Source organism: Labrus mixtus, chromosome 21 (genome assembly GCF_963584025.1).
Source record: "Labrus mixtus chromosome 21, fLabMix1.1, whole genome shotgun sequence".
Classification (NCBI taxonomy): Eukaryota; Metazoa; Chordata; class Actinopteri; order Labriformes; family Labridae; genus Labrus; species Labrus mixtus.
The window spans coordinates 16,468,836-16,613,014 of NC_083632.1; the positions used below are offsets into that span (position 1 = coordinate 16,468,836).

General features: G+C 40.4%; 1 protein-coding gene across 1 annotated transcript; it reads left to right on the top strand.

Annotated features, from left to right (window-relative positions):
- The first annotated feature begins 4,762 nt into the window (after window positions 1–4,762).
- LOC132955770 (urotensin-2 receptor) lies at window positions 4,763–53,306 on the top strand. The gene is made up of 4 exons (XM_061028781.1): window positions 4,763–5,290; window positions 7,090–7,805; window positions 10,080–10,458; window positions 51,511–53,306. The coding sequence occupies exons 2-3, from the start codon at window positions 7,092–7,094 to the stop codon at window positions 10,455–10,457; spliced, it is 1,092 nt and encodes a 363-aa protein (XP_060884764.1). The 5' UTR covers window positions 4,763–5,290; window positions 7,090–7,091; the 3' UTR covers window position 10,458; window positions 51,511–53,306.
- Window positions 53,307–144,179: the final 90,873 nt, after the last annotated feature.

Consider the following 144,179-nt stretch of genomic DNA (forward strand, 5'->3'; position numbering starts at 1 on the left):
GAAATGTGACTTGACAGAAATACTTTGGCGCTTGGACTCTATGGGGTGGGTGATGTGCTTGGAGAAGGACAACTCTGAGCGTCGAAAGAATAAAAATGACAGCAGAAACACGAGTGAGCGTGCAAAAAGGGATGAATGAGAGTTAGACCTGATTGTGAAGGCAATATAGTTTTCCTGACTGAACTTATGCTTGAGCTTCATTGGTGCTGCTGTAAAGGGAGCATGAATACATCACAGATCACTTTGTCTGTAATGATTGTGAGTTTATATGTTAAAAATTGCAGATAACACCTGTATCTACTGAACCATATATAAAACATAACTATATATATAAACATGAGTGAAGCACAATTTTGAATGTCGGGTCTTTTTGTGATGTTTCTCCTTTTTCTTAACTCATTGATCTGAACCCTCTGGCCCAGACAGGGAACAGGAAACATCAAATATTTATTGGCACTCTCAATGTTCGGGGTGTCCTCAGAATTGTGTGCCGCCGTCCCTTTGTTTTAAAGTTTCTTTGTAGTTAATTGATTTAGACCCTGCCGTAATTTAATTCTGCCATTATTAAATCATGTATTTCGTTCTCATTTGTGTCTCCTGCATTGACAAACTTCTTCCTTTCATCCACAGAACAAACGACGAGCAGTCAGCAGCGACCACAGCACCGGTGCAAGATGCTTCGGAATGAGGATGCATTATGCATGTTGTTTGCTCGTTCAACGCAGCACACAGAGCAACGCGCGGGAAACACACACACAAGCGCACACGCACACAAACTTGAACATTAGTGAGTGTACTTTAAAGATGCGTTCAGTCAGTGTGTATTTATTCCCAGCTTTAGGCTATTATAATGAAGTGTGTGATTTTCAGAGCAGCTTGACTGATGCAGCTGCCCCCCAACTCGCCTGACATTTGGTATGCTAAACAAGGATAAACACGTTAACACATCCAGACATACGCACATATGAACAACATATTAGCTGTCAGTTTGGTACAGGTGATTATCTGCATGTGTGATTTTTTTTGTCTTCCTTCTGTTTCATTTTTTCATGTCACAATGTCGCTGCATGTGTTTTTGTTGTGTGTTTATGTATATGTGTGTGTGTGTGTGTGTGTGTGTGTGAGTATGAGTTGGCTGATGAGGTGGAGGTAGATGTCATCCTGTCGAGTCTCTTGTGATTGCACAAATCTGTGACAGGTGTTTGCTTTGCATCATTTAATGTGCAAGCAGCCGATTTCCTTCCCCTGATGTAGCCTTAGGAGCAGCTCTTCAGCGCCTCTTTAATCCCTTTACAGACAGGCTCTAATTTTATGACGATGACCTTCAAACACACTCACACACATGCATTTCATGCTGAGTCAACGTGACCGCTGCTGTGATAAGATCCAACCAACAACCCTTTTAAAGTCCAGCTTCAGTCAACGTTAACCCTCAGACATGCAAACACCCTCATCACCCCAAACAGAGTGTTCAATAACAGCGGCTTATTTATTTTCATTGGTTTATAAAGAATGTAGCTCAGAAGTCCGCTTGCTTGTCCAATGACATATTTACATGCAGACACACCTGCTCAACTCTGATAGGAAAATTGTTGACATTTATTACGGCCATAAAAGTGAATGCCTGTTGTCAGAAAGATTTATATCTCTCTTGCGTCTGGGACCATTCATCATTTCAATGCTGCAACCAACAGACACATACCTTTTGGTTTACTGAATACAATATATGTTCTGCTCTCCATGTGGTTGAAAACGGTATCTGTTTATTGGCTGGTGGAGTCGCAAAATGTATTGACTTGCAACAAATAAAGGTTTCTATTGGAACTCTGACCCGTGAGGTTCAAAGGTTATAGCAGTAAATATAGCAGCATTAAAAGGCCCTTCTGAGTGTCTGTAGAAAAGCACTCTACCTGAAGGCCAGCACACAGTAAATAAGTGGCAAATGGAAAACAGAACAGGGGAGAGAGCTGCTGTCACATCAGGCTGAATGGACTATAACTGCAAGCTACTGTTCATGATGCTCTCCTACAGGTAATTATTAACTAGGGCATGCATGGATTGGATATCTCCCCCATCTAGGAACTGCTTTTGTGTTGTTTTCTTATTCAAACCATCAAGGTAGTGGTCATTAACAAAAAAAACATGTGTAAGGCTTAGTTCATGTGTATTCCCAGGATTCATTTGAAAAGGTTGCTTTTTCTATATGTCCGTAAGTTTCCAAAAGCCATTTTTCATATTTCATTTCAAATTTGACCGACTAAGGGTTTGTTTAACTTTCTAAGCATTGCATTCATCGTTGTCAAATAACTTAATAAATGAATAATAATAAATAAATATCTTATAAGCATCCTTTGTTTGTTTTTTTTTTAAGTTCTAAAAAAAGTTAAAGTTAAAAAAAGGTCCTGTTGCTCTGAATTCTGGGCCGGCATGTTTGTTTGAGACTTTGGAATCATTCTCCTGGGGACGACGATATTTAGCCAAATAAAGATCATGTGAACAGACCATTTTTTGACAGAGTTTTAAATATCTATTATAATTAATATCCATGTAAAGTTGGCCGAGGCTTTGGCATTAAGCCCCACAAGCTTATTTTAAAAAAATGGAAATGTCAACAAGCCAAAAGAAGCAAGATTAAAATGACTTGTCTCCCAAAACAGCTGAGGTCAGATTGGACAGGTGTTTTCTTTTGCTACAACAACCAATGGACATCATGTTCCTCACATTCACACCGCCTTGGACCGTACCCATTAATGTGTTACATGTCTATGTGCTATGAGTAGTCTTAAAGATCCCGTATTAACCTCATTTTCACCTTTCATGTTGTCAGTCTGTGAAACCTGTACAGTATAGCTTTACATGAAAAAAACTCCTACTGGTGTCCGTAAAAAACCCTCATTTCAGCCTTGGCAGAAAACGGTTCATTTCAGCTGCTGTCTCTTTAAATCCCTTAAATCAATCCTTTGAAACAGCAAATGGTAACAGCCAATGAATGGGCTGAATGGGCTTAAAGCACTGAATCAACTGTACATTGCAGGACCAGAAATTGATGATTCTACACATAATCATGTAAAATATTTGCACACAAAAAAAAAATCACTTTTGCTCATTTGTTTTCTACATTTAATCTTGAATGATCATGTTTGAATGATCATTGATCTTTACATCTGTTGTGCATGTGCAACATGGATTTATAAAGGATAAATGAAAACTGTTGTTCACAGATTTTGCACAATTCCTTCCTATGACACATCATCATTTGGGGTAAAAAGGCCTTTACAAGCTTCCTAAAACTGTTGTTTTGGGCATATAGATCTTGCACAGCTGCACTTGAGTGTCTGCTGGCTGAGAAGCTGACTTCCTGTTAGATCCAAGCACATATTAATGGTGCAAATCATTTTCAAATTCCAAATATGATTTAATCCATTGGATAAGATGATTGAATTCATTTTTGTATTACAAAGAATTGATTCAAAGTTTCACAGCATCCCCTTTTCTAGTTTAAATAAATAAATACTTATTTGGCTGATGAACTCTGATGCTGCAGAATCCCGACAAGCCCCCATGTCAAACTCGCTGAACAGCCCAGTTATATTCCATGGGACTTTTGAAACCATTGAACGTGTGCATACTTCTTCAGTGACAATGCTACTTATGTCGAAGACTTGTTAGTGTGAATAAACTAAACAGCTTGAGGGATTAAATGCCATAGTCAATGAATAGTTAGACTTATTGATGCAAAATGTTAAATGGGACATATTATGAAAAGTCCACTTCTACAGTGTTTTTGAACATATATTTGGGTAACCTGAGTCTCTACTGACCCACAACATGTGAAATAAATCCATCCAGTCCTTTGTTTGTGGTCTGCAATAAGTCTAACAACACAGAGAAAATGCTCCATTTCAAATTTGCTCTCCTTGTGACGTCACAGTGGGATTCTTGTAAAAATAAAAAACCTGCTCTCCCCTGTTATCTCCACCCATGGATTTCACCTCCAACCTATAGCAAAACTTTTGCACAGGTTGGCCATTTTTATTCTCACAACAGAGGAATAGACGAATGTCTACCGGAAAAAACTCAGGGGGGGCTCATTGCATTTAAAGAGACACACACACCGAAACGGAGCGTTCTGAGAGAGCTGGTTTATACAGGGTCACAAACCTCCTCTGGTGCTTGATCCATCTTTTCATTCATTTTCAGAAAGCTCCGATTCAGCATGCAACTTTAAAGTTATAGCCAAAAACATTGTTAACCTCCCCCCCTTGCAGTAGATGATGTTTGATGACTGTGCTAAGGTGAGATGCCTCAGATGTAACTGACACAGACCCTGACACTATCCACTTAAAATTAATAGTGTTCACTGGATATTCAACACCAGAACAAGTGGGCAGTGTTGGCTGCCTTTTTTGATATTGATTTATACTTCATGTGTGTCTGAGTCAGCCATCGTTCTCCCAGCGTGTAACGTGTCTCAAGTCAGTTTGTGGCACACACCCAGTTACATGGAAATAGATGGCACAGAGGTTAGAGAGAGAGAGAGAGAGAGAGAGAGAGAGAGAGAGAGAGCGGCAACACACATTTCCTGCATACCTCTCTTGCCTGGTCCCCCCCCCCCCCCCCCCCCCCCCCCCCACTTAAGGCTTCTAAACGAGAGTGCCTCACTAGCAGCGTGCTCCTGTCTAACCCTCTCTCTCTCTCCCTCCCTCTCTCTCTCTCTCTCTCTCTCTCTCCCCTCTCTTGCCTCTCTCTATACACCGGCTCGCTCTCTCAGTCGGGGAGAGAGGATTCTCGGTAACAAGCTGTAGCTTAATGTGGCCGTCATTTTTCATCATCACTTCAGTGACGTTCTCTTCCTTTTTTTTCTTTGTTTTCCTGCTGAATTAAACATCTCTGCCATCCGTGTCCGAGCTGACATCTACTATATAGAAGCTATTGAGGTGTAAAGGTAATGGAAAATAACTTTTAAGGCTGCTATCAGGGCACCTTTCTCTTTTCCAATCACTTTGGATTGGATTGCTTGTTCAAAGAGTGCTCTACAATGGACAGATTTTTGTTGTAGTGGATGACTCATTTTGGTTATTTCCCCCTTGAGATTGCTGGATATAGATTTTTTTTTCTTTTGTTCCACCTGCGTGCTTCACCTCTCGATACACTGTAAGACTGTTGGGACTTTTATGGAGTGTGAAATTTTTGCAGCAAGTGTGAAGTTTGGGGGAGCAAAGTGAAACAAAGCATGGTTGATGGAACATCAGCTGAGTGTTGAACCATTCTGTCCTGGGAGGCAGTACAGGTAAGACTCGTATATTGTGATGCATTTGTAATTGTCTGAGGGTTGTGGTGCCTCACAGGGCGCATATAACAGGTCTATTATGATCCTAAGTGTTATATTAATCCATCTTTTAGGGAAAACATAGCAGCATATGTGTAGTGTGATTCCTTTCTCAATGAATCTCTGATCTCAAACGCTTGGTTAATTGACTGTACAGGTGAATTCAAAGTTTTCTGTGTTCCTCCAATAGCTACGTCATCTCTGACACATTGGAATCTATTTGTACAGACGATAGGAAAAGCTTGCCTCATTTTGTCTGTACACTCAAAGAGAGTGAGGAGACATTTCATCATCAGCACTCTGACATTCTGTTGACGTACATTAAAACTCAGAGAGAACATCAACAAATGACCAAAACTCCTATTCCTGTCAGAAATGTTTAACTGTAAAAATGTTACATTAGAATAAATGGAATTGTGGCTTCATGATATCATGCTGTCATTTGGTTTCTTTGGTGCTTCACTTATGTTACAACTCAGATTGTGATCTGTTCAAAGTCATTCATTCATTCAAGACACCTTCAGTGATGATGATGATGATGATGAAGTTTATTTCCCCAAGAACTGTGCTGAAAAAACTGGATATTCTCCTTTTAATTTATAAATTAAAAATATGAATGAACTTGTACTTTTTATGACTGAGGTTAGATTAATTATGCATGATAGTGTGTTAGAGTCTGAATGTTCTCTTTGCATATTCATCATGTGTGTAACCTTAAATATATTTTGATGATATTTTCGGTATTTTGGCTTAAATTAGATTTTGAATGCAGGACTTTTTCTCATATATTTATTTTAATGGAGCATTGCTTCTTTTACTATAAAGTACGAAAACAGCCGTTGTGTTTTCCATGACCTCTGAGGACACTTCATGTCAATAAAGTTAGGGCAGACATTTTGGTTTTTACATTTCTTGTTCTTTGTTGATCTTTTCTTACCAACAATCAATAAAACAAATGCTCTGGTACAGTTTTCAATCCTTAGTAGGTCCACCCAAACATTTCATTTAAAGCAATTGAATGATTTGATGGCTTATACAGTATCTCCATCTGCCAAAGCATGTACCTGTTGTGTAGTCAACCCCTGGACAGGACTCCTTGTAAATCAGAAGACTTTCCCATAACCTACTAATATTCAGGACCCAGAGCATTGGGTAGCAATGCTATTAATGCACAGCACAACTGTCCCAAATGCTCTTTTGTTTACTTGTCCTTCATCATTGGCAGTGCATGTCAATGTGTTTTCAGAGGGTGGCAGTTTTTACATTATTTGCATGAAAACTTTCAAAACCTAACTTCGTCTCGCTGTTTTTTTTTAATTGGCGACCCAATTTAAAAAAAGGAATGAATTTAATTGACTTGAGTTCACAGATTCATCTCAGAGCATCTTTCCAAGCCACGAGTGATCAGGGATTTCATTTCCTGTTGAGAAACGTGCTCACGTGAAAGTAGTCACAGCCATTTCAAATGAAAGATGCAGATTCAGCTAAACTTGAAACGACGCCTGAAAAGAAGCTTTGCATTGAAAGCGAGCTAATTAAATCCCTCCTTTGTGACTTCATTCACGACAATGAAGATTATGGCTGAAATGAAACAGGCCACTGTAGTTCCTCTTACTTTCAGAGTCCACATTTCAGAAAGATCCCCTATAGTTTTATGACAGTGTAAGGACCAATCCAATCTAAAAGGCAAAGGATGATTGCCTAATGCCCTTTTTTCTAAATCCCAACCCTAACTCTTATTTCTATTCCCATGCATCCAGATATGACCACAGTGTCCATGGAACCTGTAGGAGTCCTCGTGGAAAGGGGCGCCAATGCCACTGACCCACCTCTGAACACGCATGAGGACTCAGCTGCCACCTTTACCATTGGAACTATCCTCTCCATCATGTGTTTCGTTGGAGTCTCAGGAAACATCTATACCTTGGTGGTCATGTGCCATTCCATGAGGACTGCTGCCTCTATGTACATCTACATCATAAACTTAGCTTTGGCAGATCTGCTCTATCTTCTCACCATACCCTTTGTAGTCTGCACTCACTTTCTTCAGGGATGGTACTTTGGAGATGCAGGGTGTCGGATTCTCATCAGCATGGACTTCCTGACCATGCATGCTAGTATCTTCACGCTAACAATCATGAGCACTGAGCGCTACTTTGCTGTGCTCAAGCCACTGGACACAGTCAAGCGGTCGAAAAGCTACCGGAAGGCCATCGCTCTGCTGGTTTGGGTTGCATCGCTCATCCTCACCCTACCGATGATCGTGAGAATTCAGCTGATGACATTGGGCAACAAGGCCATGTGTCAAACCACCTTGTCACCCCTCTCCTATAAGGTTTACATATCCTTCCTGTTTTGCACTAGCATAGTCGCTCCTGGACTGATTATATGCTATCTCTACATCCAACTTGCGCGCACTTATTGGGTTTCACAGACGGAGACGTTCAAACAGACCAAGAAACTTCCCAATCAAAAGGTCAGTGCATAACAAGGAAGTGTACTTTAAAGTTCCCAATTTGTTATTTTCTTCAGATAAGGGCACTTGTACTATTTTTACTCTACAGTTCATCATAAAAGACACCCTAATATGAAGGCTAACAACATTAACCAGTGCTTTCAATTAGGGATGTGTCCAGAGTTTTTTTTTTTTTACTTGGGCACCAACTTGGCGTGAAGTTTGTGTGCAGATTGAAATCATGCATTTACCCTTCCTATCTCCAGTACTTATAATTGCTTTTACCACTAAGATTAAAGTATCTAAAATATGTTATATTCCTATCTATAATTTCACAAAAAAGTAACACAACAAGGTGCGGTTTTAGCTCAATTGGTAGAGCAGGCGTCCCACAAATAAAGGCTACGGTCCTTGTCACACTGGTCCCAGGTTTGAATCCCGGTCCTGAAGCGGTTTGGTGCATGCCAACCCCCAAGCTCACTCCCAACATTCCCTGTCTATCTTCAGCTGTCCTATCAAATGAAAATGAAAAACCCAGAAAATAAACTTTGAACTAAAAAAAGTAAATTAACAGTGTGGCAGCAAATATATCTTCTTAGCTTGATTCTTTAAGGACTCTAAAGGGAGATGTATGTGAAAAGTCACAGAAAGCTCCTAGCAGCTTGTTGCAACACAAAAGCCAATCAAAGTGTAGGATTGATGGCTGACCAGATCTCAAGAGGGTACATGCCACCCCTGGGCACCCCTCTGGATACACTCCTGCTTCCAAGGACATTACAAATTTCTATGGACAAATCACACCACTTAATGATCTTGGATTTCTATAGTAAAGGTTAACAAATTGGAAACACTTGGTTAGGGTGAGGATGATGTTTGAGCGAAAACCTTCCTCCTCCTCCATCCTACCTCTGTGGGACTTTTGAAAGGGTATAAGTCATTAAAACAAATCTGAGACCCAGTTCTTATTTCTCCTTTTTTGGTGTGAAGATTTAATCTATACTCTGTCTCTCACTTTTTACCACGTCTGCAACTCAGCTGGTGATTGATTCAAACACACCTATCTTGTGGAAGCTATTGAATGGGCAGGGAGTTAGACATTCACATATATTCGACCTCCAAGCTCTTGATTTAGTCACACTCCTCATTGAGAGTGTTCTGAGCCTCGTGGTAAAGGTTTTATCCTGTGACTCACATCAGGCTTGTGACATTCAGTCGCAAAACTCTTGTATGAGTCTTTATTTGAAGGCTTTGCCAACAACACTGTCAAAGTCAAGGTCAAGGTTTCTTTATTCGTCTCCCTAGGGAGAAATTTGTCTAGGATGCTGGGAAATTGCTGCATGGACAATACATCGAAAACAACATAAAAACAGTATTTACAAATGTGTCACAATAAAAGTTGCTCTTTAAGAGTATGCGATGTACTGAACACTCTTGGCTTGAAGCAGCATTACATTATCAACCCATCTCCCTGTTGCTGCAGGTTTGCCTTTATTCCATTCCCCTCTCGCTTCCTGCTTATGCTGAGAAAAATCCTTTTCCAATTTGCTTCGTAGCAGGGACTAAGAGAGCTTCATTTTATTTCTTATCACTGTGATAAACTATGTGACGAATGCTGCCCTTCAATTGCGTTAAAGACTTAAAATAGAATATACATGTACCTAAAAGCATGGGGGAAAATGCAGACCGTCCAACCTTTAGAAGTGTTGGTAATGGAACAGGAATAATTAATAATCTCCTTATGTTATGCGTCGCAGCGGCTCACTTGCTGTGATTAAGCTGGAGGAAAAACGGCAGGGTACACAAAGCTCTCCTTGGCTTTCGTTGAATGGATCACTGGAGTTAAATGATCAGGGCTCAATTTAACTTATTGCACTTAATTGACAAAGCTAGATGTGTATGTCTGAAGAAGATCATCAAACTAATTTATTGTGCGAGACGAGTGCTAAAAACCATTAGTGTGGCACTAAAAGGTCTAACCCATGTTCATAGAACACGGTTTATGACATAAATCATCATTATTGTAGGATTACTTTATGGATATACGAGCAAAGTGTAGCTCTATTTTCTAAAATAGCCTAAATAAATCAAAATCAGATTGATGTTGGCATGGCAAACCCCATTTAGATTGGGTCATGTTAGGTCATGATCAATGATATATGTGTATACAGTCAGTCTGGTCATGTATTCACCCAGATGATAACATTATGGTAGGCAGGGCATTGGACACTATCACACAGTGCTGTTGATCAATGACGCTCATAATGTTTTTTCTCTTTGGCCTCAAACCCCTTCAAGGTGCTGTACCTGATATTCACTATCGTGCTCCTCTTCTGGGCTTGTTTCCTGCCCTTCTGGATCTGGCAGCTGCTGAGCCAGTTCCACCCTTCAATGTCCCTGTCCACCAAAGTCAAACGAAACATCAACTATCTGACCACATGTTTGACGTATTCCAACAGCTGCATCAACCCTTTTCTGTACACACTGCTCACCAAGAACTACAAGGACTACCTGAGGAAGCACAAGCGCTCCTGGACAGCTGGCAGCTACTTCAACAGGAAGAGTCGCTTCCAGCGTTCCCCGCGCAGGTCGCCATCTTCGAGCAGTCAGCAGTGCACTGAGAGCTTTATGCTTACGCACACAGCATCCCTGCGAGCACACAACAGCAGTTTGTAAGGTAGGAGCTGATCTTCTGATCTGATTTGTCATTTTGTCGTTGATGCTGATGAGAAAATCAAAAGATTAAGAATCTCAAAACTGTTTCCTTGTGTTTTCCCAAAACACAGCTTCAAACAGCAGTTTGGTCCAACTTTTGTTTTTCCAGTTTTGTAACAAAGATTGTGCAATAGCAGAATGCCTACATTTGTATTCATTATTTTTTTAAGGAGTGACTTTGTTGGAGTTTAATAAAAGAGCAGAGTCTGATATTAATACGCTGAATGATTGCAGATGGCTTTGATTTCTGGCCCTCTGAAATAATGTGTTTCAAACATTGTGTTATGTGAGGTACTCTCGTCCGTATGGGACGTCTAGTGCCTCTCAGTGTTTATGTATGGAACTGGGTGAGCTGGTTAAAACATGCTCAGCAACAATAAATATTGTATTGCATCTGAAATTCAGAGAGTTTCCTAACAGCAACTTTGATTCCTCTAAGAAAATATTTTCGGTCAACCAGTTTTGGAGTCTTCTTCTTCAAGGAGAATAAACGTATGAATGAATCACACTCATATTTCATGTAAGTTGGGAGAATTGTAAAGTCACATGCTTGGAGAGGAGAAAGTACTCGTCTTGTTGAAGAAAAAAAACACAAATTTTCATCAAAAGTTTTGCTTGATAACAAGTTTTTAAGGCCTTTCAGTGTCATTTGAGGACTAACTGGGAGGACAATTCAAGACTAGGGCGTGAGCACTGAATGTTTTAAAAGCAAAAACATCTAAAATTAGATTTTGTATTGACTTAATGTAGCTTTGATAAGTATAAAAACATGTTACCACTTTAGTGAGGTAGGTGTTGTTAGTCTTGTATGTATCTATGAATAGCCTCCTTTAGGGGAATGCAGCTGGAGAGTTTGACACTTTAAGGCTCTGACCCACACCAAGGAGAACTGTCGGCGGTTGGTGAGCGGAATCTCTCTGATTGGCTGTTCGGAGGTTTCATTTATCTCCAGCTCTCGACACAGGTTCAGGAAAGCCCCTTGAGCATGCAGCAGTAGTATCCATACTTTCACCCATTGGTGCGGTTTCTCCTTATTTGTGGCTTCCGCCTCTTCTTCTGTTTTCCACTAAAAGACCAAGGACTGACAACGCCAGGGCCATTTTCAACTTTTCATCAGACATTATTCTCGATAACTAGGCTACCTGAGAGGTGACCAATAGTCTGAAGATGGTCTTCTTGTATCACAGCAAAGGACTACCGCCACCTGCTGGCATGGAGGGTCATCACTAGTTCTTTGTCGTCTGCTTGGTGTGTCACAGCCTTTACACCAGGGAGGAGATAAGATATTATTTTATTACCCCACCTGCATGTTGAATGCTTTTCTGCACAGTAACATTTTCTGAATAGTTTTACTTTCTAAAGATAACAAAATACATTTGTTATGGTCTAATTCATTTTAAATTGACAGTTATATGCTGATAAGCTTTTACAGCTACGTTACATTCATTTGGAAAACACTTTTACCCTTTTCAAAACTCTAAAACCCATGCTGCAGATTTACAGATTTGCAGCTCCAAAATGAAAGGAACCATAACGGGAACAACCAAAAATACCTGCAGGGACAATGTCAGCCAGGCTTTAGTGACAAAACATTCACACTGTTTTAAAAAGCCATTTCAGTCGCTGCACGGCCTCTTGAACTCAGTAACTGTGCAGCATATTCATTATCTGATAGTGCAGCTTTAGAGTTGCTTTTTCATACTTCCTGAAATATCCTTTTTAAGGTTTCCTGTTCTATATTCAATTTGTACTTGTGTCAGATTCTTTATTATTTCATCGTCTATAAATCCTCTTAGTTGATTCAAGGCAGTTCCTGTTTGGAATCTGTATGAGGTCTGATTATATCTCAGCTTTGCGCAATTGCACAATTGCCAGGTGCCCCACTTCTTTCAGCACATAAATATTTTGTGTGGATTTATGTATGTGTCTGCCAGTCGGCATCAGTCTTTAATACATTAAATGGGTTTTATATGTGGGTCACAAAGGACTCAATCATAGAGCAGCAGAGGGGAACGAAGGTTGGACAGCAGGATGACCGGAGAAGGGGGTCGGGATGCCACTTATAGAGTTTGGCAGCAAATGCCGTGCTGTGAAAAGCCAGCTGGCAAACAACTGAAAGATTTATTTCTTTGTTCTTTTTGCGCATTATGATATCTCTAAAATGAATAAGTAAGGCGGCCAAAGATACTAATTTAATCCAGATTACCACATCAGAATATTTAAGCATTTACCCACTTCTGCAAAAAAAAAATCAATTGGAAATAGACTTTTTAAGTTCAAAGATATATTGCTTTTAATTCCATTTCGTCCCACAATAAAAAAAAAGGAAAATCCAATATTTATAATTCCGTTCATAGCTTTGCACTCAGCTAATATATTGTATATACTAGATTACTTGATGGTGTGTGTCCAAGGCTGCCTGCAGAGAGGGAGTGTAAAACAGTGAGCCATTTATTTCTACTCCCTTCCTTGGAAAACGATGTACTGAGTGACACCTGCAATAATTCACAAGGGCAGAGAATATGATCGCATACTGGCCACATTGAGACGCACACATGCAATGTGTATCTTTAATATACTCGCAAACACCACCAAAAGTTTGTCCTATGGAATATTCACGCTCGCACAAAAGAGTTTTAGGTATGTTTGAATGCAAAAAGAAGAGTTCTTCCTGTTACCTCCCGAGTAAAATATCTACCTGAAGTTGGGGTGCGCCCATGTGCAAATTTAGCAGGAAAATTCCCGACAAGCGAGCAGGCTTGGGTTGTTTACGTGTATATTGGGAGACTGGTGTGAGTTTCTTGCATGCAATTAAGCAGCTTCATACTGATTTTCTGCTTGCAGGTAAATTTGGTGTTTGAGCATTTTTATTATCAATCTTTTCGCCTAAAAAGTTTGATGCATTCTATATACCAGTGTGACCAATTTCCCCAATAATAATAAAATGCTGAGACACGCGCGTTCATGACAGCGAGTTCAGCCGCCATCATCGCCTACAGCACGCTACCTGAAGAAAATTTGTGTATTTCAAGCGGCTGCTTCGCTGTGCAAAACATCTTGGATACCTAGCGACGCTGACCAGGCTGGCGACGTCACTTTTTGGCAGCAATATGTTTTTAATTATATATTTTAATGAACTCGTTATGTACTGCAGATTTTCTAACTCAGTGAATTTAAATGTTAACTACATATGCAACATCACTGTGATGCACATACTGTAGAGGCCCAGTTATGTTTCTCTAACGAGCCACTCTGAAGGTCATTGCTCAACCCATTGTCTCCTCTGGGAAATAACCGTCCAGCCTAATGTGCTTTCATTTAAACCATTAAGGAGGCAATCATCATCAATGTTTGATTTATGTATAGCAATATACTGTACAAGCTTTTTAATTATGATGGCACATAAACAGTTTATATGCCCTGGAGAAACAGACTAATTTTACAGCTATCACATACATGACAACCTGTCGAGGTGGAGAATCCTCTCATTTCCTGTTCACAGAGGAGGACACGAGAGGCCAAACAAGAAAGCCATATCCCCAAATGAGAGTATTGATTGATTTTATATCATACTTTACTGTGAAATTACCTCGGCGGTGCAGCAGGCTTGAATCTCTGAGCATAAAGCTGTAATATTATTTGTTCTTTCTCTGCAAAGAAAAAAATGTTGTATCTCTTCATGACTGATTCATCTTTAGCTGACTTATAAAATGTATGAAGCAAGAAAAGTTCTCATCTTTTTCAACACAAACATTTCATTGATCATTAATTCAATGATTACTGGATGGCAGCAGTCCTCTCCTCCCCTCCTCTAACCCAGAACTTCCACCAGACCCGTGAGCGTGTCAGCTTCGCTCCGGTACGGCGCCGGGCTTCCTCGTCCGTCAACACCCACAGGCTGAGCGCAGCACGGAGCAGCAGGAGGGGACACAAAGGATTTCCTGCAGTGTTACAGATACACTCGCGACAGCATGAGATAATACAATGAATGTGGTATAAAACGATATATAAACTCTTACAAACACATCACACACATAAGGTCGTTATGAAACGTCAAAATTTAGTCTTTTTGTTGTTTTGGTGTCTGACTTCCTGTCCTGCTGAATCTGCTCTGTGGTAAATTGGCTCCTTGGCGCTGGGACTGAGCTGGGACGCAGCGCAGTGGAGCCAGTGGAAGCACACACATTGAATAAAGTGAAAAACAAACAGAAGACACATCTGGTGGAATTTAGCCGTAAAACAACCTAACACTTTGTTCGCTGTTAAAAGGATTTTTTCAAATCTTAACCGATGTTTAAAAAAATCTGAGACACCCGATGCAGGACCGAAAAAAAAAAAGTGAGATGAGAGAGTTTTGATCCAACTGTGTGTGGAGAGAGCAGTGACAGGAATACAACAGACTACTACACAGATTCCATTCAAGACCTTACTTTAATATATTTGTAAAGCGTAAAATTTTATATTTTTAAATTTTTAAAGAGTACTTTGGCCACCACTGATTGCTGGGATGGTAAATGGACTTGTACTTGTATAACACTTGTCTTATCTTCTGACTACTCAAAGCACTTTTACACCACAGGTCACACCCATTCACACACTCACACACCTCTGATGGCAGAGGTTGCTATGTAGTGAGACTATCAGTATTAGCTAATCCCATTCATACTCACTCACACGCTGACAAAGCAGCGTGACCAACTTGGGGTTAAGTTTCTTACACAAGGACACGTTGACGTGGCTGCAGGAACTTGGATCGAACCTATTTGACGACTGACTCACTTGCCCCAAAAAGCAGAACCAAAATCTGCCCAATTATTCTGTCGTGTGTTCACTTTTTTAACCGTGGAAACTTGTGCATGGGTACGCTCAAGGAGGCCAATGTTCTACCACAGCACCTTGTGACCATCAGTTTTTTAATGCCCTAATGGAAAAATGTATTCCTTCTGATTTTTTTTTTTTTCAAATATTTAACTTTCAGTCTTCTCTCTTAACATGATGTAATGCTTAAACCTTGATTTTGTTTTATAGGTTTCCACACACGTCTTCAGTGCCACAGTGAATGATTGGAAACGAGTCCCTTGACAATGCATCAGCGCTGGCTAATAAGATTTTAATGCTGAACTGTAAAGTGACCCATAAATGTTTCCTCAGTAAAAATAAAGGACGACTGCCTGTTAGGCTATGGGAATGTGCCTTAACTCTTCATGTACTTTGACAGCAATAAATGTTTACTGCAACGCAGGAAGCAGCCAGTGGAGACAGGAAATGGTAGGAACCAGGCAGTTTTAGCAGTCATGATGGAAAAACGTACTGTTTAGTGCACTTTGGTAGGACTGTGGTATTAATATTCACCACATCAGCAAGGGCATATGGAACAAGATCAATTATTCCATACATAGAATGGATAAATTATTCCGCTCACACGCAAGTCTGAAATTCCCCCGAAAGAGGTTGTTAGTGTCCCAGGAGAGTAAACGGGATAAGCATCTGTTCACTGGATTAAGAATTGCCTGTTTATGTCCATTATAACTTTGTGCACATTTATCTTTAGTTTTTAGCATCCAAAAAAAAGTCCTGAAGTCTCTAGATTAAAACCAAAACCTTTGCTTTCAAACACATAACACACAGAAAATTGCATTCACATATTCCATGCCTACATGTTCATGAATAACCCCATCCTGCACGAAACATGTTCACAAAATAAAGTCATCTGTCTTACATGTCATTGTTGTAGTGACACGTCTATATGCTTGTCCTTTTCCTCCCAGATAAAGAGAGGAAATTAGTCAGCAGAGGAAGCGTGAAATTAAACGTGAATTTTTTTTTTCTGAATAACACTTCGTTGTGTGCCGTCTGCGCCTAAATGGATACATACGTAATTCATAGAAGAAGCTAAAACAAACTGTTAAGATAACACAAACCCATTGTATTATTCATTCACTTGAAAGTTTGTTTTCAGTGTTCTATAGGGAAAAAAGTTGGATATGCTCCTTTGTTGCTTTGATGAAAGGGAATAAGAAAGAGTCCTGAAAAGAAAAAGGTTGCTATTAAAAGTCACTCTTAAGGATCACAGCTTTAACTCTTGATTTAAAGTGCTTTGCTTTATTTTACAAACATGAATGCCTTCCTGAGGGTTGTTCCAGGGCTGTATTGGGTTTGCTGTCATGGATTCCACGTACCAGTGATGTAAATGATCAATACCCTCAGATATGCAAGTAGTAGTTTGGTACTTTAGCAACTCTAAACTCTAAAAACTTGACCCCCCCCTCCTGCCCATCATAGAAAAAGGGAAACCACCAGCGCTGTTCCCTCACCTGTACTGCAAAAGTTACATTTTAAAAGTCTAGCTCTTAAACAAAAATTGCAGTGCCAAGTCCAGCCTTATTGGTGGATTCAACAGGACCTGTGTCCGAGTGTCTGTGTTTTCAGTGTTCAGTCTCCACGGTGGGTTTTGCTTTGTCCAATACGCCCTACCCCACTGGATCTGTTTCTGAAGCATAAGCGTAACTGAGCGCAGACACGAGCAGCTGGACTCGCAGGTTCACTAGATCACAGGAGAACTACAAAATCACGCTGGAATTAAGAGAACAAAGTGCAAAAAACAGACGACTTTGCCTTTTCGATGGTTGTTTTGCTGTTCGTGAAGTGATGAAATATACGAGCAGAAGTCTGTACATCGGGTTTTACTTTGAAAGTTACTGGATGCTGTATGCATTCCTTTGTCTCACTTCCTGTCTGGGTCGAGCCGCTCCGTTCAGCTTTACGCATACTTGCAAAGGGAATCCTGTGGAATCTTTCACAAGGAAATACAAAACAGAAACCAGTTGATTTCTTAAGCAAAATGAAAATTCCTCCTGACGCATCATCACGTAAACTCTGTGAGCTCTTCATAATGCAGATAATCGGTTGCAAAACACTGAACCCCCTCCCAACCTCCCCCCCATACCTACCCAGGACTAACAACATTTTCTGTCAACCTCCACATCTTAACAGCGCGCACACAGCCAAGTGAGCAACAGACTCTTCAGGACTTTGATCAGAGAACTGAGGTTATGTTATTGTGGAACCCACCAGCACAAATGAGCAATAATGTTCATAAATGATAAATTTAGATTGGCACAGCAGCTTTATTAAATGTTATTGAATTAAAAAAAAGGCCCTTATGCAAGATTGCAGGGCATTATCATCTCTGAATTACTAAATATATTGACTGACAGGCAACTTTACATGTTGACATTTTCCCAAATTAACCTAAACAAAACAGTCAAAGCAGCAGCCAGAATAAATAAGCTGGCATGACGGCCTCATAGAATTTGAATTACTTTGAAGGTTGAACCTGTCATCCAGTTGAAATGCATCTCAAAAGCTTTTGTTTCGTGCACCAAATTTAGCTCAGATGTATTTTTTCCTAAGCCAATGAAAGCTAACTTTTATTTAAAAGTTCAACTGGATAACAGCAGATCATACATTGAATGCTTTGTCCGTTATAATAAGGTTATTTGCAGCCTCCATCGTGGGAAACAGTTAGCTTGCTCTTTTGGTTATCAAACTACTTTTAGGGATGATCTGATTGGTCATTTTACTGACATTTGAAATTATTCGCTCATTTAATTTATTATGTAATTTCATAGCATTAGCATGAACACCAATTAAAGAATTGTGAAACAATTTTCTGCCTAGCAACAGCTGAGATGGAAAATTCTGATTGGGTGACAAATTGGCTCCTTTACATGCATACTTGAACTGAAAAGGCAGATTGTCAGGATTTATTTTCTCAGATACATTTTGTTTATGCTGATTTTTACATTTTGAATTGATTAAATACATTTAGAACTGATGTTTTTTTTGGTTCTGGTGTGATACATTATCATAAACTTTATGACTAAGTGCAAAATACCGGGGATGGCTGATCTTGTTTTTTTGTTTTTTTTTCCAGTCCACATATGATAATTAAGATAATTGCTGCCTGTTTGCCTGATTACATTTTAATGAATAAATAAACACAACTTCCACATTTTAGGTGCGGCTGTGCGTCAGTAGTAGAGTCGGTCGTCTCTCAACCGGAAAGTCAGGGATTTCGACCCCAGCTCCTTTAGTCACATGTCAATGTGTCCCTGGGTGAGACCCTTAACCCCTGATTGCTCCGGCTGCCACAGCAGCAGCATGTGAATGTGTATGAATGGATAAGTTATTACAGAACACTTTGCATAGCAGCCTCTGCCATCAGTGTGTGAATAAGTAGGTTTGACCTGCCGTGTAAGGACGCTTTGAGTAGTCAGAAGACTAGAAAAGCGCTACACAAGCTCAATCGTACCATTTACCATATACATAAATACATAAGGGTAGCTGTGGCTCAGAGGAAGAGAAGGTCATTCTCTAATCAGATCACTGGCAGTTGTACCCTGAGGTCCTGTAGTCTTCATATCAAACGTCCTTGGGCAAGACACTGAACTTCAAATTTCTCCTGAAGGAATTTCCATTGGTCTGTGTGGCCGTGTATTCATTTATCAGAGAGAGAGAGAGAGACAGAGAGCCTTACAGAGCTGATAACATAGTTGTTGACCCTAAATCACAATTTAGTCTGATGTCAAAGTTTAATAAGGATAAGTAGTATGAATGTTTGGTGTTTTGCATGATTCATCAAGGCTATCAGATTCTTGTTTACACGTAGCAATGCACAAATCTCGCCCCATGACCTTCATAAAGATCAAATGAAAAGAAGGTTTTGACCAGCATTAGTGCCAGCATGAAATAATCATCGCCTCTCAGACCAGAAGTGCTCCATCTTTAATTATAATTGCTTTAATTTCACGTCTTGAGCTACACGTGGCAGCCCAACTTTAAAGCCATCCTAATCTGTCACAGGCTGTGTCGGAGCATGTTATAGAAAACACTGACGGAGGACTCATTAACTTGGTAATCATTTTATAGATTTTTTTTTTCTTCCTTTAGATCTTCCATCTCAGCTGCCGAATGAAATAGCACTTGGGTCTGAGCTGAGGGTCTCTTGGAAGAGTGAGACGGAGGTCACATTCAGAAAGGTCATCGGGAGACAAGCACTAAGTCATCCTCTTTCAGTCATGATGGTGAAAGGACTATTGATCTCCCAGCCACAAAACTAAAAGCTGATTACATTGACTTGGCTCATTTTGGGAATTGGAATCTGGAATTGTTGTTCCCCGTTCATCCTCTCTCAGGTGTTAGGAAGCTTTGCCTGTAATAACTACACACTGTATTGTCTAAAAATACATCCAGTGTGATCAATGAGCACCTGCACTCACTCCCTTCTGACGTCCTACAAGATTCTACAGGATTAGGATTGATCGAGTGCCCCCTTACCAGGGTTCATGTTACCTTTCAACCCTCACTTAAAAGGTCTAAAGGGGAACATTTTTTTTAATGATTTGATGCACATAAATGCATTCCATATACTTCTCCCTGCCCTGGGTCACTCTTTTATATCCTCATTGGATTCAAGCACACACATTCAGGACCTGGCCTCTAAGAAGCTCATTCATCAGGCTTTTGTTCTTCCCCCAAATCCATTCTGACAACTCATGTGAATTTGTAATGAATGTTGTGTTTGTGCATTGTTTAGCAAACTATAGGCAGGCAGAAGAGCTGATAATGCACCTGAGGTCGTGACACCGAGTGACAGCTTTTATCTTCAGCTTGCAAACATTTCAGCATTATGAAAAGAGCTACACTTTTCACGTTTAGAAGGATAAGCCAGATGTCAGAGCTTTGGAACTCATGCACAGCAATTTCCTGCATCTCTACACTCGTCATGTTGTTTATGTATCTGGGCTGGTTATGAATTGTATATATTAAGGGTACATTTGCAAACTATAGCCCTGTTCAGACCCAGCAGAGAGACAGTTTTTCATGCAACGTCTCAATATGCTTCTTTTCTTGTTTTAAATTGAAGGTTGGTGCGGAGCAACATTTGGTGATTAAACTCTCACCGCTCTCTTTTTGTGCTTTATGTAAACAATGTCTGTCACATCTGAGTTCTACTCAGTAATACAGTTTTTACAATATTCCAGGGTCTTTATTTATTCACCAAGCCAGAGTAGCATAGATGTGCCTGAATAATACATGACTAAAAGCATTTGCTCCAGGAAGAACTGGGAGAACATTTACTCAAAGTGTATAAGGAACGCTTTAGGAAGATTTGGGGCGCGCCCATTAACACATTGTTTTGCTACAATTGACTAAATTACCACAATGGAGATCATGAATGCTAAATGGGATCCATTTGAAAATATATTTCAAAGATCTTATAGAATTGATCCCTACCCTTTTACGATACATGGTAAATTAAGACTGCATCTCCCTCTATGTCCCTTTCCAAGCCAAGCACAGTTTGGCAGATGGCAGTTCCACATGAGTCTGGTTCTGCTTCAGGTTTCTTCCTGTTAAAAGGCGGTTTATCTCTGTCACTGTAGCTTTGCTGAATGTTGCTTAGAGCTGATGTGCTAATGGTGGATTAATGTTGGGTCTTTGTATATAATACAACGAAGAAAGTGTTTTGTAAAGTTTTTGTAAAGTGTCTTGACATATGGTTGTTATGAAATGGTGCTTTACAAATGAACATGATTGATTGATCGATTGACCCCCACCAGACCCTACCTGACAATCCATGCACAAGGTTAGAAAGAACTGGATAAAAACAGGTACTGACGGACTGAGGAACTGCTCTCATGATAATCTCTCAAAGACAATTCAATAAAAAATACTAAAATATATTAAACATTAGAAGCTAATCCATACAAATCTAATTATATTAAGGTAGATCCCCCCTTCCAACAAAAGTAAGCAAACTCCCAATTTTTGACGTGATTAAACATGTTCGATATATGCTATCTGATATCCTGTTTTGTGGACTGCTGAGCACACACTGTGGATCATCACTTGGAACAAAAGATAGCAAATTGGGAAACAAGCTCGAGCTTCATTTTCAGCCCATGTTTGTGCACTCTCAATGACTTGGCTTTTTTGTTTTTTGTTCCATTACTTTCAGGAAAAGTAGTTCAGAAACTACCATTGCCAATTCTTCCTGTCCCTCGTCGGCCATGTTTGTTTTTTCGCAAACTTGAACTAAATCATGTACAACAAACTGATAAATATACCGAGTTATGTGTTTTGGGATTCCCGGGGGCTGTTGTCCACTTTACCAGCTTGTTCATTCAGAGTTCATATCAATGGCTGCTTATATAAATGCACCTTGCTCCTCAGACCATGTTGAAACTTAATGGAAAAACTTGCTGCAGTGTGACAGTGGGTAAAACATATCAGAACTTTTTTTTTTCATCATAGAAAAGCAAGCTTTGGGACATGGTGGCTAAAGTCATAGCACGTTTTCCCTTCAGCACTTTAAGCCCTGGTTCTACCATTTAAAAAAAAAAGTCTACATACCTGTGAGCACTTGAAGTGGCCGAGAGGCTGCGTCTGCTAGGTTTTGAAGCATCGGGTTTGGATTGAGAGGAAGGACTACAGAGATAGAGAGGGGAAGTTAGAGAGGAAGGTGTGATATATAAAGTTGAGAACAGGCCTGTTTTTTTTTTTTACTGTTGTTGTTTTAAAAGAAACAGATGAGGCAAAAAAAGTGATGGAATTTTCATGACATCCATCCATCCATTATCTTTACTGCTTTAGCCGTTCGGGGTTGCGGGGTGCTGGACTGGTGACTGTTCGCCAGTCAATCACAGGTCAATCGTGACAGTGAAGAGCAAGAACCAAACTAACAGCATGTCCTGTGTCCATGTGACGCGAGCAAGCAGCAGCCACAAAATCAGCCTGATTCTATTGTTTCCTGTTTTTGAGTTTTCTTTACTCACTCAACATTAATGCATTCATTTTATCCACATCTGTGATTGAGTTGTGATTTGAGTCAATAGGTCGTCAATGCAAAGCACCACACTTCAGTTTGTCCACCTTCAATACAAAAGCAATGGATGTCATACTGTTTGCAAGGAAAGACTGAAACACTGGGCAAAGAATTAAACATTTAACGGATGCAGTGTAGACAGCCAGCGCTCTATCATGTGCGATGCGACGCGATATCTAAATGCTCACGTTCTGTTAGGACGCGGTGTAACATGCTATCGATGAGGGAGAGACGTCAGAGTGATATAAGGTTTGTGTTAATTGTTTTATCTTTGTGTGAGTGTGGAGTGATGTGACTGACTCAGGACAGGTGTGGGTGTTTATAGACCACAGGTCCTCGTCTGCACACTTGCTTGTAAATACTCATCATGCTGACCCTGGACTAAAGTGTCTGGCATCTGCAAACAATTTGGAATCCCAATCTGGAAGAGAGGCATTCAAGCACTTACACAAGCAACACAAAGGCTGAGTTCACACTGCAAGCCTTGATGTTCAATTCAGATTTTTCTTCGTTTGGCCGTTCACATTGTTTTATAAAAGTGGCCTGTAACAGACTCCTGTGGGAATCCACACATGAAAGTGTCCCAAATCTGATTTGAAAGGACCAGATTTAATGTGACATTTGTTGTTTACATTGTCATTAAAAATATCAGATCTGAGTCACATGAGATTTCTTGTGTTCGTAAAGAATTTGTGAGTTAAACTGTGGAGGTTTTTGCTGCAGCGATGTCAATCATTCTGAATTATGTTGCGCCTTATAGCAGCAGGAAATGGAAAGTGCAGGGCCATCAGTTTTCATGTTCAGGCTGGCGTCCTCAGATGGATGCTGACCTTGTGAAATGAGCGATATACCTTTTAAAACAACTGAATGTGATGGATTGGGCAGTAGCGCTGTTCCCCGACGGTAAACATTCTCAGCATTCAGTCTCTTCTCTTAACATACTGGCCAGACACAGAACAGGGCGAGTCCACTGAACCCCAGATGATGAAAAGAATATCAATAGTAAAAAAAAAAATGTGCATGTAAAAATGTGTTTTTAAAACGGATTACGCTGTATATATAAACCTGTTTGTTTGACTACTCAATATAATTTTTTTCAACACTTTTAGAAAATGATATATTTTTAAGAACATGAAATCAGGTCATCAGTAAAAATAAACAGACATGAACAAAGCCCTCCTCAAAGCTAACTAAGACCCAAACCCTCAAATCCATCTACAGATAGACACAACTGTGTTGTTCTACCTCATGCCCTGCGGAAGCTGGAGTACGCTACGGTGGCTTACCTTTAAAGATATTTTTTGGGGGCATTTTTGCCTGTAGTAGATAGGACCGCTGAAGAGAGACGGGGAATGGAGAGGGAGGAGAAAGTGGGGGATGACAGAGGACTACAGCCTCCGTACATGGGGCACTTGACATAACCACTCGGCCACTGGCGCCCTGTGGCTTAACCTTCTGAAGTGACAAAACAGCCTTTGATAAATACATGATAAAAGTTCATTTTTTATCTTAATCACATCATGATTATGGGTTAGCACTGACTTCCCGAATCCTTTAATTATTAAAATCTCCAGACAAGCCGGCAGGATTGGACAGGATCTGATGTTAACAATGATCTTATTTTATCTCTGCGACTGGAATCCAGAACTGTGTTGTCTTCAGGTACAACATGGTCACTGGACAGCCTGTATTAATATCTGTGGGTATGACTGATTACTGCACTCAAAGTGAGGATTATAATAAATACAGCTCTTAGTTGAATGAGAGGCTGTAAGTGGCTGAGTGCCTGTGTGTACTAGAGAGAGAGAGTACCCAAATGAGCTTGCTTGATGAAAAGCTTGTTGCTGTTCTCAGGTGTTTTTTTGGCCAGTGCAGATCTCAAGCAGGACACTCCCTGAGGTGAAGATGCTGTGTAGGGGTAACGGTGTGCATTTCCTTTTCTCCTTGCATAAACGGATCAACCTCATCCGAAAGAAAAAATGAGTGATATTTAACAGAGCAGTGACAGCACAGATACACATCGCTGTGTGTTTACAAGCCGAGGGGAACAGCGTTAAGAAGTCGTCCATGTATGGTGGCGCAGTGGTTAGAGCGTGCGCCCCATGTATTGAGGTTGTGGTCCTCTAAGCGGGCGGCCCATGTTCAAATCTGAACTGTGGCTCCTTTCCCACATGTCATACAAGTCGTCCATGTATGAACATTTTAAATAAGTGCCTGTACGTAAGTCCTGTACCACAGACTTCAGACCAGGATTTTGTTGGTCAATGGCATAGTCATTTTTTTTCGGCCTCAAAATATGAACTTCTGATCACATCTCATTTTTAGACCAACACAACCAGCAGTGCCGTCGTAGGTGTCAGTTCATTTGGCATTTTCACAGCGTGGGGCTTGGAAAGAAAAGAAGAACTGCAGCGAGGGAAAATGCTTGTTTACCCTTATGCTGTGGGCCACAACGCTGTGTGTTTGGAGAATAGGGCCCTCAACAACGATCAGTGACATCATGGCCCCAAACTTCACCTCACCATACTTTGACTTTACAAAAGCCTGCTGCTTTTTCCATACTACGTCTTATTAATTCACCTATCTTTTCTAACTTCCTGGTAAATACAAAAAAAAAAAACACTGTATATTACTTTTATGTAAAGGGTCTCCACCAGTGCCTTCCCATTAACTCCCCCAGCTCCCAGTGTTTGCTATAAGGTGAAAGTGTAAAATACTATCTGACATTTTATGGAAGAAGAAAGAAGTTCAGGTTATCTATAAAACAATAACGGCAGCTTCATGGCGTTCGAGTCTTCCATCGGGGGGCCCTTGTAACACCTTCACGTGAAATGTACTCTTAAAACACATCATTTTAATATTCCCTGCTTTGATGCTGAATGGCCAGGGAAACTATGTCCTTGAAAATAAATGGGCCGCAGCATTGTCCAGGGGGAACAATGCCTCAGGAGAGTCTGCAGCTGATCCCTGAGATATCACACAGTTGGCACAGGACTACGATTTTGAAGCTTCACAGAGATCATGTCAAAATGGATGCATTATTTATCATGATAAAGGGATTCTTCTGATTCAAGTGCATTCTGCTGTAATGGCCTCCCCAAGGCCAGGCAGGGTGACTACCTGATACCTTCATCCCTCAGCGCACTTTTCCTGGCTGCAGGAGAATGTTTGATCATGAGCCCAAGGAAATGAGGAGGATGCATTATTTAAAGAGGCCTGAAACAAAGTGCTCCCTGTATCCTTCTTCAGGCTCCAATGAATTCTGTCACCCACTGCGGGGTCTTTTTTTGGATCCCTTCCTTCTGCTTCCTGTCTGTTTTCTATCAGTCTATGTCGCTATCTCTTTCGTGCTCCAGCTGCCCATCTTGTGAGCCTCTATCTTCCTGTCCAAACACAAGAAATCAATCAGGCTCATTGAAGGACGGGTGAACACGGATACCCAGAAGCTTCACTCACATGTATTAGCTCTTGTCCTGATCACTAGTGGTTGGATTGAAATGGTATCCATGGGAACATAGAGGTTTTCCATCACCGTGAACTTGGCTGTATTTGCATTTATATGTGTGTGGCTGTTTGATGGAGGATCCACACTCTGCATGAGCTAATCTGCTGCAATAAATCACAGTCATATAGGAGTCATGTAAGGTTGATACAATCAATAGGATGTCTGGATGTTTGCTCGCAGAACAGCCTGTGAGTGTAAACTAGGTCTACAGCTTGCTCTCAGTTTCAAACTCTTACACTACATGGCCAAAAATGTTGACACCTAATAATATACACTGTAAAAAAAAAAAAAAATGTGATTTTGACAGACAAAACTGATTCTTTCTTCAGGGTTTGAGTTTACAGAAAGTCTTTTTGAGCCTGTTTCATAATAGAAAATGAATGGTAGTTCAGCGCTTTCAGCACTTACCGGCATCAGCTGTTGTTGTTTTTTATCGCTGTGCTCACAGCCATCTTAATTGAAAGAAGTTCAAGTTTGCCAAGCTCGTCAATGTCGCTCCTCCGTCACAGAGACCTATCGAAATCAAAAAGGGGCGGGGCTTCTGATATCAGCTTTGTCAACAACACTGGCGGAGGAGTCAAACTCGTCTTTTTGAGGGTACAATTTCTAGGGATGCTGCTGATGCCAGGACATGACTCCTCTACATCGTTTTCATGTTTCCCTTGAAATAAAGACAGATATATCTAAAACACATGATGAACTTTACAGAGGAAAGCAGAAGTTAACTTTCGTAACATAGCAGCAATTAGCGATGAGAAGCACCCTCAAAAGGAGGTTGTGGGTGCTGCTGGCGCAAAGAGCAGTGGACACAGGCCCTCAAGGTGTTTGCTGGTGAATACAGGTTAACAACCTTTGTCTCTTGATAATGGTCTGACCATGGTCTAATTTGCTATATGGCCCCAGGTGTCAGTCATACGAAAAAGAGAACAACATCAGGCATTTGAGTTTTACAATTATTATTTTTTTTAACTATTGGAATGGTTAAGCAAATTGAACAAACCAATGACATCACAATTGAATGGAAATGAGGTGCCCCACTACAATCACAAACACAGTTTAACCAACATGTAGAAAGGCCTGAAAATGAACAGTTAAGGCTGTCATTATTAACGCATAGACTGGGTCAGAAATGTGTGCATACTTTTTACAGTATTTTACTTTATACAAACAATAAATAAAACCCAGCCAATCTAACGGCAAAATACCGTTAGATTGGGGGGGGGGGGTCATTGCATTTAAAGAGACACACACACCAAAACGGAGCGTTCTGAGAGAGCTGGTTTATACAGGGTCACAAACCTCCTCTGGTGCTTGAGTCATGTTATATTTTGACCAAAGCACAGCACAGATGTTTCATTTAGACCACAGGGGACTGTTTGAAAAGGTGGAAAAGGAGTATAATATGTCCTCTTTAACTCAAATAAACTATTTTCAAACTATACATTCACCTATGCATTGGTGCAGCAGTGGATCAGTGGTAGAGTCAATCGTCTCTCGGCTGTAGGGTCGGGTTTTGGTCCTCAGCTCCTCCAGCCACGAGCCAAGACAGCAACAACAGATTGCACCCGCTGCCACGTCAGCTGTGTTTGAATGTGTGTGAATCCGTTAGGGAAAAAAACTAAAATGACTTGGTTCTCTGTGTGACCTTGCTGGACCGGTCTAGTACTGGAGCTCCGGCTCTCTAAGAGCAATTGAATAAGGGAGCTTGGCTGCACTACCCGGTCTCCATTGCTAATGCTTCTTATTTTTGTCATTGAAATTATTTCATGTTACTATTTTGTTGCTGCTGTTGGTGATGATGATGGTGGCAATGATAGTGACGATCAGGATTATTGTTCATTTAGCTACAACATCAAGTAAGTTTTTATTTGCATTTTCTATTTTTATTTTTTTTCTCACTTACATGCACATGTGCCGTGGGTCCAGAAGCAGACCTTCGATCATGCTTTGAGTGTGGGCCTGTGCATGCAAGGGGTAGAGAACGAGCAGGGAGACAGGGAGGCGTGATTGGTTCATCAGATTGGTACCTCGTGGCAGACATTGGTCGAAGTTTTTACAGGCTTACAACTGCTACAGATGACGGATTTTCTTTGTTCCTTTTTCAGAGCACGAGTTATTAATTCCTATCAGAACCTAAAGACAATTTCAACCAAAATCTTAAAAAAGTGTCTCTGGAGAATATTACTAAACCTTCCTTTAACATGTGAAATGTGAGTCTGGGAAACCTGTAAAACATGCACATCCCATTTTCTTGCCTCTAGTCGTTGTAATCGTCTTTCCTGTGTTGTTTTGTTGGAGTACACAAGATACAATCTGCACTGAGAAATTAATTACTTATTGACATCCTTCACACCATGCTGCTATCTATGACAGTTGACTGTGCTGAAACCCTTTGGTTGTGTGTTTACACCACTAAGACAGAATACAAATATGGCAATGCCCTTGTTGTGTCACCAAAAGTCAACAAATAAACGGATCAAGTGTTCCATTAGCGGCAAACATCCAATATTGTCAGAACCGGGCGTTAAATGGAAGTATTTACATTTCACACTGTTTAATCGAGATTTTAGAAGTGATATTTAAAGCTTCATGAGATTCTGCATTCTTCATGTGAAGCGCCTCGGTCATGTGTGTACACAGTGTGTGTACAGAACTGATGTACTTGGAGAAGTGTTTGGTTGTGAGCCAACAGCCAACAGGATATTCTGAAGGTACCATGTGGGGCATTTTTATGACAACCTGGTCACCTGGAAGCAGACAGGAGCTGGAACGGTAACACAGGGACGTTGGACAATGCTGAGTTAATGAGTCAACAGCATTATGTATTAATGTAAGCTGACAATTGGCAGCATCCTGCTTCCCCACCAGGGACCAGGTTTATGGTGTTGAGAGAAGTTAATCTATGTAATGACGTCCTACTTTATGCTGTGCTAAATTATACTTTATCAATATATATTTACTTAAACAGACAACAAAGGTACACAGAAAGATCCCATTGGAGCTGTGTGGACTGCATTAGTGTGTATTGTTGTTCAAACACTTACAGGTGAACTGAGTTACATGAGAACAGATGAGCAATTGAAGATTTCTTTGATTATGTTGAAAACCTCTCTTAAACAGACAACATATCCATGTACTACATGTATATCCCTAAAAGAGGGTAAATATAAGTTTAAACGTTTCCATAACCTTATGGTTTAACTTGTGCCTTTATTATGGGGGGCACTGTAGCACCCCTACATCCTGTGTCCCTGTCCTCCACATCAATCACCTAACCCATTTTTTTGCCTCAAATCTTGTGATCAAACTTTGAAGCCACCACTAAAGAGGATGTCCTGCCGTGGTTCTCTATTTGAAAACTTTAATATCATTGGCTGTATAGTTAAATGGTCAAAGTCTCAGTGTTGACTCAGTGTTGGTTTTTGGAGTCCATCCAAGGCCTTGCAAAACCTAAGATCGGCTACGCCCTTGATTATGTATCATTTGTATCCAAAAGATCACAAAATAGGTGAAGGAAAATGACTTTAAACTGTTAAATATGAAGAATCACTCTTTGTTCTTTTATTATCATTCCCAATTTTGCAAAAATGTAATAAAAACATTTATTTTTATTTTTTTAAACTTTGTTGGTTAATATACACTAAAGTCCTTTTATTATATCTAGCAATTTGTTACACATTTTCTGTACACAAGTTTTAAGATTTCTCATTTCTCTACAAACATGATTAGAATAAAAGGGACATACAGTATGTCTGAGATTATAGTGCTAAGTAGCTTTCATGACGAAGTGATGTACGATGTTGACAGACAAGTGTGATTATATTAACATGCTGGTGTTAAAACGTCTGACTGCACTTGGAACAAGGCGCTCCTTCTCACCTGCTTGTTGTAGCAGCGTGTTGCTGAAGGAAATTCATAAGACGCCGACATGTAGGAGGTTAGGAGCTGCAGCAAGAGAGTCTTAAAAAAAGGCTGATGTGGCATGATTGCCTCCTATATTTTGTGTTCCTCTGTTCTCCTCCCATCTCCTTGTGAGAAGATTATCAGTTAAGAAAATCAGTAAACTCTGTTCTTGCCAAAACCCGTTCCAATTTGTGAACTCGGCCATTGCCAAAATCAATGGAGTTTTCCAGTCTTGTAGAGTATTCCCACCCTCACTGCTGCTCACCCCGCCTGCATGTCTCATTCTCATGCCTTATTTATGGGTGAGTCACAGTCTGAGCATCCAAGGTTTTAATAAATTAGTATGGATGTCTAATTAGCGAATGCTGAGTGTACTGTACAGCACTATCTGCACTCCTGACCCAATATAACATCGCCCGTGTCACTGAGGTGAAAGCAGGGAAAGTGAGGATATCAGATTCTTTTCCTTCTGTTTTAACTAAAGTCACTTTCCACTAACCCAATATCCATCAGACATTAGCAATACAGTCAGGCTACAATAACCAGACTGAGGTTGTAACAACATGGCTATAGTTAGACTTTACTTTTTTGTGTACTGTAACTGCTAACATGAGAAGGCAGCTTATTTAAAAGTTACCATGTTTTGAGTTTTTTTTTTCTGCATTGGATAACCCTTTTTACATTGCCAGTTTAAGGCGGGATATTTACGCTCCTGTTGTGCCTTGACTGCAATATGTAAGTCACTGAGGCAGAATCCACAAAATGGCAAATCCACATTTGGAGGTAGTATCAGAGGTGTAACAAGAAGTGGCAACTTATGATGTTCACAGAAACACTGTGTGTTTATGTGCATGTCTTTGGTTGTATTTGGAGCTCCTCCTCGTTTGTTTACACCAGGGTTTGCCAACCTTCTTCTGGGAACCCCTGTAATAGTATCTAACAAAAGCTTGGACCCCCAAAGACCCAATCAAACCACAATATGTGGCCAACAGAAATCTTAAAGGTTTCATTGATGAAATCCCAACAGAATGTGTCCACACACACTTCTACCAAAAGATCTTTGTGTGAACTATTCAGTAAGTGTCCTATCATGATTTGAGTATGTGCAAATTGTATTTTGATAACCTCAGAGCAGACAAAGCCACGGACCCCCAATGGAGCTTTTGCGCCGCCCCTGGGGGGTCCAGGACCCCAGGTTGGGAACCAGTGATTTAAACACATGTCTGCATTATGGGGCTTTTGGAGATTTGCAATGTGCAAAGGGCTCTCCACTGTGAGCATCTAGGGAAAAGGCGCCAATAAAATGGCTGGGCAAATGTTTATCTTCTGACATCACTTCCCTGAAGACTACAGCATGTCCGCCAGGCGCTTTCCAACTTTCCCTGTATGCCATTTATCGTAAGCACAATTCACTTAAATACAAATACTAAGATACAATTCCGAGATATTAATTCTATGACGTCCCACGTAATTTTCTTGCCCATATTTAACCAAATTGAATGCAAAAAAGAATAGGTGCAGCTTTAAAGTAAAGATGGCTCTTAATAATCAATCAAAGAATCACCAAATCCAGTAAAGTTTAGTTTTTCTTCTGGGACTATGTGGTAATACATATCCTCTGTGTCCTCATAAAAGTTTTGAAATTTCCCTTTCCTTCACTGACACTGCAATGGCCTCAGCCTTATGTAGCCTAAAAGTTCTAAATAAGTTTACACACTCTTTGAAGGTGAAAGTGAGTCCAACCTGTACCTTTGAAGGGCAAGAACAGTAGGCTCCCATGGGCAGGAAAGTTCAGGGTTTGTTTTAGTGCTTTTAACTGTGGCAATACAGTAGAAGAACCTTCCCTGCTTCTTTTCAAGCTAGAGGGATGGAAAAATGCATGTGAACAAATGCACTCTCAAACAGACACTATTTCTTTCACACACACTCAGGACATCAGGGGCCCAAGAGAGGCAACGATGATTGATGGAGTTTTGGCAAATCGGGGAGAAGACAAACGACGTCTGAGTGGAACACAGCCTCATGTATAGCCCCTTTAACCTCGTTAAAGTCAAAACTATCCGGCAAAGTGGGCGTGAAAGACAGATGGAGGCCATGACAGAGGCAGATGGAGGAGACGTAAAGTAATTGCGACATTTAGAGAGATTAAGGAAAGAAAAAAGGACGTTTGGCAGAAAGCCTTGAACCTGAACCTAGAGAAATACATGTTGCAAAACAAATATTGAAAACCAAGAAGGATTGCTCACAGGGTTATAACTGGATAATTAATAAGGCTGAATATTTTGAGCATCCATTAGAGCATTCGATTAAATGTTTTGTACTGATGGTTCTCACAGAGTAATTGTGCTGTGAGACTTGTTCTGAGAAAACAAGGACTTCAATTAGTACGCCATGACTACAAATGCAAATAGAAGGGTTTCCAGGGACAGGAGTAAATTGCTTATATGGTTACACATGCTTTGTGTCCCACTAGAAAACACATGTACACACACACACACACACACACACACACACACACACACACACACAGACACAAACAAATCAGAAATCCCAAATGCGCTCAGGCTAATCTGAAATCCCATCATTAGACCGTTTGCATGATATCAAGACAAGAAACAACAACATAAACTCATGTCCCCGAGGGCGGTAAACTGTTCCCCTCATTCAGACATTTTTTTCTAATAGTTTATTATTAGAAATAGGAAAAGGTTATTCAATATTTTAATTAGTTACCAGTAAAACAAAAAAAATAAAGGAGGTCACTTTGATACGTCTGTCTTGACGCGACAGAAAGAGTCCACAAAACTGCTCGAAGTTAACATTCACCTTCTTCTTGTAGTTCTCCTGTGATGTGTGTACAGCTGCTCATGGCTGCGCTCTTGTCAAGAAACGGATCCAGTGGGGCAGGGAGCGCCGTCCGACGGAGAAAAACTGTAGCGCTGACTGACCGATTGGGGGTCAGGGTTACACTCAATACATTCAGGCCCAAGCAATAGTCCCAAAAACTATTCTGCCTTTGGTGCCTTTGACTCTAGTGGGCCATGGTTGTAATTAAACTAATCTAAGATTGTCCTTGTGGATTTCCGTGACATCTATCCTTTCTGATTATTTTAATGTGAACTGTAAAGGCTGTATCTTTTAGTCCAAAATCAAGATGTTTTTTTTTTTTACTCCAACATTTTGATGACATCAGCTCTGTAGTTGTGTTTGAGTGAAGGAGCCATCAATCGCTCTCAGCAGCAGCTTATTTCTCTTCTAATAAACTTGATTTAACTGGAGTCACCACATTAAGATGAAAGTCATTTTTTATAGTAAGCCACTGCCAGAAGTCCCATTCATAGCTCTTACTGCGATAAACAATTACAGACAGGCATTGAAGTGCCAAAGACCTAACGGTGGGTGGTTATGAACATGCCCACAAATTAGTATCTCCACAGTCTAAGTTTTTAAATCTGTCACATTTGAGTTGGCAAAATGTAAGACCTTTATCTGTTATTATACTTTGCAGGTTCCCGTTTTCCAGTGCTTTTTTAAACAGCAGTAAGATGCAGGACAGGAGAATGACTTTGAACAGACTTTTAGCCATAAGTGAGAGGGCATTTCATGGAGTACTTCTCCATTCCTTCCCCCTGCTGAGCCAGCAGGACCCTTCAAAGTTCAAGTCCTCTGGAGATTAAAAGTCTTTATGGGGGCCTGATTACAGCAATAACTGCCTGACACTGTGGATTACTCTTTATAGGACTCAGCCCGTCAGCATTAGAATATTTGCATGCAGGTTTTCACTAATCTGTTGATGCACAGCATGCTGCATCTCAATTACAGCCGTGCAGATGCTACATTAGAACTTAATATTTTATGTTACGAACCCAGGCGTTGCAAAATCTCATATACATGCTGCCAGTCTTCATCCTTCCCAGGTAAATCGATTATCCACTGGAATCAAGTTAGGATTCAAAGCTGTTAGGCAAGATGGCAACAAATGAGAGAGGAGGACCAATCGTATTGAAACTCAAACATAAAGGAGAGAACGGTCAGGGAGAGGCTGATAGTAGACCGATGCAGGGATGATTACAAGCATACCAAATCAGACAAAGATGGGAGCAGTTTGCTTACTGGAAACATTTCCACAATTTGGTAAAAAAAAAAAATGTATTTAAACATGGAACCAAAGACATGTCAAAAAGAAAAAAAACACAGATGCTTGTCCCACATTTAGGCACCCCATGCGTGAACTGAGTTTGTCAAGTTGCCAGTTTCTGGTTGTAGAACACCTTGCATGTTTGCTGTTTATCAGAAAATCAGTTCATAGCAAAGTCACCAGGTTAAATCAGATACAAACTGTCAGCTGCTCTAAATGACAGATCTTTGGATCAACGAAAGAGGGGATGATCTAATCTTAGAGAACATGGCTTCATGACATTAGCCAATGAGTGTGCTATTTCATTTGCTTTTGTAAAACTACTATTTAAACTTTGTCGCTCCTCCCTGGCTCAAAAGACAGTTGATAGTGCTGGTAGTGATAGCAAGAGAATTTCTGAGAATTTCTCCATGGGGGTGAAAAAAGGTATGGTAACCAATCGTAACCAATTGTATCCTCCCCGGCGTAACTACATCGATGTGCAAGTTGAACAAAGGAGGTAACAACAGGATTTACAGTCACGTCTCTACAAGGAGTCCAGAGCAATGAGGCCAGCTGACTGGAGTTGGCAACAGTGAATTCAATTAACAAAAATATTGTTAACAAGACCAAATTGAACGTAAATTAAATGTTCAATTAATAATTTTCAAAATTAACATCCATGTTAAAAATTAATGAAAAAATCAACATTGCTAATTAACGGATTAAAGGATGTTTGCCGAGTCCTGATCATTTGCACAGTCAGAAACTAACAGCTTATCAAAATGGAGATCCTGAGTGGGGTGCATGTTGGACCCCTGAGGCATCTCTAAGACCTTAGGTCTTTCTTTTTCCTACTTAAAAGGATTAACACCTCCTCTCCTGACTAATGCTTTGGGCTGATTATATGGATTAAAACACACATACAGATGTGAAGACAGTTAGGGTTACTGTATAAATTATTAGTTTGTTTTATTTATGTATAGTGTGACAAAAAAATGAAATACCTAAAACAAATGTGTGAAAGAAAAGTAATGCAAATGTATCCACTCAGGGCACCTGGGTCACTGAATGGTTTCATGAATATGAAAATGGTATGACTCATATGCTATGACCTTTAATGTCAGCACATGTAAAAGAGTATAATGAGGGAATATTTCTGGTGGTGTTTATCTCTCCTGCATGAATTCCACAGATAGTTTGATGATTACCAAGCATGCGTCAACCACAGTGTTGACAAATGAAACCAAGGCGGAAGTGTCCTTGACTGTCCACTTGAGACTGGTTCCAAAAGACCCAGAGGTCCTATACAGTGCCCTTCATCAGCACCCACTGTACAGGGCGTAATTTGTTTTATCGCTCATCTGTTTTGGTTTTATCAATCAATCAATCATTATTGGTATAGCGCCAATTCATAACGAGTGTTATCTCGAGACGCTTTACCAAAGAGCATATGGGATAAGATGCAGGAAGGATTTCTCCTTTGTGTTCCTTGCTTTCCTGTTGTCTACACTTCCTGGTGGAGGCTGGGCGTCAGCTCCAGCTCTTTGCCTGTCACTAGGTTGACTGACAGTTAGTTTGAAAAAGCATTTCTAATATGGTGACCGGCAATGATGGGCTTCAAAAGTCGACTTTAGAAACCAATGTATATACAGTCTGTGCTCCCGAGCAAACTCTATCTGCTGAGGAGGCCCTTTAATTACAGTCCCATGCGCCGGAACAAGTAAAGATGAGTACATAAAGTATCTCAGTTTCATCTGCTGTTTCCAAGGCCTTAAAATGAAGAGCCACGCTCAAGAAATGAATTACACTTGCTTTACATTTTCAACCAGTTGCAACTATGGATTCCCTCTGAGCCCCCAGACTTCAAACAAATCAATTTACTGATGGTCGATATCATTTTCTGTACCATATAGCACAAGAAATGGGAGTGTGCACTGAGCCGTGCTAAAAAAAAAACATGCCTTGTAGACAATTTCATATGACGCTTAGAGATGTACCCTCATTTTTATAGTGACCTTTTGTCTTTAAAAAACTCTCAAAAGTGTGGTCTAATCTTCAGTTATTTAGTTTTGAATAAGCTGGCTATAGATAAGTGAAATGCCAGACGTAGTTTTACCTATATGTCCTCACAGTCTTGGAATCAGAGTAAAGGCTGATAGAGACAGCGGTTAGAATGATCTCATGGTGTGCAAATGAATCCTGTGAACTCCAGTAGTCTACAGCCAATTATGTCCATGCAACTTAGATTGGTAAAGCATACTTTGTACTGTGTTACAGGAAGTGTCAAAGGCAATCTCTTCCCCATGTATTTCATGAGGTCATGCACAGTGCCACTGCATTGATCTGGTGGCACGCTGTAGCTGCTTCCTGTCAGAGTGGTTTCTTTTCCCTCTGTTGTCACATGTTGTCACACGACTTAAGACAGCGGAGGCCTTTCAAAAGCCAGAAGCAGATTGTTTGCAGAACTTAACTCGGAGTCTCACAGGCATAGAGGCAGCCATCATCTGCGCAGTCAGCCACTTCAAAGATGCTGAGTTCAATGACAGCAGGGTTTATCTTTTATTAACGAGGTGTGTGTATGTTATATCACTGCCTTTCTTCTCAGGGAGTTATGCTGCATACCAATGTCTACAGGTTTGTAATTTAGTTGCTATAGGAAAGTTTTGTACTGTGGCTCAGTTGGTAGAGTCGTCATCTCTCAACCAGGAGGATGGGGGTTTGATCCCCAGCTCCTGCAGCCACATGTCCGATGTGTCCTTGGGTAAGACCCTTAACCCCAATTTGCTTCAGCTGCTTCGTCTGCTTGTGTATGAATTGGATTAGTTACTTCTGATGGTCACTTTACGTAGCAACCTCTGTCATCAGTGTGTGAATGTGTAGGTGTGACATTCAGTGTAAAATCACGTTGAGTAGTCTGAAGACTTGAAAGGCACTATACAAGCTCAAGTCCATTTACCATTTACTCGTACCTTCATGATCACTGGGAATAGAAAAGGAAATAAAAAGAATAAATCAGGGTCACACTTAACTTTGATTTCTTATGAACATTTAACTTAAACCTCCTATGAGGGGATTCTAGCTGGTTTTGAAACAAACTGAAATAATTATTCATGCCTTTTTAAGACCTTCAAAAGCGACCAAGACCATCAGAGACAAGACTGATACATGTTGTGTAGTTTTTTACCTGTAACTACTGCCAAAGGGTTTGCTTCAGACAAAGTGATCCACTCACCATGCCTAAAACATCCTTCTTTCTTTACATTTACTAAAGCAAAGATTCATAGAGTGATCACTATGACTGGTTAAAGGTTTCATTTCTCATTAGCAAACACTATTTACACTTGTATAGAACAGGATTAGCTAAAACATAAGATGTAACACACTTTGTCAACAGGCTGTGACATAATCAACACAAGTTCCTCAAAGGAGATTTAAATGTAACTGCAGTTAATATATATAAAATATTTTAAATAGGGCTGTCAAAAGTTTAAGAAATTGTAATCCAGATTAATCGCTTAATTGCAATAGTTTTATCGTTTTAATCACATTTCTTAGCGCACGTTTGAAATTTCATATTTTGCATTTCAAAACATTTTTGTTATGCTTTTACTCTGAAATGTTGTGCTGTGTTAAGCTTAGGATACTTCCTGTATTGATACAAACCTGCTTTTATTTTGAAAGAAAATAACCAACCTTCAGTAGATCGAAGCTTAAGACATTAACTTAAGCACGGAAAAAGGTTGGAGCCAATCCCAGCTGTCATTGGGCGAGAAGTGGTGTACACCCTGGGTTTAGGTCCGATCTGTGGCTCCTTTCTCGCATGTCATTCCCCACTCTCTCTCTGTCCCTAATTTCTAGCCACTGTCCTGTCTCTCCAATAAAGGTTCAAAAGGCCCAAAAATAAATCTTTAAAAAAAAATATATATATAGGGAAGTAAACATCCCACAGTTAGCAGTAATGCCCCGCTACAGCTCTAGTTCAGATAGACTGCTTCTGCTTCAGCATTAAACAAACTCATGAGCAGTTTACATTACTTATAGATGGCAAGTTTTGGATCCTATATCATGTCTAGCAAAGTATCTGTGTATTATGCTGAAGCAGAAGTTAGCAGCCTCTTGCTTTGTCAGATATTTTAGTGCTCTGTTTGGCTGTACATCCTACGGGCTTTTTTTGAAGCTTCCACTGAGTAATGACTTTCCTACTCTACGGGCTCTATGGTGTCTGGACAAATGTTATCAGTGAGGAGAGTATTACATCTTGACAGTCAAACAAGAGCCGGGTCATCTGTAGACAGACCTTAATTAGGGATGCACCTCCGCGATCACACCATGGCATGTAGGCTACGTACACCACATACTCCGCTGTGCCAACATAATTAATTTGAAATGCCACAAGTTCACCTGGAAAGAACACTGTCTATTCATGTTCCTTGAGCTTGCATAGTTGGCGTGCAATTTTCCAATTATACATAAAAAGCCTTTACAACGGAAGAATGGTTGGCATGCACGGATCTTCTTTTGTTATAACAAATAATTACAACAATTATTGGCTTAATGACCTAAAAGAAGAAAATGACAGAAACCGTGCAGCTAAGAGGAGAAACTCCCGCAGAGATAAACGACACGAACAGGGAGTGTGTAATAACACATTTTCCTTTCTCTACAATCAAGATGCAGGGCAGGAAGCATTCATGAAAGGAGTCGATATTGCATAGCACAAATCAAGAGAACCAAAATGCTTCAGGGCTCTTGTGAGAAGTGGCTTAACATTACAATGATTACAACCTGTTGGACTGATGATGAAAGGAGCTGTAAACAAGAGGATGCCATTACCTGCGAGGCTTTGCAGCTACACATGTAACTGAAATTGATCACAGACATTGTTGCTAAGAAAAGGGGGGGAGGGGGTCACAGGATGAGCTTTTTGATTACTGACTGGTGCTCAGGCGAAGCCCCCAGGAATAAGGATCATGAACTTCTTTTTTTTGTTTGTTCATTCCAGTAAAGCCAGTAGAGAGGCAGAGCTTAGTCCTCTGCAGTGGCAAGGACTTTCTACTCATATGAATCATTTTCAGTGCTGTGGATATAGGACTGAATCTCCAGCAGGTTTCACACGAAACTAGACAGTGAAAACATCTAACTTTAGTGTTGTCAAGATTCTATACAAAGCTTAAATACAAACACAACTCTCCATTTTTCCCCTTCCATTTTTCAGGATTAACTCAAACTATTTCTTAAAGCCTTAAATGGATTTATTCCTCCAAACTTCTAATACTACTTTGTTTCAACCCATCATTTTTGCACTTCTTTGAATAGTTTTCCTTGCTTATTCCACCAAGGGGCCAGTCGTCCCTCAACCGAAAGGTTTGGGGTTCAAAACCCCATCTCCCCCAGTCACAATAGGAAGTGTCCTTGGGCAAGACACTGAACCCCAAATTGCTCCAGTTGCATAGCCAGCGGCATGTGAATGTTTTCAAATAGTACCTCTGCACACATCACATACCCATTTGGGAATCTGATCTGGGCAGGTTTAAAAAGCCATATATTCCTGTCTATAAAAACATTTAAATAGTGTCAAAAAGAAAGGATAGGCACTGGACTAAAGTTTGTCTCCACTGGTATTTTAAGAGCCTGCTGTTTCTATATTCTTGTTTTTTTTTTCTGGACATTATTTAACAATTTTCATTGTTCTATATTTAAAGGTGCATGGGGTTTTGTTAGAGAAATGTGGAAGTTGGAGAAGTGTACAGATTATGTGGTATATATTCATAACTCTATACACAAAGAGGAAAATTTGGTTTAACATGTAACATTGTTTGAAGATAAAATGTTATGCAGGAAGTTATGGTGAGGGGCCCGCTACAGTGAAACAGTAACTCTCCTGGTAGTTTTTAGCTCAAAACAGTGTTCCAGGGACTCATTTTTTAATTTGAATAAAGTTTGTATATTTTTGATCAGAAAATATAGCACAGAATTGTTTCAATTCTCCAGCTTTCAAATTTCACTACTAAACCTACATAGTGTGCACCTTTAATGACAATGATGCAGCATGTGTGAAGAGCCCAAGAGATGAAAAATAAATGACACCCGTTTCTTAATACTGATGTAGCTTTGGTTGTCAAAACAAAACCAATATTTTTACTGCTTCTGACTGGGAGAAAAAAAAATGTGTGGGGTTAAAAGCATTATAAACTGTTTTATAACATCGACTAATGGAAAAAGTACAAAGTCAGCTCGTCAACTTTGTTCCATAACAGATAACTCTGCACCACAGGCAGCAGCACAAACAGATATAAAGGCCTGCCAGACATTGTATAGAATACAACCTGACCATGAACACTGGAATAATGGCAGAACTGCCTTGGTTATTTTTAACATCAACACAGAAATGTTAAAGTATCCTATCTGTAAAAAAACAAAAGCGGAGAGATGAGAATCACATAACTCTAAGAACATAATGAAAGCACTTCACTTCAGCTGAAATGTTGTTTAGTGCGCAACACGCCTACACGGTTCAAAGATAGTTCTTCAAGGACTCTTCACTTATTCAACTCAGAATCCATTTCTCAATGAAGCCGGTGCAAAAATAATTGTTGTTTAATTCACCAAACAAGAGAAGCTCAATCAGAGCCAAATGAGAGGCTTGAAATTGTAACAATAAACTCCACTAATTACTCAGGGGAATGGGCTATTGTTTAATCATTGTGAATATGAAAGGGATTTTCAACACATTAAATGAACAATTTCACAGTTATCTTCTCAATTACCACAGACAAAGCAAAACATAGTGACAGCTCCCCTAATGCTTGTCTTCCCTTCCATGCTGCTTGTGTCACAAATACTGCAGCACAGAGCGCAGAAACCCGAGCTCAATCAGCAATCCTTGTCTGCAACTCTGAACATTATAATTGGGTCAACAGGAACAAAAACTCTGAGAAAAAAATAATGGGACAGCAGATTTTGATCAAGATCATTTACAAGCTTGTTAGCGTTGCTGTTCAGTCGTGATAAAGAGAGGAAGATCACATGGGAATGAAGCCCATGTTGCTCGGAAAGGAGAACAAGCTGTCTGAAGTGCTGAGCTGCGCTGGCAGGCCTCCTCCAGCCGTGTTTGCCTTGGGTCGAGTGAAATGTGACACGTGGATATAAAGATATCCGTGCTATATTCTTCCACCTTGACACGAATAGCCAAGGGGAAAGCCATGAAATGAAGACACACGCAGAGGAAGGAGTGAATGAGGGAGAGGGGATCAAAGAGAGCCAATAAACCTCGCCTGTAATCTTTCCAGTGTGGAATCAGAAATCTGAAGAACAGTTGTTCAACAGGTGTGGACTTCCAGACGAGAAGAACGGTTAATGTAAAAGACAAGACTGGTTACATGTGGCAAACTAAGAGGGGGGGGAGCTTTCCTGTGTTTCCACATTCATGCAACCGTTGACTGGCAGGTTAAGTGGTATGATGATATCAAGCAGAACATTTTAGTAATTTGGAAAGCAACAAGACAAATACAAAGGCAGAGTAGTTAGGGAAGACAGTTTGGAAGTGCTCAGCTGTGGATCTTCCCTGAGTGTAACCAAGGTTGTCAAGAGGTCAAGAGCTTCAATTTGATTTTCTATCCAAGACTTTAAAGGGAAGGGATCATCTGAACGTTAGCCCTTCACCGCTTACTAAGTAAGCCAGGAAAAGTCCAGAAAAAGTAAGTGTGAGAAGAGATGCCAGTCCACCAGAGGACTAGGTTGAGGTGTGAGCGTGGGGGGTCGGGATGGGGCCACATACCATGCGTTTTAAACTTCTCAAGATACTTTACAAAAGAGCAGGTAAAAGAGCTTACTCAGTGCTATATAACAAAGACCCAGCGTCAATCCATCATGAGCGCTTTAGCAAAATTTTATCAGGAGTTACAGTGGCAAGAAGAAACGTCCTTTTAAGAGGAAGGTTCGTCCTTGTGCTTAAGCACGGTACGGGACAACTTTGCCTCGTGTGAGTGCACCCTTAGAGGCCGTATTCCACGAGCAGGGGGGTGGAAGTTTAAAGGGATGGAGTGGGACTTGGAAAGTGTCTTAGAGAGGAGGGTTAGAGAGGCAAAACATAAACAAACATACAAAGACATTACACTTACATACACACAGGAAAGAAAAAGTGACAAGAACAAGAACCAGGCTGTGGAATGAAAAAGGGTTTTTTGTCACTCTTGTATTGTTAACTTCATTTTGGAGATATTAAAGTTGATAAGACATTTCATTTGATCGTGGCTGTCACTTAGGTTGTCACTGGAATAGTCAGTAACTTGAAACATGTTGAAGGTGTGCCAGCGCGTGCACGTAGCGTCTGGACCAGTGGCTTCTCTGGGAACTTAGCTTAAGCAGCCAAACTGGCAACTTTAAATAAACAAAGGTTTTTATACTGCTCTGTTCTACATTTATATAAACTAGCATAAGCCGTTTGGACATGTGCACTGCTGAAAATATCTAGATAATTTCAGGAGGACTGCTCCAGAGATTCTCCTGACCTGGCTGTTTACATATGCTCCTCACAGCGGGGGACTATTCCTGTCAGTACTTGTAGTTTGGAGGAATCACAATGTCAACAAAAGAGCACCAACATACTGATGAACAGAAAACATAATGCAGCCGTTTAATTACGTTCACAGAGATCACAGCGGCCGTGGGCAGACAGTCAATGCACTGACCTCAGTCACAGTATATAAACGTCACTCACCCCCTCCCATTGGCTCGTGCAATTCTCCGGAGAATATCCTGCTGCGGTCTCACATCAGCTCACTTGGACTTGCTGCGGAAAAAAATACTCGGGGTCTGGCAGGAGAAACTCCAGGTGAAGTCAGAGCGACAAAATGTGACTGTTTTTCAGGAGTTTTCTGCATACTAGAATGGTCAAGAACAGTTCTGTAGGGTTCCTCATCAACACAACTTGAGGAATTGTCCAGGGTTACGGTACAATGACTGAACCATTTCAATCAGGAGAGACTAGAGTAAGAGTTTACAATCATTTATTTAACAGTTTAGGAAAAGATAAATGTGCAATGTTTTTGGCAATTAGACTGTCATGATGACTTCATGCACTGAGAGGGGTAATGAGGTCTACAGCAGGATAGGAGTGGAGTCTAGACACTGGTGGTGGTGGTGATAGAAGAATGCAGGATGTGATGAGGAGTGGGTTTCTGAGTCTGTATTAGTGATGTGTAGTTCGTGAACGATTCGTTCAAAACGAACGAATCATCTGGGTGAACGAACTGAACTGAATCACTTACTGAAAAGAGTCGTTCATTTCTCAACTTCAGTTGCGCTCTCCTCTCTCCCGTCTCGTGTCTCTCTCTCCAGACCGTAAGAGTCACTCAAAGCCCGCCCTCCCTCTCCCTTTCATGTCCGTGATACGTACTGACTGAACCAACAGGACGGAGTCGGTCGGGAGCTCTGTGTCACTAAAGCCCGCCCCTACTTCTCCCTCTCATGTCTCCAAAATTGAGGAAGTAGCAAATATATTATTTAACATTTAGGTGTCGCGAAAATGTATGTGCTTTTTATATCTGCTGTCAGTTTGCAAACGGCTTTTATATCCAACTCAATTTCACTCAGCTGACTGTTTTAACATCCACTAACGATCGTGTTTCAGTCAGTACAGTGTGTGTGTGTGTGTGTGTGTGTGTGTGTGTGTGTGTGTGTGTGTGTGTCTGTGTGTGTGTGTGTGTGTGTGTGTGTGTGTGACTGAGGCTGGTGACTTGCAGTCTCGCTCGTTCACGTTCAGTCAGTGTTTCGTTCACTGAACGAACTGAGAGGAAGAGAGTGACTCGGAGGCGGAGCTCCCGTTCAGTTCGTTCAGTGAACGAACTGAACGAGAACTCCGACACTCCTGACTGAGAGGAAGAGCCTCCGAGTCACTCTCTTCCTCTTCTTGTACTGAACGTACTGAACAGAACGGTCGGGGAAAATAAATGTGATTGTTTTAGCAGCTTTCAGTTTGCAAACTGTAACTTTATCCAACTAAATTCTCAGCTCATTGGTTTATTATTCACCACCGGCTGTTCTCAGTACGATCGCGAGCAGAACTAAACGTCCGGCCGTGTTTCAGCTTATTAAATTCTGATTCACAGACAGAGCTGCGGAGAAGTACTGAACGATTCGGTGAACAAATATTTTGAACAAATCACTTTACTGAACTGATTCTACTGATTCAGTACACTGAAAAGAACTGCTTTTCCCATCACTATGTCTGTATCTTAACTCTGCTGAGCTTGATTGGAGGTGACCGGGGCGGAGGAGGGTCGTAGTGATCGCACTGAAATGACAAACTGACTGCAGAAGAGAGAGAACAGATTTAAAGATTTGACAGCAGCAGGAGGATTGGTTGAGAGAGGTTTTGGCGGAGTCTGGTTTGATAATTAGTTAAAGAGTAAGCACCCCAAATCAGCTGATCACCAGAGCAGGAAGATGTTGGAAGTGGTAGAGAGGGAGTGGCTAAGTTTAAGGAAGAAAACTGAATGAATGTGTGAGAGAATCGAACCAGTCTTCCTACTTGAACTTACGCTGAGTTTCATAATGATAATGCACAGACATACAGTATCTGATCTGATTTTTTTCTCTTCTTGAAATAAGGAACGGGATCAAAGGGTGCACTTGCTGTGACGTCAAGGGTTTGGCTTTGACGTATCCCCGGAGCGAACAACTCTCAGCTCTGTCCCATCTCCCTGTGATGATGGCATCATTACGATTTTCTCCCTATCCTACTTTAAAAGGCTTTTCCAGGGACCCTGTCTCACCTCTCTTTGTTCGCTCTACAAGAAACCCTGAGCAGTGCTGTGGCAGCCTGTGAGAGCATCCAGGAGGGTGTAGACATATGGAAAGGTTCCTCTGATCTTCACTGCTGGTACAGGAGCTGATGGTGCTGGTGGGAGAGACAGAGATGAGTGCATTATAATGTCACTCTAGAGAGAGACAGGAAGGAAGAAAAAAAAACAGCACATGCACTTAAACAGGAAACAAACAAAAATGACAAAGACAGCTCCCAGTGCAGCACAACAATGTTAACAGTTCAAAAGCTTCTACTCATAATCACACAACAGCTGGAAATTTTGGTATAAAGATTATTTTTTATATGGTTAAAACAATAAAAATGTGATTTTTCTTAAGCTACCATTTATTAATCTCTATTTTAATCTTGGTCATATCAGGCCTGAAAACAAGGCTCTTTGTTGTAGGGTTTTTTTTTTTTTCAATATGTAGCTGCTACTCTCAGGCTTTCCTTGACTACCCCTATGTTAATTACACAGCTACTGGTGCAGGTTGTGCAGTGGTTAGCTGAGGAGGGGATTGTCGCCTCACAGTAAGAGGGGACCCTGGTTGATATCCTCGTCTGGACAGCTGCCTTGCATAGTACGAGAGTCAGTTCCCCCTGGTACTCCGGATTCCTCACAAAGTTCATAGACATGCTTAAGTGGTTAATTGGTGACTCCAAATTGCCCGCAGATGTGAATGTGAGGGTAAATGGTTGTTTTGTCTCTCTAAGTTGGCCCTGTGATTGACTGGCTACCAGTCCGGCTCAAGTCCCCTGAAGAGCCTTAAACAGGATAAGTGTTTAGAAAAATTGGCAAGTTCACTAAATGACATTTCACTGTGGTGACATTTGAGTGACTTATTAATTGATTGTTAATGGATAAGAAGTTAATCTGCAAATTGCTGTGGAGAAATATAAAAAAAGAAAATCTTCAATTTCAATCAACATAAATCTTCTGCAACAAAAATGTTGATATAGCTCCCCTTCACACCAGTGTGAACATTTTAATTCCATACTGTGGTTAGAATGCTGGATTCATCTGAACTGTTATGTAGAAAATAACTTTCTTAAATGTAATGATACCAACAATGTATAAACCTTACAATCTATCATTGTTTGCCTGAAACAAAATATATTGCTTATTCTAACTTTTAATGTTAAAATTACACTTTTCCCTGCAAGTATAAGCCAATATTATGATTCAATAAAGTCTGTCACCACTTTTTTACTATAGTAGTATTCATGCAGAATAAGATACATTTGGGAAATTGTCCCATTAAAACACACGCAATTTAAACAGCAGCAAATGTGTGCACAAACATAACATCAACAAACTGTCATTATTAGTGGTCTGTGCCTGCTGGTGTAATTGCATGTGGGAATGAGGACCCAAAGGGCTGCAAAGCTAAGATAAGAAGCAGCCAGTGTGCAGTGTGTTAAGCCAGGCAGGATAAGCCAGGTCTGTATGTCCTGCCAGAGAGGGAGCAAGCAAGAAGCAGGAGCTGTAACAGCTTAAAAACCAGCAAACTCTGCATGTAACTCTCCTTTTACCCTGACGTTCAGCAAATATCCAACCCATGCCCGGACGCTGCACAATCAACAAATATTTGTCTTGCTGCATCTGGAAAGGTAATTTTAACATGGAAGTGGACACAACTGTTCCAAAATTTAAATTGGCCTCATGCCAGGTTGAATGTGGTCAAGGGTGTGTGCAGGACATTACAATAACAACTCTGATAATAATAATAATACTACTACTACTAATAATAATAATAATAATAATAACCTTGTGAATCTTTTCCCTGGCACTGCCATGGAAGAGATTTATACCCCTGCACCACTAATGGGCTTTACTTTGAAGTCACTGATTCCGCAGGAGCTAAATGCTCTTTCCAACACTTCAAATATTGTAAAAAAAAAAAAATAAAAAAAAAAGAGTAAGAATTCTGCATGCAGCAGGCAAGAATACCTAAGGTTGCATCTTTTTAGACCTCGCTGAATAATTTACGACTGTGGGGTTACAGGAAATGGCAGAAGCAACCACTCACAGTCAATGAACCCTTACTTCCTCAGCATATTGAGATCTACTCATGGTCTCTGATGAGCTTTTGATGATGGAGCCTTGGCAAAGAGGGGCAAATACACACCTCTCCGTCTGACTGCTTCTGCCAAGTGGGCTGTTAGAGGGTTTTGCCGCCACTGAGCAAGCACAGAAGGCCTGGCGAAACGGTCAGTGGGGAAAATGAGAAGGGATGGAGTCATTAGTGAAGGAAAGACTACAGTGGGAGAGCTCACTGCAGGATGCATTGCAATCTCGAGTCAAAAGGTGACAAAAGAACAGCTGCGCTGAGGGATTGGAGAGCAAAAGTTATTCAGGTCTATTTTCTGTCCGCTGTCCTCAAACAGCAGAAGAACACAGTTATATTGCTGATAGGCATTTGAGACAAGGAAGACAGTCAGCAGCCTAATCCCCTTAAAGGTCTAAAACCTGCTATAGTGGTACAGCCTCTAGAGGAAGATAACCACATATGATTATACTCTTGCAGTGCTGTGTGAACATTATATCATTAAATAGCCTCAGCATTCAAGTCCAAATGTTTGTTGTGAAAAAAGAAGAGAGGATTCATTTCCTCACTTTTTGCCCTGTGGGATATGACTTAAGTGGGATTTTGTGCTGCAACTGGGAGGAGGAATGGGTTAGTCAGCTTTCTGAGGCAATGAGCAAGTAAAGCCGACCATCCAACTAGGACCTCAGCAGGCAGAAAGAGCCGACCTTAAAGCCTCAACAAACTTTGTTTTAATCTTTCATTACAGAAAATTTTCAAATTCAGGTTTAAAAGGCAGCTTTGGGTACAAGTCAAAATGTTATAAAATGAAGACGGAACCACCGTGACTCGCAACATTGCTCTGCGGGGCCACAAGTTTGTACTGTTTTTGGCATTTGAGACTCTTTTTTGGAACTAAAGTGGCAGTTGAAGGCAGGAGATTTAGGCCTCCGTTACGCTCCGCCTGCAATGTGTAACAAGACGTCTCCGATCTGCCATCAGAGCTTGAAGTCCAAGACCAATTTCCCCACGGGGACAATAAAGCGTGTCAACTTATTGTAGCATAATCGAGGTGTTATGGGCATTAGGGACGGCTGTGACTCAGTGGTAGAGTCCGTCGTCTCTCAACTGGAAGGTCGAATGTTTCCTTGGGAAGACAGTGAACCACCAGTTGCTCCTGCTGCTATGTCAGCAGTGTGCGAATGAGTATGAATGGATTAGTTAATTCTGTTCAACTCTTTACAAAGCAGCCTCTGCCATTAGTGTGTGAATCGGTATGTGTGACCTGTGATGTAAAATACACTTTGAGTAGTCAGAAGACTAGAAAATCGTTAAACAAACTGAAGTCCATTTACCATCAGATGGTGATGCTGCAAAAGTAGACACAAATAAATCAACAGCTTGTTTAAAATGTTTAAACTTGTGTTATATCCGTTAGTGTGACTGCTGTTTATGTCCGTTTACAGTAGTCTTATAGTACTACTTTTATAGTATGGTAGTCTTGCTCTTGACGGGGACCAAGCTGACGGCGCCATTTCTCCCTCATTATGTCAAAAACATGCATTTAAAGAAAATGGTGGGTCCTCACCTTGAGAGAGAGAGAGACAATGCTAGAATTTAATCGAAAATCTTCACCACAATTACTATTTTAGTTTGATTGGTTATCATGCTTAAACTTGCTAATAAACTAGAGTGATGGAAGAGATTAATAAGTTTCTTTCTTTTTTAAATATTAGTCATACTCCAAATCACAATAAAATCAGGATTCACTTCTCCTGAAATTACTAATAAACGTATTACTTGCATGAATTCTCTTTCAGTAAATGGTGATCCACCTTCACATGTAAACCGTCATGCAACCACTACACTGCTTATCATCCCACTGCGGTTTAAAGTGAGTCACACACAATCACATCATGAAGCACTGCTGAGACTCTGTTTCCTGAGATCGGGGGTAACCACTGTTCCCATGCGTGTGCTGTTGGAAGAGCTAATCTTAGCAAGTGGAATGGTAAAGCTAATCTTAGATTGATCAATCAGACAAGCTGGTTTTGGCCTGAGAAAGACTATTATTAGATTTAATCATCAAAGTAATCAGTGAATTCCAACAAAAGAGTATGAACTGCAGAACTGATTTTGGCGGCGCTTATTAAATAAACATAGTGAAAAAAAGTGGATGAGATTGAAAGAAATTTAGGCGTGTGTGTGTGTGTGTGTGTGTGTGCGTGTGCGTGTTCGCGTGGATTTGAAGTGCTGTTCAAATGCAAAGTTTAGTTTAGTTTATGCAAAGCGATGCGAGTAAGGTCCACGATGAATGCATTTTTTTAATCACATGTTGTTTTCTTCCGTTAGACACCATAGCTAAATCACTGCACTGACTGCAGCCACTGTGATGGAAAAAAAACAAAAAACAATGCACCTTTGAATTGCTCCATTCACAGACATCACTGAAAGCTCAGTTTATGGGTCAAAAGTAATCTTTACCTCATGACATCAAACATTTCACTTTTTATGTTCCTTTAAGCTGTTTTCATTCACTTTTCCTCTGAATACTTTAATGTTGTAACCTTCCATTTACCAAAGGTTCGCTTACTTTCTTACAGCTTAAGGCAGTAAAAAAATACAAAATAAAAGCATAACAAAAACTGTTTTGAAATGCAACATAATTGCATTTCAAACATGCGATCAAAAATGTAAATGATCGCAATTAACGGTAGAATTAAGCGATTAATCTGAATTTTTGAAAATCATCGTTTGACAGCCCTAAAAAATATATATATTTATATATAAAACATTTTGATAAGTGACCTTTAGAAGTGCAGGTAGAAAAATGTTGGTTGATTCATCCTGTTTCAGTCGTAGCGCTATGCTAAGCTAAGCTATGCTAAGCTAAGCTATTCTAACCTAAGATGAGTAGCTGCTTTTATCAGCCACCTTTTTCCAATCTGGGTCTTTAACGAAAGTGAAATAAATATACTGTGTCACAGAAAAAGTTAAACTTTGTTTTATAATAAAACTTTTAATGGATTATTTTTGTCCAAAAATACAATGTCCACTGACAACTGGATGAAGAGGATCACAGGAAGTCCTGAACTGAACCAGTGAGGGAAGTTCAACTAAAAATTAGATTTTTCTTAAATCAAGCAGCAACTCAGAACATCACCAGCTACATTTCAACCTCATTATTTCTTTTGACATATTTCTCTTTGGATTTTTTCAGTTTCTTGTTCTGTTAGTAAAAAAAAAGGACAAAGGAGACTTTTTTCAGTCTCTGTGGGAGTGATTTAAGTTGTTTAAAAAAATACAAACGATTTCTAGCCTTTTAATATCAAGGACAAAAGTATTCAAATGACTGGTATATGTCCTATTATGATGATCGGAGCTTTCCTTTGACTGTGTCCTTTCTTTTTGTTCACATTAAAATTTCATCATCCTTTTTCAGATATTTAAAGAATCAACCTCGTTAATTTATGAACTACTCCACAAGCTAACAGAAAATAATTAGCTCATTGCATTTAGGATTAATTTCTTTTCTTAAAAAAAAATCAGGAAATGAAGGCTGAAGTAGATACACAGTATGAGAAGACAACATTTTGAGCTGGCTGTTACACAAGGCAAACTTTGGCCACGAGAAGTCCTGACTTAAAGGCACAGTACGTATATTCCGCCACCAGGGGGCTCTCAGTCAAAACAATAACAAGAGATGACGTCGAAGCTGGCGGGGAATCATGGGAGTGATTCTCTTTGTTACTTTACTTATTTCTCTGGTTTTGATAACTGTTGAAAATATTTGAGGTAATGTAAGTGCTCAACAACAACAAATATATAACATATAGGTTTAGTCCATCTTAATTAATACAGACATTTTAATATAGAAATTCTACATATTGTACGTTTGAAGCACACTGAAAGAAGAAGAGGAACTGTTATGGCTATGGCCACTGTTGCTTTTTCCATCAACATATAAATCATTGTGATGATATGGTTAGTTCTGGTGAGATTTATGATAATTAATGCAAGACCGAGATTTTTCGAGTGCTGCATCTATCATATGTCCTATAATTTGTGTATGGAATCAAGTTAAGTGTTTATTTACTGTTTGCATAGCGGACATGAATCTTGTGAATGAGAAGAATATTCCCTTCATGAATGGATTTGCATATGACCCACTTTCACTTTTACCTGATTGAGAGCAAAGTGGAGTTGCATCATGAAGATGCTGTGCAAAGGTTGTGATGCGGATAAACACTGAAGGCATAAAGTGTCAATCGAAACAGACAGGATGCTTGCCTAACCTGCAATGGGGGCAGAAGTGAACGTCTACACTCGGAGGTGGGATGATTCATTCATAAAACACAGCTCTGCAAAGCTTGCATGGTTTGTGTAAGACTTAATCGTTATGGACAACATTACACTCTCATGCACATAATGGTGGATAATGGCATTGAAATCAAAGACTCTGTTGGCTCTCTTCACTCTGTTGGCAAGCTGATACTGACAAGAAATCCCTTTAGCCACGCTTTCTTAATCACGTCATTGTGACTGAGTCCAAATTCTGTGTGCATTTATTTATGTGTGTGCTGTGTGTTTGGGACATTCAGAAGAAGCTGTGCCTACCTTTTCTGAATGCACACAGGAACTGATAAGTGTGTCTTTGCTATTTTTATCAGTGTGTGTGTGTGTGTGTGTGTGTGTGTGTGTGTGCGCAGAGTATTTACAAGCCCCAGTATTAATAGCCTGTGTCCCTTTGTCTCCCTGACAGATGTGACTGAACTGTGCTGGGAGAGAAAGTACAAGAAGAACCTGTTGGAGATGCAACAAACAGCTGCAGACCCTGAACTTCTCTTCACCACAGCCATGAAAGAGAGTGCTGAAGATTGAAACTGTTTGTGTGTTTGCAGTCTAATCTGTGAGGACGCACGATACATGAACAACAGAAAGAACTGAATGAAAAGCTGCTTGCTGCTGTTATGGACAAAAAAAGACACTCGGTCTACGTTCACGTGTAGCTTGGTTTGCTTTCCCTTATGTTTACTGTCCTTTGCCCCCATGATGCATTGAGTCAGGAACAACAAAGCGGTGATGCACAGGTGAGGTAAGACCAGTGGTAGGATTTGAAAACCAAAGGGGAAATAATATTGTGATGTCACCTTATAGCTGGAGACAAAGTAAGTGTCTGGCATGTTAATATTTAAATCAGAAGAGATTGCATGAGCAGCTTCAGTTTTGTTTATCCACTTTCTTTTGAGGACATCTTAGTGTCTGTGTTTGACTGATAAGGCACGGCTCAGCATGAGAAAAAAAACAAAAAAAACAGGCACCTCATTCATTTGAATGGGACCAATACGTCTCTCTGTGAAAAAAAAAAAAAAGGTAACGTTGTTTGACTAAGAGCCATCACACGTGCGAGGCACATTCATGATCACTTGCTACCACACACATGCACAACATGTCCTCCTTTTTATGCTGTGCTATTTTTCCACCACATGGATTCCCAGGACAAACAACAAACTGATAAATAATACAATCTGAGTTAAATACTTTTATGACTACATAAACATGTTGGCAATAACGTTGAATCTCATCATGATTCACATCCAATGGAAAAGTCCAAAACCAGAGATGAATAGATCCTAGTTCTGCGTCCATCCATCCATTTTCCTCCGCTTATCTGAGACTGGGTTCGGGTAGGCAGCAAGCGCAGTAAGTCAGCCAAGACATCCCTCTCCCCAACAACGTTTTCCACAAAGCATATTAGCCCTTAAGAGACCTCCTAAGGTGAAAACCTGTTAGGCGTTGTGAGGACTTTTAAGAGTTTCTCAAGCTGAGGAAGAAGTGAAGAAAAGTTCTCCTAACACTGAAAGAAGACTCTAATTGAATCAAAGTCTGGCTGAACGGATCAAAACATAATGTATGCAGAAATGTCTTCAGCTAGGTTAGCATGGTGGATCCCTCTAAACGTGATATACTCCTCAGGTGTATCTAATCACTGATGAAGGGCCTTTCACATGCAAATATAATGCAGAGGTCATGTGTTTACAATCATATTGTAGACTACTTCTTATTATGGTTTATAATTTATTCAACACAGATGTTAATTTCATAAAAACGTGTTCCTCATCACAAATTCTGACTTGATTCTATGATTAGTCGGATCGATCTTACTGTCCTTCTATGCCCATTATCACTCAGAGAGCATGATCATTCATTGTCTTTCTCTTTTTTCGGCTCAACCAATCACAGCTTTTGAAAGAATGTGTCATACTAACAGCAGCAACAGGGTCAACCTCGCCTCCTTACTAAGATAAAAGTTTCTGTCCCTCTCGCTCAGATTTGCTCTGAGATTGTTCCTAAATCACTCCTGAGATAAAAAAAAATCCTCCTAGGATTGTTGAAGTGAAGTTAGCAGCTCTCCGAGCGTATTCTCAGGATGTTTGTGAAAACGGCCCCGGATCAAAATGAAATGAAGAAGTATCAACATGACAATGTTTATGACGTACACTGGTATTATTAAGTGTCATTTCACATAATATTGAAGGAACATAATATGACATACATAATTCAGACTTTTTTTTTAAAGTGTGTCAGCAGCTATGAGGGGGGTGAGGGATCAGGTAGGTTGGTGAGGTGGACATGTATGTGTGTGGTATCAGATGTACAGTCTAGAGTGCGTTAAAATAATGTTTTAAACATAAATGTCAGGATATAAATAAATCCTGGGCGGATTCAAATCAAAGCCAGCGATATATTTATTTATATATAGAAACACATTTATGAGCCACTTTTTCACTGGCTGATGTGTCCCTTCATTAACATAACCAAGGGCACTGTGAGATGTTCTATTACTTATTTCAAATCACGGCTACAACTTCCAAAGTGCCAACATTACACATACTCACACATGGAAAATATCCCTTAACAAGGAAAAGGAAAAATGTGGTGCTCTGGGTGAAGTCCGAGCGAAAAATGTGGCTGTTTGCGTTCACACATACAGCGGCTATCCAGGAGTTTTGCTTTCTACAAGCATGAAAGCCCTACTACTGAGATATTGTTTGGCTTTGTCTTTAAGGTTTACAGGAATACACAGACACATCAGCCCTATTGTATGTAACAGAGCATAAAAAGCACCATAACTTTGCGCTGACATTTAAAAATCAACTGTATAAACACATTCAATTCATAACATGGCTCTAAGAAATTTTTTTTTAAAAAAAGAGAGAATTGTTCAACGTTTCCCCAATTCAAAAAAAAAAAAAAAACACTGCTGATGTATTCCATGTGATGTACAGAGTTTTATGTCGTAGAAAGTACAATTCATTTTGAATGTCAAGACTGCTATTTGATGCTGCTGTGCAATGTTTCCATTTATTACAATATACTGAAAAGCCAAAGTGCTTTTGTGGGTTTTCTCAGATCTTTGAGGCTCCTCTGAGACCGCCTTTGTCAGTCACACTAAGGCTTCTATTCTGATGAAAGAAATGATAAAAAAAAAAAGAGTGTGTAAGCAGAGTCTCAGGTAGGAACAAATGTGTTATATCTCTATTGATTAAACTCCCAGAGCAGCAGGAGACGGGCTGCGAACATCGCCTGGCTGATGCATTTCATACCAAACTATCCTCAGAAGAAATACTGTTCTTCGATCGGGGAGGTTTTCAACGCGGGAGCCTGGAGAATGTGAGAAACTTGTACACGTTTCTCTCTCTTTGGGATCTGAAGAATTTTTGATGAAGCTTGCTTGCTTTGTACACATGTACTCTAGAGAAATCAATGCTGGCTAATATGCAGCGGAGGAAAGCCAGAATTCATAGCCCCATCCCGCTTCAGTCTCCGATGCCATAAATAAACCAATTTACTGGCAACAAGATAACTGTCTGTCAGCCAAAAAGCAAGAAAAGGTTTTGTTGCTATTCGTCCCCTTTGACTGAGCAGTAGATTACTTGGAGTTGGAGAAAAGGAAATGATTACAGATGTTGGTCTCCATTCTCTGCATTTTAATAAGTCAGTGAAAGTGAGTGTTGCCGTTTTTTCTAAAGCTTGTAAGTAAAACTTCTAGCTCTTGAAATTGGGATTTCATTTTTCACCTCTGAGTCATCAAAACACAACATTTGCATTGTAATGACAAACCAATCATAGCCTCTCGTTTCACTCAGCGAGAGGCGAGCAGAGCTCAGTGGTGTGTGACAAACTCCAATAATTCAAATGTATAGATTCAGCGTCTGTTTGATTTCTGTCAATGGATGCCTCTTTATATATACCAATTAAAGGGACCCTCCACCTAAACGTGTCTTTATTGTTATCTCAGTTCAGGATTGTGGACTGTAAATTGTTCCCGGGGTTAGAAGGAGGGGTAGTGAGTTTGACTTCACAGGGTACAGAGGCTCTTCTGATTCTGTTTTCTGGGATCAAAATGGTTCATTTATATGATGGCAGAGGTTTCTATGTGAAGTGACCATCAGAAGTAACTAATCCCATTCATGCACATTTATACGCTGCCACATTCATAAGCAGCGGGAGCAATTCTGGGTTAAGTGTCTTGCCCAAGGACACATCGGACATGTGGCTGTAGGAGCTGGGAATCAAACCCTCGACCTTCCAGTTGAGAGACGACCGACTTTGCCAACTGAGCCACCCTTATGTTCACCGCCCTAGTATTAGAATAGGTCTTAAGCTGTCATGAGTGATCGTAATGTAGCAGATTGAAGATGTGTTTGCAACTTAATATTCAGACCAAATTCAGCTACTTATTTTTGCAATCGTTGTCTTATAAAACATATTCAGTTCTAAAATCTCCAGTAAAAACTTTAGTCACAACTAGGAGGGCAAATTAAAAAAAAATGTTAAGATGTGTTCAGAACAGAACTTTGCAAATAAAGGCCTTGTGTTACCAGCGAAAGTTTCTTGAGTGTCTGATGTTGTCTTACTCTTTAAATTGAATCCTTCGGGTTGCAAACCGAAGCCAAAGCTTAGCGAGCCCCTCTGTCTTATCACCACTTCAGCACACCACATACAGGTAATTGTTTCTCCAGAACTGTGAATGTTTTCAATATATAACAAACATATACAGTTAATGTCACCTGAAGAAGACCTCTGGTTGAAATGTTGTGATTACATCAAAACTTATTTTTGAGCATTTGAGCAAGTGTTCAGGCATATCTTCTCCTTCTTCTCTCTGTGACTTGCTGGTAACTTTCTTTTCCAAATTAATTTGCACCAAAAACTGAAGTGATCGTAATACTGCTGAATTCTAGATACATTTTTTTAGGTAGTCAATAAGTACTGAAACAAAGATTTAAAACCAACAACAAAAATTGTTAATATAGGCCACAATGAGAAGATTCAAGTCTTAGGGGGGGATCAAAAGTTTAAACTTCCAATGGTTTAAAAAAACGACAATATATGTTTTTATTCTGATAACTATGTTTTGGGCCTAACAGGGCTAAGTTGAAGATTGATCAGACTCACTGTGCTATGTCACTGTCTTTGTTCGGTCACGTGGAAGAAACAAAAGGACAAAAATATACTGTTTGTATTGAACAAAATATTAAAAAAGGCAAACAATTTCTCACTCTGTAAATTCAGGTATCAGAAAAAGGTTCAATGAAAAGTCAAACAGGGACCACACGAGGAGAAGTTTCAGGGAATGACATGTGACAAACTGACAAGGAAAGGAAAGCACACAGTCACCAAATAGACTATGGGGTGGGACGCAGACGGCCTAGCGGTAAGGTCACGTACCATTTAGGAGGCTATAGTCCTCAATGCAGGCGGCCCAGGTTCAAGTCCAGAGTGTGGCTCCTTTCCCGCATGTCATTTCCTACTCTCTCTCTCTCTCCCCTGTTTCCAACGCTACCCACAGTCCTATCTAATAAAGCTCCAGAATAAATATTTCAAAAAAGAAGACTATAGGGGTGATTTGACACAGGTGTGACAAACAAGACACAGGTCCAATGAAAGTGGAGGGAAGCATAACGGCAGGAAGTTAAACTCAACATGAAACACGCGGGACAAGAACCACAAAATAAAAAACAGGAAACATTAAAGGTCAACTGAGTACTCAGGAATATGACAGAAAACAATCAACTCAAGGAGTGAGAGACTCAAGGACAAAATAAAACAGGAAGCACTAACAGATTAACAAATCAAGATCCTGTTCATCTCATCTGTCAGCTTGAGGGCTCCCTACAGCAGCATCTTAATAAAGAGCAGTGTGGAGATTGTGAATTTTCACATCTGCAGGACTAACAAACAGTCACCTGATCCCCAGCAGCAGTTTCACGAAATCAGGACAACAAACAGGTTGGGTCGATGAGACGGTATTTGACATCATTATAAATCTTATCCGCAGCAGGAGCTACCCTGGAAATGCTATGAGGGCTTTAATCGAGCATGCTCACACAAATCCAGCTGTCTGTCTTTGGTAGCATGACTTGGACAGACATGGAGGAGGAGAGTGACGGTGAAAGGAACACAGCAGGAAGAGGAATACCATCTGTTGAGAGCTGCAGCACACTTGGTCCCCTCTGTGTCTGAGCACTTCATTAATGAGAACTTAGAAGATGTTTTTTGAAGCACTTACTTCAAAGCTTATGGAGAATGATGAAAAGAGATCTGGAACTTTAAACATGTGACGTTAAGAAAGTAGACTGACAACTTGTATAACTGAATAAGCAGTCAGTTACAGATATTTACTCTGACTCATTTTTGGGAAACAAGCCAAGGAAACACAGAGCGTGAGGTCAATTTCAAAATAAAACACAATATAAGGACTCACGATCGAATTTTCGATCACTTTATCAACATTACGACAAAACGGGTACCATGAAAAACAAATCATGTGGAAAGAGGAAGCTAAATGTTGTTTTTCTCTTTATTCCCGCGTGATCTTGTAGTTCTCCTGTGATGTGCGGTACAGCTAAACATGGACTACAGCCTCTGTATACGGGGCCCGCAAACGAACCACTCTGCCACCGGTGCACCCGTCTGATATGAAACATTTGGTTGATTTGATGTGAACGAGTTACTTTCTGTCAAATGTGGTGTATCATGGTGAATACAGGTGCAGTATAAAGATGCTGGGAGGTATTTTTTTATGGCACTGAAGTCTATTTAAAGCTCGGTCACAGCTCAGACATGCACTATCATGACCATCAGTACAGCTGTCACCATCACCCAGTGCAGGCGCCCCGATAAGACTGAAAATCTGGCCCCATTCATTGTGTATTGTATAGGCCCCCACAATGTGCTAAGGTGGCTGAGATAAATAGCAATTTCGACCAGGCTGGTGGCGTCACTTTTTCACATCTGTTTCAGGGTACACAGGTTAAAATCATGCATTAAAAAAACAAAAAACGATGGTATAAAGTAAAGTGAATAACATTGTGGATTAAAAAGACGCCTACTGTAGGCTGAGAGTTCAACTACCATACTGGTACTTGCAGGATTTTAAATTCCACATGGCTAAAACAGATTGTACCAGAAAGATCTACACATCTGCACAGTAACTGCACGTTGTGGATTTTGCTAAACTGAATGGAAACCGTCATGCAGGAGGACAGTTTAAACCTTTTTGTCCCCTCTCTGGTAAATCCCAGATTTTACTGTAAATCAAAAACACAGAGGACGAAATGTTAGTCACAACGATACCTGTCAATTCAATGTCATTATCTGCAATATTCAATGATGACTTGAAAAGTCTATAAGCCAGCTTCGAACCACAATATTAATATGGGAAGCCCTACACACAGTTCCAGTGTTTTACTTTTTGTCATGAAGACATAAGCAAAAACAAAAACGAGCAGCTCAATTTACATTTAGCTACGTGTACTCAACTTTATAGCCCAGAGTGTTGAGTGCTCTCTTTTAGCTGAGTGCGGTCTCCGGGGGTCCCGGGGGGGATCCACTGCTGATCAGCATTTCAGTAAAACACATGCAGTCCAGGACGCTTCACATACCAAAACAGGAAAAAAAAATAATAATAAAAAAAAAAGCATGAAAACAGAAAACATCTGATGGACTCATTTGGGTTCCAGTGGAAACTTTTTAGCTAATTAATTCCCTGGTTCAACTCATAGCTATAAACTGAGGAAAGTTTTCACTATTAAACTGAAAATTAACATATGCAGGTTATAAAAGATTAAATCTCATTATTTTATAAGTGTAATTTATTGCTGATTCACAGAGACAGGCAAGAAAGCATCCAGCTGTATCCCTAATGAGCTGCTTTACACCCACAGACCAGATTCTCTGCAGGATACAGTACACATACCCTGACCTACAATCTATTCCAACACATGTTTAACTACTAAGTACACATTTATTTGTGTGCAGAAACACAGGAGAAGACTTGCAGGTATATTTAAGTGAAACAACATACCCATGGTGCTTTGGTTGGCAGGAAAAAGAAATCCCAAGTCCTCCCTTTCCTTCAGTCGGCGCTGTCAGGATGTCTTTGATCAACGCTCCTTTCTCTAAACTGTTTGGAGGAGCTGTGCCACCAAAAATAAGAGTTCAGTATGTCTCCAAAACACTGATGTGAATATCTACTGCGTGAATGTTTTGCTTAGGTGAAAAGCAACTAAACCTAAAAGATGAGAAAACTCACAAAAAAGCTTTTTTAAAACCGTTTTGTGATTTGTGAGAGAACCAGAAAACACAATGAAGGGTTTACCAAAGAGCAAGATGAAAAGGTTTTTATGATGTCATGATGCAGGCTCTATTTTAACCTGGCTAGATCGCTATGGTTACTATCGACACTTCATAAGGCGTGCAGAACATTACAAAAGGAAAAGTCCCGACGCAGGCTCTGACCTTTGTAGTGATTACAACAGAGTCCACGGGTTACAAGCAGGTGATTCATATCCAAAGAAAAAAAGAGAAAACAAGACCTGATCCAGAAAACGGATGAAAACAAATGTAGAGCCATGAAGATTAGGAGGAGGAGAATTTAATGCAAAACAAAACATAATACAAAGAAGAACATTCACAATACAAACTGGAGAAAAGTTATTGTTTTCATAGAAAATTTCAATAAGCAAACTGGATTCTAAAGCCGGCCACAGATTATTTTCAAATCTTAAGTGATTTTAAAAACCTAGGAGACAAAAAGACATGAGGACAGTTTAAACTTTTTTTCAATATCACAATACTCCGAACGCACACATGAAACGACTCGGCCAGATTGGACGACCACACACTTGCCGTTTGTGGGAAAAATGTCACAGACACAAGATCTCACAGGAACGAACGTGATCATACGTGACTTCGGAAGAAAAACAAATATGGAGGACGATCGACATCGTAAGCTTGCTTTCCTGTTGGGTGTTCTGTTTAGCAGTGAAAAAGAGAAAACGAGTAAAACAATACGGATGAATTCCTGGCTGAGAAGACGGATGATGTGCGGCTTGATACAATTTGCAGCGCGAGCTGAGGGTGAGTTGCTAGTGCACACAAAATCTGGTTGGTGACGCTTCCAAGTCTGCTTGCTCTCGTTGGCTTGAGGATTCTTTGAACAAAAAATCGGATACGACAAGTCTTGAAATCGGGCCACGCACCCCCATTGTTGTAGGGGGCAAGTCGGGCCCAATATCAGGCGTAGAATCATCTAGTGTGTGACCAGCTTAAGGTGAGGGAAAAGAGCTAAAGGACAACGTGTTGCACTGTAACGTTACATAATGAAATAAACACAAACAGTTGTGCAAACTGAACCTGCAACACAGATTCATGTAATCTACATACAGTGATTGAGAAAATATGAACTCTGTCTGTAGTCTTCCATACTTCATTATTCTTAAAATATTCACATTTTAAATTTCACGCTTCAGGTCTGGTAGCTGGAGAGGTGCCCTTGAGCAAGGCAACGAACCCCAAAACTGCTATGGAGCGCTCGCTGTGGACAGCCCCCTCACTCTGACACCTCTCCATTAATGCATGTCCATAGGAGCATGTTTGTGCATGTGTGTATTTCAGCCTTGTGTGTGTTCATGTTCATTAAACAGAGTGTAAAACTGAATTTCCCCTCGCGGCATTAATAGAGTATAAATTATTATTAAAACGTGATCCAGGCACAGCTCCTACTAACCACCTTGAATTGTATTTTTGGCTCATTCTTGGCTCTGGTCTGTTGGTATTTATCACAGAATGTACTATCATATTCATTGTATGACAGTGGATTGTAAATCATGGACAGAGAGAGTGGGCAACGACATGTGAGGAGCCACAGGTTGGATTCAAACCTGGGCCACCTGCTTAGAGGACTATAGCATGGGGCACGTGCACTACTACCGGCGCACAACAACCGGTGCGCCAATGGCAGATTTTTTTTTAAACCTGGAGACAGCACAGCGGCGAAACCTGATTGGTTAAAAGCTGTAATTAAAACAAACTGCGCAGGAATCTGTGCATCAGGGAGAGAGTAGCTATGAAACTAAGATACACTAATGGGAACAATTGTGACAGGACATTTAGCATTAATGGAAATCAAATTATAATAAATCAGTTTGTGATTCTGAAAGTGTTTAGGCCAGCAGAGAAGACTTTGCCAGGCCTGACCTCCACTGATTAAAAGATTTAAGAACTGCAAAGAGCCAAGCAAAATTAGACAATAAAACTAATTTGATTGAAAAGACTGCAAAAAGACAAGATACATAAAGCTGATGTAAAGATATATCACATGAGGATCATGAAATGTTTGCACAAATGTTGTCATAAATTATGCAACCCCTTCCTTTGAACGATTGAATTCACAAAAGTCTACCTGAGTGTTCGCACTTCAGATGGTGATAGCGTTTCCTTTGACAGGAAGTGCCGCGGGGAGTGAGCGAGGGCTTGTTCAAAAACATTCAAAGTCTTGTTTACCTCCACTCTGCTTGTCTCCAGGATTACCTTATCTTTAAACTTCACATGTCAGGCTGAATAATCATGTCCTTGACATCATCCTGTCTGAGTCTGGAGCTCCCAAGGGTACGATCTTATCTCCTACTCTTTACTTAGTACACAGCTGATTGCTGGCAAACACAAGTGTCCTATGATCTCTAAATATTGTCTGTACTTGGACAAGTCAAATGACTACGATTAGATAAACAGAGAAGAGGTCAGGGGACTGGGCAGGAGTGAGGAAAGTTAGTGTTTGTATCTGAAACAATAGGTTGTGGTTGTTGAATAATGTGTGTCTGGGTCCTTGGATGTGTGACCTGGAGCCAGGGAATAAATACTGAAATATAAAAAAGAGGATTTACTCTTCTCTGTCTGGTTGGAAGGTGAAATAACCATTAACACTGAGCTTCAGCTGACTTTCAGGTCAAATAAAGGTTTTGAAGAAAATATGTTTATGAGAGGTGTTTGGCCAATCCGTCAGCATACGAGTGATTTTATTTTCTTCCCGTGCTGCTGCTCAGATGTAGTTGCCCTGGTGACCAATAAGTCTGATGCAAACAAGCGAAAGTCTCACTCTCATGGCCTTGTGAATGAAAATATTCCGACCAGCTTACCTCACCGTGCTAAACAAAATGGCAACACAAATCTTTCAGAATAAATTCACACTCTCATGCAGGGACACTCGACATATTTGCCGGCAATTGATAAATTCACTCATCTGTGTTAAAATGGTTTAGAAAAGGCCGAGTGGAAGACTGGAAGGAACAAGTGATTTGATTTTTCCAAAGGTTTGTAACTTACAAATGCACACACACTCTGAATCACACAAATACGTGAAAGCCTATTTCCAAAACGGTCGGTTCACTTAGTCTGAGTTTTATGAGCTTGTAGAGAGTTTTGTGAAAAAGTAGAAAAAGTTTTTGTAATCAAAAACACAAAAATTTAGCAATTAGAGGCAAATAAATTGGCTCTAAAGAAAACAAATAGCAGAAAACAATCCACAGAAAATGCCTGAATACAAAACAAAATCTATTCAGTGAAGCCAGAGGCTGAAAAGTCATTTAACTTCAACAAAAGTTGATTTATACGGCATAATTACTGCTCAGAACGATTACTCCTCTTCTTTTTAAACTAGTTTCCTCCACTGAAAACAATCTATACCTGCAGTGTAACAACAAAGAAGCCCCATTAGCAGTGTGAAGGACGTGTAGTGTACTGTGGATATCACCTTTGTTTGCATCCTGTCCAGTTTCTTATTGGAGTCACAACCTCCGGATCTGAACTTATCACAATTACTGCCCAGTGTTTATTTTCACTCTGTCAGGTGGAAAGCAAAGGCAACACTAATTATTATATGTTCAAGCTTACACATGTTACCATGTCTAATGGAATTATTTTATTGTTTTTTTTCAGCTTCTTCGGCACAGAGAGTTTACAGTATAGTTAAAGGGGACATATTATGAAAAATACACCTTTACTATGTTTTTGAACATATATTTGGGTAACCTGAGTGTCTACCAACCCACAGAATGTGAAATAAACCCATCCAGTCCTTTGTTTGTGGTCTGCATAAGTCTAACAACACAGTGAAAAATACTCCATTTCAAATTTGCTCTCCTTGTGATGTCACAGTGAGATTCTGGTAAAAAGAATTACCCTCGCCTCTCCTGGTATCTCCACCCATGGACTCCACCCCCAGCCTAGAGCAAAACGTTTGCGCACGTCCGCCATTTTTATTCTCACTACAGAGGAGTGATGTCTACGGGGAAAACTCATGGGGGGGCTCATTGCATTTAAAGAGACACACACACCAAAACGGAGCATTCTGAGAGAGCTGGTTTATACAGGGTCACAAACCTCCTCTGGTGCTTGATTCATGTTATATTTTGACCAAAGCACTGCACAGATGTTTCATTTAGACCACAGGGGACTGTTTGAAAAGGTGGAAAAGGGGGGTAATATGTCCTCTTTGAAACAAACTGTGTGAGATTAGCAGCTCTCAAGCTCAAGTGTACTCTAATCAAAATTAGTCTGAAATCATTCCTTTGTCTATTTTAACTAACGAGTGATCATGTTCTGGAGTAAAAATCACACTTGGTAGTTGATATAAAGCCTCAGCCGCTCAGGATCAAAACAAAGACCTTCTTCGAGAACATTACGCTCCCAGAATGCAGGCCTGCTCGTGGTACCTACAGTCTCTAAGTGTACTATGGGAGGTAGAGCCTTCTGTTATCAGGCCCCTCTCCTCTGGAATCATCTATCAGTCAGGGTCCGGGACGCACACACACTCTGTGCCTTTTTGATAAATCTTATAGTTAGGGCTGGCGCAGGTGTAGACCAGCTCCTGGTTATGCTGCTATAGGCATGTCGCTATCTGTAGATCTTAGTTACTAATCACATCTTTTCCTAGACTATAAAAGTGTGTTTTTAGAAGAGACTTGAAAGAGGAAATAGTCTTGGCCATCCTAATGTCCTCTGGGAGGTTGTTCCAGAGTCTGGGGGCCCTAGTGGCAAACGCTCTGTCCCCTTTGTTCTTTAATCGAGACTTTGGAACCACCAGGAGAGCAGCATTTGAGGACCTCAAAGTCTGTGATGGTACAAGATGAGTTAAAAGGTCAGAAATATAACTGACCGTTCTGGCCTTTAAAAGTGATAAGTAAAATGTAAAAAATCGACTCTAAAACTAACTGGCAGCCAGTGGAAGCATGCAAGGATAGGCGAGATGTGCTCCCGCCTCTTGGTGCCTGTTCAAATCCTGGCTGCAGCACTTTGTTTTAGCTGTAGAGAGGAGAGAGATTTTTTGCTGCAGACGGAGAAGAGGGAGTTACAGCAATCTAACCTTTTTGGTCGACAGGAATGGCTTAATTTTAGACATTTTTTGAAGTTGAAAGAAGCATGACTGTATGACAGACTTGATATGGCTGGTCAAAGTGAGATTTTGATCAAATAAAACGCCAAGATTCCTACACTGGTGAGTAATGAGATGGGAGTATGGACCTATAGTCTGTTTGTGAGTACAGTATTAGCGGAGTCTATGCCTAAAAGTAGTAATGGTCATATAAGAAGAGCAGTGGTAGCATATCCCTGCCTCAGCACTGCAGCCGGCATGGAGCCAGAATGAGCCCTGACAACCTGAACTGCAGCAGATGAAGCTGTCATGCTCTATTCGAGTGGGCTTCATGAAAGAGCCGTGTTTTTTCAGTCCACCTCAAACAACAGGACACAGTTGCAGAAAAAAAAAAAAAACACACGCACAGAAATAGCACATTGAGCTCTCCTCACCAGGTGGATGTATAACGCCCAGCCACACAATAAGCTCTTGAGCAGGCCGTTTGTGAGGGACGAGGCGCTGTAGTTCAACTTTTAATACAATTTGTAAAGCATTGAAACAGCTGTACAGAAACAATCAATAACATGCACAATTAGAGAAGCTGTTCCTGTGATCACTAACAATCATGTTATTAATGACACATGAGAAAACAAAACAAAGCATGAGTCATCACTTATATACATTAGAAACAGGTGTAGATTCTCAAGTGAATATTGTTTACTCAGGCTTTATTAAAGTGGTGAAAGGTTTTCAAAACCTTTCAAATAGAATGATGTAGCCTTGCTCTCAGCTAAAGAAACACCCACTGAGGCAAGTCCACTCAGATTTAAAATCAGACTGCCTTTTTGTTATATGAATGGATTGGATCTGAAGGCTTTTGCGATAACAGCGGTGTCTGGCTCTTCTGCAAATTCTGATTCAATACTCCTCTGCTATGTCTCATCAAAATCGTCTTTTTATTATTTCTAAAGTCAATCCAAGCATGGAAAAATGGTTTGTATTAGTTAGAGCAGGTTGTGCAACAAATCCCGTCAGGGGCAATGCAATCAAGCTGAAACTCCAGACATTATAGGTCTTCTGCATCAACTTTCTCCTTTATATAATTTTTAAGAACTGTAATGTTGGAGCTTTGTGTGGACATCTTCCCTCTGCATTTTTCAAAAAAGCTCCACAAGCGGTAACGTGGTAAAACTATGATAAATATTGGAGATGCTTTTGAAAACGTGGAGAGAGGTTAGAGCTCAGAAAGTTTTACAGACTAATGCAGAGCTGGTTAAACACTGAAGCTTCATGGCAACCTGGGAGTAGTGAATTTCAACTGCAGTATTTTAAACGCTTTGTGTCAGAGTTACATATTGCTCCTTTAATAGATTTGTCCTCAGTTTGTCTACAGGTCCATTTAACCATTATTTAAAGCTGTCCTCTCACACGCCGGGTGATCTTATAGGGTCTTAACTTATACGTTTGTTAATAAATTGCTGCAAGAGCCATCCCCATTATATGAAGATAGATGTTATTCAACACAACTGTACACATTTAAACCAGGATATTTTCTGGTGTATTGTTTGATTTTTAGTCAAAATAGTTTGTCTTTAATGCCTTCAGGGCACTCGCAAAAGTGAAGAAAAAAGAAAACATTAATGATGATTCTCTTTCTTCTGTCTTATGGTGCATTAAATTTGATCTCGGAAGTCGGAAAATTCAAAGTTGCCAGTCGGAAATAGCATCAGGGACGCCAACTGAAGTCGTAACTCCGACTCAGAAACTCTGAGAACCTTCACTAGCCCGAGCAAAAATCCAACATGGCCGCTATGTGCATCAACAGGTTGAGCTCCACATTAGGGTTTATTAGAAATGTAGTTTTGTTTTGTGTAATTCAATCAATCACACCGATAGTATCGTGCGATTTCTCTCTGTGGAAATGTTTTCTTGTTGCTTCCTTGCGCTCACTATTATGCAGTGTTGCTATCACCTAGTTTAAGCTAACACAGCTAAGATACTCCTGGATGCGTCCATGTTGCTTTTCCAACTTGTTACTAACTTGGAACTGAAACCCAGTCACAAGTCACTCCTAGTTACAGTGTCCGACTCCCGAGGTAAAGACACCATTAGTTATAGATCATGTGATGGTAGACAGACACTGGCAGGACTCCAGACAGAACTGATGTGTACTTCTCTGCAGTCTAGTTCCTGACTACAAAAACTACAAAAGCAGCAGTCATCACACAGGACCATTAAAACTCATAAACAATCATTACTGTCCATTATGTGTTTTTTAAACCACTACTATATGTTTAAGCTTGAAATATAAAGTGCTTGGATATGTAACAACCTGCCTTTTGAAAATGCCACTTATCAAAATTAAACCTCTTTATCTTCAATGTGTTAAAAACATATTTCAGATCACTTTTTTCATTGTTCTTTATCCTTGAAAAGTAGAAAGGACCTAATAATGGCGACTTAAAGAATATTTCTAGGTTTTGCTTAAAAAAAGGTCTTTTATTATTTCAGCCAAATAAACACTTCTTTGTTACAGCATTCACAGACTCGCTCACACACACACAACGATTTAATTTACATTCCTCTTTCATTTCTAAGTACATCAAACTCGGAAATCCTTGAGGGAAGTCTTGAAGTAACTGACAGACGCAACTGTCTTCAACAACAAGCTAGTGGAGGCCGCTGCATGCACATTCAGAGCTTGTTCAGAAGAAAATTACATCTTTTTGTCTTTTTTAGATTACTTTGGGACTTTTGCTTTTATTAAATACAACCGCTTAAGAGAGACAGAGAATGTGTGGGGGGAGGTTGCACCAAAAAGCGTCAGGATTGGGACTCAAACCCTGCCACCAGTGCTAGTAGGACTGTAGCCTTAGTACATGGAGCGCCTGCTCTACCAACTGAGGCTGAGCCAAACCAGCTGGTCAAGTTTGAATGGAAGACTTCCAAATGAGAGCCAGTGATTGGCTGTCAATGGCATGTCTACCACAAAACACATGGCTGTGCAGACACTCATTTAGAAGATAAGATAAGATAAGAGATTTAATTTTTAGTCAATTAATTTGAATGTTGTCATGATGGAGTAAATTGATCATGTTTGATGTAAGGTGTAAACAGCATCAGTGAGGCTGGCAACTGAGGTCTGTACGTCACAAGCTGAAGGAGAACAGGGACACTGGACCCAAATAAAGGCAACAAAGGGCATCTTACAAAACACTGGAATGGCATGCAGGCAGGCGAAAAATAGATCCAGGTACCAAAAACAGAGCAAACAGAATGAGGAACCATACAGCAAAAACTAACACAATGAACTGGCAAACTAAAAGGGAATACTGTCTGGTTATATGCAGGGGAGCTGACAGAGAAAATGTGTTGAACAGGTAATGAGTGTGTGGCAGGCATTCCAACAGGAGGGAAACACACAAAGGCAGGAAGCAAAATAGGGCAAGACACACAAGAGACAAAAACAGCAAAATAAAACAGGAAACACTAAACCAAGTCAGGACTAATACCTCACTATGACACTTTGCTAACTAAGTGTTTTGCACTGTTCTTTGGGATGGGCGTTTTTCGCAAATGTTCAAGAGCTGAATTTTTTCAAAAGATGGTCATAAAATCGAATTGATCTTATTTACAATATTTAGAAATGTTTGAAATACTTGTACTAATTATTTCACAAGTAACACTTTGACAATACATTCACAACAATAAGACAAACGTTTATAATGTGTCTCCTGGTTTTTGTGTGTCTAAAGGAATAAACCCTTCTTCAGGATTTCTGTCTCCGCCACAGAACTCCTGAGGACAGCTTTTCTCTGACCTATGAATCGGAACCCTCTTAAATCACATCTCAACAACGTGCTTGGTAAGTTGTTGCTCCTGAACAGCTTCCATGAAATGTGACTTCCTGTCTACCGTCAGCAGTCATCATGAGGCCTCAGAGGGGTTTTTCTCAAAGCGCAGCACAGAGCTGGAAGATTTATGGAAGGAAAAGCAGTCACAGTCCAGTCATTTTCCGTATTTTATCATGTCACACAATAGATTCACTGATCTCTTTTTGATGAATTACGTTCATGTCTGAGAAAACTGACTCTGTCATCAGCATTACAATGGAATACAAATGAAAAAGTAAATCTCTTCCTCTGCCAATGTTTCTTTTCACATTAAACCATCAGACATTCTTTTATTTATAAGGCTTTAGAATTTAACTGGCATTCATACTTTTCCATCCTGGAGTCTATATCCACTCTTACCAAACCTGACATGAATTATATTAATAAGCTTATGGTCATTTATTGGTGTTCTAATGTTACCGTTTTTTTTTTACATACCCTGCTTTTCAAAAACGTCAATCAATCACAACACTTGAACTTACAATATGTAGAATTGTATGAACGTTTTTACATTTAAAGATTGAAATTAATTAAAAATGGAATAAACCGGGGCGCTGGTGGCGCAGTGGTTAGTGCGTGCGCCCCATTTATGGAGGCTGTAGCGTAGGCCTCAAAGCGGGCGGCCCAGGCTCGAATCCGTCCTGTGGCTCCTCTCCCGCATGTCATTCCCCACTCTCTCTTCCTCCCTGATTTCTGTCCACTGTCCTATCTCTACAACAAAGATACATAACACCCAAAAATAAATCTTCAAAAAAAAAAATTGAATAAACCTATGTTATATATATGTATGTCTTGAGTACTTACTTAACCTCAAATATTTCCAATAGTTATCAAAGCCAGAGAAATACGTAATGTTATAGTTGTAACGGGATGTGTATTGTCGTGGCCACCGCCATGACACACGCAACATGTTTATCGTTGCCGTGGAGACACCAGATGTTAAGTCGAAGACCGCAATGCAAGGAAGCGGGAATTGCTACTTGAAGCTGACGTACTGCTGCTGTATGTGCTGCTGTGAAATGTCAAGTAAGTTATACTTGGACACAGTCGGTAAACATATTCTCTTCCTCAGGTTGGTTTCACCCGCTCTTCTTGAGTACGGTCAACACAGAGTTCGTTTTCATTGGGCGTGAGGGGGTGGAGTAGCAGAGAGAACTCCCATGATCACCCGCCAGCCTCAACTTTCTTTTGTTATCGTGTTGATTGAGAGCCCCCTGGTGGCGTATTCAACATACTGTGCCTTTAAACTCGCTTCCCAGACAACATGCAGTAATAACTACAGCTTAACATCACGGCTTAAAAACACATTCCAATTGGATTATATATGACTTTATTTCAAGAACTTTTTCCAGATGAGAAAGCCGTTTTCCTGGCATTTTTGATGATCAAAAACAGGTACCAATGTGAAAAATGGGTAAAAAAAAAAAAAAAAGTCGATTTACCACAAGAGAAGCCGTAAAGAGAGTCTGCAGAAACACAGCCAGACTAAGCTGGAACATTCCTGAGATGGGTGCTAGGCCTGCAGGTAATAAAACACTGCTGTGCAATGATCAACTGTGAATGTTTTAGCACTTGTGTCGTTCACAGCTCCCCGGGGACTCTCAGAGTTTGAGTTGTATCTTTTTGTAACAGCAGGAAACCTAATTGCTTGCTGTTCTACCCACAAAAGGAACACAACTCAAGGCTTAAATCACACATCGGAGTAACTGTCAAGCACCTTAAATGCACCTGATACTACTCGGATAAACATTCATTTACATATTTTAACACGTAACCATATGATTCACATCTTGCTCTGACATTTTTCAAACCTGAAATCATATGAACAGCATTTGTTTCTGATTAATTTGCCAGCAGCACAGATCACATCCAGCAGCAGCACTTTTCCTCTGGCTGTCCCAAAGCTAAATGACACCTGGGAATTTATGTCTGTTATGAAACCGCAGCAGCTGATCTTCATTAAATGTCTTCCTTTGAACCCACTGAGTTCCCTCAAGGCTTTAATCATGGGGACCTGCTTATCTTACAGAGCTGGTCAGTTTATTTATTTATTTATTTCCCTCCTAAATGTTAAGGTAGAAGCAGGTGTTCCTCTTCAATCATCACACTCCTTCTGATCTCATTTCATTTGGTTAAATTAAAGACGGCAGTCACAAAACAATTCTGGATAGTAGAAATATGAACAAAGTGAATTTTGTCTTTCATTATTTTCATGCCACTCACATATGGAACACTCAGAGGCGCTGCTCGTCAACAGGAAAGGCAGGCAACTGCTTTGGGCCCCAGACCACTAGGGGGCTGCCAAAGCAGCGGGCCAAGATGTGCACATTTCTAATGACAGTAGGAATCCTCCCTAAGGGGGCCCCATCTGAAAAGCACTCACTCCCGTTGCCCTGCGTAGGGTCGCATGCATTATTCCTTTGGAAACCAATGTTTGTCAATGAAAGTCAACAAAAAAAAATGAAAAGGAATTATCCGTCTACAGGAGACAAAAAAAGAAACAGGGAAAAAGAGGAAGAGGAGTAATGCCCAATTCACACATACTCTGTGTCCGCCGCGGTCCGTCAGCGCCGCGCACTACGTTGTACTTAGCTTCCACTCTAGTCAATGATTGTGTTCACACAGGGCGCGCTGCGGCCCGTCTCCAGAGCGTGCCACCGACGGCACTGCGCTCTTCTCCGTTTCAAATACGCAGCGAGTCTATTTTCGCCGGAGTACGCTGCAGGCATGCGTCAAGCTGGACAGAATATGACAGCCCGGACAGGAAGTCAATATATACGGACTCGCGATCGTATTTTTCATCACTTTATCAACATTACGTCGAAACAGGGACCGATTAACAACAATGCATTCTCAGAAAGACAAAGCAACATGTTGTTTGCATGTTTTTCTCTTTATTCCCGCGGGATCTTGTAGTTCTCCTGTGATGTGTCATGGGTGCGCTCCGCTGCGCTGACGTCCCAGAAACGGATCCAGTGTGAATGGGCGCGTGCCGTCCGACGGATCAAAACCGTGACGCTGACAGACATAAATGCTGGTTGGAGGGCCCTATTAGTGATTCTTGCCTCGGGCCCCAACAGATTCTAAAACCACCACTGGGAACACGAAACTGCTTTGTCAAGTGAACTCTGGATCAAAATAAAAATAAAAACCTAACAAGTCGAGGGTCCGACCTATAGCCTGGTGTTTGGTGTCCTTTAAAAAACTTATATTTAAAATGTAAATCATCTCTTTAGCCATGATTTAGTCACACACAGAATTTCAAGGTTGTGTCATGAAACACAACATCGATCTTACTCTCACATCCCAAACTTGAATCTCTCCTGTGAAATGTTTCAAAATCTAGGCTACTTAAACATTAACCCTGAGCAAAATGTCTTAACAGCTGTTAGATAGATACTCATGTTCCCCTAAAAATGAATGATTAAAAAAAAGGACCTAAAACCCTCAATAAACATTCTTCTCTATCTACACAACTACGTGTTTGGTTTAGCGTTTGATTTGTGAGTTCTAGTTCAGGAGAACTACATGATCGAGCGGAATAAAGAGAACAACATAAAAACGGCTCACTTTGCCGTTACTCATTTGTGCCTGTTTTGACATGTTGTTATGTGGATAAAATGATGGGATATACGATCAGGAATCCGTACAGGGCGATCTGCTCTGTTCAGCTTGAGTTACGCTTGAAGTGCCTCTGTTTCAAATAGACCTGGCAGGTATTACTAGCAGAACAGAGCAGAGTTGGGCTTCTGCCACGCTCCTGAGACGGGCCGTGGCGCATGCAGTGGAAACTGACTACTGGAGCGCGATCAGCTCCAGAGCACGTGCCCACATTGGATCACGCTACGGCGCAATGTTGGACAGAGCTGTGTCAGCACGAGAAGCAAGCTGTTATTTCAGAGCATGTCACTGCCGCTGTTTTCTTCACATACACTCACAGCGCTGTTCATGCTGGCTGTTACACTCTCACCTCTGATGTATCATAACCGCTGATGCTGGCTCAGCAAAGTAATGGCTGTCATTATGCCTTTGAGACATTTTGAATTTGTTGGTCGAGGTGTGACAGAGACACGACAGCTCCTGGTGCAGGCTCTCGTAATATCACATATCGATTGCTGAAACTCCTTACTAGGTCTTCCTGCATGCAAACTCAAACCTCTGCAAAAGTTGCAGAACGCAGAAATGGGACTGGTCGTTAACTGGCCCAAAGCAGCATGTCACGCCATTGTTTCTCTCCCTCCACTGGCTCCTAGCTGCTGCTTGCATAAAATTCGAAGCCCTGGTGCTCCCTTATAAAACAGAAACAGCTCCTCCCTACCTGAACTCCCGTCAGGTCTAAACTCCCTCCTGTCCATTACGCTGATGATGGTGATATTGAGGATGATACTGATAGGATATTTCTGATAATGAAGATCCTGATGATAAGGCTATTGATGTTGTTATTGTTGATTATTTAGAAAAAAAAAAGTCTGATTGGACTTGAAGCTCTTTGTTGGCACTTAATGACATGTTTCCTCCGGTCTAGATCTTTGCTTGTGTTGTTCTTACTTTCAGATATTATTTTTTGGACAAAAGCGTCTGCTAAATAAATTGTAGAAGAACAGGCTTTGAAGATAGAAGATTGTCTTCTTTCATACATTTTCAGTTAAATAGTAAATGGTCTCGAGCTTATATAGCACTTTTCTAGTCTTTTTAGTACTCAAAGGGCCAGATTTACTGAGCTCCCAATTAAAGAGTACTAAATTGCGTGTTCACTCCCAAAATTTGCACGTTTGGTTGGTGGGTGTTTTGCGGGTGATCTACTAAGAAAATGTGCGCGAATGACACCAGGTGCAAACCTTGTGGAGGCGGTACTATTTAAGTTAGGTTTTTGCGTGTTTTACTGGTTTACATCACGGAGAGTTTGGACAGAAAGCAGGATGACTGCAAGCGCAAAATAGGTATTAGTGAGAGAGGCAAATAAACGCACAATACTTTCGAGTTACAGGAGATAAATCTGAATATTTCAAAGAAAATTTTGGTTAGAAGAAAACCTCGGCATTAAACAGGGCCTCTCTTTTCTTCCCTTAATCTTAAGAATGAAGTGTCATACATTGAACAGGAGGTGCGAGCTGTGTCCTCTGTGGCACGCTCGCTCTACACTCGCCGTTGTCGCGCACCAGACAGCTGGCCAGCGCTGTGTCTGATCGGACATAAATGCCCTGGAAAGAGGTATCGAAGACGGGGGTACAAACAGTGGTGAGGTACCCCAATCCAAGCGTCCTACAGAGTAGCAGCAGCAGCGGGCTTTAAAGGGAGGTGACGAGCACATTATGGAGAGGAGCGCACCAGAGGGGGCGAGCTGGGGGAGAGACGCAACCCGAGAAAAAGGAAATCCTCAATTTAAAATGTAATGTTGGCGAAAAGAGGGAAATAGGAAGACACAAATGTCAATGTTGAAATTCTATAGAATGCAGAGACTGTGAATGTTCAGTTTTGTTTGGCTGTATGGCAACAATAGCCTGTAGTTTAGTCATGGTGTTCCTCTTCCTTAACTATTAGAATATTGAATCAAATTAAAAAATGAATGCATGCCATTTATTTTTCTGTCATTTGAAACATGTAAACACTTGTAGGGAAAAACACGATCTTTATGCCTTCTTTTGTTGTGCCTATGTCTCCTCCTAACTTCAATAACTGTTGTGCGTAACGCTATTGTTGAGTTTTATGTTCTCATTCACATATAAATATACATGTTGTGATGTATAGTTTGACTTACAGTGTTCATATGTATATGTTTTATACAACGTTTATTTTGTATGCACTTGAAGAACAGTGTACATGTTGAGATCTTATTTTGTTATTCATGACTCGTGACTTCCTGTTATGATGCGTTATGTTTTTGCGACCTACTTTACGTTAAGATGTAAGAGCGGGAGATTGGTTGTTGTGTTCCGTGGCTGCTGACGAAATGCTATTCCAGTTAGCTGTGAAGAAGGAATGAATAAAAGCTGACGTGATAACATCAAAGTGTTGTTCTTGGTAACATGGCTGACGAAGCAGCCGACCCACCAGTTGAAGCAGTCAACCCAACAGCTGTGCTCCTTGATTAGCACGTTCCTTTCAAAGGTGTTAAATACAGACACCGTCACAATTACCGCAATTCTTGCCAGGTTTGGTAAATCGCAATGTGTGTAACATTAACTTGTTTGCACTTGTTTAACATTAACTTGTTTTCATTTTCTGCTCCCAGTATTTTGCACTTTAGGGCAGAAACGCCCCATATTGTATATTCATTAAGGCAAACATACTAAAAGGACAATGCGTGTTGTTTAGCTCATTTGAAAGACGCAATCCTCACTGCGCGCCGTTAGTAGATCAGATAGCACATTTTTTGCTGGTGGTATCAAGTTTGCACACGTTTTAAAACACGCTAACCTTTAGTAAATCTGGCCCAAAGGTCAGGTCATACCTACATTCACTGAGGCAGAGGTTGCTTTGTAAAGCGTCTCAGTATTAACTTATCCATTCATACACATTCACATGCCACCGTTAAGGCAGCCGAAGCAACTTGGATTAAATGTCTTGCCCAAGGAAACACATTGGATATGTGGCTGCAGCAGCTGGGGGTCAAACCTCTGACCTTCCGACTGACTCAACCACTGAGTCACAGTTATTGTGTTGCTGTGTCAAGATAGTTTACATACTGTATGCAAGTACCTCAACTGTCTCTGAACTAAATTTCCCATGGCATAACATTGTACCAATATAAAGTTGATATCATTAGCACTGTGCAAAACATTTTATTGGACCTGCTGTACGATGACTTACAGATACTTACATCCTGTTCAAAGACAGGATGGAAACAGGGTAACAACTGTGACATACAACAACGTAGATCTACATTTAGACAATCAGCTTTCTGTATCAACGGCTGTAAACTCTGGAACACATTACCACCTGAAATAAAATCAATCTCATAGCCTACTTAAAATCTTTTACAAAAAACAGTGAAATGCTGGCTGAATGCAAACCAGAGCTGTACCCACTTTTAAATTGTATCTTAAATCTGCAATTTAAACTGGTTCATTTGTATTGTCTTATTGTTGTATTATGTATTTGAATGCATCCTCATTCAGTGTTAATGGGTTTATGTGATCGAATGTTGAACACTTTTACTTTATTTGTTTACCCTAAAGGCCCAACTAAGAGTTTGAAATTAGCAATAGCTATATATGTGTGTATTTTATATATTATTATATACTCTTTATGCAGCACATCAGTTTCATGCTCTGTATTGAAACTATGTTAAATTGTATTGTCCCTATTGAATAAATAATTCACTTCACGGGCATGTGTAAGGATGTGTGTGTCTCAGGCTAAGAGAATGACAGCTGTGGTTCTCCAATCAAATGGAATAAGTTTAAATCTGGGAATTATTGGATTCTTCAGTTTGTTAATCACTGACAATCACATTGGGATATCCTCACTGGACTCCTGGGAGCCTTTATGCCTGTGAACTACTGAAATAAAACCAGCCTCTGGTCAGCCACCAGCCTCTTACCCAATGGTGGCCATTAGACAAATCATTACTGAGCATGTGGCTCTGTATAAATTAGGAACATACAGATGATTAGATGAATGCTAATCCACAGAGAGCATGTTTGGATAGAAATCAAGTCACGTTGAGTTAGTTAATCCTTTCTGTGGTAGGTCAAGAAATTAGCTGCTCAACACCTTTTTGATGGTATAGGTGAGTACAAACTTGTACTGACTCAACATCTCTATTCTTGTAAGGCCTTTGCTTTAAAAGAAATGCTGCGCTTTAAAAGCTGTTTGATGTTTTAGGCTACTAATCTTGATATTGGGCTCTGTTAGGGCGCAGTGACAAGAGGTAAGCTGTAGTGTTCCCAAACACGTTTGACTCCCAAAATCCAGTTCATTTGAGTAGTGTAATTGCTCCATTCTGTGCTCAAGCACGGTACACTGCCTTGGCCCTGGCACGGATGGAAGATGTGGGCACAAGCCAAGTACAATAGTATAATATAATCAATCCCTGACTTCCCTGAGTGTTATGGCTCTGCCTGAATAAAATGACTCAAAATATGCCACAAAGTAAGTAATGCTGCAATCAAATTATCTGTGTTCACCCGATGTGCCTTTCTTTGGATTATTTAGTCTGCCTGTCTTGTAAACTAAGCACGCTTCATGATCACTTAAAGCCACGCATGTGTTGTATTACAACGTTATGTAGGCCTCAAGAGGTAACTGTTCAGGCCCTGTTAGTCTTTGAGAAATTTGAGTGCAGGCCAGCGGGGGGGAAATCATGCTTCAGCACAATACGGGGCACTCAGTAGTGTGAGTGCGCCTTTATAACTGTTCAATTGGACTGTGTTTATCCTTCAGACTTGTATTGAAATACTTTAAGAAAAGCTGAAGTAGATGACTTCAAACTTTCAAAGAAACTTCAAAAGCTGAATGATTAAGCAAGTGCAGAAGCAAAACCCAATGCATGATACACAACAACATACTAAAATTTAAACAAATATAAATACATTTTGACCAAATAATGTTGCTCTATGAAGAGTGGAATTAAGATTCACACTGAATAAGATTCATCTTCTCTGTGCAAGTATAGAAAATAATCATTCACACTTCATGTCAAAAGCAGTACAATCCTCACTGCTAGCCATGTCACCCTCCAATGATCCTTTAAGGAACACCAATCCTTGCAATGTAGAACTAAGTACACAGATTGAGGTTTCCATTTTAATGTCTGGTAATTTCATATTTAAATATCTTTTTCCAATATGGAAAGTGATAGTCCAATCCATTCTCATAAATGTAATAGTTTCAGACATTGCCTCAGAAGTTTATCTGATTTGTTTTTCGATGTTGTTTACCGGTTATAAAAAGATGATGAAAGGGGCATGAAATGGAGGGGAAAACCAATATAAGATGTATGGCATTTGACTGCAGACATTATAACTGATCCCTCCCATTCCTTGTCTATGAATCCTCACAAAAGTGTAGGCTAAACCATGTTTTATTAGCTTCTGAAATGCCAAGCAAACACTATGATGCTTCTGTCTATGTGTACTGATACATAATGAGGGTTAAATTCATTACTCACAAAATTATTGTCATCGATGTCAATGACTTTCATTAAGATGAGTGGTTAGACCTAGAACAGAGAAAGGTCGTAAGTCTCCTTCACAAGGAGTGGATTTGACTGATAGACAATCAGTGCTTTATGGTCATGTTTTATAAAAAGCTACAACAAATGTGGACGCTTAAAGACAGGTAAGTTGCACTCAAACAACATAATTATTTCTGAGCAGACTCATTGATTCAAATTTCTCCATGTTGTTTTAAATTCTTTCCTAGATAAATATGGACTTTCTCGGCAATAAAATACCCCATCCGTTAGGCGTTAGTATTGGGGTTTGTAGGAATGACTCCCCATCACATCATTGAAACAGGGGTTAAAAGATTCCGAATGCATTTAGAATCAATGCAAAGGCATATTTGTCACCTACATAATGTCACTTCAAGGCAGTAGTATTTGTAATGCCTTGATTGTCCATCCATTATCTATAGTGCTTTTCCTGTTTCGGGTCGCTGGAGCCGATCCAAGCACTGGGTGAAAGTCAGGGTACACGCTAAACTGTTAGTCAGTCAATCACAGGGCTGACATAGACGGACAACCACCCACACTCTTATTCACACTTACGGGGTACCCAGAGAACCAGGAGAGAACCAACACATGCACAGGGAGAACATGCAAACTCCACACAGAGAGGCCCTGCCTGACGGGGATTTGTACCAGGAACCTCCTCTCTGTGAGGCAACAGCGCTTACCTCACTTCCTTCAAAGGCGGGGGGCAAAGTTGTTCTGCTCCTGATCAGCACCTGTCTTCAGCAAAGCCGTAACACAATGTGAAATCAAACACTGAGACACCGATTTAACAGCGTTGGGGGTGATTACAGAGGTGCATGACAGCGAAACATAGTTAAGAATCCATTTCAGAAGCACAAGGTGTAAAGGGCTTCTTTTTTGGGGGGGGGGGGGGGGTGATGCATTTACTTAGAGAAAAGACAGTGGCTAGAGACAGAAATCAGGTAGAGAGAGAGTTGACACTGACATGCAGGAAAGAACCTGAACTTGAAGCTCGGCCCCCTGCTTTCAAGGACTTCAGCCACTCTACATGGGATATGCGCACTACTGTAACAGGCTACCAGCACCCCTAGGTGTGAAATTTATTTTTAAGTTAATGTTAGGTTAATGGCTTAGTATTTTTGGTTTCTTTTTACTTGTGCAACAGAGTCAACAGTGGCTTGTAAAGTCAAGGTATGAGACAAGTGACTGTGTGCTCCAACAGCATTCTGCAGCCTTGTTTCTAGTCATGATGCAAATCTCTCCTTTGCAAACTTTGTGGCAGTGAAATCATTTATGAAGCAGAAGCCTAAAAGGGTGATGGGGGCTGGGTAAGGTATTATGGATAATAGATGTTGAAATATTATTGTATGATGTGGGGGTTGGATGGAGAGCACTTCCCCCATGCGATATGAGCTTCAGTTTAATATCAAAAGTCTTATATTTATATGTACCCCAGAACATGTGTGTGTGAGCTGTGCTAAATGTGGCCCAACTCCGTCCAATGGCTCTTTAAAGATCTTACATCAGCCAGCAACTGATCTCAGTCCAAGGTCTTGACAGCTCTCAGCCAGACAGGCAAATATGAGCTGAAAAGACAGATGGGGACACAGAGTCTGCTTGTTCCCTGTACTCTGTAGACAGTGTTTTCAGGGGTTGGACTCAGTGATGTGCTGCTTATCTGAATAACAGAGGAACTCCCTGCTCCCACCCACACTCTCCTTATCTCGCTACTGAGTTGCATTACTATTACAGTAAACAAAATTAAAACACAGGCAATTACTGCTTTTTATGTACAGCAAGATACTGTAATTCCACAGTTACATACTGCTGTATCACAGTAGTTCCAAGGGCATGGCAGCTGTGAATTTACAGTATGCAATTGTAGTTTTACTGTTATTTACTGTGAAAGCTGAATTCTCCCTGACTCTCCCTGAAGTGATCACTAACAGACTTTCACCTGTCTGCCTCTGTCTCTCATTGTCTCCGGGAACGCTATTTGCGTTTGCCAAGAGTTTTAATCCTGTTGATGATCCGTGAATTAGAATCTGAATCAGAAATACTTCATTAATCCCAGAGGGAAATTCAGTTGTTACCGTTGCTCTAAAACACAAACAGAAGTAGGAAGTATAGAAATAATTTAACAATGTAAAATAAAATGGAATAGAGATAATAGATAAGCAATAAAATAAGCAATAACTACCAGGTAGGAATGGGATTAAAGGTATGTACAAGGGTAGTGACTTAAAGATAAAGATAAAACGTAAAAACAATATTTACAGTTGCTAATATAATGAGTTAATTAGTGTGGGTATTGCAAGGTTTTAAATAGTCCAGGGTACAAGTGTCTTTCTCTCAAAGGGAGGAGTTGTAAAGTCTGATGGCCACAGGCAGGAATGACCTCCAGCTGGGAGAAGGCTGTAAGAGAGGGAGTTTGAGGAGGGGGGGTGAGAAGGACCTTATTATCGTATTATTATCTTATTCCACACACACACACACACACACACACACACACACACACACACAAAAATGACCTCTAACATACACACACACAGACACAAAATCATCTGTAACACACACACAAAATGACCTCTAATACACACACAAACACACACACACACACACACACACACACACACACACACTCAAACATACTTCAAAGCATTGGGCAGAAATTGCAATTGAAATGCAAATGCTTTCAAAAACAATGTCCTGTCTAAATGTGGACATATACCAGTCTGTGATATATACTTTTACTTTTGAGCCTCTGATCATAAGAATAGTGAAAACAGTTCAGAATTTCAGCTTTTTTTAAAATAAAAAATTAGGTATCATTTTATGTAAATGAGGTCTATCATACCATAAATAATTGTAAAATTCATGTCAATATGTTGGAAACACTAAAAAGGTGAAACTAAAAAATCATTAATCATTGATCATTTTATACCTTGTGCTTTATAAGCAGTCGAAACAGAACAGGTCAGTTTGACCTGGGAGGACAAAAGTTGCATAGTAAATGGGAAGACAACAACACAAGGGTTTTAAATAAGGAATCATGCTTATTTATTAACTAAAGATGAATGAAGGGGGAGGGGGGATTAGATAAGATCACTCCTCTTCCCACTCCATTTAAACATGTAAATAGAATTGCCTGTTCTCCTATGCACCATTATTTTGTTTGCTTGTTTGTGTGGTTATGGAAAAAAATAGTTCATGTTAATAAAGAAGTAATAATCCAACAGGGGGCCATATTATGATGTCGGATATAGGTCATAAACTATTCCCTCTCCGTCTAATTCTCCAGCTCTGAGCCTTTGATCACTCATCAGTCCTTCCTTCGGTGGCTGGCTACAGGGGATCAGTTGTGTTGCTTGAAGGAAATGGTCGGCCTCAGCGAAGTGCTTTGATGTGTTTACTTATACTGTACATTCTTCAGCTACCAGCTAAAACTATTTTGCTGTGTCTCAGCAGACCCCAAATATCATACATGTTATGTAGTGTTTATCCTTCACATACCCAAGCCTTTAAGGCTTTTAACACCCAGAACATCCAGTTATCCATGACGTTTTGGTGCACAACTCAGATTTCCACTCTCTCTTTCTCACTGAACCGTAAAACTCAGGCCCTGCATCCAGGGTTGTCTGAGGTCATCGTGGTTCTTTGACAGCTACAGGACCTGTTTCTGACCCTCACAGCTGGACACAGACCTCTGTGGATTAAAGCGGTGTCTGTCAAAAACAACCCTTGCTAATATGTGTGTGTATTTTCATCAATAACTACCTTTTCTCTCACCAAACATCTGATGTATAATCGCAATAAAAACGTGTAAAAATTATCTTATTCACACAGGAACCTTTAACATGAATGTATTTTTATTAAGCTAGTTATACAAGTGCTAAAATTGTCATCCTACTCATTAAGTGGCTTTTTGTCTACTCTACTAACAAAAGTCACGAGTTTAGTTGATTTGCATAGATGAAATTGTTTTGCTAAGTTTAAAATGCAAAAAGTGATCAGATGGGAAACTTCACATTCATGTTGGGAGTGAATACATAAATACAAGGGGCTAAAAATAAATGTGACTGACTGCAGTGTCCTCAGCACATTGGTGTCATAGCAAGGTTGCACATGAAGTGTTCTATTTCAGCGGCGCGCAAGCGGCCAAACGTTTTTACTGTGCCGACCAAAGCGCATGCAGGTCAAACAGAGTGCACGTCCCAGGCTAGCTGGCTGAATAAATGAGTCACTATTTTTACAGTGAGCGTGATGTGGCACAGAGAGCGCTCAAGGACTCACCCTTTACCCAGTGAAGTTCAGAGATCCCCTTCAGACGTAGCCTATTTGATACTATTAAAAGATACACGATTTTAAAAAATAAAATATTTTAAAACAGATTTTCCGCAAGTGTTGACTGAATGATTAGAATTTAATAAATAATGAAAACCTATCTTCTTATATTGTTATTTAAAGATCCTACATCTCAGTTCTCTTAAATGACGTGTCGGCTCTCCTAGCTCGATCCTCGCTTGAACTGGAAGTAGTTTCAGGACCTGCCACCTTAAGGATCATCTCAGAGATCTTACAGCTGCCCCTGAGGAAGGAGGAGGGAAATCTGAGGTAGTGAAACAAGCTGGCTATTTGTGTCAGCTTTTAATGTGAACAATGGGAGCCAGTTCCCGTTTGAAAGAGTTTTTTTAACCCCCTTATTGTTATTTAATACATGAAAGAATAGACTGATGATCATTTCTCCAGCCGCAGGTACACCCAATGCTCAGTGATATTACATTAACATGGTACAGGCAAAAGTGTTAGTATGGGAATGATATGTTTTAGTATAATTACAATCAATTATTCCAGTAAAAGATATGCACGCATATCATTCATAGGTCAAACCATTGCTAAACGTGGCTGATTTAATAAATCCAAAATGGTACCGCATAAAGAGCCGTTTGGGAGCCCAAAGCACACTTACTCCTGAGGTCACACGAGAGCAGCCTTCCTGGAAGTCAGTTATTGGGAGCATGCCCCCCTTTTTCTTTGGACTCCTGATTGGACGCTGCAGCAGATCAGACTTCACAACATCGTCAGTGTTTAATAACTGAGAACAGATGGGACTTGAAACCGACACTAAGGGGAGCCTTGAAACTGATCTCAAATATATCTTAAATAATGAGTTGGTATGTGATGAGCTGCGGTTAAAAATCATGTTTGAAAGGGTAGCTATTAATTCAATATTGAGTTTAACTTTTGTTAAACGAATCACTAAAAAGGGCTTATATTGATTTGTTTCCTGATTCACCATCACACAAAAACTTTTAATTTGGAGCACAGATGGCCTAGAGGTGAGGTTGTGTCATGTGAGACTGAAGTCCTCGAAGCTGGTGGCCCGGGTTTGAGTCCGACTTGCGGCTCCTTACCCCAGATGTCTTTCTCTCTCTCTCCTTAAATTACTCTATCCACTATCCTATCAAGTCTAAAAGCCCTAAAATAAATCTAAAAAACATCTGTTAAATTGAGTTGATATGAAATCAACAGCATCACAGATAACGCCTTTATTACTTACTTCTTTTTTGTTATCAGTTTGTAGAAGTGAGTGAGGTTCTCTGAGTCCGGTTTGTTGCAGCCACAGCAGAACCCTGCAGCTACTCTACATATCCCATCAGGATTCCTTAAAAAGTCAACTTTGTAACTCCCATCCCGCTTGATCATTGCAACTTTTCATAACCTCTGCATTCAGGTGTTTGAGTTTGGATCTGCTCATTGTTGATTTACCTACAGCCTAATCCTCTCCTCTTCACCCGTGTCGTTCCATCTGCTTTGCTTTAGCCTTGTTTCCAACCCCTGGCCTTGCCAACCCTGCTCCTTTGACCTGGACTGCAGCTTGGCTCGGTTTTTCCCCCTCTGCTCAGCACATTCAGCATCCAACACTGTCCCCGCTGCTCCTTTTTTCAACTCAGTCCTGCTCTCTCCGGGCTCAATAGTCCATCCTCCTACCAATAAATATTTATCTCAGTTTATTCCAGGTCTCTTCTTCTGTTCTTTGGTTCACCAGCCAAGCCTCAACAAAGTTTCTCTTACAGTATGAAAAGTCCTTTATCTGCAAAGGTCTGCAATAAATCAAATCAAATCAATTCAATCTCAAGGGAGTCCATACACTTCAGACAGCACATATATTTACCTATCCACTTTTCCTTGTCCTCAAAGAAAAACGTCATGAGGTCAAGGTAAGGTGTGAGGAGAATTCATAAGGACCTAAGACATGACAACCACTGTGGTGGAATAATCTGACTGCTCTCTCTTACAGTGAGCTACATACTATACAATGGTTACTTTAAGTCAGCCATGTTGAAACTACAATGTAAATCTGAAAAACTGTCTGTAATATGAAAAGCTGCATCATTTCAGTTGTTACGAAACCAATCGTGAAACCTTATAAGAAGGATAAGCACAAACTCATAGAACAGGAATTACATTCAGTAACCTAACACAGCAATCTGTGTAAGAGAGTTTGTTACAGACTACAGCAGGCTGCTACAGGACTGATAATACATATATGTTAAGATAGAGTGCTTTAGAACAAACCAGCTGCATGCAGAGACTCTCTCTTGTGCCGGTCTTTATGCTCTTTTAACCAAGGTCTGCATCAGAGTGCTGAATCCTGCATTGAATTTGACCTAAAAAATGGGTGGCTTCTCCGTGAATATTCCATGCCTGCTATAAGCTGACCACAAGTTTGAAACTGTATCTGCATTCTGTCTATTTCTCACGTTGCTTTTGGGTGGTCAGGTCTCACGTTTTGCCCCTGGCTGCCACCAGCCTCATTTTTACCTTCATGAAAAATTGCTTTACAAAAACAATTGATTGTAATGTTGCTATATATATATATATATATATATATAAATTTCAAAATATATATAAGGCTACCAGTGCCAGCTTTGAAACAATCTATTTACTCATGCTAAACCTGTCATATTCAATATTAGTCTCAAACTCAGTTTGACAATCGTATCAATAAATGAAATGTGAGAAATGAGAAAAGGATGCATCTCGTAATCTGTTAGACCAACAAAACAACCAGTGGACATTCCATTGTAAAGTGTTAACAAGTTGAATAAAAATGCCATCTGCTTTAAAATGGCTCAGATGGCTTAGACATTTCCATGACATAATCAAGGGCCCATTTCTACTGCACTCAATAAAAACCCATTAACCCATCTACCAACCCGAGCAGATTGTTTATAGCTCAGAATTAGTGGGCTATGAAAGAGCAGAGGTCCAAAATGGTGCTGCTAAGCATTTAAAGAACTCATCTAGAGATCTCACGTTATACTTATCCTGATGTATTTACTAGGGCTTCCGATCAATTTCAGAATACAGTTTAAAATTCTTGTTAATGTGTTTAGAGTCTTGCACGGTCACGCTTCAGCTTACATCACTGAGTTGCTGAAGCCTCAAAACACACGCAGGACCCTGAGGTCCTCTGATCAGGGTCTAAACAAGACTTAAAACAAAAGGAGGCTTTTGAGGTTACATCACCTAAACCAGAACTAGCAGCTGTGAACTCTGGATACTTTTTTTTTTTAAAGCAGTTAAAGACCCATCTGTTTAGACTTTTCCTTGTTTGATGTATCCATGTCTAATTTTATGTAACTGTCTGTTTTTAATGTCTGTTTTTTTCTCATATTTTATTGTGAAGCCCTTTGTGACGTCTGCTCTTGAAAGGTGCTGTAAAAAAAAAAGAAACATTCACAGGAGGAGGAGAACCTTAGCGGAGGGCGATAGCATTGAATCTAAAAATACTAAGAGAACGTTGATGTGCATATTAACCAGAGATGTTTTAATTTTAAATCTATGTCTCAGCCTCCGGTGGGTTGGCTGGGCTCAGCCTTAGAGGTAGGGTGAGGAGCTCAGACACTGGTGGGGAGCTCGGAGTAGAGAATCTACTCCTTCGCATCAAAAGGAGCCAGCTGAGATGATTTAGCAATCTGATTAGGATGCCTCCTGGACGCCTCCCTTTGGAGGTTTTTCCGTGCATGCCCAACTTGGAGGAGAACCCAGGGTAGACCCAGAGTTCGCTGGAGGGATTATATATCCCGTCTGGACTGGGACCGCCTCGGAATCCCCCAGGAGGAGCTGGTAAACGTTACTGGGGAGAGGGAAGTCTGGGTTGACTTACTGTGCTTGCTGCCACCGCGACCTGACCTCGGATAAACAGAAGAAAATGGATTGATGGATCTCAGAGTCCATCTGCATATGTCATTTGATTCTAAACTTGGCTGTATTGTTTTACCTTACACTTCATTAATGTGTAACCCATGTGTATGTATATGTGTCTGCGTTGGGTTCTGGTTGGGAATGATGAATCAGGAGACAGTATATGGGTTCTGGTTCTTTACTTTCGGCCACTGTATTAACAGATAGAAATACAGAGATCCATGAGCTGTGTGTGTGTTGTGAGGCTGCAGCAAGCATCTCCCCTGATAAAATGTTCCACCTGGTCTCACAGCCAGTCAGTATAGCTTGTGTGTTTCCTTGTGTTTTCCTCATTTTCCTCTCATTTAACATTTCCTCCTGTGCCTAGGGATTACCAGCCTCCATTTATTTGCCAATTCACGCCTTCGGCCCCCATCACCTTGCCAGGACATCATCCTCTCCATAATGCTGCCAGCACTGTCTGTCTTAGCCGGCTTTAGCCAATCCACTTCCCAGCTGCCTGCATGCTCCCTGCCTTGACCATACCCAAAATTACGAAATAACACAACCATCACCACTTCTCATTTTAATCTACCGGGTCATTTAAGCTACTTCTACTTGTGGTCAATGTACAGCTGGTACTTTTCATGCCTTGAAATCATAGTGTGGTTATTTAAAATGTCCCTTTTTTATAAGCACTGAGAAGTGCACTGTCTCGTATTATTAAAGGGGCAAATTATTGACCAAAATAACATTCCCAAACTTTTTTTGGGGAGTTGAGATTAATTGTGAGGGCACTCACTCTTTCTGCTCAGTGAGAGAATCAACTCACTGCAGTCAGGTGTGTGTGGCACTGATTGGCTTTGATTGAGCCCAGGTGTGGGGAGCTTTTATATACTCTGAGTCTCCAGTGCTCTGTTACTCATTATCTCCCCTTCAGAGGTAATGAGACTCAGTGGGTTCTTAAGTTGTTTAGGTGTATCTCTAAACACCAACCAAGAACATTATGTGTATTAGATTTCCATTGCCAGTCTCCCAGAGTATTACTTTGGGTGCTGGATAGTTTTGTTGCAACTCCACCTTTTTGTGTTTAGAAAGGTCTCCCTGACAGCCTTTGCTTTTTGTTTCATGGGTCTCAATTTTGGTTTTGAGTCAGATGCTTGGCAGCAGTGGTTTAGTTAATCACTTTTGTTGCATTTAGTTTAGAAAGCTTGTTGTGGCTCTATACAGTTTTGTTGTTTCTTCCCATATCCAATCTAGCTTACAGATTTTGTGGTTATCCTTCTGGGATAACTGCGGAAATAAAGACCAAAGCATTCAAATAAATCAAAAAGTTTATTTTTTTTCCTCTGAGAACAAACAAACTAAAGTCAAGCTGTGCTGAAAGAAACAGAATAGTTTGCTTCAATTAACCGAGTGATCCTTCAAAAATGAAATGTCAAATAGTCAGTGGTAAAAATGTAAACACTAGGCAAACTATGGCCGTTTTCGAAACCGCGTACTACATACTACTATCTAAATCAGTATGCAGTATATACTGGGTTCAACAGTAGTATGTAGTATGACAGCCAGTCGTCGGTTATTTTGCAGTATGCTTGGCACGGTTAAACTGGTTTTACTCAGCTGTGAATAATATGTAGTAATAGAGCAAGCGAAGCATCCTGTAATTGCAGCTGCTTGTCCAGCTGTGACACATGCACTGTACAGTCTACAAAGCAGCAAAATACGAGGTAGTAAGACATATAAATATATGAATATGTCATATTTGTTATTGGTTCATAATGTGGCAAGATATTCAGCCACCGACAACTTCAAACAGCTGCGCTCCGGCATTTTGATCTCTGACCTGGCACTTTGCATTGTGGGAAACAGTACGCGAGGTAGACTGGTCCGATGCATACTGTACATTTTTCCAGAATCAGTATGACATCCTTGTATTTTTGGCATACTGCGGATCTCGCAGTTCTTCGCATACTGCATTTTGGCCAAATCAGTATGTACTAGTAGTATAGTGTGCGGTTTCGAAAACTGCCTATGACTCATCTAGAGTCAGTCCTGGCAACAGCTGCATGATCAGTTCCAGGAGACTATGTAGATCACACAACTCAGTATCCTATACAACTTTCTCCTTCTTCAAGGCCAGCCCCATCAAGCACAGGTCGTCAATCCTTGACTCCACTTTCATCGACTGTTAAACAAAGCAAAGAACAGAGACACAAACCATTTAGCTAAACAATGACAAGTCAAATGAGATTTTTGGTAAATAAGCTAACTCTTCAGTTTATACTTTATTGATCCCTCGAGGGGAAATATGTTTTTTACACTCTGTTGAATGAACATGAACACACACACACACACAGGCTGAAATACATGCACAAACAGGATCCAATGGAGAGGTGTCAGAGTGAGGGGGCTGCCCACAGCAACCGCTCCAGAGCAGTTTTGGGGTTTGGTGCCTTGCTCAAGGGCACCTCGGCAGTGCTCAGGAAGTGGACTGGCACCTCTCCAGCTACTATAAGCCAATTTCTGGACTTGGTCTGTGCCCTACATACTGAGCTACTGCTGCAATTTTAATTAATAATTCAAATTAAAGTCATACAGGTATGACTTTAATAAATTTTTGACATGTTCTTACCTCAGTGCTTGTGTATTGTTGATTGGAACTTTGCATGTCCACTCCGGTCCATTACGGCTCCGTGCACCCTAACCCAGACAAAGGCATTCCTGCGGTAATTTTACAGATATGAGATGATAATACAGGGGGCGCTGCACTAATAATAAAACAAGTGTATTTTATGAATAGCTTCATCCACATAATTTGCCTGAAATACTCGCATTTGGTTCTTATTGCTCCACCTTTTTGGCTGTTCATAACTGTAGTCATTTTAGAAGTTCACTACTCTATATTTTGTTTATAATTCAACATTTTGAGTGTTTAAAGTTTTAGGTCTATACATTTTTTTTTTTCCCCCTAAGTGATGTCATTACCTCATACTGTGGCATTGGTGTCCTTGCCTTCTCTGTAGCTCAGTGGGTAAAACCGCTACTCAGGTTATCTGAAGGTTCGGGCTTCGAGTCCTGAGACCAGCAGGGTATCTGATTTATAAGTTTCTGTGTTGGGTAGAGTATCTATTCAATTGTTTTAAGATGGAGATTTCATACCATTAAACCCACAAGGGCCGCTGTGGTAACAATAATACGCGTGTATTTCAAAACTCTTATGTCTTTTTAAATGTAATAAACACCTTTCATGGTGGTTGCTTATGCTCACAGCTTTGCCAGCTCTCACACTGCAATTTCTTCAGGAATTGCCTATTCTAGTTCACTTTCAGAACCAAAAAAGAAAAATCATACGGGACACATGACGTGTTGGTCGCTCTCGCTCCCGCCTCTCCTCTCTCGATCAGCTCACAGAGCTCCCCGATCAAGAGATCTGATTGGTCAGTGGGAGGAGATTTGAACATAACGTGCTCCGGAGCAGGTTAGGTGAACAACATAAGTTACCATGGCGATATACCCAGGTAAGAAGTAAACCATCTGAGTAATAAAAGTAAATCTAAAGACTAAAAAACCAGGAAGCTACCTCGCCAACCCCAAATCCTTCTTTGTAGTACAGGCCCCTGGTCAACTTCAGACTTAACACAGCTGTTTATTTTTCTTAAAGCAGAGACAGGCCTGACAACAAACAGAAGCTGACTAGCAACAGTTCCAATTTTTACTAACATAAAATAAAGTAAACAAAATGATAAATGTCTTTCCTAGTCTCCTAACATGAAAAAGAAAGGAACAACAAAAGGCTTCTCCCTCCTGGCTCTGTTTGTAGTGGCCGTATAGAAGGGAAGAGCAACCTGCAGCAGCTGAGTTTTTTAAAAGCTGTGATGTGGGGGTTCGACGAATCTAGTTTAATCAATTCTCTTTTCTCCCTCCATTCCACAGCAACCTCTGCGTCACCATACAATAAAAAACCCCATTATTAATACATAAATATGACTCAAGGTCAAAATATTCATGAAGTAGCTTCAAAACCAAAGCTTGCTCTTCACCAGCTGCTTCTGAGTTCTCTGTAGCGACATCCTTGCATCACTCAGACAAGAGATACACAAAATGATGCAAGGAAAGAAATGATGATAAAACCAACCATGAAATATGTTAAGAAGACAAACAAGATGTCCATTTCATCGAAGCGTCACAACAAGCAGAATCCTTTTTTGATATCTCCTGAATCAACTTTCAGATGGCTTTAAGAGATGTGTTAGAAAAAGGAGGTAGTTATAATAATAATTTATACTTTATTAATCCCGCCAGGGGAAATTCAGTTTTACACTCTGTTTCATGAACACACACATACAGGATCCTATGGACATGAATTAATGGGGCTGCTCACAGCGAGCGCTCCAGAGCAGTTTTGGGGTTCGGTGCCTTGCTCAAGGGCCCCCTCCGCAGTGCTCAGGAAGTGGACTGGCACTTCTCCAGCTACTAGGCCAATTTCCGGTGACCTTATGGTTCCCAACCCAAGTCCCTGACTGAGACTGAGCTACTATACGCACATCACATAGGTGCAGGGCAGTGCAAAAACAGCAAACTGAAGAAGAAAAGGCCCGCACACTCGCTCAAATGCCACAAAAAAGATTTTTATTAAGCACAACATTTGACCAGAGGTCTTCTTCAGGTCATGATTTTTTTAAGAATGGAGAGGGGCCATATATATATATATATATATATATATACACACACACACCAATGGCTGACAGGCACGACAATGGTAGGTGTGGTTAAATATTCAAAACGTCCCACGGTGAAACACATCTATAGTGATCACCTTCCAAATATAACACCTGGAAAAATACAAGGTAAACATACAAAAGCAAAATACATATTGTCAGGGAAGCTTTTTCATTATACTAATACAAAATACATGAACAACAATAAAGACATCCAAAAAACCATAAAACAATAATATTACTATGTGAAGGACAGTAAACACATCTGTTTTTTTTGTTCAATGACAGATGTTTACATGTTCTAATTTTGAATGTATGTGTGTATATATAGATTTTTTTTTTTTTTTCAGATGTGAGGCCAAGTTTTAACAAGGTACCTATTTAAAATAGCATTTAAACAAGGTAGCTTTATGCACTCACCACCATCCAGAATACATTATTAGGATTTATTTAAAAAAAAGATTGTTAAGAAGAAATGTTTTGTCATATTCCTGATTAAGGTCTTTGGGCAGTAGAGTCTAGAGAGTGAAAATGTGGAAACTTTCTCTTTTTTAAGTAGGATGGTATTTAAATCACCTCCTCTTCTGGGAGGTTTAACGTGCTCTAGGTTTAACAGATGTGTTTCCACAAACGTGTGTCCCACAAAAGGCAGTTCACTGATCACTTTCCTTTACTTACCTGATCCCGTCTCCCTCTCAGTCAACACCTGTGTCTCTTAAAAGTGAATCCCAATGCCCTGGTTGCCAATCCCGCTCTGTGGCGGGTGTTGTTAGCCAATCACAGCTGTTTCTCATTAGCTTGATCATCATTCTAACATGTTTCACAATAAGTCCACACATTAAAAACATGCAAAACTGATCAAAATAATTCTTAATTAAAACATGCAATAAAACCCACTGAATAATAAAATCACACCTGAACATACAGGATCAAGTAAATTACACTGCATGAAAAGATTTCCCTGGCACTGTGAGGTGCCCTGAATGTATTTTAATCAAATACACACATTAACAATGTTTTGTCTCTGTATCCTGTTACCTGATTAACAAACACCTGCACATGAAGAACAACCTGTGTTCTGTGAACTGTGAACAATGATTGACTATTATTTTTTGCATTGCTATGTAGTGCTTCTCTGATTATGAACTCTGGGGTTTGTAAACACAAATAAGTGTGTCTCTCAAGAACACTGGAAATGATTTATTATTAATAAAGGAGTTTTCTATGAAAGCAGAGCTAAATATTTCATTCTTCAAACTAATGTCAAAAGATTTATTTTAATTCCAACTCATCACACTCCATAACTCTTGAAATAGATGTTTATTAATGATCTGTTGTAAGGCCTTCCCACACAGAGTCCATTTTTTATGATGCGTTTTTTCAGATCCTTGATCCGATAAAAAACATTACACACAAACACCTTGCACACTGAGTCCGCTGCATTTATTTTTCTATCAATTGAAAGAATTCACAATATGACGACCTCTGTTACAGCAGCGGAGCACAGCGCATCAATTTACCACAGATAAGATTGAGCGGGACGGGAAGTCAGACACCAATACAACATTAAAACATTATTTTCAGAATAAAACATGTTTTTACATTTCAGAAAAATGACTGTATGTGTGTTTGTTTATATGTTTATAAGGTTTATAGACTTTTAAACCACATGCACCATATTATCTCGCACTGTCGCGAGTGAGTCTGTAAAATTACCACAGGAGTTCCTTTGTCCGGCGTGGACAAGCAATGCACACTTTCTGGTGAAAGTTCTGGTTGAGACAAAATGTCTCGTACTCATACAGAGTGACCAAGCAGTGAAGTTGATTTTGTGATTTATTTCACTAAATAAATGAAAAACTGTGTCTGTCCACTCCTGAAAACAAGAGACATGATGAGTTTCACCTGTTGTAGAGGAGAGTTCTTCCTGTTGATAAGGAGCCGCACAATTATCCTGATTGCTTCCAGGTGTATTTTAGTCCAGTTTGACTGGAACCACACGTTTAAAAAAGAACACCAGATTCCGCAAATCTGATTGTTTTTTTTGTCCGACTTCCTGTCCAGGTTTTTCTATTCTGCCCAGTTTGACGCGTGCCTCCATCATACTCCGTCGAAAGTAGACTGGCAGCGTATTTGAAAGCAGAGCGTAGCAATCATTGACTAGTGTTAGGTGGGGTTATTTCTGTAGGACATGTTCAATGATGAAGTCGTGAAACAGACTGTGAATTATCTCAGCATTTCTTCAGCCACACAGCAACAGAACACACATCAGCTGAACTGTGTTGCTTGTATTCTGTTAACCTACAAACAACCTCCAAATTCCTTTCCATTTGGTTAGACTTCCAATAGGCTAGAAATGTGACATTAGCTTGACTTGTAAATGTCAGACATAAACATTTCTTCCGTCTCAGAGAATCACATTTCCTTTTCAGCTCACAACATTCACTTCTCACACACGCTCCAATTCAAATATGACTGTTGCTATGAGACACACGTGTATTACAGCTTCACAGACCTAAAAGAGGAATTACTCTTAGATGGCTGACACAATTAAATGATATATCCAGAAAATGATGCCACGATGAATGAATTCATACTAGTGACTAGAGTGCAACGCGGCGCTGACGGACTGCGGCACACACAGAGTATGTGAAAATTGGGGGTCAGCCTCTCTCCCTTCAGCATAAGCGAGTGATTTACAGTGATTACAACTAAAAGAGCCATGAAGACTTTGCCAACCAAACTCTTATCATTAAAAACATCAGGGCAGCCTTGGTGTCTGAACATCTATCGTCTCTCAGAAAATGTGTCATGGAACGACTGCATATGGAGGTTGCATTTAACATACCTTAACCTGTACGGCCCTTTGTGCCTTCAGCAGCAATCACTTACCTATGATTCATTTCTCTCAACATGACAGCTCGAATGAAGGTAATGAGATGAAGGATTAATATGGAAAGTCAAACGCCATGACATCAAAACATTACACAAACCTCTCAAGGCCTAAAGCGGAGTTAATTTGAAACACTTGGGTCTCATTGTTGAACTAGTAGGTACAGCAGCAATAAAGGCGGGGTCTGCAGAGGTCAGATATAAGCCAGGGGGCAGATATGGAGTCAATAACAAGGAAGGAGAAAGTAATGGAGAACGAGCATGGGTAGAGTGTTATAGTGTCAGTATTAGCAAAGGCCACACGAAGAAAACAAATTGAAAAAGAGGACTTTGGGGAATAAGGTGATAAAGTGCAGCCGAGGGGCACAGCTCGGGAGCTTTTTGAAGGATGGATAGTGCGAAAGGGCAAACCGAACATAAGGCAACCAGGCGCTAACTGTCCACTATTTAACACCTCGCCGTCTCCAAGGTGATTAGAAGTGACATGGGAATGCATTTTACCTCAAACACTGAAAAGTCTTAGTTCTCAATATCTTCATGAGTAGTCCATGTTGGTGTAGTACATCCTGTTTATTTTCAGCACGGAAATTAGTCTGGTAGGTTCCCCCTTTTGGCAAGAGACGCCTGCTTTCATCTGTCCCAAGCAGTCCAAAGAGATCTCCAATAAAAGGCGGTTAGCAAACCACAGCTGTCTGACGTTAATAGCTCTGTGGGTAACACAGGCGTCCTCTATCCATGATGATGACTAAACATCAGGCTTCTGTCCACAGTGTCAACATTACAGAGCGCTAAAGCCACAATTTTGTGGTTTCACTTGGCAGAGGTGCACGCAGAGAGCTTTCCAAAATGACAAAGCCGATAAGCTGCCACACACAGACTCCCAAGTGATGGAGCCAAAGCGTTTGGAAGAAGAAAAAAAAACCCTCCACAGCAGAATGAGTCCAGCTCCATCATCTCTGAAAAAGCTTTTTATGTTTCATATGTAAACTATGCTTTTTGTGAATATTTGTCTTTTTTTTAACATTCTGTGATTATCTATAGTGTTTGCATATGCAATGAAGATTTAGAGTAGGGACCCCATCTTGCACATTTAAACATCCCTTATTCAACCTCTATATTAACCATCGTCTTGTAAAAAAAACAACAGTTTTTTGAATACTGAGATCTCAGTTTGACCCAAGGAGATCAATCTCTGAATTCCTTGACTCCATTCACACTCTTTTCTTTTCCCCCTGTGACCATCCTTTCACCTCTACAAGTATTGGAGTTTAGGCTTTTAAGACCTGTTTTAAGGGATAGGAGGGTAGGAGTGTTGTTTTTTTTTCTTCAGGGTGAACCTTCTTCAGGAAGTAGGATTTGTTTTTAAACGGTGAAACTCATATTACACTTTTCAAGCCTGGCCTCACCAGGAAGCTTGAAAATGTTTCTCCTCCCCTCCCAGCTCAGCATCACATGAATGATGTCACAGCGATGTCTCTGAATGGTGGAGCTCACTGTTTCCATGGCAATGTTTTCCGGCCCTCGTTAGGCGAACAGAAAGTTTTGCTAGCAGGCTAGCTTCTTAGTTAGCTTACATGAAATTTACTAATAACCAATTTAATAACAATTTTTAGAGCAAAAAGTGGCTCCTATCAATTCCTGGTAAATCAGGCACACAGTGTTCTAACAACTGCTCATACCAATTTAGAACATTAAACACTTCAACAGACAGCAAACTTCCCTGCGTAAGACATGTCCAATTTATAATTAACAGACGAGGGGTGTCATTCATCCTTACAGGTGACGAGCAGATGTGCACTTCTGATGGTGTCAGTGTGTGAATGTGTCGGTGTGACATGCGGTGTAAAAGTGCTTTGAGTAGTCTGAAGACTAGAAAAGTGCTATATACTGTAAGCTCAAGTCCATTTACCACTTACCCTTACACATGCTGGAGCTGTTTGTCTGAACCAGCATCAATCTGTGAACAGAAACTTCAGTCTGCATTGTTGTTCACACTTCACTTGTAAACTGAGTTACATTAAGACAGACGAACAAATCAAGGTTTGGTTTCCTTTCGGTCCACTTCAGTGCATAAAGGCACACTCCCGTCCTCTCTATCATCCATAGGAGCTCTCTCTCTCTCTTTCAGAAATTCTTTCGAAGTTATCAAAGAATGATCAACTCAAATTCTAGAGGAACATCTGTTCATGCTATCAGACTGACAGCATCTCAGATTTCTTTTCACACCTCAATGTGAGCACAACAATGGAAAAGCTCTGACAAGCTGCAAGTTGTATATCTCTGCAGGAAGTATAAGATTAAGACAAGTTGTGAATATGTCTAGGCACATTTGGTATACTTAGGTTATAAAGGTACCGTTTAACGTTATAGAGCCTTCTTTGCATTTATTACCTGTATTTTCTGATAGGGGTTTTATGTCGTTTCTTGTGTTCTTTATAAATGGCTTTTTAACATTTGTTTTATGTTCAGTCATTATCTTTGTTTTCTGTACCTTACTTTTAGTCACTTCACTTTTACAATTCCTTTATTTAAACTAGGATGCAGGTATTTTTTCACCACAGGAATTTAAAATAACATCTCTCGTTGAAGGTGAAGAAGAAGGAGGGCAGATTTCAACTTCAGCAGCTCTTTTTTGAACCGGGCGCCCACAGGTAACCTCCGATACGGCGCTCGCACGCAGCACCATGTTTCCCACCAATCAGAGGCCGGGGCGCACCGTCAGCGTTTTCCCAATCCCCTGCAGCACAGCACAGAGACGCACAAACAAGACAAGGAACACAACACTTATGACTCACAGTCACAACACATCTTTATTCCATAAGGAAACAGTCCACATGAATCTGCCAGTGGGTCTGCTGAAATGACATTTTACTGAAATGGCAAAATGGGGAAAATAAAACCTAACCTTATTTCACTCTCACTTGATAAAGGCTTAAATCCACCAGAATAAGGGAATTGTATGAGATGACTATCAATGCCTTTTCATTCACTGTTTTCCATTTATCAGTGAAATGGAGCAACTAACTTCCCTCCCAAAGATCATTTCAAAGCAAGATTGCATTTCATATGTTTTGTGTCTAGAGAGAAGTTAATACGGTTTAGGATAAATAACTTCCCTTTTATGCAAAAGCAAACCTATTCCCTGCTGCTGCTGGAGAGAAACACATTTAATTAAGGTTTTTTTGCTATCTTGGCTGCACAGAGAGACCTTTACAGCCACAGATCATTTTACGAGACATTTCTCCTGAACCATTCTGCTTCAAGAGAATTACCAGCAGACTTCAATTACTCATCCATCCTCTATTAAGAAATACTGATTGGATTTTTCCCAGTCTTGACAATGTTGCACAGCACCATCCCCCAAGTTAGCAACACATTATAATTTTTTTTTTTTTTAAGTAATTCCTCGATAGTGGATATACTGTTACGTCCCCGGTCTAGGGGAACCAAGACACAACATAAGTGACCCCCAGTCTTCCCACTCTCAAGAAAACCAGCAGCCCAGGTCACTTCAGATTAATACAGCAATTTATTATCAGAGCAGAGAAACAAATGGCCCTTAAACAATAAACAAAAGGACTAAGGCAACTCCCTAATCTTACCTATCACAAAAGAAAAGAACTAAAAGATATATCTCTCCATTTAACAATAACATATATGGCGGTATTCACAGTAACCAAATCCTCCTAGTTTTCCCCAAAGTAATAAAATAATAAACATACAGTAAAAAAATAAAGGAGCAGTGTCAGTCATACAGCGACCGTTGTGAATGGTAAATGGATTTGAGCTTGAATAGCACTTTTCTAGTCTTCTGACTACTCAAAGTGTTTTTTACACCACAGGTCACACCTACACATTCACACATTGATGGCAGAGATTTCAGAGATGTAAAGTGACCATGAGAAGTAACTAATCAAATTCTTCATACACCAAACAGCGGGAGAAATTCGGGGTAAAGTGTCTTGCCCAAGGAGACATTGGACATGTAGCTGCAGGAGCAGCTGAGAGAGAGACGACCGTCTCTACCAACTGAGCCACAGTCAACAGTCTGTTGTCATACAGACAGGACAGACATGCAGCGTTTTTCTTCTCAGTGCACAAATGCTTTATTGAAACGCTCCCAAGCGCACATCCAGCAACTGACAACTGTGCATGCAGACTCTGTGTGTCCCCTGGATGTAAAGATGTTTGGCTAGTGGCTTCTGTCAGATACCTCAGCATGACGCTTGGCATCAAATCACAGATTTGAAGTGAGTGTGTTCCAGCAATCAGCAGCACCTCGCACCTCGGCGCTTGTTACAGCTACGGCAACATATATTGACCATTAATGAAGTGTGCTGATCATGTGATTTTATCAGCTACACCTGCAGCTCACACAGTGAAGTGATGTGGGAGTCACAGGCAGCTCAAGACAATGAGCTTCAGTTTAATTACACGTTAAGGTCACAGAGCTGGTCACGTAGACGAGACGTTACTTTGAATATCGTTAGAGATGACGTTTGAGTTGTGGTGATTGGACATTTTTGTGTATTTTCTCTGGTCTGCTTTTGGTTTGGTGCTTGTGTTTTTTCTTTCAGAGGCTTATCAGCTGCTGGAGCTCTCGGCAATCACTCACCTGATCGTCATCTGTAATCACCGGCTGCAGCATTTAGACCCTAGTTCAACTCTCCCAAGCTGCCAGATTATTTCCGCCTACACCGTGGTAGATCGGCTTATTATCCCTTGCCTTCATTTTTCCCCAGTGCCTCCAACCAATGAGCTCCAGCGCCTCACCGCCCAGCCTCACCTCAATAAATACCCCTTTTACCCACCACCCTGTTTTCCGGTCTTGCTTTTGGGTCCACTTAAAACCTTTTTAAGGTCATAACATGAGTAACACAATGGCAAGCCACAGGTTTAAAAAGGAAAAGTGTCGCTCCACCTGTTCTCTCTCCACCTTACCTCCTTCTCCTTACAGACCGGTGGCAAAGAAGTATAATGGTTTCACTTAAATTTGAATTATTTTACATATAAAGAGGCTAATCACAGCATCATTGGGTTACACAACGTTCTTATTGTTGAGAGAGCAGAGCTGCCAGAAAACATGTCTGCAGGCTGAAACACTGCTGCTGCTTTTAGCCTATTTGCAAATATCATCAGATAAGTTCTCTTTGTAATGATGTTCCCCATCCTTTTGTGTCTTTGAAATTACATCTTTGACATCTCATTTACAGGAATATGTCAATTTATTCCAAAGAATTAATATTATAAAACTGTGATTGACTTTAGTTTTCATTTCTTCCCCTGAGCTTCTTGACATTTTAAAGGTCTGGCGCAGAATGAATCCGCAACGTCATCTTGTGTTTTCCTTTTGTTTTTATAATTGTACATTTTGGTGAAGCTGTTTTGTCTGTTGCTGTTTCATACTCGTATGGAGAGAAGCACATTTCAAAGAAATACTTTCTCATACTAAGAAGCTTGGCATAAAAAATTAACACCTGCTCATTCTATTATGCTAAAGTTCATCATGACTCATAGGTCTTTACTGGAAGTGCCTTTTCTGTCTCCCTAAAATGTTTCAACATTCCTGGCAATATTAAATATAGTTAACAAACCTGATTGACATTCAATGGACTTGAACGATTAATGGACTTGAGCTTGTATGGCGCTTTTGTAGTCCACTCACTATTCAAAGCTGCTCTTTCTGCGTCACATTCACCCACCCCACCATCTTCACAAAGTGATGTCAAGTGTCCATCAGTGTAAGTGAATCCCTCATACACATTCAAAAGCTCTTGATACCGGCCCTTTTTTATTAGGCCATGTGAGAAAGGAGGTTGCTCAGTAGATCATTGTATCCTGCTGTGAAAGTTTAGCACTGTGGGCTTTAGTAAGTTCATAGTGTAAGTTTGACATTGAAAGATATTAACATGGGATCAGAAGTGGGAAGGACATCTGCAGTGCATTCAAGAGGAGCGACACCAGAACAGCAAATTAAGTCCAAAACATGTCCTTTTGGAGTGAGAAGGAAAATGAATATGTTGCTGCAGTCCAAAGTGGTCAAGATGTAAAGTCCTTAGTCAAGGCATTGTTAGTATTATCTATATGTATATTAAAATCTCCCAGCAATTTTATGTTAGGGGAGAGTGAGCACAGATGGGTTAAAAAGGCAGCAAATTTATTCAAAAAAATCAGTATTGGGCTTTGGTGGACGATAGACAGTGGCCACGATGGTAGGCGTAGGCCCATTCAATTGTAAAGCAACGGATTCAAATGACAACGGGACAGGGACAGAAACAGGCGACACTTTACCGCGAGACCTCCCCCTCTGCCAGAGACACGAGGGGTTGACAGATGTAACCAAACCGAGGAGGAGTACATTCATTCAGCTGTGAGAAGTCATTAGGTTGCTGCCACGTTTCAGTTAAACACAAAAATTCAAGCTTGCGATCAATCAGGAGTTCCTGGAGGAGAGGACCCTTGCTCTTAAGAGAGTGGGTGTTGAATAAACCGAAGTTGACATCGCTGTGGTCCTGTTTCACGCTGACGTTAGCCGACCTGACTAGGACAGAGCGGTCAACTTTCCTGCTGGAGTTTCTTCGGGAATGACGAGTCGAAGACCAGATGGTTTGTATTGGTGTATTGATTGTTGGGAATAAACTTAAACGTCCAATATGTAGAATTTTTCCAACAGTTATCAAAGCCAGAGAAATACCAAATGTTGTAGTTTTTAACGGGACACGTCTTGTCGTGGCGGCTGCCATGACAAGAGCCCCCATGACAGACACAACATGTTTGTCATTGCCATGGTAACACCGGATGTTACGTCAAAGTCAGCTGCATAAGGAAGCAGGAATTGCTACTGTACTCTTGCTTCATATGTACTGCTGTGATAAAAGCGTAATGTAAATTCTAGTCAGATACATCCATGGTAATCATTCTCTTCCTCGGGTCTGTTTCACCCGCTCGTCTTTACGTCAGTCAATGCGTCTTTCGTTTTCATGGGGTATTGTATTGATCGAGAGCCCCTTGGCGGCGGATCTACAAACTGTGCCTTTAAGGTTTTGAGGTCCACTACATAGGGGTGTCATGGGCCACTCTTTCTTTTTAAAATACTAACTGTTTGAAGGATGCAATTTTACATGAAGGCTTCTAAAAAAAAAAGGTCTTCTGGGCTTTAGTTTGCCTCTGAACACCAATCTGGATTGAGCATATTTTTAAAAAATTAATTGGCTTCCAGTTATGGAAAGTCATATTAATCTAACTGGGACTTAAGCATAAAAGTGTTTAAATGAGATCCCCAAACATCTGTCTAACTACTTCAATCACTTCAGACTCAACCACAAATGTGCAACAAGTGCAGGTTTCAGAGTACGAAGGGCAAAACTTTACCCTGCTCAAGAAAATTAAAAGAACACTAAATCATCACAGTATAACATTTGTGTCAAACTTTAGGGATATCCATTTGTCCATTTTGGAAACACAAGCGATTGCGATCAATTTCACCTGCTTTGGTGCAAATTAAACTGACAACAGGTGCAATGAAGAGGAAAAAGCAAGTCAATGAGGGAATGTTGTTGCATGAGGATGTCACAGACAATTGCTCTATCTTTATTCTTCCTGGCTGATTCTTTTCAAGTTTAGTGTTCTGCTGGAGTCATTGTCTCTGTCACTCTGAGGCAGTACCTGCAGATCCATACATGCAGTAGAAGTAAGGTTTCCAGCACAGTCTCAAAAGCAAGGAGCTACCAGTCCAGCAGTTACACAAGGGGAGATGAGCAGGGCTGTAGAAAGTCATAACCAGAGTCAGAACCAAACATGGAGAAGCAGCGTTCAGTTTCTATGCTCCTTATATCTGGAACAAACTCCCAGAAAAACTGTAGGTCTGCTGAAACTCTCAGCTCTTTTAAATCCAGGTTGAAGACACACCTGTTTACAGCTGCCTTTCATTAAACAGATTTAATAAGATTTTAAACTTTAACTCTGCACTGTAACTTTTAACTCTTTTTACTTTATTTATTTCAATTAATTTCATTTCAATTATTTTTATTTGAACGTATTCTCAGATTTAATAATTTCAGTGATTTTTTTAATTTTCTATTTTAATGTTTCTTTTCTTTCCTCTGTCATGATGCTTTTGATGTCTTGTGTGAAGCACTTTGAATTGCCTTGTGGTTGAAATGTGCTTTATAAATAAACTTGCCTTGCCTTGCATCAACCCAGCAGCAGGACCAGTATCAAGGTGCACTGCCACAGCCCGATAAAATAACCTCTAATCTAGGTTACTGTGCATGTCTCTGTTAGCCTGTCAGAAGCAGACTCCATTAGGTTGGCATGAGGCCCGACATCCTCTATTTGGACCTGTGGTCACAGCCCAACACTGTTGTCAGAGAATAACAGAATTAGCAGGTTTGCACAGAACTAATTGAAGTTAGAAAATGTTAATGTTTTAAAAATAGAGAGCGCACAAGTACTGGGTACTCTTTTTTATGATTACCTGTTGTTCACAAGTGGTTCAAACCTGTTGTTCTTAGCAGCCTTTACATCTTCTAATGTATGAAGTATGAGACCAGACACTGAGATAATCCCTCACTGAAGTAATGCTAAATGGATTTGAGCTTCTATAGCGCTTTTCTAGTCTTCTGACTACTCAAAGCACTTTTACACTGCAGATCACATCTACCCAGGTGAGCAGAGGTCTGCTGTATAGTGTCTATCAGTAATAACTAATCCCTTCATACACATTCAACTTGGGGTTAAGTGTTTTGCCCAAGGACACATCGGACATGTAGCTGCAGGTGCTGGGGATCGAACCCCTGACCTTCCGATTAAGAGATATACGACTCTATCATTGAGCCACCCTGTTGGTGCGCCCAAGTAAGTAAGTAAGATATGATGCCATTTTTTTTATAAACCCAATGGTTCTTTGTTCAAGCTGTGATGACCGAAACATTTGCTTTCAACAAGATCTAAATCTTTTTATTGCATTTTCAGAAACTGTTGAAACATTAATCGGCAGAAACCTTGTCCCAAACGTGATTTGGATTTATTACCCTTAAATACCAGCCCCTATAGTCATAATATTTGTAATTTTACATTATTCCTGAGTTTATCTTCATTAGGTGCCTGCTTAACTAAAGCTGAATTCTCTGCCCACCACCAGTCACTGTTACATTTTCCTCCGTGCATGTTGTTTTTTTCAACCTTTGTAGTTTTGCATTTGTCACAGCACAAATTACAGAAAATTAATTGGCTTTTCCAGCCAGCATGTCTCGAGAGAAGCCTCAGCGGCGCTGCTTGTTAGGAGGCCTTGTTAGGAGAAGAAGACAGGACTGTGTGTTTGAGACACTCTCTTATGATGGGATTTATTGCAGTTTCCTGTAAATTGTAACTACCTTTCAGCATTTCTGTATGTTCTTGTCGCCAAAAACGTCTGCCCAGGGGTTCCTAAGGATCTTTTATGTGGTGCTGTCGAAAGACAATCTTATCTTTGTACTGTTTTTCTTAATGGATAAAATTTTGATTATCCCAGACTTTCATCTAGTCACATGAGGTCCAAATTTTCATTCGGAAATCTTTGATTCAACATGTTCTCAATTTCTGTCCCCGTGTCCTGTTGTGAACAGTTTTGGCTATGAAGTTTTTATTTATTTTTTTTCAACTATGATATGTCTGTCTTTGGTTTATGAATTAATATCTGAAAAACACTATTCATATTCTATTGGACACTGGACAGTCGGTGGCACTATTTATGTTTGAGGATAAAACTCTGTTGCCTTAGATGTGTGAGTCTGTATACTTCAGGATGAGTTTCTGGGAGTAGAACGAACATGAGACTTGGAGGCATTATGTCGGGCTTGCTGTTGGTATGCCGTTTTTCGTCCGTGCTGGACCGAGCAGTTGAGGCAGACGTGTGAGACGTAGCGATGAGCGTGATCTCCTCTTCTCGCACATCAAACCCACCTAAATCTGGAAAGAATATGAATATGTAAAGAGACAAGGCAAACAAAAGATCGCCCTTGCTCTTCTCTCTGTTCCATTAAATAGCTCAATTTAAATTTATCACCAATTGCACTGCGTGGAGAGGGAGCACTGTTGTGCCTCCTTGTGTGTACACACTTATAGATTCCACAAGATCTGTGTGCATTGTTCAGTCTCCGCTGTATTATGCTACATTGATGACGCACGCTCTAACCCATCTGGTCCGTTTCTGAAGTGTAAAGCGCAGCAGAGCCATGAGAAGCTCCATTCAGGATCACAAGCAGAGAGAGTTAAGTCTAAACAGCTGTAGTTTGTTTAATCGGAAATGTTGCAGCTGTACATTAAAATTATGATCAGCACTGACATACGAGAATGTGGAACGTGCTAATGACTCTTAAGAATTGTTTATAGTTTTCATTTCCAATAAAATAGCTTGATGTTTCTGAATAATTATGCTTTTTGCTTGGTGATGACTTTTGCTCATTTGAAAATGGCAGAGAGAGAAGAGGAGGGAGAGAGAGCTCATGTGCGAGGACCCACTGTTACACCGAACTTCAACCAGATACGTGTGCATTGTGTGTCTAGCTCCGGTCCATTTCAGCCCTGTGCACCCTCGTCTGTCATCACCCACCGGCTGCGTCCTCCGGCCTCAGCACGGAGAGCACAGCGACGAAGGAATTCCAGCGGTAATTTAACAGACTTAACTGGCGACAGTGCAAGATAATACGATGTATGTGGTATAAAACTCTTTATAAACCTCATAAACACATAAACAAACACACAAACGGTCATTTTTCTATATATAATAATCAAGACACTGGCAGTCAGACACCAACAGATGATGACACATCATCTTGGTGCACCATCATTTTTCAAGCCGAAAACACAGACATCAAGGGTTGACTCTGTTTTGGTTTCAGCTCTACCAGAAGTAGCTCAGGCACACATTAGAGGACGAGCACAATAGTGACACAATACCACACATCTAAAGTGACAATGACTATGCCAGTGGAATGTTTGTGTCTGTTGGAGTCAGTGCTGGACTGTCACAAATCTACCTTCACAGTGTCTTTTCTCTGGTGTCATTATGACTCTTGGTATGAAAGACATCTCTGGTCCTTTGAGCTGTCAGCCACACAGGAAAGCCTATGTATCCCCCTCAAGGATACAGTCCCACTCTCTGCATTCAAGATAGGTGGCTTGCTGCTGTTGAGGTGTGAGACAGAATTGAGCTCACTCCATGATGAGTTATGCTTTATTAATCAGTAACTATAACTTTGTCTTTGTTTTATTGCTCAGTATAATCTATCAGCTCATAACATGTATATCTGAATTGCAACCTACCAATGTTTCTTCATTCATTAGTGCAATGGCAGCTGCAGCCCCACGAAACATGATCCTTCAAGTCGTTGAGCAGGACGTGTAAGAAAATTAAAACTCAGCTCACGGCCAGCCTCTGTTGATGCACTGATAATGATTGGACCTTGACTTCATTTTTGCAATATGAAGATCCAGACTTCGATGGAAAACGTCCCTGGTTGACATCGAGGAGCTGCCGCAAAAAGCTGTTTTGCATGTCTCACTTGCACAAGATTCTAGTTCATCGACTGAAACACTTTCGGATGTGTCCTTCTCAGAACGTCTACACAGATGGCCTGCAGGTGCCTTTTTCAATTCTCACATTATCATTTGATGTTGAGTTGAAACCTAGAGAAGGGAATACCAAACTTGAGAAGAATAGAACACATCCTAAATTGACAAGGGACCAAAAGCATGATATTTTAGAAAAACTCTACCATACATGGCTTTAAGGCGTACGCAAGTGAGAGAGAGACAGCAATGGCAGCTGAGGCTCTTGTGGCCAAACATCCCTGTTTGAAAGAAGAAGAATCTGACACTGGCTGGAAGAACAGCATCAAATTTAAGATGTTGCAGAAGAACAACAGGAAGACGGAGCATGACACGGTGACGGAGGAAGAAAAAGAAGACTTTCGACATGGAAAATCAAAACTACATTAAAGCACTAGCTGAGATTCTCATGTTAACTGCTACAGAAAATATTGCCCAGCAGGGACACAGGGAGTCCCCTGACTCAGAAAATAAAGGCGTTTTTCTAGCTATGTTAAATATGCTCGGTAACCATGACCCTATGATTAAAAAAAAGACTTTAAGAGCAAGCTAAAAATACAAAACACACCAGTAAAACCATCCAAAACTAAATGCTATCATGTTTGGCTGGAATGGTTAAAGAAATTAAAAAGAGCACACAGTTTTTTGTTATTGTCGATGAAACTAAAGATCTTTAGAAAAAAAGAGTCCATGAGAGTATTTTAGAGTTCGAGGAGGCAGATCGTTTAGATTCGGCTGCTTTAACCCCAAAGATAATCAGCCTTTTTGAAAAACATGGACTGGAGTACAAGAAAAACCTTGTAGGTCAGGGATACGATGGCGCATCTGTGATGCATTCAGGGGTCCAAGCCAGAGTTAAGGAAGAGTTAAGGAAGTAGCAAAGCATGCATTCTAAGTTCTTTGCAGTGCCCATTCTTTAAACTTGGTCATTGTGGACTTGTTTTTTCTAATTGTTAGAACGTTTAAATGTATTCATGTCTGGCTCTTATGTTCATAACAAATGGTTGGAAGTGCAGAAGAAATGTTCAACGTTCACTCCCCCCAGGAACTCCAAAGATTAAGGGATACACTCTGGGCCTGCAGATACATCGCATGTCGCAACGTAGTGGAAAGGTTTCCGGAAATTGTACAGGTTCTTGAAGAGATCAGAGCTGAAAATCATCCACAAAGAGCTGTTGAGGCCAGGGGGATCTTTGCACAAATTGATTTGAATTTTGTTGGATGCCTTGTACTTTTCAGAAAAGTCCCCCCACCATGCCAGTTGAAACTGGTGAAGCTTGTTAGTCTATACAACCGTCCCAGAGCTTCCCAGCACAACTCCGTAGCAGCCTTCTTCTGAACAACTGAATTCTTTTGATGCCATACGATTGCACTGCGTGGGAAAAAACTAAATTGCAATCTTTCATTCAGATAGGTATTTAGGTAGTTGTGTAAGTTTAGTGACACTTACCTCAGCAAGCACAAAAAGTACAATTGTTGCCATTGCAGTGTAAAGAGTAAAGACAGCCAAATAGGTTTGGTTAAATAGGTTTAGTCGGGAACTATAATTTTATAACAGCAGTAACATGCAGGGTAGAAATCAAAGTGTCCAAAATCAACAACAAGGCATTATGTGTTCCTTGTGGAAGTCACACACTTGACCTTGTTGTTGGTAATGCAGCCAAGCTGTGCGTTACCAAGTACCTGAAATGGTGAAAGCATTGTCTAGCCTGAAAGAGTCGGGATGCAAAGAAACGGGATGCAGATGTTGTTTCAACAGCTGGAAGCATCTGCCAAGAGATGCAGACATGGCCTTTTATTAGAAGCACCACTGTATGGTACAATGTGTTGTTCCAGATAGACAGAGTGAGCAAGATCCTGCAGAGCCCTAAAGTTTAAATCGAGACACTGAGAAAAAAAAACCAGGGGCTGCAGGCAAATCGAGAGATAGCAAAAAAGCTTGGAGGTGGAGATGGGCTGGCCAGAGTGACGTCAGCGAAGAGCAGCTAGACAGCTTCAGTGAGAAGGAAGAGCACAAACTGAGTCAACTGCAGAGGAGCGTTTTTAAATGGTGTTTTTCCTGCACCTTGTAGATACAGCTCTCCTCACAGTAGGAGAGGTTTTCTCATATGGAAAGCTTTAATGAGTTTTATGGATTTATCTACTCCCTTGACACGATGAGAAGCAATGAGCAGGGAGGGAAACCGGATGAGTGCTGACAGATTGGAGCAAAGAATGCACGTCATTGATGCAGCAGATCTGAAGCTGGACGTAAAGGGTGCAGTTAGTGTTTTCCCCACACATATCTCACCACCATCTGAGATGCATGATTACATATAGAAAGAGAAAATCCTTGACATGTACCCCAATGTGAGCATAGCTCTCAGGCTGCTTCTCGCTCTCCCTGAAGGTCATTAAAACCTAGCTCAGATCATCCATGTCACGGGACAGGCTGTTCACACTCACTGTTCCACCCATTGAACATGACATGTCTGCATGTTTGAAGTAGTCCAGGACCTCCTCATAGCCCTGTGTCTTCCTTTTTTCTTGTTGAAACAGAAGCAAAATAACATTGATTTTTAAATGCTTAATACAAGCACAAGTATAAACATAATTGTTTGTGTATATCTAAGCCAATTCATCATGGTTGATCATATACAGTGAAGTGGCAAGTTAGCATTATTTTATACTGGAATGGTAAAAGGTATAAACAATGTTATGTGTTGTCAACATGTCATTTCTTAGTCTAATTAAGAAAAAGCAAGATTACAAAAACTGGATATGACAACATGCTGTCCTCATCTACTGTATATGTCCACTGTAGGTAGGCTAACAACATACAATGAGAGGTGTATTGTATTGTATTACAATGACTTTATTTCATGCAGTTTTTCTGCATTTTTTTTAACAATTATTCACAGTTCAATATAAAGAGTTAACAGTAGGCTACTGTTTTATGCATCAAAAAAATGTTTTCTTACTTATTAAACTATTTAGGCACTCAACTCTGGGCACAACCCTACTTTCTAATAAAAGAAAGACATGTCAGCTTTCCAGAAAAAACGTGTTGATAGTAAAGGTTATTAACACAGCCCATTAAGTCAAAATATCATGGCTCGTTATTCAGCCAATAATGTAATTTGCACATGCCCTGTAAAGCCTTATCAGATACCAAATAATCATTGAAACAATGTTGATTTTCCGTCTGAATCATCATTATGAGATGAGACATCAAGTAACGTTAGCTGTCAGTTAAAAAGGAGAATGGGATTCATGTCACTAAAACATGCATCTCTGCAAACAAACAATGACAGCTTGGGCAGTGTCTGAAGTTGCCTTATGCTCCAGACCATCCTGAGTGTATGAGGATGGACACAAGACAGCAATATGTTTGAAGAGATGAGAGAGATTGTAATGATCTAATACACATATGTTTTTAATCTTATATTCAGTTGTAGGCCTATGCTGTCATTTCTTTATTAAATGTAACCTGATTGTTAATATATGGCTATTGCTATATTTCATAAAGTGTATCCTGGCTGTAGATAAAGCAGGATATATTAGAATTATTAAGAGTAGTAAGCTGTGGTTAAAAAAAACAGCTGGAAAACCGTTGAATAGTTGCTGATTTTTAGTTATGATTTCAACGTTTCAATATTAATGGAGGGTGCAAAAGTGATGTTGATACAACATCAGATTCCAATGTTGATTCAACGATATTAACGTTGATGCATTATGTTGATTCCACATTTTTTCTATATTGTCTTGCTATCTGGGTAATCTACGCATTAAATGCAATCTAAACACAAGCCTATTCAACCACTTTTGCCCAATTCCTTTCTTGTGTCTCGATAATCTTCCTTGAGTTTTTTTAGCTTGTTGATTATTTGTTCACTGCTACGACTGAAGCCAGCTTTAGACACACCCTCGACAAGTTCGTCGTATAGTTTGTTTTTTCGCCTGCTTGACTCCATTCTCTCCTGGAATTAAGACATTGACCATAAGGCCACTAAACATTTTGTGTCCTCTATGGTCCACTGCACATTTTTTTAATCGTTTTTGAATGTTCCTTGATCCCCGCTATGCTTTCAAACACAACATAAGACCGCCTTATACGCACTATTGAAGTCGTCACAGTTCGCAGAGAAAAAACAACTATTTTCTGGTTCCAACTCCGAACCGAAGTACCAGGTTCCGAACCAGGTTTCGTTTGGCGGAAGAGCTTTGAACGGTTCAGTTGTCCGTTCGCGAACAGGCGCGGCACCGGTTCGCTGTCGGTGGAAAAGGCCTCTCTGTGTTCTTGTGGATTTAAGAGTTTACAGTTGATGGTGCTGGTTTCTTCTGGGTGTTGTAATGCCCCTGTCAGTCAGTACCAGCCTAAGCTCCCCTTCATATGTAGCCTACTCCCTGAGGTGAGGGTGAGGAATGACAAAGAGAGAGGGAATGTAGGAAGAGAGTATATTGTGTATGATATTGTGTCTTTATTCAAATTTCTTTCACATTTCAGTGTTTCTATTGTTAACCTGTATCTTTCTCTTCTACTTTAGAATTCAAGAAACGCCAAGAAACACTTTATGCAGCAGCAAGCAATCGCTCCAGTTAGCAGTTCATATCAGGAAGCCTGAGGGGAAATGCTCTCATCCATGCAGTCAATGATATATTATACTCTTTATGAATTTAGTTTTTATGGCTTTAAGAGTTCACAGTGGAAGATGATGGTGCTTTCAGTATGTTGCCTTTAATAAACTGAGTAGATTTCTGGTATTTATGGTTATTTATTTCTTACAGATGAATCCAAAATATACCCTTGGACATCTTTGCAGCAGCTCTTCTATTTAGCAGTGTGGAGAAGACACGTTACAGGAAGGTGTCATTGTTTTAATTAATATGCATAGGAACAGGGCCCCATACCTGTGTTTGCCAAAATCGCTATGTGTGTCCTATTTCTGAGTTTTGATCCCGGTGCGGAAAGGTTTGTTTTTGTTTTTACCACAGAAGGCAGGCGGTTTTCCAACACCCACACACAGACGTTTGGCCCCATGCCCCTCATTTTGCCAGATTTGAGACCAGTTATTACAGTAAACCAACAGGTGTTGCAGGAATAGAAGCGGGCAAGCGAACTGGTTCACTTACTTATTCGACCCGACCTAAGAAAGCACAGGAATTTTTCCAATAAGCTTGGTAAAGCTAGGATAAATATTGGCGATGCTTTAAGAAAAATTGAGAGAGGTAACAATGCAGAAAAGTTTTAAGACCGATGCAACATCTGGCTAAACACTGAAGCTTCCGTGTCCATGACATGGCAACCTGCGTTAGCATCGTCTCTATGGAGGAGGGTGGAAGACACTCTCTTCAGTGTTTTGAAATTAGACGGCAGTACTCATTTTAAACGCGACATGTCAGAGCATATGATCTGGGACACATGGCCACTTCTGAATTTGTATTTAGCACACTTTATTCCCTGCGCAACTGCATTTCACTTCGACACATTTTTTCTCATTTGCAGTTTCGTGAGATGGTTGTTCCCAGAGCAGAGAATAAAATGTTTCCAAGAGTGATTCAGGCTGACATTTGTGCCCTTAAGAAAAACATATGAGATGAGTGACGCTCGTCAGTCAGACAAGCATATACTGGCAGGTCGTAACACTGAGCACCTGATGGGTGCAGTTCAGCAGCACACTCACTCCCAGTATGTTAATAAAGCTATTTGCATGTCCTCGAGAAGTTCTCAAATGCTTCCCAGCAGGAGAGTCTGAGCTCTGGTGGGACTTTTGCATGTCATAAAGAATAACATAATCCTTTAATTTAAAAATATAATTGTATATTTTTGTGTTATTCCTGTGGGGCAGCCCAAACACTTGAAGCAAATTCATCACTCCAAATGTGTGACTCTTGTTATTACAGTATGCACTCAGTCTTGTCTCTGTGTTACAATGAATGTTTTTTAACATTAATTTTCATGCATAGGGATTCAGAGAATTTACCTGCAGGTTACTGTGAATATAAGTCAACTTCCAATTCTTTCGACTCAAGCCCAATTCACACATACTCCATGCGCGCCGCGGTCCGTCCGCGCCGCGCACTACGTTGTACTTCTCTAGTCAATTATTGTGTTGACACAGGGCGCGCTGCGGTCCGTCTCTGGCGCGTGTCACCGACGGCACTACGCTCTGCTCCGTTTCAAATACGCAGCGAGTCTATTTTCGCCGGAGTGCGCTGCAGGAACGCGTCAAGCTGGACAGAATATGACAGCCCGGACAGGAAGTCAGACAAGGAAACGCACAGAGCATCCGGTCAATTTCAAAATTAAACACAATATACGGACTCGCGATCGTATTTTTCATCACTTAATCAACATTACGTCAAAACAGGAACCGAATGAACAACAATTCATCCTCAGAAAGACAAAACAACATGTTGTTTGCATGTTTTTCTCTTTATTCCCGCGGGATCTTGTAGTTCTCCTGTGATGTGTCATGGGTGCGCTCCGCTGCGCTGACGTCGCTGAAACGGATCCAGTGTGAATGGGCGCGAGCCGTCCGACGGAGCAAAAAAAATTGCACAAAAAAAAAACTGCTTTCGTAAACGTGTCTCACAGATCAATAATCATGACCAAAAAAGTATGTAGATGTAGAGCAGAAAGAAACTAGGAAGCGACTGCCAGCAGAACATTTGGCTCCACAGAGTACAGTTTATGGCAGAATGTAAAATGAGATTAAATCAGATATCATTTCTATCCTGAATATCTATTTGGTGCTCCATGGTCTTTGCAGTGGTTGGCATGTTTTCTCCCAGCTAGAGATTCCTGGTTCAAATTCCCTGTCAGTCAGGGCCTTTCTGTGTGGGGTTTGAATGTTCTCCCAGAGTATGCGTGGGTTGTCATCGGGTACACTGGCTTTCTCCAACAGTCCCAAGACATGCTTGCAAGTTAATAGATGTTACTAAATTTCCCAAAGGTGTGAGTGTAAATCTTCTGTAGTGTCCCCACCTGTACCATGCTACTAGCCACTGTTCAGGATAAGTGGCTTCATGTAAACTTGTGGTGTTTTAATGTGCGGTTTCACTATAGAGAGCAGAGTATCAAACTGGACCGCTGACATCCTTAAATACACCTGGAAGCAATCAGGATAATTCTGCAGCTCCTTATCAACAAGAATAACCCCCAATTCACACATACTCTGTGCGAGCCACGGTTTTGCTCCGTCAAACGGTGGGCGCCCTTTCACACTGGATCTGTTTCTGGAACGTCAGCGGAGCGCACCCATGATCAGCTGTACACATATCACAGGAGAACTACAAGATCACGCGGAACTTAAGAGGAAAACATGCAAACAACATGTTGCTTTGTCTTTCTGAGGATGCATTGTAGTTAATTCGGTTCCTGTTTTGACGTGATGTTGATAAAGTGATGAAAAATACGATCGTGAGTCCGTATATTGTGTTTTATTTTGAAATAGATCGGATGCTCTGTGCGTTTCCTTGTCTGACTTCCTGTCCAGGCTGTCATATTCTGTCCAGCTTGATGCATGCCTGCAGCGTACTCCGGCGAAAATAGACTTGCAGCGTGTATGAAACGGAGCAGAGCGTAGTGCCGTTGGTGGCTTTACCCAAAGTTTCTCCTACCAGACCCCTAGTACTTTTTCTGCAGCAAATCGGAGTGAGCTGATGTGAGAACGCTGCATGATATTCACTTCGAGCCAAAAGGAGGGGGAGCGACATTTCTATACAGTGACTGCTGCACGGTGGATAGAGTGTCTGCACGCGACCACTACGATCTCCGTGTACGTAATTAAACGTCTGCATTATGTTTTCTGTTCGCCAGTATGTCGCTCTCCACTCTTGTTGATTTTATCATTCCTTTGGACTACACGTAGCATTATTATAAAGGCAAATCTTCTCATTATAGCGACGTATAGAGCAGTGGTTCTCAACTGGTGGGTCGGGACCCAAAAATGGGTTGCGAAGCCGTTTTTTGTGGGTGCCTGGGAAGAAATGGTGTCAAACAGTCTACAAAGCGATTTTTTAACTTCGTTCCTCCATCACGTTGTTTACCTCCTACTGCACAACCTTTCATTGAAAAATATCAGAAACTTCGGGCGCAATTTCTCATGGAGGAGTCGGTGGTGGGTCCTGAGGCTAGACGAGTCGAGAACCACTGTTATAGAGGACTCTGTTGCTTCCTCCGCTTCTTCCGTGTTGTTTTTTTTTACGTCAAGTCTTACCTCGAGAAACCCTCCATCCCCGCCTCCCGTCTGACAGAGATAGTCTCCCACTGTGAGGAGCATATGTGAACAGCCAGGTCAGGAGAATCTCCGGAGAAGTCCTCCTGAAGTGATCTACATATTTTCAGGAGTGCAGATGTGAAAACAGCTTGAGTGAGCAATAACAGGTAAGAAACTTGAGAAAGGATATTTTTTATTTTAGTAAAATAGGCTATTATTTAGATATATCGTTGTTCAGGATGCTAATTCTGTTTAAGGCGATTTTTATGTATCTCTAGCGAAAGTTCAGACAGGAAGACTACATTTTGCACACTAGTTTTATTGTTTATTCTCACACCATGTTAAATCACTCCTCCACGCATGCTCACTCATTTTCTCGTACTCATCACCTGGTCACATCTATCCAATAGCTCTGCTCCACTCCCTCATTGTTAGCCTATCACATTGCTGCTGTCTCTTTTAAAAATGGCTTTCTCTTCCACTAGTTCATTCATGCCATCGTTACGAGCGACCCTCCACCTCCCCATCGCCACCAAGCCTTCGCAAGTTCATCACCTCCTTCATCCCATCAGCCTCAGATGACATCATCAGCCATCGTCCGGTCAACCACAGCCTTCTCAGTTTGCCTCAGGTGACATCATTAACCATCTCCTGATCAACTCCATTGTTCACAGTTCAATCAACTTCTTCATCAACCCAGACGACATCATCCGCTAACACCTCCACCACCAGTGTCTGGACTCTAGGGGGGGATAGATCTTGTTGCCGCTCAGGGCAGACATCTCCAATCACCCTGTCTCCCTGTAGAGTGCCAAAGATTCTCTGACAATAATTCAATATCACATAAGTAAAATAAACCTTTCATCTTTGAATCATTTACTTGTCTCTCCTGATTGAAATTATATGTTAGCATTAAGCTAACAAACTAAGATGTACACCCTAGTCCATCTTTGAGAAATTGCACCCCTACCTGGAGAAAAATGCAACAGCTGTCACTGCTCCACACCCATGGCTTTTTTTGGAGATAGTGACTTAATCGCTGTGGTTCACATGTATTGACACCAGAGAGTGATTTGCTGTGGGCTGCTTGTTTTTCTGCTCTGGCTATCAATCCCTTTGGATTAATGGATTGTGTGGTCTCTAGTCCTAATTGGTTCATTATTATCCTTCCCACACATCCTTCAATCACTTCCTTCATTAACTAACGATAGCTCCTCCGCCTTTCTTTTATTCAAGCTTCCCCACAGCTCCACTAAATATCACATCTGTGATTCCAAGCTTGTGTGTGGCATCCGTCCAATACTAACGAGGGTGACATTACAAATAAGGACATTTTAATTTTAGCCTTGGCGAAGACTTTCGTCGTGCAACAGCAGCAACTGGCTCTTCAGGCACACAACCGCTCGCTCATCTGTTGTAAATGTCAGCTACAATCAACAGCCCTGGTGTCGTGATGAATTGTGTGGAGCGTCTTTCTCATTGTTCATCCACCAATCATGCCTTTATGTTTCATAACTTTGCTTCGATTTCCTGTCACTACAGTTTCTTTATGTTTACTTCCACCTCCTCATTTTCTCTTTGAGCCCTACCTCATGTCCAATTACTCGGCTCTATACCTTATTCTGATACTCTTCTCAATGACAGGAGTGTCCAATAGTCATCAAGGGGTGGTTTTATCTTTCTGCCTCATTAGGTTTCGCCTTGTTCTCTTCTCGAACAGCAGCTCTGTGGAAATGTCAGTTAGACTTGACTTGAGAGTGCAGCTAAACCATACAGGCGCCCATTCTCTTCCCTTCACTTCAGGTCACATAACATATTCTGCTGTCGAGCATTATGGGTTTAATAACTCAGTTTCAATAGGAGGCTACAACCTGCATCTTGCTTTTCAAAACCTCTCTGTGTCTCAGAAGAGCAGCAGATATTCCACATGCAGAGAACACCTGCAGCTGCTGGTAATTACCACCGGGGGGGCCGCGAGTCTGGTTTTAATTAAAGCAAGTCTGTGGTTTATGAAAGTGCCAACAACTGATCTCCAAAGAATGCTAGTAAATATTATTTCCAGTTTTGTTATCCCATTATGTTCTATATTTAACTTGCATTCTTTAATTTAATGACTTGCTATATCTCCATAAGAGAATGAAGGCCAAACAATTACCAATGGTTATTTAACACTTTTATTGGAGAGGAGTTTTAGTTTGCCACAGGCCTCAGGAGAAATAGTCACTTGATATGTTGGCTTTTTTTTTTTTTTTTCCAGCTAGCGTTTAATTCTGTTCATATGGAGAGGTTTTTTAATTGATTAAGGAAAACATACTATTTAAATTATTTATTAATGAGCACAATGAACTTCACAAAAAACTTTTAATGGGTACGATTACATTGTTAGGACTAAATATTTACACTTCATACCTCTAGCAAATCTAACTAAGAGTGTTTAGTGCTTTCTCTTTAAAACAAGTCATGGCACATCCAGCCATGTCGTCAGAACATGACACCATGGCTGCCGTCTCATCTCTTGATGTCACAGAATGTGATGCTGCTGCTACGCTAACCGCTAATGAACAGCACCCCCTGTGAATGTATCTAAAAGTTGAAACTTTAAGTTAAATATAAACGCGTCACTTAAATCTATGGTGAACGGAAAGCAGCCAAGCCAGCGACGGTGAGGACGAGTAGTCCGGGCCGGCTCGAGCTGGGGCGGACTGGTGGTGTCGGTGCTCTCACTGTTTGACTACGAACACAGACACAGGCTGTGTCCGAAATCACTCCCTATCCACTCTATAGTGGACACGCCATTTTGTAGTGCTGTCCGAATTCTGAGTGAGCATGGTCATACCCTATATAGTCCACTGAGTGTATCCCACAATGCATTTTGAAAAGTAGTGTACGCAACCACCAAAGATTGCCGCAGGCCACAAGAGGGCCAGGAGCGAAAATGGAACCCCTACCCACCCCACCAAAGCCAACACTGCCCGCCCACAAATCCCTGCGCGACAACAATCACATCACTGTCAGCGGCCGGTGAGTGAGTGAGCGAGTAGTGTCCGAAATGTTTTTTCATTTTGCTGAGTGAGTGCACCATATAGTCCACTGCACTAAACTCACTATATAGTGAATAGGGAGTAGGGAATGAGTGAGTGATTTAGGACACAGCCATAGACTGTAAATGTAATGGGAAGTCCTTCTCTTTGCAGTCATTGTACATGCACTCTTTGTTGGTTTGGTCTCAACAGATCTCTGATTTACTTGGGTTCTCTGCCAAGTTCTTCAGGGTGTCCACAAGGAATCTCTTTTGCATCCTGACCTTGGCTTGTGTTACGGCCTGCTTTTTCCCCGTTGTCACACAGCTCAACTTCTCTGGTGTAAAAGGCTCTGACGTTGCTTTTGAATATCTATACCATGGTGATTTCTTTCTTGGGAAGAAGTATGGATTCCCTCCTTCTGACTTCCATCGCCTTCAAGTGAAGCCAAGTGTACTTTGGGCATATTTCTGTAGCCTGTATTTCTTTACAATCTTCCCTGTGACCAAGTAACTGATCAGTCTCCTTTCCTCACTATTACCTGCTTGTTCAGGGTGTTGCTGTAAGTCTCCAACACATGCGTCATGGTGCAGAGATTTCCTTGCACTTGGAGTGTGACTTAGCCTCGCATATCTCACTGTAGTTGCTGGAGACCGTGACCTCATCAGCACCAGTTGGAACCTTTTTTTTATATCGCTCTTTAACTCTTTTGTGCAGCAGCTAAGGCCTCTTGTAGCTCTTTCACTTTGTCCTGGAGCTTCTTCCTGTCTTTCTTGGATTGCTTTCGCTCCTCGTTCTTTTTTCTGCAACATATCACACATACTGTCACAACCATTTAGCAGTCAAAGGTTACACTACTCTACTCAGTTGTGTAGTTCTATGGAACTATGACTTCATAACAAAGTTCATTTTACTATGATACAGCAAATTGAATCAATAGACATTTAACTGAGTAGCACAACGTTAAGTAACTGTGTTACCACATCATATTACAGCTCGGTAATAACAGGGTAATACCATCGTAATATCTATGTTTAGCCTATGTTTAAACCTTGTGTAGTGGTTGGGCACCGCCTTAGCGCCTCCTATTGACAAGCCACCACTACATAGAAATAAAGAGTAGACTTCAAACTCCCCATTTTATCTTTGCCTTTATCAGTGTCCTTCTGGGTTTTCTCTGGACACCCACATACTCACATCCTCCGTTCAATCTGCACTGCTTCCTCTGCTGCTAAACCGCTGAAAAAAAATAAAAAGACTATTACTTTTTAAACACATGATATTTCTCATTTAGTGTGTAACTTCAGTAAGCTTGTGTGTGCATGATTTGTATGATTAGATTCAGGGTGTTAAATAGAACATCCTGGCATTGGCACTAGGCTGACAATGATCAGGCAAAATGTTTAAATTAGATCTGCATTTATATCCTCTTCTTCCATCTTTGTCCTCGTACAGGCAAACGTATCCCCTCAGTGGGAACAATCATCCAACTCCATTTCATGACAATTTACATCTAAATTGATTCTCATTAACTGGAGCCACTATGGTCCTTCTGTAGCAAATTGAAGACCATTTCACTCTAATCTCCTAAAACATAAGGAAGTAGATCTTGTTTTTTTTTTGTTTTTTTACTAAGTACTAGTATTTTACTTGTAAAGATTTGTCTGGCCAGATGTCCACATTTCAAACTGTCTCAGATGTAAAATATGCTCATTACAGATACTTGCCCATGTCGTATAGATAAGCATTTATAGGATGTTCCTAAACTTTTCAGCTCAGGACCCCCAAAATAAGGCTGGCAGAGAATGGGGACCCCCACTGTCCCTGGAAGTGGTTGGGACATATAATTTTGTGCGCACTGCACGTCCACGCACGAAAGGCCTATCCAAACACTGGTAAGAGAAGAACAACACAATCAGACACCACCTGAAGATCTCCGGAGCAGGTTATGTTGGAGATGTGAAAGTCTCCGCCGACTGACCAATCAGATGTCTTGATCGCGGCGCTCCTGGAGCTGATCGAGAGAGGGGAGGAGGGAGGGAGAGCGACAAACACTTAAAAGTGTCCCATTCATAAGAGCAGTCCAATGTCCGGCTCGCCATAGTGATCCCGCCCCCTTTTGGGTGAAACCAAACGCTGGCGGCTTATGCGAAAACACAAAATCACTGTGCACATCTAACAACACAAACAATCCAGATTTGCAATTTTCTGTACTTCCTCAAGAGGGATGTTGAAAGAAGAATGCTGTGGCTTCAGGCCATCCGCAGAGAGGATGGAGACTGGTAAACTGTGGGACCCGGCCGGTCAGTACGTGTACACCTGTGGCAGACACTTCATTACAGGTGAGTAAACGATTTAAAAGCCTTCAGTTTTTGGACTAAAACTGGGACTGGCTACTGATTACGTGATTTATAAGTCATCAGTTTATAGTTGAGCGGGAGACAATCCTGTGGAAGACCGTTGCACTACACATCGCTTCATATTGGTAAGCAATGCATACACTTTTATCTTCTGTTATATGAATAATTTAAATATATATATTTATAAGCGTTTTTAGTTTATTTACACTGTCTTACATAATATACAGTCATATATGTGTTCTTATTGTCACAGTGACATGGAAGTTTGTGTGTGTTTTGTAGCCCCAGGGCATACTTATGTGTCAGTAGCCTCCCTCTCATGCTCCTTACCCCAAACAATAGCTGTAGTGGCCAGTCTGCTTTTCACTGATCCTTTCTGCGTAATATTTCTCAACAGGGTTTGGGATGGCCTTTTGTAAAGGTGTATGCAATACTGTGTGTGCCGTTGTGCCCGTCACCCTCCCAACTCTCTCCTGGTGCCAAGAGGAACATTCTGCTTGGTTTTTTGTTTTTTCCTCTATGGCCTCTACTGGTTCATCAGAAAAATTAGACAGACAACATTTCAAGGAACTGTTGTTGGTCTTCGTCTTTTGCCTTTGGTACCGGTCTGAACTTTTTTCCCATTTGAACTGTTAGTGTAGAACTATATGTCCTTTATCATGTCTGCCTCAACCTTTTTGGTGCATTCTTTATTCCAGGCACAAGCGATGCTGGTTGGTGCCACACTTGTATACACAAGGCGGACAGATGCCTCCAACTTCTAAAAGGAGTGCCCCCACATGGGAACAACTTTTGCCCAGTCTACAATAAAATAAAATACAATTGAGATTTTGCACCAGATAGGAAGATATTTTTCTCATATGTCAGAATTTGTTTGTGGCTTTGTGATGTATTATGTTAAAGTTATGTGGTAAGCTTACCCTGCCATGCAATTACAGTGCGCTGCTTTTACTTCTCCAGTCCTCTTGGCAGCAACCCAAGTGTCATGGGATTTTTCTGTGACCCGATACGATGGTTTGACTCGGGTCTTAAAAATGGTGACGTCAGCAGAGGGTTTGTAGTGCAGAACTACATCCACCCAGCCGCTGGTGAAGAACTTATGGGCTTCCAGGGATTTGAAGTTCTTCATTTTATTTGCTGAGTAAATCCCTGAGTGTACATAAAAACATCCTACTTCCTTTATGAAGAAATCATTTTTGTTATAAAATAAACTTTAATAATACACATTTTACAGCATTATCGGATTGTGGTGAGTGTGATGAGTGTAATTTTTTCTGTTTAATGCACTTGCTAATCTAAATGAACTTATAAAAGCAAGCCTGTTAAGATATTCATCCTCATTTCTACTGCATTCATATAGTATATAAACATTTAGAATAACAAAGACATTGTAATCCTGCACAACCTTAATTGTGACACACCAGTCAACATCTAGCTGAATCGCACTGATGAGTGAGTCATATTTCTTTTGCCAGAGAACGGCCACTCCACCAGGTATTCTGCCCCGTACTATTCCCAATGCTCAAATCAGTTGTTGATTCTCCTGTCCCATAAAAATCATTGTTAACAGAATTAAGATTAGGAAGGTCCTGTTTCGTTAAAAATGTCTCTTGTACACATAAAATATCAGCGTTCTCCAGGAGCTCGTCAATAACTAAGCATCAGCTCTGAATATCCTCTCTTGGAGGAATTTGTTCTTCTCCCCTCTGCTCGGAGGTTCAGGCTGCCCAGGGCTAAGGCAAACAGATACAACTTTAATATGTTCCTCATGCCATTAATACACTCGACCTTCTTTAATCCTTGAGAGCACTTTATTTATTTATACCATTCCAGTGAAACTTTTAATGAACAGTGACATTTTTTATATTTCTTGGTTGTATTACATTAGGTTGTGTTGCACTGTCCTTTGTCTGTTTATCTGTTGTGTTTTTGTGTCTACTGCTGTAAATCACATTTCCCTTCCAGGGACGATAAAGGTCTGAACTGAACTGGTTCCTTTCTTTTCATACTACCTGTGTGAGAGAGGTTTTTCCTGCAGTTGCATCAATGAACAAAGCTGGACATTAAAAAAAGATCTAAGAGTAGCAGTCTCATAGCTGCACCCCAGGGATGAACCTGAATTTAAATATGAACTATGGCACGGATAATGACATGAATATTATTTTATATCCAAATATGCTTGTTATTATCCAGGAACAAAATGAAGGCTCAGTCTTTTTGCTCTGGCCCTCTTACCCTGATTAATTCACTGAGGGCATGGCCTGTCACGCGGTGGTGGAGGAGGCATTAATAGTTGGGCAGTGAAAGCCTTGTGTCTGGCAGATGGATTTATTTAACACCCCTGCAAACTATACATTACAATAAGGCTTAGAAAATTTAGTTTTTAGCTGTATGTGCAGTGGCTATTTGTCTGAAAAAAATCGAAATAAACTTATATCAAACATTATCAAATGAACACTGACGCACCATGGGAGTGGGATGTACACAGGCAAAAGATGTCCAATGTCCATTCAAAAGATCTGTGTTTCTGGTGGTTTATTTGGTCAAAAGCAAACAAACAAAAGAACAAAGAAATCATGGATCCGGCCGCCTCTCTTGCACTTAGGCCCACCCCAGGTGCATGCTGGTCCTCTGCCTGCCTCTTACCTAAATAACCTCTGGTGCCCACAGTGTTAACTTAATACCTAACAAAAATACTAATGCAAAACTAAAATTACTAAACAATAACTAGCATGAGAAAATATTACCCAAACCCCTCTTCTAAATAAAGAAAACATGTTGAATAACTAAACAACACCACCCAAATATTAGTAAACTAAAGACCAAACTAATTCTAACAACTACTACATACCTCCTGCATTCTGTGTTCATTTCACTTAAAAAAAAATGTTGTAGTTCAGTTTAAACTTTGTCTCCCGGGGAAACTCAGTCTTGCATTGAGGAGGAGAGAGAGGCAAAGGAGCTACTTTAGTCAGACAGTTGCTACGTTTACATGTGCACCATTACTTCAATCTGATTGAAATCATTCCGATTGGGGATTCCAATTTCACTGACAAGGACGCTAAATAAAATGATCGGATTATGCCGTGTGTGTTCATGCATCGGCATGAAATCAGAATAAAACCATTCTAACATGCGCAGACTGGTCCCACCTGTCTTATCTGCCGGAAACATCAGAAGAAGAAGAAGCTGACATTTCCCACTGTGATTGTAAACAATCCACGCTGTCGCTGCATCCCTTTGGGTATCGGAATTCCGCTCGCCCCTCACTTTGTGCCAGAGGCGTCATCCTCCCCTGCATTTTTCTTCATTGTCTGCCTATATTTACGTTTACTTTTTTCAGCATAAAAATGGACATACAACATATTCTACTTCTTCTTGTGTTCTCCATTATGAAGAAACAGGCTCAGCAGTACATACTCCTTCAATTGTTAAACAGGGAGAGAGAGCAGGAAGACCTTTGCATTATTCCCAGAGCGATAAATGTAGCACCCCTTCCTCAACCAAAGACCAGAAGCTAGTGGATGAAAGTAAGGAGTATAGTAGTAGTAGGAGTGAGAACGCCAATTCCAATCATTATGCGCATCGCGGCCGTACTGTACAAATTGGGGAGCTGTGCAGAATACAGGCTCATAGCAAACCAATAAAGCAGCATAAAAAAGTGGGTACATGTTTTGCAAGAGCATGGTGAAGGGGCCTATTAAATATCTGATCAGTGACCAACTCAAATCCTGCCTAACAGTGCATAATAGAAAAAAGACTGTCCAGGCTACAATACTGCCCGTTTTGGAATATGGAGACACACTCTACATACACGCATCTGCTTCTGTCTTGAAGCCTTTAGATGCCTTATACCACAGTGCTCTTCGCTTTATCACAAGCGACAGATTTCAAACTCATCATTGTGACCTTTATCGTTCTGTAGGCTAGTCCTCATTGGGTCAACGAAGAAAGCAGCACAGTATTTTGTTTATTTACAAGGCACTCATAGGTAAACTCCCTTCTTACCTTACTACTCTCCTGTCCATAAACATATCGAGCCATTCGACAAGGTCTCAAAACTGGATAACTTTGAAAACACAGAGATTTAGAACTGAATGGGGAAAGACTGCCTTTAGTGTGGCTGCACCCAGTATGTGGAATGACCTTCAGAGGAGAGCTAAGTTGCCCTCTCTTGTTTCATTCACCATTTTTAAAGACCTCGTGTCTTTAAAAATACAACAACTACCTCAGGAAGGAAATTGCAACTGTTTCACAATGTGAATTAATTTAAATGGACATGGTTTACATGTGTGAATATGTGTTTCAGTGTCTAGATGCTATTATTGTTAACTGTTAATATGTTTATATTTGTGCTGTTTCTATTTTTGTATTGCTGCAGGGCACCCCTGGAAAAGAGACCTCGGTCTCAGTGGGTCCTCCCTGCTAAAATAAAGGATAAATAAAAAATAAAATAAAAAAACTGACAGAGGCGTCAGAGATTTCCCGACATTTCGAGGCAGCATTTCTTCTTTGAATAGCTAACCCAAGTGTCAAATGATATGACCTTAATTATAATGTACGACGGAGGATTAGGGCCACGTTAAAAAAAAAAAATTTTAATGTCCAGATTAAACTCGTAAATTAACCATTTTGAGACCAGCCTGAGCAAAAGTGATGAAAGTAAAACTCTTAAAGTCTTTAAAGAATAAAATAATAAAGTCGTCATTTTAGTCTATATCAGAAGAGCAGCAGTAGCCTGTTCTCAAATGACAAACATGGAGCATCTTGTTATACTTTAGTAAAGGTTTTACTAATAAGGAAATGTGTAGTCGGTAAAAAACAGTTAGTTCAAGAGAAGTTTTCACTTCAAATGAAAATACATTATCATTCACAATAAATAAAAATATAATGAAAACATCCTCCTCAAAATCTCTGCACTGTTTACACTAATTATTAAACATGTATTCAAAGATCAGATCAATGCACAGTTAGTATGGCTGTCATAACCTCAGTCACTAAAATGGCAGCTCAGGTACTTTTATAATCTCATGGCCCCCCCAATTCCCTCTGACCTCTGTATGACTTCTGTTCCTTCAGTGCACCACATATGATCATTCCTTTTTATACTTTCACTGTTTCCAGATTCCCCTGTGACTCTTCACAGACCAGCAGGTTTCTGTGTCTGTGGAGACCTGGGCACATGTGGTGGGAACACACGCAGTTCAAGACAGTTTCAAGCTTCCCCCTGAACTCTGTCAATACTGTCCCATGAATAAATACACACAGACATGACATGTACAGATTCACTGTTTCAAGCTTCCCTGAAATCACCACACTGCAAAAACTTAAATCTTAGAAAAAATGTAGATCTTTATTGTGAATATTAAGAAATGTGCCAAACGGGAAATAAAATGTTGTGTTTTGAAGTAAGATAGTCTTTCTAAATAAGTTAGTACATTTCATTTCAAGACAGTAAGTTTTGCTTGCCTGATTGACAGATATTTATACGTATATTCAGGCTTTTATTTTTAGATTTTCATATCTTGATATAAGATTATGATCTGGACCTGTCAGCTGAATGGGTCTGAAAATAAGTGTTAATAGGAATTAAATTATTATTTCTTGGATTTGAATGGGTTGAATATGGTCTATAGCTAAAAACAGCAGCCGTCGGTATGAAAATGAGGAACGTGGAGCATCTTGTGAAGTTATACTTTCGTTTAGGTTTCACAAAAAAAGGAAATACTGATGCACATCAGCATCACATTGTCATCAGTGTCAGGACCCTTAAAAGACACTGCATGCTTTGGAGGCTTTTCTGGGAAAGAACCACACTGACTCGGAGGAAACTGTCTGTTTGGGGCAGAAGAAAGGGCTTTGAGGGTTCCCCTTTCATCATTTTCACACAGGCAGATGGCTGTTCTTCTGATACAACCTTTCAGAATATTAATTTTAACCATAGCCTAATTTAAATCGATTTACAAATTTGAAATCATAAATGAACAACTTTATTCTCGTTTTTTAATCTTGAAATCTTTAACATGGTCCCATGGTCCTAACAAAGATCATTTGGTTTGTTCTCCGTTCCTGATGTCAGTCAGACCTGAAAGTGTTCAGCTGTCACTAGATATCCAAGGAAATCTTAATGTGTCAACTGTCTTTCCTCATATCTGCAAGGATGTTTGGTAGACTTATTGTCTGCTCCAAATTGTACTAGACGTCACAGATTAGTTTAGGTGGGTCAATATGACATGACCCTGATAAGAATAATATCTCTCGGGATATAGGCAAAGCCGTTGGGAGAGTCCTGGAGATTTCACATGTGAATTGTTGATCCATGTCTCCTCGAGTATCAACAGAATCATTATTTTGTGAAGTCAAGTATTAATAATTTCCTCAACACTTATTACATCTGAAAAATTGTTTTATGCTGCATTATCATTTTTAACTGCTTCCTCTGTAAAAGCGGTTTGTTTGACGACATATCCTGAAGTTTCTATTTTGTACGTTTGGTGGGCAATGTTTGAGATCATTTCTAAAAATATAGGAATTTGTCAGCAAAAGGCCTGAAAGACAACAGTGTGTTTAATGTATTTCGATATATGTTTATATGCTAGTGTGTATGGTGGGGGGTTAGGGGGCTTGAAGATTTTCATCCTTCAAAAAGGGGCCCGACAGAAAAAGCTTAGGATTAAGGACATAACAGGACGCTGGAACATTCCAGAGATTCTGCTTCATGTTGACATAATAGTGCCTTGCCCAATCTGCTCTGTTACATTAGATCTGGTGACTGTGGACTTTGAAGCTCTGTGCAAACTCAAGTTTACTAAACTGGCAAACGATAAATGGTTAAATAGGGTCAGGGACAAAGCTCAGACAGACTATGGCATATGGGTAAGGAGAGAAAAGTGATGATAATGTTTTATTATAACCTTTGACAAGAGATAATTAAGTGTTGACAGAAAGTCCTTGGATCTTAGACTCTCTATGGAGATTTTATAATTGAAGGTTGTCCACCCTCAGCAGCTGCAGGATGAGACCCCCAATGGAGTCCAAACACCGGGGGTTGTGATGGACGCTGATGTAGCAACATTAAAGAACTAGAGGCAGGAAAAGACAGCAGGGTGAAAAGCCAGCAGTGAGAGTGTGTCAGAGGACTTGTCACAACTGATGGGAATATTTGATTAACCTCTTTAAGTTTGGAAATGTATGTAAATTCTGGCTGCTCTGCTGAGGGAAACCATAAAATATAAAGACGAGTAGTGATTTTCCTTTAGCACGACTTAAAGCGCCTGATGAAATGGATGTGTGAGGGATTTTTCTATTATGAAAAAGACTCACGCCTCTTTATGGTCTACAAAACCAAAGAAGACCATCAGCAAAAAAGTTTTGACAATTCCAATAATGTTATTTTTAATGTCTTAACCTGCAGCTGGTGGGAAAATGTCCCTCAACATGCTCAACATCATTCTACAGAAACAGCCTTCGTGTACTTTATTCACAACGAACATTCTCAATAAGTTATATATTGAAAATTAAAGGGATACTTCATCCGTTTGCATTAAGCTTTGTATCATTAGAAACCTGGTAGTATTTTTGAATGGTCGTGCATCCCGCCCTCATTTTCCCATGAGACGGGAAATCTTTGTATTTCTTGACTGAAAAGGAAACTCCGATGAAATGAAAAAATCGTCATTTTGCATTATCGGTGGCTGCTCTGGTTAGCGGGGTGAAACTACATCGCTAGTTCCTCATATTTTCGACCACTGAAGCTACAGACCAATCACAGATCAGTGGGTGGGACCTCACTCCAAGAATCGAAACTCAACGTCCGTCATATTGGTTTGTAGCTAAAATTTATTTCACATTTCTATTACATATATGACCCAATGTCAATACTGATTCATGTTTCAACAGGTGAAGTATCCCTTTAAAGGCAGGCTTGGAAATATTCTCCAGATACACTTTTTAAGATTTTGGTTGAAATTTTCTTGACAGACATTAATAACTCGTGCTCTGAAAAAAGAACAAAGAAAATCCGTCATCTGTAGCAGTTTGTAAGCCTGTTAAAACTTTGACTAATATCTGCCACGAGGTACCAATCTGATGAACCAATCATATCTCCCTGCTTGTTCGCTACCCCTTGCGTGCACTATCCCACACTCAAAGCGCGTCACAGATGACGGAGTTTATACTGTGAGTTTGTCGTTGCCATTTGTGAGTGGAAAAATCGTTGTATTTTTTTAAATATTAAGTTTAGTGTTTTGTTACTGCTGACTGAGATGACGTTGTTTCTACAGGCAAGCGATGAGCTGAGGTCCACTTCTGGAGCAACGTAAGTGAGGGGCGTGGCTTTTGAGGGAGCACAGGGGGGAGGGGGTGGGTGAAGACCATGAGCACTGAGAAAATGCTACTTTCAAAATAATGCTAGTCCAAAATTACCAACCCTGCCTTTAAAACAAAACCAGGATATCATTTTTTGTTTGAACATTACTTACCCATCGGCAAAAAGATAATAGGTCCTGTTGTGGCACCAGGGATCACTTCAATGGACACAGACCAGAAGTTCATCACAGGACCTTTAAAGCGTCCGACTAACCTCAGAGGTGACTGAGTATTATTCTATGGAGGTCGGCAGCCATACAGAGGAGCTGTGACTTCCACACTTCTCCCTCTTTCTCGTCTTCTAACTCTGTGCCCTTGCCTTTGAGATATTGCACCTAAAAATAACACCAGCCATGTTCTTTCCTGGTGACAGCCAATACAACCAGTAATGTTCACATCAATCACTAGCCCTGCTTTCATCTAACAAAGATACTAATTATGGAATGAAGGGAACCTTGATAAGAAATGGCAACAATCTCCATATTCAATTTTTAGTGTATCCATTAATATACAATGATACGCAGTTTCTTATTAAAATTATTGCAGAAAAGAGTCCAAAAGCAAGTTGATACATGATTCAGTTTCTTTCTAGACAATGTGAAATATTATGTATGTATAATTGTCAGGGAAAACTCCACATTAAGCTTAAGACAAAACTTTTGCTTAATTAAATGTATGTTTTCTTTTTACACTAAGTTTTTTTTAAATAGCTTGGCTGGTGAGATAGTTGCCTTTGCAGCATCCCTCTATTTTAAGGTTGCCTGTTTTGTAGTTATTATTTAGTTTACTCTATAAACATGGATGAAGTCTTTGTGATGTCACCCATTGGTTTCTGAAGCAGACCTCTTGGAGCCCAGCAAGGTGGTCACCACTTTCGAGGAAGCTAGAAACAAGCGAAGAGGTGGCGCTCTTAAGCCTCCAGGCAGACAGCTTCATTGCGCTCACTTCTAGTCAGTCACATCAGTCCGCTCCTCACCCCAGTGTGTACCAATAAAGACATAAACTGTCATTTTTGAACCAAGCCGCACTTCAACCTTCGTTGGCTTTCTGATTGGTCTGGTAAGCAACCAATCAGAGAGCCCCCTACTCCTAGCAGTCATTGCTCACGCCAAGGAGCCAAGTGATTTTCACAATTAGAATAAAAAATACATTTTCTTAACTTATCAATGAAAATTTTAAGAGCTATTAACTAGACAGCAGAATAACTTTGACGCACAAGATTAGGCCTGTGCAAAACAAGGCTTCTCAGTGTCAATGCGTCCTAATCCTTCCATCATGCTTAACTCCAGCTGAATATTGATCGAGGTGACTCTGTCGACTGAGTAACGACTGATGAAGACCAAGGGGTTGACTGAACAGAATGACAGTGATTAGACAGTGATTAGTGACAAGGTGTTTGAGTAAGATAAAGGCTCAAGTGCTGGGGAAATGAGGTTGATTGGAAAGTGAATGTATAGCAATTCAGTCATGCTTGTGAGTGCAGGTGAGCAGACTTTATGTATGGCATGAAAACAAGCAGGTGGGCCAATAGACTTCTCTATGATTACTTGCATTCGTCTTTAATTTTCAACATGACTCCGTACTTTGAAGTACTTAATACACTGAATCTCATGCTGTTTATGAAACAACCCACTACATATGTCAATTAGGGTTGAACCTCTTTTGAAGTAGATGAGGGCAGCTGTGTTGTGCTATCAAAGCTCTGTTACACAAAGCACCCAAGCTATTTTGACCTTTGATTTTCATCATTAGACCAGACTGTATAATACAGCAAGTCAATAGATTGTTAACACTGAGCCAGCCAATGCATGTATCCTTGTTTACATCTATTTATACACCCGCTGGTTAACATTTCTTTCATCTTTTCATGCCACACACTAATACCTAGAAAGTCAGAGCTGCTCCTGTTTCTTTACAGAACACTCCAAATTTATTTTAAAGGGTTTGAAGGGAGCAAGGCAAAGATCAAGGCGTAGAATTTTTCATGGTTCTTATCAGTGTTTTCTACACAAAGAGATCGGCACAAATAATTACCTGTGACATTTCAGAGGCTCGCATTTTATGGCTTTTGAAGATAGTATGGATGTGTAACTATCACTCAGACTTTGACATGTATTGGCCTTGAGGTTTTATTGCAATCTTACAAGTGAAAAACGCCGCACAAAGCCACATTGCGAAACATCTAATCGTACATCACAATTTCAGCAAGTAGATGCACTTTTCACGTTTAAATGAAAAGCCACCCAAAAATAGAAAAAAATGCATCCGTACAATAAGAAATGTATTTATAAAAATGTAAATCATTGATGTGCTGGTTTAGCTCGATCAGTAGAGCAGGTGCCCCATAAACAAAGGCTACAGTCCATTACCCATCGAGCACAGTTTCAACTCTAGACCTCAGCTCTTTGATGTGTGTCACTCTCTCTCCCCACGTTTTCTGTCTCTCTTCAGTTGCCCTCTTAATAAAGACAAAAAGTGATAAAAATAATCTTTTGGGGAAAAAAAAGGTAAATCAAAGATGTCCATGTATAGAACCCTGAGGAACAACTTTACTAGCAATTATAAAACTGTATTGATAGCTTTGGTATTTACAGTTCTTCTGTGCAGGGGTGTGTTTTTGTTGTTGACAGACCAGTGTGTTACTTGCCAGAGTTTAACATTTACCAGTTAAGCCATTCAGTTGTATAGAACTGGAAGCTTTAGCTTTGATTAGATAGCCTGTTTGAGATGTATCAGGGTTAAGAGCGTGCTGGGGTTAATGCTATTCTTTAACATTCTTGAGCTTAGTCTGCTGTCTTAAATCAGAGGTTTCTTCAGTGATGCTTATTTTTTCGTTCCAATTTTTGGATATGTTATAGAAAAAATAAATCTACAGTTCAGAGTGCCATGCTAGTGAGTATTGTAGCATCTTTTGTTCATTTTGCTGTCTCTGAAACTGTCTTCAATTAAATTAAGGTACAAGTCGTTAAGGTGAGATGAAAGGCCATGTGGCGGAAAAAATGTGACCATGGACATTTACTATTTCTTCAGTAGGCCCTACTACTTTAGAGTGACAACATAGCATGGAAATTAATTCATAATTATATTGGTCACTGGGATGATCCACTATTTCAGATTTCAGTATTTCAGCTTTTGCTTTAACTGTTCAGCCTCACCAGGTGTTTTTGGATCAGTAATCCTAAAAAAGTATGCGCTTGTAAATGCTAGAAATACATAATTTCATAAAATAATTTTAGGCCAAATACAGAGCAGAAATAAACATGGCAAACCCAATATCCTTGTAGCAAAAATCAAATCAAATTATTTTTTATAAATGTATTTTATTTTTCATTTAGTTTTGGGCTGTGATTTTTCATTTGGATCGTCGTTATTTTACCTGAAGCACTCTTCCTGGGCAAAAAAGTTATTAAAGAGACAAACACAGTCAACTTCATTTGTGTTTTTATATATCCAGGATGTTGGCAGCTTCCGCATTATTCTCACTGTACGCTTGGCAGCCAAGCAAGTAAATCCCTTTAGTTATGCTGAAGTCTGCCTTATAATTTATACCCCTACGTTGTCCTTTTCCTCCTTCCTCTCTAGAGTTTCAACTTTTACACAAAGAAATTGGTTAAGAAGCAGAAAATGTACGACTGCAGCCCTGCCAAGCGCTTTTTGCATGCTGTGATCTGAAAGTGTGTATTTTGACTGCTTCTTGTTTTTGCTGACTTTCTGCACCTCCTGGTTCTCTCTGTTAACTTCCTTCACAGACAGATGGCACCTTGTTGAATGTGAAAAACAACAAGAAGACCCACGCAAACACACAAGCAAATTTTTTCTGGCACACAATAATTGGTCTGCCAAGTATTAATTCCATGATGATGGAGTCATCCAGTGGCCTTTACCCAACACAGTCTTCAAAATGTTATGTTTCTTGCTTTTTATAAATTGTTAGTTAATCAGACATAGCTTAAGAAACTCTGTATATTTCAGCTTTGACCAGAAAAAGCAAACAGCTGAACATCCTTATTTTCTGCTTGAGCACTTTTGCTTATGTCGTTCTAATTAAGTGCTGACTTTGTCTCAGCACTCTCAGTAATGCGTTGTGCTAAGACAAGCAGTAGATGGGAGAAAATAGATAAAGTGCTGTAACCAGACAGGCATCCGGTCTAACTTGGGAATCAGTTCACTTTGTGTATTTAAGCATGTAATTATTTTTCCAGGCTTTCTGCTTATCTTTTCTGAGCCAACTTGTGGCGTTTTGAATTAATCTTTCAATCTCCATGTCTGCAAATACCTCAAAATAATATATACAAATACAAGTTAACTTAAATCAATATTTAAAACTCTTTCAACAGGGACGTGGGTTACAAAGAGGATACACATGCATATCTAATTCCAGCTGACTTGACACAATGTATCATCAGTGGTCATCAGTTGACGCCATATCCAAACAGGAGATTTTGCACCAGATTTTTGAGGTCGGCTGCTAGGATGTACTCGTTTTTTCAGATGAGCTGACTTTATTTCTCTGCGTAGAACAACTCTAATTAATGAGTAGTGACACGGTGAGTGATTTTGGAAGAAACCAAGCAATGTAGTGTTGGCCTCACAGCTCAGTATGTTATAAAAAGTACACAAACCACCTCAGTAAAACCAACATAATACTTTGTTTTATCCAAAGCGGAGAGCTACGGTGCTGAGAAACGAAGCCAATGCAGAACTGCAAACAACTGCAGTTCCTCGAATGTCCGTCTGACAATATGGCAACCTCCATCATTGTTTTTTTAATAGACCTCTTCAGAAACTCATGGGTGATGTCATTGAGACTACCTCTATGTTTTGGTTTGACCTCACAGTCCATGTTGGCCGTTTAGTAAGATGCAGTCTCTTGCTTGGATGCAACAACAACAGAAATGCAAATACTGTTTAAACGGCTGGTGGAAATAAAGACTTGTGCAGATACCAGACCAACTTTCAGATAAGTCAACATTTAGTGAAGTACTCTGCATTCCCTGGAAAAGTGTGGATATTTCAGTCCGACAACTCGCAATTGTTTTGTTAAAAATATGCACTGAAGCTCTGACCTCATCACTCCTCACAGTTTTAATTTACTTTCAGAAATTTGATGAGTGATGGGATGATATCTTAAACCCTCTCAGTCGGAGCCTACAGGTGGATGCTGGGGTGGTGGTGGGGCTGAGCAAGGGTGCAGTACTGGTTCAAGTCAGAGCTGACAACGAGAGAGCAGAGGGATTGAAAATCTTGCATCTTAAATAGACCGCTAATAGGAAGGAGGTGTTGTCAGGTGATTGTTGAGAAATAGGCATCAGTGCTGCCTGAACTAGCCTGCAGGTGTAGCCACATTTATCTTAGAAAAGGTTTGCATAATACACTTTTACTTCATAAAACTTGATGTGTCTAGTACAACAAAAAAGCTTGTATCATTATAACACAATTTTCTTATTCTTAAGTCCTTGGATGGAACCTTTTTTAAGGAATTCAAAAGTTTGGTTGTGTTTACTGTCTTTGTTAGCACAGACCATCAGAAATGTTTCACAGAATGTTTTAGTTATAGTCCCTTCTGAAATGGTCAACCATTTCAAATAATTGCAAAATATAATCTTTTAAGTAATGATTGTATATCAATTCTTTGACTTACATTTGTTATCAAGATTCTGTTTCCAGTGTCCAGTCCTACGGGGGGATGCCAATCGGTCTATAGTTGGATTTTAAGATTTAAGAGCACTTCATGTTCGACACACTAGCGAATGAACAAAAGTCTCATTGCCCACTGTCACCTTCTCTAATGCAATAAGTCCACTCTTCCCCTTACATATGAGCATGTTTAAGTTTCACTTGGCAGATATGCAATCACTGACACTATTGTTAAGTAGAAACCAGAACAAAAGGGATAATGTGAGGCGGAAACACTGAACCTGAATGTCACTCTTACGTTCACAAAGGCTCTGATCCTTCTTTTTATGAATAGAAGTGATTATTGGATTTAACCTCAGCTAAACTGGCAGCCTGATCACGCCTACGTGCTGTTCTCAGCTTCACTGTCCACACCTCATTTAACAACCTCACACTGTTTGCTGCACTGAGAGTTGGGATATGCACTGATTACAATATTGTGAACACACTGATAAGGGAACATTGTATGTACAAAGCCACCTGTTGCAATGAACACACTTTGTGACAGCTCAGATTGGATCTAATGTTGAAAACGTATTTTATTCAATTCAACAGAATACCTGTTAAGGATTTCAGTACAGTAAAATAACAAAGAAATGTCGTCCCCATTGAGTAATCTTAAACTAAAATATTTCATTTTCACTTTGACTATCACCTTTTTGAACTCACAATGAGCAAACACTTGGCAACAGTTGTGACTCCTTTTAACAGACAGAAACCTTCAGTAGCAGAGAGAGAGAGAAGGAGAGATGAACAGACACAGACAGGGAGTCATACACACAACAATAACTGTAACAGGAACTATGATTATAAAAGATATTAATATCAGCAATGCCAACTTTAGTAGCATTAACTTCTTGCTCAAGATGGCTGCCATGATGTGAGTGGTTGCTACAAGCTGCAGTCTGCTGGCTCAACTATTTGTCTATTGAGGTCACTGGGATTCATATTTCCACTCTAAACTCTGCTGATGCTAATGAACTGCTTGTGGTGAATCACAAAACGTAAACTATAGCAGCCTTTAGCATCAAACCAACGAGTTATTGGATCACATCCTTCTTCTTATATTGAGTGGAAAAGTTTGCTGGCCTCACAATGGGTGATGCGCAAATTACTCTCCGAAGTGTCTTGGATATGATGCAGCAAATGAAGCTTGACATGATTTCACACATGGACACTAAAATGGATCAACTTGGAGCTAGTCCGACCAAAATAGATGGCTCACTTAGTATGCTTGGAGAGCAGGTCAACGAGCTTGAGCAGAGAGTTAGCTCGAACGAGGATGACGTCACAGACCTGGCCAGACGTGTAAAAGTGCTCGAAAAAGAAAACAGTGACCTGAAAGCATGGGTTGAAGACGCTGAGAACCGAAGCAGACGCTCCAACCTACGCTTCATCGGCATCCCCGAGAGGGCCGAGGGTAATAACATCCTTGGCTTTATGAGTAGTCTGACCCCGCAGCTTCTAGGTGAAGCGAATTTCTCCACTCCTCCGGTGATCGAGCGCTGTCATCATACTGCTGTACTGAGAGCCTGGCTCACCTATAATAAACCTCATGTAATGACTCTTTCTGAAACCTGGTTAAACAGCAATATTTCTGATGATGAAGTCACAATTGATAACTCTGTCCTATTTAGAAAAGACAGGGGCTCAAGAGGAGGGGGTCTTTTGACATATGTATCCTCAAATTTGACTGCAGAACTTATTTTACCAACTGAGAATCCCTCGCATTTTGAATGCCTTTTTGTTAAAATAATTTCACATGAGAACAAACGACTTTTCTTTACACCAAGAATCAGGAAAGAAATTGGTCGCCGTGCATTTGAATTTAAAGCTCCATCAAATTGGAATAACCTACCTCGCTCACTTAGATCTATCACCTCTTTTCATATCTTTAAATCATTTAAATCATATTCATTGTCAAACATCCTGCTCTCTTGCTTGCTTTCTTTATTGGACTCAGTCTGTCTGGACTTGCTCTCCTCTTGCTCTTGTACCTCAAATCTAGATGTATGTACTGTGCTGTACCTTGTGCCTTGGTGTTGCGTACACTATGTGTGTATGTACTGTATAGTATGTATGCATATATATGTACATGTATATGCATTTATATGGTGCATATGTGTGCATGGGTGTACACAGCTCTCTACCATTTACATGTATGTTATCGCAGAGGTTTTCTTTTCTTTTCCTTCAAAAAATGTTTGTGATTGTGTAATATTGGCTGATTGGTGGGTGGCTAGGCTTGGAGGAGCATTAAGTGTGAGTGATTGTTAGTGTGATTGTTAGTGTGTGTGTGTGTGTGTGTGTGTGTGTGTGTGTGTGTGTGTGTGTGTGTGTGTGTGTGTGTATGTGTGTGTGTGTGTGTGTCTCTGTGTTTAAATGTTTTGGTATTATGTTTTGGATTTCCCTTTCATTTTGATTTTGTATTACTGATGATTAAATGTATGTTTTGTAAGGAACCCCCCCAAAAATGAGATGATGCATCTCAAGGGGCTTTCCTTGAAATAAATTACTAAAATGACTTACAACTTAGATTACAATGTAGATGTTTTCTAATAATACTTGTAGCGTAGGAGTCAGATAGGTCTACGGTAGCAGCAGTCCATTACAATAATCCCCTGAATCCTTTGAAATGAGAGAGCACAAATCCTCCAGGGAAAACACAAAGGATCATGATATAACTGGAGGTAACGCCGAGATCGAAAAGCGGCACTGAAACATGCCATAGCATGTGGATATGCCCAGTTCCATTGGTATATGCTTGGTATTGACTTGAACCAGCAGCCCTCCGGTTCCCAACCCAAGTCAATACAGACAGCCACCCAATTATACAGTAGCGCCGAGATCGGATAGCGGCATCTGATGCATTCCACGGCATATGGAAGTGCCACTTCGGGAGCAGCGGCGTGCCACATTTATGGCACTGAACCCCCAACTGCTCCAGGTGCCAATCCCTTAACAGCCCCCTCTCTCTCTAACATCAATATTTGTTTCCTTTTTACGTTTTTTCTTTTCCTCTCTTACTTGGTATTCTGAGATCATTCTACCTTTAATACAAGGCTGTACATTATAAGTGCTAGAAACCATTCAGAGGTCATGTATCCATCAAGGCCTCAAACCCTGAAAGAACTCTTTAGAGAGTTATGGGTTTTAAAGCAGAACTACAGAGGTTCAACATATTTCATTTATTTGACAGTGCAGCCTTGGCCATGGTAATATGCTCACTAATGCTTTGTAGTTTGCTGATTTTTATCTGAAAAGGAATCCCAAATTGCATGTCTGTGTAAAGAATTCCATAGGTAGAACCCCATTTGTTCTGCTAACAAAAGAGGAGTTCAACATGAAGAATAAACTTTCTATGAACTCGCTGATTCTGCAACTCTACAAGTGATTGAATGTGCAAAGGGACTATATAAATTCCTATGGAGTGACTGATAGAATAGGTATGGAACAAGAGATCCGTGAGCTGGAGCAGGTGCCCAATGATGTCCTGTCCTTAAAACTTGTCAGCAAAACTGACAACAGGAAAAGGACACAAAGAGAAAAAAATGTATACAAGTCCATTGACCATTTCGCCAAGGAGAAACATGCTGCAAATTCATCAGGAGGAAACATGACTGAGCCAGGACAAGCAGGTACACAAAAAAAACCCAAAGACAAATGAGTTTCTCAACTGGGGAACATTGGCGGGATGATTTCCTTCCTCTTTGGCTCCATGTGTACCGGGGCTGCACTCACTGAACCCCTCACTCGTTCAGGACTCAAGATATGGGACCAAACTAAACCCAATATCCCTGTCCCTCCTCTTCCATCTCCGACCTGTCTACACATCATCACTGCTGTCCAGCTGTGACTTGCCGCAAATCTTCCAGCAACTGATACTTTTATGTCACTCCATGTCTTACAAAATTTGAACATTTTGAGTGATAGTTGAAATTGGTAAAATTGACTTGAGTTTATATCGCACTTTTCTAGTCTTCTGTCTACTCATAGCACTTTCTACACTGCATGTAACACACACGCACGCACGCACGCACACACACACACACGCACGCACGCACGCACACAGGTAATTACAGCCTAGCCTACCGTAGTAAAATGACTTAATCAGCTGTCTTGTTAATTAGTTTGCTAGTTGGGTTGAGTCACAAAGCTCTACTTTCATCTGACTAGACACATATTAAGGGTCAGATGGATATAATTGCATGTTAAATCGTCCCATGTCCCAGACAGGGATTATTATAGCTTTTTATCAAAAGGAGTGTTCAGCTTTTCACTGACCTCTCCATGCTCCATGACTGGAAGAAAAGAAGACATGTTCTTGACTCTTCAGTGGGTTCTGGAGGTCAAACACAAGTGGAGAAAATTAAGACGACAGTAAGAGAAAGGTCGACCTAAGTTCATGGCCCCAATTTCCACTATTGAGAAGCCAAGCTGGAGGCGCTGATTGTCCTTTCTGTCTGCAGTCTGGGTTATTGGAAAAGCTGCCGATATCTGAGCTCAAGATATTTTTGAGATATTGAAATGCAGGCCAGACATGCTGTTATACTCAAATTTCTCAGTACTTATTTCCGTTTCTTGCTTATAATGTTTTTTTTCATTGGAACTACTTACGTTTTGGTCAATAAGAACTTTTGTGTTCAAAGGCAATATTGTCAAAGATGTCCCAATATTTTTGAAACGTGGTAAAACTAGGATAAATAATTGAGATGCTTTTGAAAAATAAAGAGAGGTTAGAACACAAAGATTTCAAGACAGATGCAGAGCTGGCTGAACACTGAAGCTTCAGGGTCCGAGACATGGCAACCAGTGTGCACATCGACTCAAGGGTGCAGGAGGAGACAACTTTCTTCAATGTTTTGAATTTGGACTGCAGTACAAACTTTAAAACACTACCGACAGAGTTACATATTGCTCCTTTAAATGATGTTCACACGAAATTAAAAATGCAATGAGCATGTGACTGGTAGAATATCACATTGACTGTGTCTCATGAAACCCAATTTGCCTATACTGAGTGATTCACAATCATTTGGAACTGACTTTTCGAAACTGGCTTCCTTAAACAAGTATATTTAGCATTTCTGTTATACAATAAATTATACTTGATGTGAGATGAAGATTAAAGTGTGATGAATTAGAATCCCAGCTATACAGATAAACATCACTCTGCATGTATTTGTGCATTGTGTTTTATGAGTTATGTAACTTGACATTTGATTGTGAATTCTAATGAGACTGTTTTCAACCCAAAGTGTTTTTAGTGGCAAGCAGTCCACAAAACACTCTTTCGCCAGCTGTCAACTAGGATGAGATCAAACTGTAATGCCATGGTGAGTCATTCATTTCATTTCTATACTCATCGAACCATTTGTTGACCTATATTTGCCCTGCATGAATTCCTCTGCATTAATCTTGTTCCTCCACTCAGATAGTGGGGATCTAGAGCTGAATCATATCTTCATGACTCTTTACCACGACAAGCAAAGTGAACAAGATATATTTGCTTTGTGAGCGATCTGATCATTACTATAGACGTATTTGCAGCTTATTAATCAAAATCAAGAAAATAAAGATTATACAGCCTGCAAGGCTGCCGGATTGTAATGTGTGATTTGGTATACCAACATGATGCTCATCACAGCTAACATCACCATTCTGAAATGCCTATCTAACATTGAATTTCTGTGTGTTATTAGTCCAGTGAGTGCGGTAATGAAATCTAAATTACTATGATAGTTATAGATAGTTTATTATATTAAATACATTAAATCTGAGCGATTACACCTAACGTTGAATTTTTCTATTCATTCTAATATTAACCTTGGTAACACTTTTGAAACCTAACCTTTGCAAACACAAATGTACCCAAGATTCTCCGTCCTTAAAATGTGCTTTACAGCTGTGGGAGTGAAAGCTAACATTAAACATCGTCAACTATTCTCTGCAGAAGTGGCTTAACTTTGACATATCCCTTCAGTTTCAGATGGATAAACCAGTCAGTTAAAGTTTTTTAATTCTGATTTGAAGGCTGTGAGATCATGAGAAAGGTTCCATTGTGTACTGCAAAAAGCAGCCTCACTCACTTTTGTTTTAACCTCAAAATACAACCTATGATGGGCAAAGGTTCATAGGATTATAAACTTCAATGAGATTAGAAATGTCATTTTCCTAGTTGATTTTTAAACTAGCAGCAACTTGTGTTGTATCAGTAACTGGGAGCCTGCTACAGGTTTGTTACAGGAGACAGCACTGGTAGACCATGGACAAGTCCATGCTGTAAGAAAAAGGGGTATAATTTTAGTTTCTTAAAGTCTTGTCTGGAATTGAGACATCTGATTCTTGCTATTAGAAATGTTTTCTTGGTTTTGACCTTGAAGTGGCTGCTGAAGCCCAGATCATTTGACACAGATCTGACATACTTTAAAGAGTTGTACTGATGAAGGGGTTGTATGCATGCCTGCGTCTTTGCTGTTTTAGTGATCTTTCCGATATAACACACCACCAAACAAATGGTGGGCGGCTATGGCTCAGTTGGTAGAGTCAGTCTCTCAACCGGAAGGTCAGGGGTTCGATCACCAGCTCCTGCAGCCACATGTCCAATGCGTCCTTGGGCAAGACACTTAACCCTAAGTCAGTGGCGATTCTAGACTCCATAAGGAGCCCAGGCCAAAATTCAGTTACCCGTCTTGCCTGTTGACAAGCAGCGCCTCTGCCCCAAGTGTCTCCCTCTGCTTCGTTGGTAGAGTGTGAATGTGTATGAATAGGATTAGTTACTTCAGATGATCACTTTACATAGCAACCTCTGCCATCAGTGTATGAGTTGTGAATGGGTGTGACCTGCGGTGTAAAAGCACTTTAAGGAATATGACATCCCTCAGAAATGTATGACTTTCTTTCATAATCCCGCTTTCTTTTTCCATAAGTGGAGATCATTTCATCCTCCCAACTCATCACTTCCCAGAGCTAGCATCAACACAGCCTGGGTCTGTTGAAGGTGGCAATGCTATTTAGGTTTTTGGTAGTAACTGAGGGCAACAGGGAAGGTTATGTAATTTATCAGTAGGGCATAGGAGCGTTATGGGGATGATGGATGTCTTCGCTGAGCGCTTCTCCTTTTATTAAGGCACAAGTTTCAAACTCATCCACCCAACAATAGAGCACCAATAAATTACCTAATGTTGTAGTTGATGAATTCACCACTCGATATCACCGCTGGTACAGCTGGTAAGGTTGTAGGCCTTAGTTATCACCTAATCACAATGCTCTGTCATATTTTGCATATACTGTATTTTCATTGCTGTTTGTCGATGTCAGTTAATGGAAATGATTTTCAGTTGTTAGTCTGTCAGGGGGCAAGTCATAGCTTTCAGTCACATGACTGGTGCAGAGCTCAGGAAAGAAGCAGCCAACAATTTTCCATCTTTTCAAAAGCTTACATTACCTGACAACCACAGACACACTTAAATATTGAGATAAGCTGCATGTTTTGGGCACATGCGACCCTGATACAGCACACGCTAAAACAGCAAAGGCCTTGCCAGGACTTCATTACAGTGAAGTTTACTTGTATTTAGTGGATAATCCTTCCCCTTTGTACTCCTGTAGTTATAAGGCTGTAACACTTTTCTTAAGTTAACACAATGTTTTATGGCAGGATTAGGTAGTCTTCTGTTCCCTTATAGGGCCAGCTAGGCGTCTAATAACATCTAATAGCTTTAATACATATCTCCTCTCTGGGTTTTCCTCCTCAGATTAAATTATGTAGAAATACAACCCGGGATTGTCTCCCAATCAAAGAGCATTTGATTGGACAAGAATTGTCTTTGATTGAAAAAATTATGTACTGAATGGCTATAAGATTTATCTTTGCAAACTGAGTAAACACAATATTTGGAATCTGTCTCTTCTTCTATGGTAGTCATTTCCTGCTGTCAGAACTGATTCCCACCAGACAGAATCATTTCACCTCAATATACTTTGACCTCCAATTACCCGCTTCATCAGGCACTCAGCAGATGTGCTCTGGAACAGGAAATTGAGAGAGGATTGAAGGAAAATGGCCGAGCTATTTTTGCCAACACTTTGGTTTCTAATGTCTAAACACACAGTCCACCAGAAAAAAAAGGTGAGGGAATTTGAATCTCCTCCAACTTCTGATCTCATTCTCTCAGATAAGAATAAACTAAAGTGTAAATATTGAAAATGAGTTGAAAAGCTCCCATTGTAATTAAAAAGGTATATGCAACATTCTGAATATTACTATAGCAAAACCCTCCATATATCCATTGTAAATATCATATGGAATATTGATTTCCTTAAACAAAAGTCAAACTTCCTCTTGAGTTGTTGTTTTCGGCTCTGTGTTGACATGGAAGGGACGGCGCTTCCTTCAGCTTTTTTAAGTGTCCCTCAGAGGCTCAAACTTTTTTCATTTTTTTTTTTAACAGGGTGTCTTTGCAAGAGCTCAACGAAAGGAGAACCAACATATTTTCCACCTGAAGAAAACACTTTGCATGGCCTAAAAAGACAAACATATAACTAACAAATCCATTTTGAGAGTACTTCAATGAAGCCTTTATGTCTTGAAGTTGTAGATACCCATACAGTAAAAACAGAAAACAGTTCTACTTTATGGAAAAGTCTGGTGCATGATCAAGGCTTTGTAAAACTGACTTTACATTTTTCTGTTACTTAATAGAGAATAATGTACCTGGAGGGTCAATAACCACCCCATATTATTTATTTATGTATAAAATGGCTTCAATTCATCCAAATACAGGCGGTGTGGCCACCATGTCATTGGACATCAAGTCACATTTGGCACCCCAGGTAAACGTGGGGGCAATATCACAATGTGCGCTGCCATTTCTGAGAATGGTGTGAGCACACATACTCCAGACATTGGGCCCTACATCACCCAACTTCTCCAGGCCTTCCTAAATACACATTACAGAGATCTTATACCAGAACATGAGAGATATTTGGTTAAGCCAGATTGGACCAATTATGTGATTGTGTGGGATAATGTCAGCTTCCACCGAGCCCACGGTGTTACAGCATGGTTTGCTGCACATCAAAGGATGAAAATGGAGTTCCTTCCACCATACTCACCGTTCCTGAATCCAATAGAGGAGTTCTTTTTAAGGCTCGGGGTGGAAATTATTATTGTGTGTAAGGACATCAAAGGTAGTTAATGCCAGGGATGGGTGGACCATGCCATGAGATTTTTCCTTCAGTGCATTGTAATGGAAAACATCAGAAGTGAGGTTGATGAAAATCTCTGCCCAGACCAAGGCAGAAAGGATGTCTACAGGTTTTTTCATTGTGATGGGATGATTTTTTTATTTATTTATTTTTACTTTGTGTTTTTTTCAATAGAATGTAATTTGGTCCAAACCATAATCATATTGTTACTTTGGGGCTTTCGTGGTGAAAAATCAACATTTGGACCAGTATAGCTCAAATGTTAACAAATCAACTTTTCATTTTGGTGGCAGTCGCCAAAGAAAAACGGACACAAAATCTAGGTTTTGTTTTGGGTAACTAACTACCTTTTGCAAACATGCAACAGAGTTCTGATGAAAGATGAAACTGTTGTGACAATTTCACTTACAGTTTAAAGACTATTTCAAAAGATGAGCCAAACAGTCGAGGAAAACTGTACAGATGGGTCTGCTTTTACAAAAAACAAAAACATGGTACTTTATCTTGTGAATATAATATTTAAGGTGAGATAGCACAGTAATAGAAATACATCTCTAAAAGTTTTAACCATCAATTACACTCATGATTTAGATTAGTGGTTCCCAACCTTTTTACTTGAAGCCCCCCCCCCCCCCCCCCCCCCCCCCACTTGTAAGAAAAGCTGAACCCCCGAGGACCCACACAAAAAAAAGGGATTCACTGCTGTCAAAATATGAACATGAATATGAATTTTTTTAATAGAACCTCAATTAGAGATGTGGCCGACTAAATAGCTTGATATATTTGAGTGAGAAAAATGTATTATTTACATAATTTTATTGACAGACCTCTGTAAAAAATATGTAGTAAGTGTGATTTTAGTATGCACATCTATTTTTGACAACGTCAGAGCAGACAAAGCCTCTCAGAAAAGGCTGGTTGTGTTCACTTTGTCTGTAAGGTCTTTCCATTCCTATTTAAAAATTCACTCCACAAGTCTGAAATCTGTTCAGAGTTAGGAGGAGAAGCTATTTCATGCTCACCTGGTTCTAGAAGTAAAACTCATATTTATTCATCTCAAAGATAAATTATTACATGACTCACAGGTGAAGCACTTCTCCTACTGGGAAGACTTGAAACACCCCCAAAAGAAGAGCTGGTCGTTTGATAAAATGCACATTTTGGAAACTAGTGTGCTTGAAATGTTTAAGGTAATGCTAACTGGCAACTCCCAAGGTGCATTTCACTAGGCTCAACGTTCTGCCATGTGCACTGCCAAAAGTAGAGGGATGGTTTAGATTACAGTGTTAGAGACACTTTAGAATGCCTCACATCCTTTCAATAATAGATCCCAGTCAAACACGTCTATGTGGGAGGAATTGTAGAGAAGAATCTGAAAATAATGCTCGTATATTTTGGAACTGCCCTTTCTTGGAAAACTTTGTGATATATTTTCATTTCACTTGAAATAATATTTTGCTTTCGACTTTCCCAGGGGCCCTTTACTGACCGTTCTCCGGGCCATCCGAGGAGCAATAACTACACAAAATAATAGGTATTTACTATAATTACACAGCCGCCAAAAACACCCGACATGCACAAAGTGCGAGGGCCCTTCATCACCGCTTGCGGTTTTAAGTACTTCTAGTAGCAGGCCAAAAAGTAGTGAACAAATATCAACAAGATAGTCAACTTTAAGGCTGAATATTTAAAGCTATTACTGCCTTGTACTGACAGATTGAATGAACCCTGTTGAGCTGTGAGAGCAAACTTATATGAGCTATTGCATCGACAGTGAGTCAGCTAAGGTATGCAGCACTGTCCATCTTTATATAGTTTTATGTCAGCTTTATATCAGTCCTGACTCTGTTTTCATCTCAAGTTGAAATGTACCTCATATCTAGACTGTGTCATGTTATGATTTACTGGGCTGCCCTCACACTTTGAATACAGTTATGTTTCAGTGTCCACAATGACAAAATTAAAGTGTGTCAAAAGAGATCCCTGTAACATACAAGATATGGGAATTAGTTATTAAAGGAGTTTACATTGTGGAAAATATATACATAATCTAAACTAAGACTGAAAATGTGAAATTCATAGGCTGATGGTTACCATGGAGAAGTGAGTGGAAATGAACAGACATAAATGGTTAATGGACTTGAGCTTGTACAGCACATTTTTAGTTTTCTAACTACTCAAAGCACTTTTACACCGCAGGTCACGCCTACCCATTTACACCCATTCACACACAGAGGCTGCGATATGAAGTGGCCGCCAGTATTAGCTCATACCATTCACATGCAACCGACCAAGCAGCAGGCGGCTGTGGCTCAGTTGGTAGAGTTGTCGTTCCGGTTGAGGGTTTGAGCCCCTGCTCCTGCAGCTACATATCTGATGTGTCCTGGGGCAAGACACTTAACCCCGAATTGCTCCTGCTGCTTCGTTGGCGGCGTATGAATGTGATTATTTACTTCTGATGGTCTCACTACA

What these genes read in the sequence shown, in the direction of transcription:
- LOC132955770 (XM_061028781.1), top strand. Translation starts at nt 7,092, where the DNA reads ATGACCACAGTGTCCATGGAACCTGTAGGAGTCCTCGTGGAAAGGGGC. An exon ending in AGAAACTTCCCAATCAAAAG is followed by an intron (nt 7,806 to 10,079) that starts GTCAGTGCATAA and finishes AACCCCTTCAAG; the next exon opens with GTGCTGTACCTGATATTCAC.